The sequence below is a fragment of the Pristis pectinata genome, chromosome 1, assembly GCF_009764475.1.
Source record: "Pristis pectinata isolate sPriPec2 chromosome 1, sPriPec2.1.pri, whole genome shotgun sequence".
Classification (NCBI taxonomy): Eukaryota; Metazoa; Chordata; class Chondrichthyes; order Rhinopristiformes; family Pristidae; genus Pristis; species Pristis pectinata.
This window is the reverse complement of record NC_067405.1, coordinates 7,922,387-8,066,565: the sequence shown is the minus strand read 5'-3', so window position 1 is coordinate 8,066,565 and position 144,179 is coordinate 7,922,387. Positions and strand designations below refer to the sequence as shown.

Here is a 144,179-nt window from a genome sequence, read left to right as displayed (position 1 = left end):
TTTTCTATCATTCATGTGTCTAAGAGTCTCTTAAATGTCCCTAATGTATCTGCCCCCACAACCTCTGCAGGCAGTGCGTTCCACACACTCACCACTCTCTGTGTAAAAAACTTACCCCTGACATCCCCCTTATACCTTCCTCCAATCACCTTAAATTATGTCCCCTCGTGTTAGCCATTGTCGCCCTGGGAAAAAGTCTCTGACTGTCCAGTCTATGACTATACAATTAACTCTGAGCTGGAGACCTTTATGTGAAACTATTTCTGGCAAAACCATCACAGTGAGAGTGAGTGAAGAGACAATGGAAAAAAGGACTACACTTCTCAACCTCAGGGTTGTGCAGCAAGTTGCTGGGTGTAAGGATCACCAACAACTTGTCCTGGTCCAGCCACATAGATGCTGTGGCCAAGAAAGTACACCAGCCCCTCTACTTCCTCAGAAGGCTAAGGGAATTCAGCATATTCCCAATGACCCTCACAGCTTGGTATGGCAATTGTTCTGCCCAAGATCACAGGAAATCGCAGAGAGTTGTGGACACAGCCCAGCACATCACGGAAACCAGCCTCCCGTCCATGGACTCTGTCTACCTTGGGAAAGCAGCCAACGTAACCAAAGACCCCTCCCATCCTTGTCATTCTCCCTTCTCCCCCCTCCCATCGTGCTTGAGAACATGTACCACCAGGCTCAAGGACAGCTTCTATCCTGCTGTTATATGACTATTGAATGGACCTCTTACGTGATAAAGACGAATTCTTGATCTCCCAGTCTACCTCGTGATGACCCTTGCACCTTATTGCCTGCCTGCACTGCACTTTCTCTGTAACTGTAACACTTTATTCTGCATTCTGTTATTGCTTTTTCCTTGTGACACCTAATCCCTTCTGTCTTCATGTGATTCATATCCCTCCATTCTCTGCACATCCATGTGCCCGTCTAAGAGCCTCTTTATCGTATTTACCTCCACTCCCACCCCTGACAGCACATTCCAGGCACCCACTGCTCTCTGTATAAAAACTTGCCCTGCACATCTCCTTTGAACTTTCCCCCTCTCACCTTAAAAGCATGTCCTCTAGTATTAGACATTTTGACACTGGGAAAAAGATACCAGCATGGTCAGCACAGGTATCGTGGGCCAAAGGGCCTGTTCCTGTGTTGTACTAGTCTATGTTCTATGCTCTTATGCAGATTTTTGCTTGTTACCTTGAAATGTAGACAGTCTTTTAAACTTACGAAATGAGGCAAATAATTTGCCACAGCAAGCTCAGACAAAGATCAGTGAAGTCAAATATTCCATGTCCAGAACAGTGGAAATATTACCGCTGCAGAACTGTGCACAAACATTCACAGAATGCAGATGGCAGGGAGGGTCTCAACTTAACATCACATGTGAAAAGCCACAAGTCTGACACTGCAGCATTCCCTTGTTGGTACATTGAACATAGAACATTGAACATAGAACAGTACAGCACAGGAACAGGGCCTTTGGTCCACAGTGTCTGCACAGAACATGATACAGAATTAACTAAATCTCTTCTGCCTGCATATGATCCTCATCCCTCCATTCTGTACTTATTCATGTATCTAACAGCTTCTTAAACACCACCATCTCATCTGCTTCCACCATCCCTCCTGGCAGCCTGTTCTAGGCACCCACCGCTCGCTTTGTAAAAGACTTATCCCATACACCTCCTTGAAACTTTCCCCCTCCCACTTTAAATGCATGTCCTCCAGTACTTGACATTTCTACCCCGGGAAAAAGCTTCTGGCTGACTACCCTATCAGTGCCTCTCATAATTGTACAAACTTCTATCAGGTCTCCTCTCAGCCTCTGAAACGCCAGAAGAAAGAGTCAGTCTAGACTTCTGTGTTAAAATTTCATTAGGGGTTTGAGCTCACAATCATTTGTTTGAGTCTCTATTCCTTGAAGTTTAGAATTGAGAGGGGTGACCTTATTCAAACATTTAAGCTCTTCAGGGGGTTTGATAGGGTAGATGTTGAGATGTTTCCACTAATGGGAGAGTCATGAACAAGGGGACATAACTACAAGAGAAGGGGCTGGTCATTTAAAACCGAGGTGTGTAGAAACTTCTTCTCTCAGAGGGAAGTGACCTCTGGAATTCTCTGACCCCAGGGGTAGTGGAGGTCAAATCATATACTTAAGGTGGAAATAGATAAGTATTTGAAAGATTGAGGAATTGAGGGTGATGAGGAACTGGCACAAAAGAGGGGTTGAGGCTGGCATAGATCAGCCATGAATGGTTGGGCAGGTTTGAGGGGACGAGTGGCCTACATCTGCTCCTATTTCCTTGTGTTTCAGGAGCCAGAGTGCTACCCACTGTACCAGACCTGACACTGGTACAGTGACAGACCTGACAGAGCAGCAGTAGACCATTCCTGTCTGCTTCACCAATTAGTAGGACCTTGGGATACAAGTACATAGTTCAGGTACTGAGTACATAGTTCCCCGAAAGCGGCAACACAAGTAGGCAAGGGTGGTGAAGGAGGTGTATGGCATGTTTGCTGTCATAGGCTGTGGCATTGAGTACAAGTGTTGGGATGTCATGTTACAGCTGAACAAAACGTTGGTTAGACTGCACTTGGAGTACTGTGTGCAGTTCTGGTTGACCTACCAGAACTGGATGGATATGGTTAAGCTGGAGAGGGTGCAGAACAGATTCACAAGGATGGTGCCTGGACTGGAGGGCTTGAATTATGAAGAGAAACTGGATAGGCTGGGACTGTTTTCCCTGGAGCGATGGAGGCTGAGGGGTGACCGGAATGAAGGGGCTTACGTATGATGAGCGTTTGTCAGCTCTTGGACTGTACTCACTGGAGTAGAGAAGAATGAGAGGGGACCTCATAGAGACATTTAAAATGTTGAAAGGACTGGACAGAGTAGATGTGGTCAAGCTGTTTCCCTTGGTGGGTGAGTCCAGGACCAGAGGGCACAATCTTAGAATTAGAGGGTTCAGGTTTAAAACAGAGATGAGGAGAAATTTCTCTAGCCAGAGGGTGGTGAATTTGTGGAATTCCTTGCCACGTACAGCAGTGGAGGCCAGATCATTGGAGGCGTTTAAGGAAGAGATAGATAGATATCTAATTAGTCGGGGTATCAAGGGATATGGGGATAAGGTTGGAAATTGGGGTTAGGTTTTTTTTTGTGCCCCCCCCCAATTTCTCATTTCTTTTTCTTTTTTCCTTTTCTTTGGAGCAGACTCGATGGGCCAAATGGCCTACTTCTGCTCCCTTGTCTTGTGATCTTGTGATCTTATAGAGGTTTATAAGGGGCATAGATAAGGTGGGTGGTCACAGTCCTTTTCCTGGGGTAGGGGAGTCTTAAACTAGAGGGCACAAGTCTTAGGTGAGAGGGGAAAGATTTATAGGGGACCTGAAGAGCACATTTTTCACACAGAGGGTGGTGGGTACATGGAACAAGCTGCCAGAGGAAGTGGTGGTGGGTACAATTAGAACGTTTGAAAGACCGTTGGACAAGTACACAGACAGGAAAGGTTTAGAGGGATATGGGCCAAACGCAGGCAAACGGGATTAGCTTAGATAGGAATCTTGGTCGGCAAGGACAAGTTGGGCCAAAGGGCCTGTTTCCCTGCTGTATAGCTTAACAGATAAGATCATGACCAAGCTTTTACCACAGCATCCCTTTCCTCAAACTAACCCCACAGCCCTTGGCTCCCTAAAGACCTACAGATCTCAGTTTTGAACGTGCTCAGTGACTGAGCCCCCACAGCCTACTTCCAAAGACTCATCACCCTCTGGTGAAGACATTTCTTCTCATCTCCGTCCTCAGGTCCCTCATTCTGTGAACCCTGGTTCTATGCTCCGCAGCTGTGGGAGGTATCGACCTTGCATCGACCCTGTATGCATTTTGTCCAATGCAATGAGATACAAGTAAATAAAACCCCTTTCCCTTTCCTTGTCATTAACTTTGAGAAGCAGGAGCTGGTGGGGGTGTGGGTTGGGGGTGAGGAACAGAGAAGGTAGGCAATAAGGTGCAAGGTCATAGCAAGATAGATTGTGAGGTTATGAGTCCATCTTATCGTACTAGGGGACTGTTCAATAGTCTTATAACAGTGGGATAGAAGCTGTCCTTGAGCCTGGTGGTATGTGCTTTCAGGCTTTTGTACCTTCTGCCTGATGGGATGGGGGAGAAGCAAAAATGTCTGGGGTGGGTGGGGACTTTGATTATGTTGGCTGCTCTACTGAGGCAGCGAGGCATAATGGTCAGCAGTGACATAGTGGGCCAAAGGGCCTGTTCCTGTGTTGTACTGTCCTAGATGTAAGGCAATGGATCCTCCCTTTTACAAGCGGCAGCTTGAGAAGAAATAAAAGGAAAGAGCTGCGTTTCTTCACAATGGCCACTTATTGTCTCGTCTCTGCTTTATTATAGAAAACACAGCCGGCAATGTCCACAAGTCATAGTCACACAGCACAGAAACAGGCCCTTCAGCCCAAGTCATCCATGCTGACCAGGATGTCTATCCAAGCTAGTCCCAGCTGCCCACAGATGGCCCACATCCTTCCAAACCTTTCCTATCCATGTACCTGTCCAAATGCTTTTTAATTACACCCACTTCTACCAGTTCCTCTGGCAGCTTGTTCCACTACTCCCTGTGTGAAAATGTTGTCCCCTTGGGTCCCTTTTAAATAATTCCCCTCTGACCTTACATCTCTGCCCTCTAGTTTTATACTCCCCAACCCTGGGGAAAAGACTGACCATCCACCTTATCTACTCCCGTCATGATTTTATGGACCTCTATAAGATCACCCCTCTACCTCCTATCCTCCAGGGAAAAGGTCCCAACCTATCCAGTTTCTCCTTATAACTCAAGCCTTCTAGTCCCAGTAACATCATTGTTGATGATCTGGTCATTTGAGGTAGAAAGGGAGATAAATATTGGCCAGGGCACAGGAGAAGGGTGGTTCATGAGCAAATCCTGCACCTCTGCTCTCTCCCCACACCCCTTGCCTCGGCCAGAGATAGGTCCTCACTTTCTAACCCCACCAACCTCCACACTCACAACGTCTGCCTGGGACCACACAGGGGAATGTGCGATCCTCAAAATACTGACACCAGATCCTTTACCATCTGCTCGATGGAACATCTACTTGCTGGAACAGGCAGGGCCTCATCTGAGAGAGTACACCTCCAGTGAGGAACCATTTCCTTCACACTCTACTAGAAGGGACAACCTGGGTCCTTGTGCTCAAGGCTCCAGCCTTGTGTTTGTCCTCATCCCATTCTGAACCAGAGGTGTTTTCCCCAATGAACTATTGGTATTTGTTTATTATTGTCACTTGTACCGAGGTACAGTGAAAAACTTGTCTTACATACCAATCATACAGATCAATTCATTACACAGTGCAGCTACATTGAGTTAGTACAGAGTGCATTGAGGTAGTGCAGGTAAAAACAATAACAGTACAGAGTAAAGTATCATAGCTACAGAGGGAGTGCAGTGCAGGTAGACAATAAGGTGCAAGGTCACAACAAGGTAGATTGTGAGGTCAGGAGTCCATCTCATCCTATAAGGGAACCGTTTTTTTACAGCTGGCTTCTTACAAGGAGAGGGGAAATGGTGCTTGGCAGCTCTTGAGACTCTACAGTGGTCTTCATGAATCCAGTCTATCTAACTGACAGGAGTCATGTGGTCAATGGAGGTCAACTGCACTATTAACATTGCACCAGGAGGAAGATTTACGATTTCTACCAATTCCTAAGTTGCTTTCTCTGCCGGGACTGAGCTGTGCACTGTTGGTTTGATTGGAAATTTATGCAGCAGAGCCCTGGTTCACTGACCTTTCCACCCAGCGCCTGGACTCCAGAAACTGTATCTGGTTAGTGAAACTGGTTAGTGTATCCCAGGGATATCTTGCGGAAGGTGACTCCCAAGGTGGAGGAAGTAGTTGGGAGTGGGGTGGGTGGAGGGAGAGAGGAGAGGCAAGACATTCTGATTATTTTTGAAGAACACACATGGCTGGATGAACTTGTTCCACGGCTTGCTCTGACGCTGCGTAGATGAGCAGCTCAAGACAATAGACGCATTAACACCGGCGGGGCAGAGAAGTAGTCAATGTTTCAACATCGCACAGGAAAAAAAAGTGCACAGGTATATGTTGGTAAGGAAGCCACAATGCCCTAGGAATCTCACACACAGAACTTGGGCAAGAGCTATGGAAAACCCTTGATGTTAGCATGTTGCCAGCAGATATATATAGATAGGAGACACTGGATTATATATTAGGACACAGGAGCTTGTATATAGACCTTCACACACACACGTACACACATTTATGTTAAATGTATATACACATCTGCCTACCTACATAACACATATGAACAAATATATATTAGTTTATAAATGCTGTATCATTAACTCTAGGAGACCAGAAAATCAGATTGGTAACGTTGGAAGCACACAACCGAATCTCATCTCTTTCCACACCGCTAGACATTTTCAGCATCGCTGGCTTCATCTTTGTTTCCCGCACTTGTTAAGATTCGCCCTGCGGACCGTTGTTGTGGGGGGGGGGGGGGGAGACCCGGCTCTGCACACCGCGGGACCGGTTTTTGTCTCCCGCTCCAGGGCTGAGCAGGAGAACGTGTGTCCTCCTCCTTCTCCCCGGGGGTGCGAAAGGGAAGGGAAGCGCTGGGTCTTACCGCCAAGTGATGAAGTCTCCGTCCGTCAGTCCCGCAGAAGGTCTGCCCGGCACAATAAATCCAAGGGGATATCTGCTCCCCGCGTCCTTGACACCCGACTAGGAAGCAATGCAAAAGGGGCCTCTTGCTTCTCACAGCGAGAGCCCTGGTACCTCTCTCTCTCTTCTATCCTTTGTTGTCTGTTTCCGACAGCACCTCGGTACTGCAAACACTCCCTCTTCCTTTACAGCCTAAGTGGCAACCAGCAGTCACTAGGCAACAGTATGGAACAGAATCAGATCCCTGATCCGAGCGGCAGATTTAAGGAGCATCATTTCTTGCCAGCGGCTTTTTCTCGGGCTCCTAGGTGCTAATAGATTGGAGAAGCCTTTTGCAAGGGGAAAGGTAGCCGGTGCGGAATGATTGTCCAGTGTTCCAGGAGTCACAAAGGGGCCCAGCAGTGGGAACATTTCCCCTGAAGATACACACACTGCATTCTCGCAGCACACACTTGTCGAATGATTAACAGCCTCACCTCCCGCAGAATGTGCCTCCACCGTGTGTTGGAAGTATTTATTTTGTGTTAAAACAGATCACAAGGTTGGGCTTTCTCTCTTGTCCTTTGTGGTTGCAAGTGTCTGTGGCTGTTGGCCGGGTGTCGGATGTCAAGAGGCAAAGTTTCCCCCGGGGTGGGGGTTAATATCAGTGAAGAATAAACACTTATTCTCTGAAGTTGTGCCATGAATATTAATTACTTAAAATAAACAGCAACTCCACCCTTAAAAAAAAATCAGTAGGATATTGGTAGAATTACGGTTGAAGCATTGAAGGAGGCCATTCACCAAGCGAGTCTGTACTGGTTCATAGAACATAGAACATTACAGCACAGTACAGGCCCCTCGGCCCACAATGTTGTGTCGACATTTTATCCTGCTCTAAGATCTATCTAACCCTTCCCTCCCACAAAACCCCCCCCCCCCATTTCTCCATCATTCATGTGTCTATCTAAGAGTCCCTGATGTATTTGCCCCCACAATTGTGGCACATTCCCATCAGCCCCATTCCCTTGCTCTTTCCCTGTAGCTCTGCAAGTTATTGTCCCTCGTCCGCCGATCCAATTCCCTTTCGGAAGTCATGGAATCATAAAGCATAGAGGCAGGCCATTCAGCCCATCTCGGGCACATTGACCAGTGGGCACCCAACCTCTTTTAATCCTATCTTCCAACACTTGGCCCAAAGCCTTCGATGCCCAGGCAATTCAAGTGCTTGTCCAGACAATTCTTGAATGCTATCAGTGACTCTGCTTTCACCACTCTCTCAGGCAGTGTACTTACCACTCTCTAGGTGGAAAGGATTGCCCGCAGATCCCCTCTAAATCTCTTGCCCCTTACCCCAAACCTGTGTCCCCTTTGCCTTGATTAGCTCATTCCACCACCCCTACAGGCAGCAAGCTCCAGGGCAGGCACGGTAGTGTAGCGGTTAGCGTAACGCTATTACAGCACCAGCGACCTGGGTTCAATTCCCACCTCTGTCTGTAAGGAGTTTGTACGTCCTCCCTGTGTCTGTGTGTGTTTCCTCCGGGTGCTCCAGTTTCCTCCCACATTCCAAAGACATACGGGTTAGGAAGTTGTGGGCATGCTATGTTGGAGCCGGAAGCGTGGCGACACTTGCGGGCTGCCCCCAGAACACTCTACGCAAAAAGATGTATTTCACTGCGTGTTTCAATGTTCATGTGACTGATAATGAAATTTCATCTCATCTCACCAGGTAACCTTTCCCCCCAGCTTCCGCTGAATCCTGTGTTGAAAACATTAGGACTGTGAGTCTCCATCCTCAAACCCTCTGATAATGGGAGCAGCTTCCTTCTGCATCTCCTGTCTAAACCAGTCATGAACTTGTCCACTCCCAGCAGATCTCTTCTCAACCTTCTCTGCTCCAAAGAGAACCCGTCTTTTCCAGTCTAGCCTTGTGTCATGGTCATAGAATCACATAGCACAGAAGAAGGCCCTTGGGCCCAACTGGTCCATGCCTGACCAAGATGCCCATCTAAGCTAGTCCCATTTGCCCACATTTAGCCCATAACCTTCTAAACCTTTCCTATCCATGTACCTGTCCAATCGTCTTTTAAAAGTTGTTACTGTACCTGCCTTAACCACTTCCTCTGGCAGCTCGTTCCATACACCGACCACCCTCTGTGTAACAAAATTGCCCCTCAAGTTCCTATTAAATCTCTCCCCTCTCACCTTAAACCCATGTCCTCTAGTTCTTGATTCCCCAACCCTGGGAAAAAGACTGAGTGCATTCGCCCTATCAATGCCCCTGTCTATGGGAATAGTTCCAGGGAAGATTCTCCTCTTCCCTGGAACCATTCCAGTAAATCTGTAGGACTTTCACATTCTTCCTGAGAATTAAGCCAACACTCCATCTGTGGCTTAACCAATGCTAATAAAGGTTCAACATTAACATCCTGTCTTCTGCAATAGTTGGCAAAGCTTCCAGTTATTGGCCAAGTCTAATTGCCCTTGAGAAGGTGGTGGTGAGCTGTGTCTTGAACTGCTGAATCCTGTGGCGATGGCACTCCCACAGTGCTGTTAGATAGGGAATTCCAGAATATAGACCCATTGATGAATCAGAATCAGAGTCTGAATCAGAATCAGGTTTACTATCACTGATGTATGTTGTGAAATTTGTTCTTTTGCGGCAGCGGTACAGTGCAAGACAGAAAAATTACTATAAGTTACAAAACTAAATAGTGCCAAAGAGGGATAATGAGGTAGAGTTCATGGGTTCATGGACCAGAAATCTGATGGTGCAGGGGAAGAAGCTAACATGTTGAGTGTGGGTCTTCAGACTCCTGTACCTCCTCCCTGATGGTAGTAACGTGAAGAGGGCATGTTCCGGGTGGTGAGGGTCCTTAATGATGGATGCCGCCTTCTTGAGGCACCGCCTCTTGAAGATGTCCTCGATGGTGGGGAGGGTTGTGCCCGTGATGGAGCTGGCTGAGTCTACAACCCTCTGCATCCTCTGTCGATCCTATGCATTGGAGCCTCCATATCAGGCGGTGATGCAACCGGTCAGAATGCTCTCCACTGTACATCTGTAGAAATTTGCAAGAGTCTTTGGTGACGCACCAAATCTCCTCAAGCTCCGAATAAAGTAGAGCCGTTGGCATGCCTTCTTTGTGCTTGCATCAATGTGTTGGGTCCAGGATAGATCCACTGAGATATTGATGAGGATGAACAGTTAGCACACGTCAATGTTGAGATGGCAAATGCCTTGACGAGGAGATCAAGAGGTAATGCTGTTCCCAAGCACCTGCTGTTAATATCTTTCTGGCTCTTGGAAGAGACAGACTGGGGAGGTGCTCATGACCAATGAATACTAATTCATTAGCACCATGGATTCTGCAATGAACATTAAATGTTAAATGGTTCACGGCTGTTAACTGTATCATGAACCAATTTCTATCAGCCAAACACTAGCAGCCTTGCTCCTGACAGGAGTTTATAAAATTATGAGAGGCATAGATAGGGTAGACAGTCAGAATCTTTTCCCCAGGATAGAAATGTCAAATAAAAGAGGACATGTGTTTAAGGGGAGAGGGAGGAAAGTTTAGGAAGCTGTGGGCATGCTATGTTGGCGCCAGAAGCGTGATGACACTTGTGGGCTGCCCCAGAACACTCTACACAAAAGATGCATTTCACTGTGTGTTTCGATGTACATGTGACTATTAAAGATATCTTATATTAAAGAAGATGTGTGGGGGCAAGTTTTTTGTACAGGGTGGCGGATGGAATGAGCTGCCAGGGGTAGTGGTGGAAGCAGATACGATAGTGGTGTTTAGGAGGCTTTAAGACTGCGGGTAATGGAGGGATATGGATCAAGTGCAGGCAGAAGAGATTTCATTTAATTTGGCATCATGTTCAGCACAGACATTGTGGGCCGAAGGGCCTGTTCCTGTGCTGTATTGTTCTATGTTCTAAGTTTTGAAATTTCCTCCCTGAACCTCTCCTACCCCATTTCTTCTCCTTTAACTATCTTTTTGACCGAGCTCTGCCCAAGACTGCTAGAAATTAAAGCGAGTTTTAAACTCAGCCCAGTCCATTGTGAAAACCAGCCTCCCCTCCATTGACTCTGTCTACACTTCTCGTTGCCTTGGGAAACCAGCCAAAGGAGAAGATTAAGGAGAATCCAAATTTTATAAATATATTCAGGTAAAAAGAATAAAGGGAACTGGAGAGAGAGTAGGGCCCATCAAAGACCAAAGGAGACACTTTTGATTGGAGATGGGCAAGGTCATTAATAAATATTTCTCCTCTGTTTTTACCGTGGAGAAGATATGAAGACTTTGGACCTTGAGATAGTTAATGGGGAGGTCTTGGGGATAGTAGAGGAGGTGCTTGACATCTTAAAAGGTATGAAGGTAGACAAATCTCCAGGGCCTGACCAGGTATATCGAAGAACACCGTGGGAAGCTAGAGAAGAAATCACGGGAGCCCTGGCTAAGTTTTGCGTCATCATTAACCACAGATGTTGCCTGACCTGCTGAGTTCCTCCAGGCCAATAGTATCAGATAGACAACATTCACAAGAAAAACATAAATTAATCATAAATTATACACAATTTTTAAAAGAAAGACAATTAGAACAAAGAGAAGTCCATTGTAATGCAAAGTGGTCATAGTGCTGCTGTACTGAGGTAGTGATTAAGGTTGTGCAGGTTGGTTCAAGAACCGAATGGTTGAAGATAAGCAGCTGTTCTTGAACCAGATGGTGTGGGACTTCAGGCTTCTGTACCACCTGCTTGATGGTAGCTGAGAGAAGATGGCATGGCCTGGATAGTGGGGATCTTTGATGATGGATGTTGCTTGAGGCAGCGCCTCCTGTAGATACTACCGATGGTGGGGAGGGATGTATTGAGCTGTCTTCAAGATGTAGTGCCTCAAGAAGGCAGAATTTATCAGTAAGGACCCTCACCATCCGGGACATGTCCTCTTCTCGTTACTACCATTGGGGAGGAGGTACAGGAGCCTGAAGACCCACACTCAACGATTCAGAAACAGCTTCTTCCCCACCGCCATCAGATTTCTGAACGGTCCATGAACCCATGAACACTACCTCGTTATTCCTTTTTTTATTTATATTTGTAACTTATAGTAATTTTAGGTCCTTACACTGTTCTGCTGCCACTAAACAACAAATTTCATGTCATATAAAATAATAAATTTAAGTCAGTGATAATAAATTTGATTCTGGTTCTGAGTCCTACATTTGTAAGACTACATTTTTAAATCAAACAAGCAGAAACATTGAATCAGAATCAGTATCAGGTTTATTATCACTGACATATGACGTGACATGTGTTGTTTTGTGGCAGCAGTACAGTGTAAAGATATAAAATTACTATAAATTATAAAATAAATAAATAGTGCAGAAAAAGGAATAACGAGTTAGGTTCATGGACCGTACAGAAATCTGACGGCAGAGGGGAAGAAGCTGTTCCTGAATCATTGAGTGTGGGTCTTCAGGCTCCTGTACCTCCTCCTCGATGGTTGTAATGAGAAGAGGGCATGTCCCAGATGGTGATGGAAGAATACTTTCAACCCAAAACGTTGAGAATTTCTCTCCCCCCCCCCCCCCACACAGATGCTGCATGATCTGCTGAGTTCCTCCAGCACATTGTTTCTTACTTCAGATATTTGATGCCCCTTTTTACATTTTTCCCCATGATTTTCTCACAGCAGTGCCTTGGAGGTTAAGCAAACTCCCAAGCATTCTTGGACGGTTGGTATCTCCACAGAGCAGCCTTCAAATTGACACCAGGCAATGAGGCGTCGAGTGCTGCCCTCTGGTGCTCTCCTGCAGTGCATGTCATGCAGCTTGTGAACATTGTGAGGGAATGAGTTACCAGTCAGTCCCACTCAGTGCCTGATGTAGCCTGGATGAAGTGCAGCAAGAGTAACAACCTCAACAGACCTCCCTCCGTTCATCCATCACACTCATCAGCAAGCAGAGTAGATCCTCTTTGTTGCTGAGTTGCACAGACTGCTTCAGGATTTCATCAACCTGTCAGTTTTAAAGAAAGATATTTCACAGTAGAACACACTGCACTGATAGAAAGGTATGAAGTACACCATTAGCCCTTTTTGAAATTCCTTCTGCTCTTTCTCTCTCCTATTTGGCTCTCTCTCGTTCTATTTCAATTTTTGAGGCCATCGTCATAAAGTGGTCGCTGTGCTGGTTAGTACATTTAAAACAGTAACGACCTTTCTATCCACGTTGCATCTTTATCGTGGTCAACATCCCGCGGTGCTTCAGAGGAACCAGAGCAAAACCTGGCATCAAGTCTCACGTCACAGATATTGCTGATCTGAAGTAAAATTTCACAAGAATGAAAAGGAAAAGCTGCAGAAGCTGAAACTTAGCGTCGTAGAGATGCGCAGCACAGGAACGGGCCCTTCGTTCCACTATACCTATGCTAACCTTTTTACCCACCTACACTGATCTATTTGCCTGCAATAGGTCTGTATCCTTCTATGCCTTGCCATTTTTAGTCCCTGCTTAAACGTCTCTTGACTGTATCTGAGTCCGCCACCTCCTCCAGCAGCGAGTTCCAGATATCAACCATCTTCTGTGTAAAAAACGTTCCTCTCAAGTACATTTAGAACTCCTTCCTCTCACCTTAAACCAATGCCGTCTTGTTTTTGATATCCCTACCAAAAGGTTTTTGACTCTCTACCCTTTCTATGCCTCTTATAATCTTATACATCTCTATCAAGTCTTCCATCAGCCTCCTTTGCTCCAGGGAAGACAAGCCCAGCCTATCCGATCTATCCTCATAACTAAAGTCCTCCAATCCAGGCAACATCCTGGGGAATCTCCTCTGCACTCTCTCCAGTGCAACCACATCCTTCCCACAGTGTGGCAGATAGAACTGTACACAGTGCGGTCTAAGCAGTGTTTTATAGTTGCAACATTGCATCTCAACTTTTATACTCAGTGCCCTGACCCATGAAGTGCCCTGACCCACCCTATCAACCTGTGTTGTCACTTTCATGTGTTGAAACAAAAACAGAAAATTCTGGAAACACTCATCTGGTCAGGCAGCGACTGCAGAAAGAGACACAGATTTAACATTTCCTGTCAAAGACCCTATGTCAGAACTTAGAAAGAGATGCTGTGGCTGTAACAGAGACTTGGTTGAGAGAGGGACAGGAATGGGTTCCAGGGTTTTGATATTTTAGACAAGATAGAGAGGGAGGTAAAAGGTGGGGGGGAGTTGCACTACTAATCAGGGACAATATCACAGCTGCACTCAGAGGGGACATAATGGAGGGCTTGTCCACTGAGTCTATATGGGTAGAACTCAAAGATAAGAAAGGTGCAATCACTCTGATGGGATTATACTACAGACCCCCCCAATAGCCACCGGGACATTGAGGAACAGATATGCAGGAAGATTAGGGAAAGGTGTAAAAATCATAGGGTTGTTATTGTGGGGGATTTCAATTTCCCTCATATAAACCGGGACCTCCTTAATGTAACAGGTTTAGAAGGGCCAGAATTTGTTAGGTGCATCCAGGAGGGTTTCTTAAATCAATATGTAAATGGTCCAACAAGAGGAGGGGCAGTATGGGACCTGGTGTTGGGTAATGAGCCTGGCCAGGTGACTGATCTTTCAGTGGGGGAACAGTTAGGGAACAGTAACCACAACTCCTTAAGTTTTAAGATAGCTATAGATATGGATAAGTATGGACCTTGCGGGACAGTATTAAATTGGAGCAGGGCAAATTATGAGAGCATTAGGCAGGAACAGGGAGAATTAATTGGGAACAGCTGTTTTTGGGCAAGTCCACATTTGATTTGTGGAGGGTGTTTAAAGACCAACTGCACAGAGTACAGGACAGGGATAAAACATAGAACATAGAACAATTACAGCACAATTCAGGCCTTTTGGCCCACAAAGCTGTGCCAAACATGTCCCTACCCTAGAAATTACTAGGCTTACCCATAGCCCTCTATTTTACTCATAGAGCATAGATGTTCCAGTAAGAAGGAAGGACAAGGATGGCAGGGTAAGAGAACCTTGGAGGTCAAGAGAGGTGGTGAACTTAGTCAAGATGAAAAAGGAAAAGTATGTAAAGCTTAGGGAGCTAGGATCAAACAGAGCACTTGAGGATTATAAAGAAGCCAGAAGGGAACTCAAGAAGGGAATTAGGAAAGCCAGGAGGGGCCATGAAAGTCCTTGGAAAGTAGGATTAAAGAGAATCTCAAGCCATTCTATACATACATCAAGAGCAAGAAGATAACTAGGGAGAGGGTAGGACCACTCTAGGATAAAGGAGGGAACATGTGGTTGGAAGCGGAGGATGTGGGTGAAGTCCTTAATGAGTTTTTTGCATCAGTATTTACTGAGAAGGACGTGGAGGAGGACGTGGAGATCAGTGTGGAGCATGCTAATATGCTAGGGCATTTTGAGATAAAGGAGGAGGTAGTGCTGGGTCTCTTTTAGAGCATTAAGGTGCATAAGTCCCCAGGGCCTGATGGGATATACTCCAGGTCATTGAGAGAGGCAAGAGATGAGATTGCTGGGACCTTGACTAATATCTTCATGTCCTCTCTAGCCACAGGCGAGGTCCTCGAGGACTGGCGAGTAGCTAATGTTGTTCTATTATTCAAGAAGGGAAACAGGGATAATCCTGGTAACTATAGACTGGTGAGTCTCACATCAGTGGTAGGGAAGTTACTGGAGAGGATTCTTAGGGATAGGATTTATGAGCATTTGGAAAACCATGGCCTAATTAGGGACAGTCAGCATGGCTTTGTGCAGGGCAAGTCGTGCCTTACTAACTTGATTGAGTTTTTTGATGAGGTGACGAGTGTGATTGATGAAGGTAGAGCTGTGGATGTTGTCTACATGGATTTTAGTAAGGCGTTTGACAAGGTCCCTCATGGGAGGCTCACCCAGAAGATTAAGATGTATGGCATTCATGGCGAATCAGCCATTTGGATTCAGAACTGGCTTGCTCATAGGAGACAGAGGGTAGTGGTCGATGGGACTTATTCTAGCTGGAGGTCTGTGACTAGTGGTGTTTCCTCAGGGATCCGTACTGGGACCTCTGCTGTTTGTGATGTATAGAAATGACCTGGATGAAAACGTAGATGGGTGGGTTAGTAAGTTTGCAGATGATACGAAGATTGGTGGCATTGTGGATAGTGTAGAAGACGGGCCAAGGATACAGCGGGATATAGATCAGTTGCAGATATGGGCGGAGAAATGGCAGATGGAGTTCAACCCGGCCGTGTTGCACCTTGGGAGATCAAATGTAAAGAGACGGTACACTGTTAATGGTAAGACCCTTAACAGGGTTGATGAGCAGAGGAATCTTGGGGTCTAAGTTCATAGCTCCTTATAAGTGGCTACTCAGGTTGATAGGGCGGTAAAGAAGGTGTATGGCATGCTTGCCTTCATTAGTCAAAGCATTGAGTTCAAGAGTCAGGAAGTTATGCTACTGCTTTATAAAACTTTAGTTAGACCACATCTGGAGTATTGCATTCAGTTCTGGTAGCCCCGTTATAGGAAGGACGTGGAGGCTTTGGAGAGGGTGCAGAAGAGGTTTACCAGGATGCTGCCTGGATTAGAGGGCATGTGTTATGAGGATAGGTTGGACAAACTTGGGTTGTTCTCTCTGGAGTGGCGGAGGCTGAGGGGAGATCTGGTAGAGATTTATAAGATTATGAGAGGCATAGATAGAGGAGACAGCCAGTATCTTTTCCCCAGGGTTGAAATGTCGAAAACTAGAGGGCATACATTTAAGGTGAGAGGGGGTAAGTTCAAAGGAGATGTTGCGGGCAGGTTTTTTACACAGAGAGTGGTGGGTACCTGGAATGCATTGCCTGGGGTGGTGGTGGAGGCAGATACAATAGGGGCATTCAAGAAGCTCTTAGGCAGGCACATGAATGTGAGGGAAATGGAAGGATATGGACATTGTGTAGGCAGAAGGGATTAGTTTGGTTGGGCATTTTATTACTGATGTAATTAGTTTGGCACAACATCGTGGGCCGAAGTGCCTGTTCCTGTGCTGTACTGTTCTATGTTCTACGAAAAGGTACGATTAGGTTGCAGAGAGGGTGGCAGTAGGGATTGACAGTACAAAGAGAATATCTGTGATGGGGTAAGGCCAGGTCAAGTGGGTTAATTGGGGCAGTTAGATGGTATTTACGCTTCAACAGGGGCAGTTGGTTTTAGGAAACGCGGCCACCAATCTGTGTCCAACAAAATCTGACAGACAGCAGAGAGATAATGCTGAGATAATCTACTTTAATGATGATGGTTAAGGGATAAATATTGGCCAGGACACTGGGGATGGGTGCCCTACTCTTCTTTTAAATGTCACCATGGGCTCTTTACGATCTATTAGAGTGCACTCACACTGGAGAGTGAGTCTAAAGTTTTATGCTGAGATCCCTGGAGTGGCACTTAAACCCACAGCCTTTGACAGAGAATGGCAGGGAGCGAGGAAAGCCTGTTGGATTAAATTGCACTTATTCCAATGCAAGAGGTCTGACAGGTAAGGCAGATGAACTTAGGGCTTGGATAGCTACGTGAGACTGGGACATTATACCCATTACAGAAATGTGGCTAAGGTAGGGATAGGACTGGCAGCTTAATGTTCTGGGATATATGTGCTTCTGGCGGGATAGAGGCGGAGGAAAGAGAGGAGAGGGAGTTGCATTTTTGATTGAGGGGAATGTCACAGCAGTAGTCAGAGGTGAAATTACTGAAGGATCATCCAGTGATAAGGTATATTTTATTGGTCACATGTACATCGAAACACACAGTGAAATGCATCTTTTACGTAGAGTGTTCTGGGGGGCAGCCCGCGACTGTTGCCATGCTTCCGGCGCCAATATAGCATGCCCACAACTTCCTAACCCGTATGTCTTAGGAGTGTGGGAGGAAACCAGAGCACCTTACAGACAGTGGCCGGAATTGAACCCGGGTCGCTGGCGCTGTAATAGTGTTATACCATGCCCTTTATGGGTGGAGCTGAGAAATAAGACCGGGATGATCACGTTGTTGGGATTGTACTATAGGCCCCCAAATAGTCAACGGGAATTAGAAGAACGAATATGCAGGGAGATTGTGCAGAGTTGTAAGAATAAAAGGGTTGTCATAGTAGGGGATTTTTAACTTTCCTACTATCAACTGGGACTGCAATACTGTTACGGGCTTTAATGGGGTTGAATTTGCGAAGTGCATTCGGTAAAGTTTCCTTGGGCAATATATAGAGGGCCCTACTCTGTAGAGGGCAAAGATCGACCTACTCTTGGGTAATAGGGCGGGGCAAGTGACTGAGGTGACAGTGGGGGAGCACTTTAGGATCAGTGACCATAGTTCTAACAGTTTTAAAATAGTTATGGAAAGGGACAGAACTGGTCCACAGGTTCAAGATCTAAATTGGGGCAAGGTGAATTTTGACAGTATGTGACAGGAGCTTGCAAAGGTTGATTGGAGTAGGTTGTTTGCAGGCAAAGAGACCACAGGCAAGTGGGAGGCTTTTAAAGGTGAGATATTGAAAGCTAAAGGTCTGCATGTTCCTGTTCGAGTGAAGGACAAGGCTGGTAGGAGTAGGGAACCCTGGATGATGAGGGATATTAAGGCCCTGGCCAAGAAAAAGGAGGCGTGGGTCAGGTAGAGGCAGCCTGGATCAAGTGAATCTCTGGACGAGTATAAGGGTTGCAGGAGTGTACTCAAGAAGGAAATCAGGAGGGCAAAAAAGAGGGCATGAGATAACTCTGGCAGAGAAGATTAAAAAAATTCCAAAGAGCCTCTGATAAGGTTCCACATGGTAGGCTGCTCTGGAAAGTTAGATCGCATGGAATCCAGGGAGAGATGGCTAATTGGATACACAATTGGCTTGACGATAGAAAGCAAAAAGTCGACGGTGGAAGGTTGTTTCTTGAACTGGAGGCCCGTGACTAGTGGTGTGCCTCAGGGGTTGGTGCTGGGCCCATTGTTGTTTGTTGATAAGAATGTATGAGGCATGGTTAGTAAGTTTGTAGATGACACTAAAATAGGTGGTATAGTGGACAATAAAGAATCACAATTTTAGTATTGTGATTAGCATACAATAAAAAAAAGGAATTATCTTTAGAGATGATTAGACACTTAAAGTAAACCTCTTCCTCACCACACTTAAAAACACCCAGCTGTCAGGAGTTGGCGTTGTTTCTGTGGTTTACTGGAGACTACAGCTGGCAAATTTGCTGCAATTTAAACACACCACAAGATCAGTAAAATTAAATTAGGAAGCATTATGAACATCACTTCATATTGCTGCCTTTTACCCCAAATATCTTTAGCCTTCCATGTCTTGCTTAATCCTTCAAGAACCAACAGAGGGGGAAAGTTTAAAGAAGACGTGCGGGGCAAGTTTTTTTACACAGAGAGTAGTGGGTGCCTGGAAGCAGATATGATAGTAGTGTTTCAGAGGCTGTTAGTAGACACATGAATATGCAGGGAATGGAGGGATGTGGATCATGTACAGGCAGAAGAGATTTAGTCTAATTTAGCATCATGGTCGGCACAGACATTGTGGGCTGAAGGGCCTGTTCATGTGCTGTACTGTTCTATGTTAAATCCAATCCTTCTGTTGATTCCTTCTCCTTGAGTCATTGAATCATACAGCACATAAGCAGGCCTTTCAGCCCTTCATGTTTATGACACATTGGCCGCTGTCTGTAGGGAGTTTGTACGTTCTCCCTGTGTCTGCGTGGGTTTCCTCCGGGTGCTCCGGTTTCCTCCCACGTTCCAAAGATGTACAGGTTAGGAAGTTGTGGGCATGCTATATTGGCGCTGGAAGCGTGGCGACACTTGTGGGCTGCCCCCCAGAACACTCTACGCAAAGATGCATTTCACTGTGTGTTTCGATGTACATGTGACTAATAAAGAAATCTTACCTTACCTTACCTTATCTTACTTATCCTATTTATCAGCACTTGATTCCTAACCTTCTGTGCTTAGTGATTCAAGTGTAGTCCAGGTACTTCTTAAATGCTGGAACTGCCTCCACCAACCCCCTCAGGCAGTGCATTTTGGATTCCAACCACCCTCTTGGTGAAAAGGTTCTTCCTCAGATCCCCTCTAAACCTTTTACCCTTTATCCATGCCCTCTAGTTTTAGACCCCTCTCCCGTGGGGAAATGTTTCCTCCTATTATTCACCCTATCTCTGCTCCTCATAACTTTGTATACCTCCATCAGGACTCCCCTCAGCCTCGTTTGTTTCAAGGAAAGCTTAGCCTTTCCAGACCCTCCTGAAAACTGAAGCAGCCCAGCCCAGACAATGTCCTGGTGAATCTCCTCTGCTCCCTCTCCAGTGCAATCACATCCTTCCTACAGTGTGAAGGGCAGATAGCCGGTAAAGTGTGACCAGAAACATAGAACAGTACAGCACAGGAACAGCCGTTTGGACCATAATGTCTGTGCCAATCACGATGCCAGTTTAGGGACATTAGTGACAGTGCTGTGATGCAGAATACAGGGTTAATGGCAGGATTCTTAGCAGTGTGGAGGAAGAGAGGGATCTTGGGGTCCACATCCATACATCCCTCAAAGTTGCCATGCAGGTCGATAGGGTTGTTAAGAAGTTGTATGGAGTGTTGGCCTTCATTAGTTGGGGATTGAGTTCAAGAGCCGTGAGGTAATGTTGTAGCTCTATAAAACCCTGGTTAGACCACACTTAGAATATAGTGTTCAGTTCTGGTCGCCTCACTATTAGAAGAATGTGGAAACTTTAGAAATGGTGCAGAGGAGATTTACCAGGATGCTGCCTGGATTGGAGAGCATGTCTTATGAGGATAGGTTGAGTGAGCTAGGGCTTTTCTCTTTGGAGAGAAGGAGGATGAGAGATAACCTGATAGAAGTGTACAAGATGATAAGAGGCATAGATTGAGTGGACAACCAGAGACTTTTGCCCAGGGTGAAAATGGCTAACATGAGAGGACATAATTTTAAGGTGATTAGTGGAAAGTACAGGGGGGATTTCAGAGTTAAGTTTTTTACACAGAGAGTGGTGGGTGTGTGGAACGTGCTGTCGGGGTGCTGGTAAAGGCAGACACACTTGGGACATTTAAGAGACTCTTAGATAGGCACATGGATGATAGAAAAATGGAGGGCTATGCGGGAGGGAAGGGTTAGAAGTTAAAAGGTTGGTGCAACATCGTGGGCCGAAGGGCCTGCACTGTGCTGTAATCTTCTATATTCTTAAACTGCACATCTACCTGCACATCCCACCATTTCCTGCCTGTTCACATGCCTGTCTAAATGCCTCTTATCGTTCCTGCTTCCACCATCCCCCCTGGCAGCGTGTTCCAGGCACCTACCACTCTCTGTAAAAAAAAACTTGCCTTGTAAATCTCCTTTAAACTTCCCTCATTGCTCTCCTTACATCTGAGAATCTCTGCTTCCACCAACCTTTCAGGATGTGAGTTCCAGACCATCGCTTGTTGATTGAAATAGTTTACTATTTCCGTCCTCTCCTTCTACTAATCCTCCTAGTTACAGGCCTCTCTGCGGAGGGAAATAGCTCCTTTGTCGAGGCATCTCATAGATTTAGGCACCTCAGTAAAATCTCCCGTGGAACAAGTTAATAAAAAATGCTCCATTTTGGCTTCCCACTTTCACTTTTGACCTTCTTTTAATTCCTCTCTCCCCATGCCATGAAGCATCTTGGGGTGTTTTTCGAAGTTACTGGTGCAATATAATCACCATCTCCTGTTTACCTCTCTGGAGATCCCAGATATATCGTTTACTTTATACATAAGCCACCTTTAAAAATGCATAGATTTCATTGGTGCAGCTGGTAGGGCCACTGCCTCACAGCGCCAGGGAGCTGTGTTCAATCCTGACCTTCAGTCCTTTCTGTGTGGAGTTTGCACGTCCTTCCTGTGGCCCTACTGAGTTTCCTCCAGGTGCTCTGGTTTCCAGACACATGTGGGTTGGGAGGTTAATTGGCCGCTGTAAATTGTCCCTATTCTATAGGTGAGTGATAGAATCTGGGGGGAGTTGATGGGAATGTGGGAAGAATAAAAAATGGGATTAATGTAAGATTAGTGTAAATGGGTGGTTGATGGTTGGCATGGACCCAATGGGCAGAAGGGCCTTTTCCCCTGCTGTATCCCTCTGACTCTAATTGAGTACTTGGTACAGCTGCAGGCGAGAGCTAAGTATTTTTTGCTTTGTGTCTGGAGATAAACTGATGAGCAAGGATCAATACATGAAATTTTAAAGACACTCCTTCTGCGTTTGGCAGATCCAGCTGCTGATCCGAGCTGAAATCTTTGACTTAATTTGTCCTTGGTTCCATTTGGTGAATCATCAAATCCCCTCTCGATGGGTCTGACTTCTCTTTTGTTTCTAGCAGAATATACTGGGCTTAAACTAATCCTGTAACTCACTGCAGTCATTCACGAGTCCATTTTGTATGCTCAGGGGATGTGAGTGTTGCAGGCTAGACCAGCTTTTGATGCCTGCTCTTCGTCACTCTGGAGCTGAGTGGCTTGCAAGCCCATTGCAGAGAGAAGTGCTCAGGTTTGGACTTGTGTGGAGGCCAGACAGAAATGGATGACAGATTTCCTCCTCTGAATCATATTATTAAACCAGATGGGTTTTTACAACAATCCAGAAGGTTATCTTTTTTAGATAAGATTTCTTTATTAGCCGCGTGTACGTAGAAACGCACAGTGAAATGCATCTTTTTGCGTAGAGTGTTCTGGGGGCAGCCCACAAGTGTCGCCACGCTTCCGGCACCAACATAGCATGCCCACAACTTCCTAACCTTACATCTTTGGAATGTGGGAGGAAACCGGAGCACCTGGAGGAAACCCACGCAGGCCCATGGGGAGAACGTACAAACTCCTTACAGACAGCAGCCAGAATTGAACCCGGGTTGCTGGCACTGTAATAGCGTTATGCTAACTGCTACGCTACGTACCGTTCCATATTTAAAATTAATTATTTCAAATTAAATTTCCCAATTGCCTTGATGGGAGGAGATTTTCTTTGGATCAATAGTCCAGATCTCTGGTTACTGGATCAGTAACTTAATCAATACACTACCCCACACCAGACACTCCAATAGAACACAGGGCTGCAATACACAGCACAGACACAGACCATTTGGCTTAATGAATCGATGGTGGTGTATATACTCCACAGAAGTCTCCATACCCCAACTCCATCTTTCCCTTCTCTAATTTCCTTTTCAAAGCATCTGTGTCCATGGCGCACAACAACGAGACCATGGGATGGTCCCTCTGGGCCACACATGTTGTTCTCACATTCCACTAAACCCGACTCGCCTGCGTCTCCTGATCTCTTTCAATGCCAGATCTTGGCTTTGTCCTAACGCTGGGCTTTAGGGGCTACCTAATGTGGGCCTTGAAAGCATCTAGAAACCAGGCCACAGGGGCTTATCCTGGATGAACAACCCAACTGGGCCTGGGGCCAGGGATGAGACATCAGGGACCATGTCAGGCCTGGTCTGGTCTTCTGAATCTGTCCATATTCAAGTCCTCTGCCAGCTCTGTGCTGTACTGATGGGCACAGGTGGCAGTGGATAGGCAGCATAAGAACAGAGTTAGGAGGAGGTGGCAAAGGAGCAGCAAGAACAGCATTTGTATCTTTTAACATATACTGAGTTTTTCTTTAGTTATGTATGGTTAATAGAAAATTCAATTTACACGAGTGGCTCCTGGAAGAAGTTTGGATTGGAAAGCTGGCCCTCTGTGCAATATAGTTGTGCATCACTGATCTAAGCTGTTCTCCTCAACTTCTTCTTGAGATAGGATCCCACCACTCTTTGGGTAAAGGAATTTCTCATCATTTCCCAACTGCGTTCATCAGTTCATTCTCTACTAATGGCTTCTGGTTTTGGATTCTTCCACAAATGGAGGCATCCTCTCCGCACCATCCCTCCCCAACCCACTTAGAATTATGGACTTCCATTTAACTTCTCTTTTCTAAATAAAAAAATCACAAACGTGTTCAGTCTTTCCCAAAGGTTGTAACTTCTTAGTTGTAGCTCCATCATTGTCAATCTTTCTTGGGCACCTTCATGCCCTTCATATAATAGTGGCCGAGACCGTGAACACAGCAATAATTCTGTCAGACCAGGCATCTACACAAGTTTAACACGTTGATGTTTTCTGGAACTTAAACAAGCCAGTTTTCCCACCTTTCCAGTTTTGAAGAAGGCTCATTGACCTGAAATGTTGACTGTGTTTCGTTCCCCATGGATGCTGCCTGACCTGCTGATTTCTTGAGTTCTTCCAGCAATTTCTGTTTTCATTTCAGATTTATGTCATGATTTATGTCAGATTCCATCTACAGCACGGAAACAGGCACTTCAGCCCAACTCAATATTAAAAAGTATCCTGAAGTGGCGGTCCCAGAACACTCACAGAATGTTCTCTTCACTAGGGATTCATCGCAATAATTAGATATGACAGTGCTCGGCCTCCTTCACTGCCAGGAGAATTCCGAGCGCAAACTGGAGGAACAGCAGCTCATTTTTCCTCTTGGAACCTTGCAGCCTAATGACATGAACATTGAATTCTCCCACTTTAGGTAATCCCCACACTCCTCCCACACCACCCCCCCCCCACCCCCAACCATGCTTCTTCTTTTCTTCCCTTTCCTAGCCTATCTCTCTTTTTTCTACACCATTATCTTTGTTTTCTCTCCTTACCTTTGACCCGTCTTCGGGTGGATCTGCTCTCCCCTCCTCCCCGCACCTGCGTATCACTATCTCTTACCTGCATCTACCTATCACCACCCTGTGCCCACCCCGCCTCCCCCCTTTTGTCCACCTTTCACTGCTCTGCTTTTCCCTCCGATCCATTGGGCTTCCCCTTTTCCTGTCTTCAGTCCTGAGGAAGGGTCCTGACCCGAAATGTTGACCGCCTGCTTTTCTCCATGGATGTTGCCTGGCCTGCTGAGTTCCTCCAGCATCATCATGTTTTTCATCTGGATTCCAGCATCTGAAGTCCTCTGTTTCTCATTGAAATAATTAGTTTCCTGGGAACAGCTAAAATACAAAACACTTTGCACAGTCAAGGTATAAAATTAAACGCTGTATAGTGAATACTGCCTGGGTGTGCAGTGTGAACCCCATCCAATACAGGTCTCTAACCAATGGTCCCTGCCCGAATAGCATGTTCCAGTTAACCAAATTAACCGCATCACTACAGGTAGGAGAAACAGAATAAAATTTAATAAATATTTGTCTTTCTTATTATTGAGGTATAAAATATAAGTTGGACATTGGAAGTCACTCAGTTCACCCAGACATATCTCCCTTATCACAGAAACCCACTAATTCTTAAAGCAAGGCTGTGACTCCACTTTTCTATTTCAGATGTCTTTGAAACCTTAAGATGTCAATGAAAATTTTGCTATTTGCTTGTTTGAATCTATATTAATATGGAATGTTGTCTGCAATTATCCTCTCTGCACTGTCATTGTGTGAACCTCTATTAAATTCCTTTCCATGACTGAACAAACTTAGTCATTGGTCAAGCTCAGTGCCTAATAACAGGGATCAACACTTATCCCACTGCCAATGGAGTAACTTGTCTTTTATTTCTTTGTGGTGTACGTATGGGATGTTGAGGGAGTGCTGCTGCTAGAAGTGCCCACTTTTGGCTGAGACTTGTACTGAGTCATTCAGCTGGATATGTAACATCTGGGACATGCCCTCTTCTCGTTTACACCATCAGGGAGGAGTTACAGGAGCTTGAAGACCCACACTCAACGATTTAGGAACAGCTTCTTCTCCTCCATCATCAGATTTCTGAACGGTCCATGAACCCACGAACACTACTTTGTTATTCCTTTTTTTCTGCACTATTTATTTATTTTGTAATTTATAGTAACTTTATGTCTTTGCATTGTACTGCTGCTGCAAAACAACAAATTTCATAACTTATAAGTCCGTGATAATAAACCTGATTCTGACTCTACTGTAACTGAGGGAGGAGGAGAAAGGAAGCTCTCCCAGTTAACATTTATCTCTTAATTAACTCCAGCAAAAAGGGACGATTGCTGTTTGAGAGAGTTTGCTGTGTGCACATTAGCTGCCACCTTTCCTGCACTATTGCAGCCACTATCCTCAAATATAACACGTATGTAAATATTTTCCTTCCCGTGGCTCTTCACCAATGCACACTTGAAGAAGAGTGCAAATGCCTGCCAACCACACGCCACAACATTGTTAGCCTTGCCCATCCCACTTCCCCAGATGTTAGGCTGGTGCGGGTGCTCCCTGCTCGTGCCTTTGTGGTCACAGTACAAGATCAAAATCCGTATCGTCAGTGTAGATTGCTTCGGGGTCCAGTTTCTTCCACCAGGGCCCCCGTGTGAACTGCAGCATGGCACTGTGAGACTGCCTGGCCCTGGCTGCAACAGGAGCAGATCTGCAGTTAAAGAGCTCTGCATCCTTCTTGGTGGCCTCCTTTAAACTTGGAGCATCTGGATGCAAAAGGCAAATGAAATCCAGTTTAAACAAAAACAACAAGAATACAAAGGACCACAAAATCAATCGTTCAAACTGCAAGAGACTTTGACCTCAGGACTCAGCCCAATGCACCACAGGCACATCCCTCCCCACCAATGGTAGTATCTACAGGAGGTGCTGCCTCAAGAAGGCAACATCCATCACCAAAGATTCTCACCAACCGGGCCACGCCATCTTCTCCCAGCTACTATCGGGCAGGAGGTACAGAAGCCTGAAGTCCCACACCACCAGGTTCAAGAACAGCTACTTCCCTTCAACCACTCAGCTCTTGAATGAACTGGCACAACCCTAATCACTACAGTTTAGCAGGACTATGACCATTTTGATCACTTTGCACGAAAGAGGATGATTTATTTTGTTCTAATTGTAGTTGTGTTCTTTCATGTAAAAATTGTGTATGATTTATGTTTATGTTTTTCTTGTGAATGCTGCTTATATGATGCACCTGCAATGTTGCTGCAAGTAAGTTTTTCATTGCATCTGTGCACACATGTACTTCTTGTGCATGTGACAATAAACTCGACTGAGACTTCGACCTGAAACATTACCTCAGGTTCTGACAACCCACTGAGTGTTTTCAGTTTTCATTTCAGATTTTCTGCATCAGTAGGTTTTGTTTGGTTTTCATCTCAAAAGGATGGTCTGCATGCATATTAAACTGATACACTCCCTCTGCAACTCAACCCCACCCCAGCCCAGCCCCAACTTCCAACTCAAGGCAAAGTATGACAATGAAAGCAAAGGGAATCCTGATCGGTCATTAAAGGGTTTAGTGTGGGTCCATGCACAAAGACTTCAGAAAGAATGTGAGGCACATCCGAATCACTGATGCTGGTAAATGTGGAGGGCCTGGATTCACTGCAAATTTTAGGTTAATTGCATGAGCTCAAATAACCCACTGCAGTTAGAGTCAGCGAGCTATGTAGCATAGAAAACAGTGCCTTTGGCCCATCTCGTCCATGCCAGTCAAGTTTTCTAACTGAGCTAGCCCCATTTGCCTACATTTGGCCCATGTCCCTCTAAACCTTTCCTATCTATGTACCTGTCCAAATGTCTTTTAAATGTCATAACTGTACCTGCCTCAACCACTTCCTCTGGCAGCTCATTCCATATACCCACTGCCCTCTGTGTGAAAAAGTTGCCCCTTAGGTTACTTTTGAACCTTTCCCCTCTCATATTAAATCTATGCCCTCTGGGTTTTGGACTCCCCTACCCTGGGGAAAAGACTGTGACCGTTCACCTTATCTATGCCCCTCATGATTTTATAAACCTCTGTAAGGTCACCCCTCAATCTCCTATGCTCCAGGGAAAAAAGTCCCATCCTCTCCAGTCTCTCCTTATAATTCAAACCCTGCAGTTCTGGTAACATCCTCGTGAACCTTCTTTATACCCTTTCCAGTCTAATGGCATCATTCCTGTAGCAGGGCGACCAGGACTGTAGTATGCAGTAGTTTCATCATACAGTATATACGTAAGTATTATTTGTCGTGAAATAGCTTGAGGTAGTGTATAGCACTTAAAGATTTAATTGGATTAATTAAGCTTGAGATACATAACTCGCTTGCATTTTTCTGAAACCAATCACTTATTATTTCTGCTCCTGTCACCCGTGTCTTCCGATATCATTCCTTACAGCCTTACAGGCCCTCCTCACGTTTACCCAACCTCAGGGCTCCCACTATTGGCAGCAGACAATGTTGGGCCAAACTGACGCCTCAGCCTGAAATGTTGACTGTTCATTTCCCTCCATAGATGCTGCCTGACCTGTTGAGTTCCTCCAGCATTTTGTGTTCGTTGCTCCAGATTTCCAGCATCTGCAGTCTCTCTTGTGTCTCTGTGATGCTCAGCTCCCTGCTAAGTGTTTCTGACTCCCACCACACTACATGTTACCCAGACAGCCACACCTGACCAAAGTCACTGGGCAGAAATTAGCACAGACTAAAGACATAAACGCAGGGAGATTACAATGCAACCATAGAAAATGATAGGTAGGTTACAGCTGGAGTATTGTATGTAGTTCTGGTTGCCACTCTATAGGAAGGGTGCAGAGGAGATTCACCAGGACGTTGACTGGGATGGAACGTTTCAGCTATGAGGAGAAACTAGGATTGTTTCTCTGGAGTAGGGAAGACTGAGGAGCACCTGCCAGAGGTATACGAAATTATGAGGAACATGGATAGGTTAGCTAGTGAGAAAGAGAAACAAAGGACTGCAGATGCTGGAATCTAGATGAAAAACATGATGATGCTGGAGGAACTCAGCAGGCCAGCTAGTGAGAAACTTTTCCCCTTAGCAGAGGTGTCTATTGTCAGAATGAACAGATTTAGAGTAAGGGGGTGGGAGATTCAGAGGGGATTTGAGGAAGGATTTTTTTCCACCTAGAGGACATGGAAATCTGGAACTCTGCCTGAAAGTGTGTTGGAGACATGTATTCTCACAACATTTTACTATTCAGATGAGTACTTGAAAAAACTTGAGCGAATGTGGAAAATGGGATTAATATTCAGGCTGTCCCCAGGTAATGATTGCATTTCGTTTTTACAGAAATCCAGAAGTCGATTTTGTCCATAAATTGGAAAATACACAAAATATTACTCAACATGGTAACCATACCTCCACAGTATTGTATGAACGGCATCAAAGGCACACAAGATTGATAAGAAAGAACAATTACTGAAAGTGGAGAGAGAGAGAGAGAGAGGGAACTAGTTCTGCCATTTGTAGGAATGAATGTGTGTAAGTACATCAGACTTTTGAATTTAATAACATTATTATCGCTTGTATGTACAGATAAGTTGAGAGTCCATAACCCAGGGACAGCCTGTAGATAGGTACCTGATGGGCAGCACATGTGTGCAGGGTTGAAGGGCCTGTTTCTGTGTTGTATGATTCCATAGAACCATAGAAAACTACAGCACAGAAAACAGGCCATTCGGCCCTTCTAGTCTGTGCTGAAACATTATTCTGCTAGTCCCATTTACCTGCCCCCAGCCCATACCCCTCCAGACCTCTCTCGTCCATGTATCTATCCAATTTACTCTTAAAAGACCGAGCCTGCACTTACAGCAGATGGCAGCCCGTTCCACACTCCCACCACTCTTTGAGTGAAGAAGTTCCCTCTAATGTTCCCCCTAAACCTTTCCCCTTTCACCCTAAAGCCATGTCCTCTCATACTTATCTCTCCTAATCTAGGTGGAAAGAGCCTACTTGCATTAACTCTGTCTATGCCCCTCATCATTTTGTAAACCTCTATCATATCTCCCCTCATTCTTCTCCGCTCCAAGGAATAAAGTCCTAACATGCTCAATCTTTCCCTGTAACTCAACTCCTGAAGACCCGGCAACATTCTAGTAAATCTCTTCTGCACTCTTTCAATCTTACTGACATCCTTCCTGTAGTTCGGCGACCAGAACTGCACACAATATTCTAAATTTGGTCTCACCAATGACTTATACAACCTCACCAAAATATTCCAACTCCTATACTCAATACTTTGATTTATAAATGCCAGGATGCCAAAAGCCTTTTTTACAACCCTGTCTACCTGTGACTCTACTTTCAGGGAATCATGTATCTGAACTCCCAGATCCCTTTGTTCCTCCGCACTCCTCAGTGCCCTACCATTTACTCTGTACGTCCTCCCTTGATTTGTCCTTCCAAAATGCAACACCTCACACTTGTCTGCATTAAATTCCATCTGCCACTTTCTGGACCATTTTTCCATTTGGTCCAGATCCCTCTGCAAGCTTTGAAAGCCTTCCTCGCTGTCCACTACACCTCCAATCTTAGTGTCATCTGCAAACTTACTAATCCAATTTACCACATTATCTTCTAGATCATTGATATATACAACAAACAACAATGGCCCCAACACAGATCCCTGAGGCACACCACTAGTCACAGGCCTCCAATCTGAGAAACAACTATCCACTACCACTCTCTGTCTTCTCCCACTCAGCCAAAATGTTTACTCATTCTATAATGTTTACTCATTTAATTCCTCATATTTGGTTCCATGAACTTAATGACATTATTCAGCAAAACCATAGAACCATACAGCACAAAACAGGCCCTTCGGCCCACCGTGTCGTGCCGTCCATCAGACCACCCTCACACTACCTAACCCCTTCCTCCCGCATATCCCTCTATCTCACGTTCCTCCATATGCCTATCCAACAAGCTCTTGAACCTGTTCAATGTATCTGCCTCCACCACCACCCCAGGCAGTGCATTCCATGCACCAACCACTCTTTGGGTGAAAAACCTCCCTCTGACATCTCCCCTGAACCTCCCACCCACAACCTTAAAGGGGAAGATCTTAGGGAGGGGAATGGGCACGGGTGCTGGAGTGGTATGGATGTTTGGGAAAGATTCAAGGTAAACAAGAACCTTACCCAGAATCTATACCTGTGAGACTTTTTGCCAGGATCACCAGGGTATGATCAGGAGCATGAACTTTGCTGACTATCTCTTCCAAAACAAAATGCGTTAAAACCAATTAGAGGATTCAGTCTGGGGCAAAGCAGAGATCAACTCACACGACATAGACTAGGCATCCAACATACTTCATCCATCAAGTTCTGTTAGTGACCTGCCAGCTCACTAAACTATTGAACCAACTTACACTGCAAATTCATTTCTTCCTTCCCCAAATGTGTCTCTGTTCTGATTTACTGGACACTCAACAAAACTGTTCCTTGTTCTGGTCCAATCTTGAGACTAGTGCTCAAGAGGTAATTCACAGAGCAATGAAAATTACAACATGGAAGAGGCCGATCAGCCCGTCAAGTCTGTGCCAACACTGTTCAAACATAATTTAGTTTATCCCACTCCTTCACTTTCCCACCCCTTTGTTTGCTTTCACGAATTAATCCAATTAACTTTTGAATACCATGATTGAATTTCTCTGTACTAGCCACCCGGCAGCACCAACCAGGTCCTAATCTCCTGTTATACCAAAAGGTTTGTCTCTTGTTAATTTTGGTTCTTATTTCAAAACTTCTTTTGTAATTGCACTCACTGTGCACATTGTGAAAGGGCGCTCGTACCTAAGAAAGCTCACCAGCGCCTCTACTTCCTCAGGAGGCTAAAGAGATGTGGTTTGTCCCCTTTGACTCTCACCAATTTTTACCGATGCACCATAGAAAGCATCCCATCAGGATGTATCACGGCTTGGTACGGCAACTGCTCTGCCCAAGACCGCAAGAATCTGCAGAGAGTTGTGGACACAGCCCAGCGCATCACGGACACCAGTCTCCCCTCCTTGGACTCTGTCTTTACCCCTCATTGTCTTAGTGTAGCAGCCAGCATAATCAAAGAGCCCACCCACCCAGGACATTCTCTCTTCTCTCCTCTCCCATCGGGCAGAAGATACAGGAGCCTGAGGGCAGGTACCACCAGACTTAAGGACAGCTTCTACCCCACAGTGATAAGACTATTGAACAGTTCCCTTATACAATGAGATGGACTATGACCTATGACCTCGACCTCACGATCTACCTTGTTGTGACCTTGCACCTTATTGCACTGCACTTTCTCTGTAGCTGTGACACTTTACTCTGTACTACCTCAATGCACTCTGTACTAACTTGATGTAACTGCACTGTGTAATGAATTGACCTGTAAGATTGGTTTGTAAGACAAGTTTTTCACTGTACGTTGGTACAAGTGACAATAATAAACCAATACCAATATGAATTGTTCGAGTGCTGAGCTTTTAAGGCTGAGCCATTAAGGTTGAGTAGACACAGAAAATGTTTCCACTTCTTGTAGGATCTAGGAGAAGGAAGCACAGAAAAAAAAGTGGGCTTTCCAGGAGTGAAATTAGGAAACTGACAAAAAAAAATTCAAATCTTGGCCCTGAGCTGATCTTTTTCCAAAAATGCAGAGAGTTGTTCAGATTAGGAACCTGCTGTCTGTCGGGGTGATGATAAAAAGAACCAAAGAAGGGAATTGAAAAGATAGTTGGGACAGAATTATTTGCAGTTTTATGGAGAATGCCACTGGTGGGATTGCTCTACCAAGAGCTGGCCTGAGCCAAAAGGTCTCTTTCTGTGCTGTGACAATTTAGTGATTTCTATGAAGATGGTGGTTGGAATCTTGAAACTCTCTTCATTGAATGACAGTTGGTGCCAGGTCTTAAGAACATAAGAAACAGTAGCAGGAGACCCCTTGTGCCTGCCCTGCCATTTAGTAAGATCATGGCTAATCTTTTACTTTAGTGCTACTTTCTTGCACCAACTCCTATTCTTTTAATATCCAAAAATATACTGACCTCTGTCTTGAATATACTCAGCAATGAGACTCCACACCACCCTAGGGTATCAATTCCAAAGTTTCACTATCTTTTGGGTGAAGAAATTCCTTTTCATTAATATTCTGAATACCTTAACTCTGAGAGTGGCATTCCTTGTTCTAGGCACCCCAACCAAAACAAACATTATTCTTGCATCTACCCTGTCAAGTCCCATAAGAATTTTGTATGTTGCAATGATATCACCTCTCATTCTTCTTAACTTAAGGGAGTATGGCCTTAGTCTACACACTATCTTCTCAAATGACAAACCCACCATCCCAGGGATCACTGTGTTGACCCTTTGCTGTGTTCCCTCTATCACAAGTATATCCTTTCTTATGTAGGGACACCAGACCTCTTCACAGTATTCCAGATGCAGTCTCAGCGGAACCACTCTTCTACTCAAATCCACTTACGATGGTCCACATATCATTTGTTTTCCGATTGTTTGCAATACCTACATGTTAACTTTCAGCAATTTGTGTACAAGTACACTCAAATCTTTTTGAACACCGATACTTTTCAGCTTCCCATCATTAAAAAAATTCAGCCTTTTCATATTTTGTACCTAAGTGTATGAACTCAATTCTCCACATTATATTCCATCTGCCATGTCCTTGCTCATTTAATTACTTTCTATATTCTGCTGAAGCCCCTCTGCATCCTTCTCACAGCCCACACTACCATTTAGCTTTACACCATCAATAAATGAAGAAAGGTCATCGATCTGAACTGTTAACTCTGTTTCTTTCTCCACAAATGCTGCCTGATTTCATGAGTATTTCCCATTATTTTCTCTTTTTATTTCAGATTTTCAACATCTGCATTTTTTTTGCTCTTGGATATATTACACCACCCATCGTCCAAATCACTCTTACAGGTAATGAACAGCTGGGGTCCCAGCACTGATCCCTGCAGCTCCCCATTTGCCACAGCCTCTCAATATGAAAACAACCCTTATATATCTACACTTTTTCTGTCTACTAACCAACTCTCAATTCACACCAGAACATTACCTCCAGTAATCAACTGTTATTTTTTGGTGTATTTTGGTTAAGAGCTCTTATGGATATGGGGAACAACAGGTATATGGAATGGCTGAATGTGGGGACTAAACGGACACATCCTGGCCCTATATTTCTGTATTCCTACTTACTCATCAGGAGTTCAATGTCTGTGTTAATCTGGGCAAGTAGTGCCTCCTGGCGCAGTTCTGATTTTCTCTCCAGATTTCTCCTCATGAGGTACTGGCCCAGCATCTCTTGGGCCTGGGCATGTTGCTCCTTCGTTCGCTCCTCTGACACATGAGGAACCTAAGAGCAGAGGTGGGTTAAAATGCTGTGATCAGTTTTGGGTACACGTAGTGAGGGGTTCCTATTGATGACTCACATTACTTTAAGTGGGATCGAAGAGTGAAGTGGTTTCTCGTGTAGATTTGCATTCAGAGACAGGACTGATCGTTGATGCTGAACCCAACAGAAAATGCTCCAATGTTCAGCAACGATTCAATTGTCAGTCAATGCAAATCAGTCGTTAAAGTAACACAGAACACGAAGAGGCAGTGGTACAAAGATTAGTCTGAGAAGGTAATTATAGTAATCAACAGTGAAAGTTTACAAAAGAAAATCAATGTGACTTATACAAGTCGGTATCGTACAGGCAAGTATTTTACAATAGCAGTGAACAGTTCTGATCTCTCAGATTGCAGGCTTTGACTTTATGGACCAACTCCATGGACCATTAGGACTTTATTCCTTAGCGTGTAGGAGACTGAGAGGTGATCTTACAGAGGTGTATAAAATCATGAGGGACATAGATAGGGTGAACGCACTCGGTCTTTTTCCCCAGAGTTGGGGTATCAAGAACTAAAAGGCATAGGTTTAAGGTGAGAGGGGAAAGATTTAAGAGGAACATGAGGGGCAACTTTTTTACACAAAGGGTGGTATCTATGTGGAATCAGCTGCCAGAGGAAGTGGTTGAGGCACGTACAATAACAACTTTTAAAAGACAGTTGGACAGGTACATGGATTGAAAAGGTTTAGAACGTTATGGGCCAAACGCTGGCAAATGGAACTAGCTTGGATGGGGCATCTTGGTCGGCATGGACCAGCTGGACCAAAGGGCCTGTTTCTGTGCTGTATGATTCTATGATTGAACCACTCTGGTTCCTAAACATGTGATCCTGGTAAACTGAACCCAGCCAGGAAGCTATATTTGATATACTGCAAACCCTGGATCACCTGAGATTAATTTGTTTCCATGGGGGATCTGCAGGCATTACTGTGGCTATTTATTTTTCTCCAGAGGATTTATGCTCAATAAAACAAGGGAGCAACAGTGTGGTGTGCGGACATAATTGGAAATAAACCCTGGAGACAGTGGGCTGGTTGGGTTAAGAGATCTTATGTTTTTGTTTAAAAGAAATCAATGAAGCTCATTCTGGCTTTACAAATGAGTTTTAGGAGATCAAACCACGACTCACCGGATGACGTTTGACATACTCTTCAACTTTGGCGTGCAGTTCTTGTCTCCGTGCATCTGTGAGACCCTTTGGTCCCTGCCAGGTAAGGACACCTTTTCTCAGATGTCTACGTTTTTCGAGGAACTTCAGCACCTGCAGCCATGAGAAACATTTCATGTAACTCTTCTGAGACTCAATGTTTTCACAAAAGGATTAATGTCCATTCTACCTCCCTGTCAATTTAAAGAACATAGCACAGAACAGGCCCTTCGGCCCACAATGTTGTGCTGACATAGCTAATCCCTCCTACCTACAGAATGCCCATATCCCTCTATTTTCCTCTCATTCATGTGTCCATCCAAACCCCTCTTAAAAGCCCCCAATGAATTTGCCTCCACCACCCTATCAGGCAACGTATTCCAGGCATCCACCACTCTCTCAGTAAAAAACGAACCCCTCACGTCTGTCCTGAAACTACCCCCTCTCACCTTAAATGTATGCCCTCAGGTATTGGATCGCTCAATAATGGGAAAAAGATATTGCTTGTCCACCCTATCTATGCCCCTCATAATTTTATACACTTCCAACAGATCACCCCTCAGCCTCCACCGCTCCAGAGAAAAGACCCCAAGTTTGTCCAGCCTCTCCTGATAGCACATGCCCTCTAATCCAGGCAGCATCCTGGTACACCTCCTCCTCACCCTCTCTAAAGCCTTGACATCCTTCCTATAGTGAGGTGACCAGAATTGCAGGCAATACTCTAAATACAGCCTAACCAGAGTTCTATAGAGATGCATCATAACTTCTTGACTCCTATACTCAATACCTCGATTAATGAAAGCAAGCATTCCATAAGCCTTTTTAACCACCCTGTCGACCTGTGTAGCCACTTTCAATGAGACATGGACTTGCACCCTAAGGTCTCTCTGCTCTTTAACACTGTTAAGTGTCTCTTGACTGTGTATACTGCCTTTTGACATTAGTCCTACCAAGGTGTAACACCTCATATTTATTGGGTTAAACTCCATCTGCCATTTCTCTGCCCACATCTGCAACTGATCCATATCACGCTGTATCCATCGCCAGTCTTTTACACTATTCCCAACTCCACCAATCTTGGTACCATCTGCAAACTTACTAACCCACCCATCAACATACTCATCCAGGTCATTTATGTACATCACAAACAGCAGAGGTCCCAGCGCAGATCCTTGCAGAACACCACTACTCACAGGCCTCCAGCCCAAATAAGTCCCTTCAACCACCACCCTCTGTCGAACAACTGTATTTATTGTTGTGTTTGTCATCTCTACTGTTTACTCTGTGAGTTTCATGCAGGCAAGGAATTTCACTGCACCCTGATGTATTTGACAATAAACTAATCTGAATCTAAATCTGAATAAATCACTGGACATGAGCTTCTATTGTTCTAATCTCAGAATTCTAGTTTAAACTGTATCTCAGTTGGTAGTACTCACACCTCTGACCTAGATGATTGTGAATTGAAACTTGAAAGAAAAATGGGCAGAGTAAAACTGAGGGAGTGCTGCACTGCATTCTGGAGGTGACATCAAACAGAGACTCTCAGATAGAGGTAAAAGATCATATGTCACTAATTTGACAAAAAGCAGGGAGTTCTTCCTGGTGTACTAGCCAACATTTACCCCTCAACCAATTCAAAACCCAAAAGGTCATCGACCTTAAATTACAACTCTGTTCCTTTCCCTACGGATGCTGCCTGACCTGCTGAGTATTTACAAGATATTCTGCTTTTATTTATAAACAAAACACAGTCAATATCAGGTTCTTGTTTGTGTAAGTTTGCTGTGTGCAAATTAACTGCTGCATTTCCTACTTTTAAAAAAGGGTGAAAAAGAATTCCTTATAGTTACTGATTAGGCCTTCCAATCTAAGCGTAAAATATGACCTAACAGACTTAAAAAATTTGATGCAGCACATTGCATGACCAATCAATCCATCCAGGGTTAGTCACTTTGTGATGTTAAAGTAAAATTGCCACATTGTTTCTCTGGATGTGCATCATCTATCATTTCATAAAACTTTTTGGATCAAGACTCACATTTTGGTCACAAAAGGCATACACAAGTGTAAATGGGAGGCAACAGAAGTCAATATTAGCTCCAAAACTCACAATGTCCACCACCCAGGCTCATGGGGATATCTCCATCAAGCTCCCCTCAAGTCACTCACCATTCTGACTTACACATGGATCATCATTTGATCAGCTCCCTGGCCAAAAACTGGAGTATTATGGGAGCCCCTTCACAAGAATTGTAGCCATCACTTCCAAGGTGCATTGTAGGTCAGGCAGATGAACTTAAAGCATGGATCAGCACGTGGAATTATGATGTTGTAGGCATTAGTGAGACTTAGTTGCAGGAGGGGCAGGACTGACAGCTCAATGTTCCAGGGTTCCATTGTTTTAGACATGATAGAGAGGGAGGTATTAAAGGGGGAGGGGTGGCATTACTCATCAGGGAAAATGTCATGGCAGTGCTCAGAGAGGACATACTGGAGGGCTCGACCACTGGGGCAATATGGGTGGAACTGAGGAATAAAAAAGGGATGACCACGTTAATGGGACTATATCATAGACCTCCCAATAGTCAGTGGGATTTAGAGGAACAAATTTGTAGAGAGATAGCAGCTGCAAGAAAAATAAGGTTGTGATAGTAGGTAATTTTAAGTTTCCACATATTGACTGAGACTCCCATACTGTAAAGGGATTGAATGGGATAGAGTTTGTCAAATGTGTTCAGGAAAGTTTCCTGAATCAATACGTAGTGGTCCCAACTAGACAGTGCACAATACTGGATCCCCTCTGAGGGAACGAGACAGGGCAGGTGACAGAAGTGTGTGTAAGGGGAAGCACTTCAGATCTAGTAATCATAATTCCATTTGTTTCAAGATAATTATGGAGAAGGATAGAACTGGTTCTTGGGTTGAGATTCTAAATTGGAGTAAATTGTTTTCGGCAAAGAGATGCTTGGTAAGTGGGAAGCTTTCAAAAGTGAAATATTGAGAGTACAGAACCTGTATGTTCCTGTTAGAATAAAAGGCAAGGCTAACAGGTGTAGGGAAACTTGGTTATTGAGGAATATTGAGGCTCTGGTAAAGAAAAAGGAGGCACATATCAGGTATAGGCAGCTAGGATCAAATGAGGTGCTTGATAAGTATAAGAAATGCAAGAGAACACTTAAGAGAGAAATCAGGAGAGCAAAAAGAGGACATGAGGTTGATCTGGCAGATGGGGTGAAAGAGAATCCCCAATTGTTTCTACAGCTATATTAAGAGCAAAAGGGTAGCAAGGGACGAAATTGGTCATCTATGCATGGAGCTGAGAGATGGGGGAGATCTTAAATTAATTTTTTGCATCCGTATTTACTCTGGAGACAGATACAGAGACTGTAGAACTGAGGCAAAAGACTAGTGAGGTCATGAACCATATCCGGATTACGAAAGAGGAGGTGCTGGCTGTCTTGAGGTGAATTAAGGTGGATAAATCCCGAGGGCCTGACAACGTGTCCCTTTGAATCTTGTGGGAGGCTAGTGCAGAAATTGCAGGGACCCTGGCAGAGACATTTAAAACATCCTTAGCCATGGGTGAATTGCCGGAGGACTGGAGGATAACTAATGTTGTTTCGTTGTTCAAGAAAGGCTCTAAGAATAAGCCGAGAAATTATAGGCTGGTGAGCCTGATTTCAGTCATGGGTAAATTATTGGAAGGTATTCTGAGGGACAGAATATATAAGTATTTGGATAGACAGGGCCTGATTAGGGATAGTCAACATGGTTTTGTGTGCGGTAGGTCATGTCTAACCAATCTTATAGAGTTTTTTGAGGAGGTTACCAAGAAGGTTTATGAAGGAAAGGTGGTGGACATTGTCTACATGGACTTTAGCAAGGCCTTTGACAAAGTCCCACATGGGAGGCTGCTCCAGAAGGTTAAGTCGCTTGGCATTCAGGATGAAGTAGTCAATTGGATTCAACATTGGCTTAGCGGGAGAAGCCAGAGAGTGGTAGTAGACAGTTGTCTCTCCGACTGGAGGCCTGTGACTAGTGGTGTGCCCTAGGGCTGAAAAATGGCAGATAGAATTTAATGCAGACAGGTGTGAGGTGATGCACTTTGGGAGGACAAACGAGGGTAAGACTTGCACAGTGAATGGTAGGGCTCTGAGGTATGCAGTAGAACAAAGGGACCTGAGAATACAGATCCATAATTCCTTAAAAGTGGTGTCACAGGTAGATAGGGTCGTAAAGAGAGCTTTTGGCACTTTGGCCTTCATAAATCAGGAATACAGGAGTTGGGATGTTATGTTGAAGTTGTACAAGACATTGGTGAGGCTGAATTTAGACGATTGTGTGCAGGTCTGGTCACCTACCTGCAGGAAAGATATCAATAAACTTGAATGAGTGCAGAGAAAATTTACAAGGATGTTGCCAGGATTTGAGGACCTGAGTTATAGGGAAAGGTTGAATAGGTTAGGATTTCATTCCCTTGAGCACAGGAGAATGAGGGGGAGAACTTATAGTATACAAAATTATGAGGAGTATAGATAGGGGTGAATGCAAGAAGGTTTTTTTCCCCTCAGGTTGGGTGTGAGACTAGAACTAGAGGTCATAGATTTAGGGTGAAAGGTGAAATATTTAAGGGGAATCTGAGAGAAAACTTCTTCACTCAGAGGCTGGTGCGAGTGTGGAATGAGCTGCCAGCGGAAGTGGTAGATGCGGCTTCAGTTGTGACATTTAAGAGAGCTTTGGATAGGTGCATGGGAAGGGATATGGTCCGGGTGCAGGTAGATGGGACTAGGCAGATCAGGTTGGAATAGACTAGATGGGACGAAGGGCCTGTTTCTGTGCTGTAGTGCTCTATGAGAATCAGTGATGGGCAATAAATGTTAGTATAGCCAGCTATAAGCATAAATTATATTTTTTCATACAAAGGGAAGTTTGTTCTTGAAATAATGCACAGAAGCAAGCAGATGTGTAGCTATGTAAGGGTACATTTTCTCACATTCCCTATGACCTCTGCTCCATATCCCTAGTGCAAAATCCTGGTGATCCTTGAGGTAAAACTCCAATGACTGCATTGCAGAATCATGACAAAAACACTTCAACCTATTACGAAGGCACTCACAGCTCTTTGGACAATGACAGCTGCCTTGAATTCCTTAAGGGCCTGCTTCTGTTGACTGAAGCAGCTTCTCTGCCTGTAACCACGCCAGACCTTCTGAATCAACAATGCTGCTTGCTCCTTCTCCTGCTGCAGGTACTTGGCAATTTCACCTGCAGGGAGAAGAGGATAGGTTTTCCATTAAACAGAATTGGAAAGGGAAGGACACTGCTCTTAAGAATTCAGAAGAGCTCTGTGTAAATCCTCAAAGTATGTACAGGATCAAAGCCAAGTGTAGATCAAAATACTAGAGGACAACAAATTGGCAGGAATATATGACATCTCATTGCAACGTAGAGTGAAATTGTCCCAATGTCCCTGCAGTTTTGGATAAAGCACATTCGCATACACTAAATGAATGGTACAGTGTACATGATGCAATGTCATAGAGTAATACAACACAGATAAAGGCCCTTTGGCCCTCAATTTCTGTTCTAACCATCAGGCACCCATCAATACTAATCCTGTTTATCAGGTCTTGGTCTGCAGCCTTTTATACCTTGAGTAAGGTTCAAGTGCTGCTCTAAATACTTAACTGTTGTGAGATTCTCTGTCTCTATCACCTAACTCAGGCACTGCATTCCAGATTCCAACCATCCTTGGGTGAAAAAGTTCTTCCTCAGATTCCTGCTAAACCTCTTACCCCTTACCCTGAACTCATGCGTTCTCTTTTCAGATACTCCTGCTATAGGGAAATGTTCCCCACTATCTACTCCCTCAATGTCCATCATAATTTTGGATACCTCTATCAGGTCCTCCTCTGCTCCAGATCCAGCCTATCCATCTCTCCTCACAACTGAAACTTGCAATAAGGGGTTGCAGTAATATTAAGTTGGACCCCAGTATATCCAGTATCAATTAACTCTCGCAAACTTGTCCATATTGCTGAATTCATAGTTTTCAAAGCTTCTTATAATGGTTTGCTTCAGGATGTGCATTGTGGATACATTACTGGACTAGTTACAGAGGCCTGGACATGTTCCAGAGATAGGAGCTCAAATCTCAACAGCTAGCTTTTAAATTCAAGCTAATTTAAAAAATCCTGATTTTTCAAACAGGAACTACTATCAGAAACAGTAATCACGAAACTACTGGATTGTGGTTAAAATCTTAACCAGTTCACACTCAGAGAAATGTGGTTGAATCTTAAATTCTCTCTGAAGTGGCCCAGCAAGCCACTCGAACTGAGTAATTAGGGAAGGGCAATAAGTACTGTGTTTGGATTTAAAAAATTGCAACTTATTTCCCAACTCTGCTCTTTTCAGCCAGAATAAATTCTATCTAGCTACTCTTAGAAATCTGATTGGTGCTTGATATTTATCCAGCTGAAGGCGGTTCTAAAGAGTCATGCTCTTCAGTGATTCAACTCTAATACATTTTATTCATATAGAACTACAACTCTGTGAACATTGTAACAGTATCAACATCTGTAATGTAGTATAACATTTGCAGATAATGATGACATCAAGTATGTAAGAGATAACTGAACAAGCAACCAAAAGCTTGGTCAAAGAGATGGGCTTTAAGGAGGAGAGAATGGTGAGGTTTAGGGACGGAATTCCACAGTTTGGGCACAAGGTTAACTAAGGAGCAGCTATGGAAATCAAGAGAGGTCAGAACAGGAGGAACAGAGTTCCTGGATATGTACAGGGCTGGAGACTGCAGAGATAGGGAACAGTAAGCTCACAATGGGATCTCGAAACAAGAATGTGATGCTGAACTGGAGATAATAGAAGCCAGCAAAATGAATGGGCAAGCAGTTGACCCAAAAGTCCGGTGCAGAAGTTCCGCAGATGAATTGCGAAGTTGTGTAGACTCAATCTACAGGTGTATGTGGGCAAAGGCAACTGATTTTCTGAAAAGTTATTTTACTTGCAGGCACTATCTCCAACATGCTCAGCTGCCGCTGGCGAAAATCTCGAAGAGTTCGATGTCGCCGAAGCTGTAGCTGGTGTTTTAGCTCCTCTTCCTCTCTCTCCTTTTCCTGCCGTTGTATGTCCTGTTCACGTTTTGCCCTAGTAACATTTCATAAGGTTAACAATCAGTGAAAATGGACCGTGTTTCACACAGATGCAAAATATATGCCATAGAGTACAGATGTTTTGATGACCCCTACATTTTAGATATAACTCATGAATTGGAATTGGTATCGGTTTATTATTGTCACATGTACTGAGATACAGTGAAAAGATTTTGTTTGTGTGCCCTCCAGACAGATCATTCCATACATAAGTACATTGTGGTAGTAAAAAGGAGAATGCAGAATACAGTTACAGAGAAAGTGCAGTGCAGGTAGACAAATAAAGTGCCAGGGCCATGACGAGGTAGATTGGGAGATCAAGAGGTCATCCTTTAGTGTATGAGACGTCCGTTCAAGAGTCTGATAACAACGGGAGAGAAGCTGTCATTGAATATGGTTGCTCATGGTCTTAAGCTTTTGTATCTTCTGCTCAATGGAAGGGGGGCAAAGAGAGAATGACCGGGATGGGAGGGGTCCTTGATTATGTAGGCTGCTTTCCCGAAGCAGCGGGGAGTTAGATAGAGTTGGTGGAGGGGAGGCTGGTTTACATGATGGATTGGGCTGTGTCCACAAATCTCTGCAATATCTTGTGGTCTTGGGCTGTATAAGAGGAATGCAAAGGCCAAATGCTGATCCCTGTGGAACCTTCCAATTACAAAATCACCAGTTAAGCATCCCCTTTGCTCCCTGCCACTTAGCCAGCTTTGCTTGCTAATCCTCTTGGATCTCATGGGCTTTGATGTTTTTTGACCAGACTGCCATGTGCAAGCTTGTTAAAAGGGGGCACAGTGGCGCAGCTAGTGGAGCTGCTGCCTCAAAGTCCCAGCAACGTGGGTTCAATCCTGACCTTGGGTGCTGTCTATTGAGTTTGCATGTCTTCCCTGTGACCATGTGGTTTCCTCCTACATCCCAGAGATGTATGGGTTGGTAGGTTGATTGGCCACAGTAAATTGTACCTAGAGTGTAGGTGAGTGGTAGAATTTAGGGGGAGTTGATAAGAATATACAGAGAATAAATAAAAATGAGATTAATGTAGGATTAGTGTAAATGGATGGTTAATGGTCGGTGCAGACACAGTGGGCTGAAGGGCCTGTTTGCCTGGTGTATCTATTACATGCACTGCCCTCATCAACCTTACTTGGCACTACTTCAAAAAATTCCATCAAATTGGTCAGACATGGCCTTCCCTTAACAATTCATGCTGACGGTTCCTGAATAACTTGTGCCTTTCTAAATGGTTATAGAGCCCGAAGAAAGGATTCCAATAATTTGCCCAGCACCAAACTTAAACTAACTGGCCTTTAATTACTGGCCCTTGGAGTCACATGAAGATCAGATTGGGTCAGGATAAGAGATTTCTTCTAGAATGACCTCAGTTTTTTAATGACAATTTGTTACTTTTACAGTCATCATTTGTAGTACTAATACCTATTTCCTGTTCTAATCCTGCCTGGCTGCAGGAGTAAGGCCAGGAAAACAGGGTTACCACCCTCGAACCAATGACTAAAATGAGAGGAAGGGTTAATTGCCTTTTGACATGGACTAGCAAGTCCCTTACAAGAGGTAATTAGGGATGGTTAATAAACCCAGAACTTTACAGAGATGTAAATTATAAATTGATTTATTATTATCACATGTACCAAGACACAGTGAAAAACTTCTCTTGCATACTGTTTATACAGATCAATTCATTACACAGTGCATCAAGGTGGTACAAGGTAAAACAATAACAGAATGCAGAATGAAGTGTTACAGATACAGAGAAAGTGCAGTGCAGGTAGACTATAAGTTGCAAGGTCATAATGAGGTAGATTGAGTGCACATCCAGTGAACAAATAAAATAAAATTCCTTTTCCAAATTACATATTTATAGCATTGATAAAATACTCAGACTATCACAATATTGGCTCTTTGTACAGCAAGTCCATTGGTTCCACGCACCCACCAACCCTCTCCCTTCCACCCCCCTAGACCCTGCTTTCCCCTTGACCCTGCAAGTAATTTTCCCTCAAGTACCTTAGCAATTCCCTTTTGAAAGCCCTGACTGACTGTTTCAACCACTCATAAGCAGTGATTTCCAGATTACAACCGCTCTGCATAAGGAAGTGTTTCCTCACATTCCTCCCTATGTCTTCTATGTGTCACTGTAAATCTGTGTGCCATGGATCTTGAAATATTGATCAATCCCTTCTCAACCCGTCAAGACCATATACACATCTATTAAATCACCTCCCAATTATTTTTACTTCAGAGAATGAGGGTATATATAAACTATCTAATCGGGTACACCAGGATCAAAAGCCTTACCTGAAACTCCTTTGTAAATTTGTCACGACTTTTGGAAGTTTCTTCATCCGCTTTCTTGTCTGATATGCTCTCCATGCTGCTTGGATCAAGCATGCAGCTCGGTAGAATCTCTTGAAACATCAAGAATCACACTTTTATTTTAAGCTACACTGCATAAACTTAAAGCAATAAGAAATAAAAAAAGGAAAGGTCATTGAACAGAAAAGTCATTCATCAAAATGGTGTTTCCACTCACCCAACTGTGCTTCCTACTACTGCATTAATTCCCCTGGTTTAATGACTTCACCAACTTAGCAAGAACATTGTTTAGTCTTTTATTGCAGCTTTTTCTAAGATAGTAAAAAGCTATGAGAGGCAAGTCACAGGAACTTGAACTAAGTCCACAGTGTCTTGGTTGACCTGATGGAAAAGTTGTCCAATTAGTCCCACTGCTGATCATTCCCTACAGTCTTTCAAAATTGTCCTTTTGAGTGCTTATACAGTTGCCTTTTAAGAATTACTATTAAGACCACTTCCAGAGAACAACAATGCATACCTGCTCCTTTACTCCTTGGATTGACCCAACATTGAGTAGTTCCAATAGCTGACTCAGGTCCTTGTCAAAACCTCTTCCTGTCCACTGCTTACTCAAAAGACGACTTAAACCTGGGAAGCAAATCATTCACTGATAATTTGTCAAGCATTTAGCTTCTTTTGAATTATTTTTAAATATGCGCATCATAACATAGGAAATTATAAATTATGTATACGAAGGCAAAGGCAGTTCCCTTTGCATTGCAAACTCATTTATTAATTCAACGCCCCTACAGTATTCCCTTTAACGCAAGGTCATGTAGTTCTGCATACAAAGCAAAAATACCGAAGTAAAGATACAGCTTCTTTTAAATGGAGATACAAGAGATTACAGATATTGGAAACTGGAGTCCAGGTGAAGGGTCTCAACCCGAAAAGTCCATTTCCGTCCACAGATGTGCCTGACCAGCTGAGTTCCTCCAGCAGTTTATTTATTGCTCCAACTTCTTTTAAAACCCATTTGTCACTATTTTCAGTTCCCATTCACAAGGCACTTTGTGCCTTTTGCAAAGTTCTGTACTAACCCAATGTAACTGCACTGTGTAATGAAGTGACCTGTACGATCGGTATGCAAGACGAGTTTTTCACTGTACCTCTGTACAAGTGACAATAATAAACCAATACCAATACTGTATGAGCTTCTTTCCTGTGCTTCAATAATGAGCCTATTGGTAGTGTTCTCACCTGAGTCCGAAGGTTGCAAGTTCATGACCCATTCCAGAGACTAGATCATAAAATCTCGTTTGACAGTCCACTATTGAGGGAGAGAAAAGAGAGGGAAAGAGATGCCCAGTGCAGTTGAAGGGGAGGGGAACATGTAGCTGAGTACAAAAGAGAGAGGGAGGGGTTGAGGAAGGGTGGGAGATGGTTAGGCGGGGAAGGGAAAATGATTCAAGGACAGGGAGGAGGGTCAAATGTAAGAGGGCTATAGTGAGGAGGAGGTGGATAAGGATGATGGTGTATGATCCCATCCATTGTTCAGGCATGAGTACATATGTGGTGATACATGCCTGCACGTCCACTTTTGTGCACGTGTGTTAATGTCCACATGGCAGATCAGGGTCTCGAGTTATCTTGGACCTCCATTCCTTACTGCCAGACCAAGACCTCATTGGCAAGTATATGTGGCAGCTGGTGTACAATGGCCATCCCATATAAAAATAATTCACATATAGATAACTTCCACTCCTCATCATGGAGTTCAGAACCTGGAAGGTCAGGACACTCATTCACAGCCCCAAAAGTGATAGGGCCGAACATTGTTCACTCTCATAGTCTGGGAACGCATTGCTTTGACATTGACATTGGCGTCTGAGACATGAGGAGCAGGAGCTAGCCAGTTCAAAGAACAAAGCTGTGGCTACAACCTCGAGAAGAACAAAGCAGAAAAGGAACATTTGTTTATTTAGAGTGAATTTTTGTCATTAGGAAGGAACAATCTGGTATCTTGATGACTCCTCCTTTAAGACGTGAACATCCAATCACCCTCTGGCTCACCCTACTGCAAAACCAGCATGCTTTGATCATTAGCACTTATGCTCAACAATGGAAGCTATGGATAAGGCCAAGAAGGACTTTTGCACTGTCCTTGATAAAAATCCTGGCCCACATCCCAGAAGGAGATAAACTAATTTTCCTGGCCAGGACTGGAAAAGACTCAATCCTCTAGAAAGGCAATATTGGCAAGGAGTAGGGAAAGCAAAGTTTGTCTCCAGGCAAATAGTTTGGAAGATGGTCTTGTCTTCTCTCAGATTCAATTGTAATTACTACAGAAGGGTTTCCTTGCTGTCAGTTACAGGAAATCTCATCGCCAGGGTAGAGTCCTCCTCAGCTACCTCCTCCAGTGGCTGATGAGATGCTCCCCAAACTGTACAGGGCAAATGCCAGATTCAACTTTACTAAAGTAAACAGCATCAATCACTGTACATTGTCTCAGCTTCATCAGAGAGACAGAGCAAGACCCAATCCAGGAGCCTAGTGGATTACGTCATCATCTGAGTTAAAGATGGCAAGCCTACCATGTAAATGGTGAGGATACTGCAAGAAAATCAATTTGATGGTCACAGGATCCCAAGATGAAAACTTATTTTTGACAGCATCCCCACAGATCTCTTGATGATCTCCAACCACAGGATCCACAGAGCATCCAGTGTTCGGGCTGCCCTGAAGTCCACTATAATCAGTATTGGTGAAAAGCCTCGTCTTCTTTGCCCAAAAACACCAGAATTGGTTTGATGAGAATCACGAAGAGATCCAGTAGATAATTAACCGCAAACACAAAATGTTCTGGAATAGAAACACTATCATGCCTCTGAAGAAAAGGAAAATGATGCCTCTAGACATCTGAAGGTCAAAGTCCAACAGAAAATACATGAACTAAAGACAAAATAATGGATGGAAAGAATGCAGGACATCCAGTAAGTCACTGATAAGCAGGATGTGCGGGGATCCTTTGGTGTTGCCAAGACTATCCACGGTCCAAGTACCATCCTATTGATAGTCAAGAACGGAGGTGAAAATCAATGATAGAGAGGCAGTCAGCACCTGCTGGAAGTAGCATTTTGAAGAATGCCTCAAATCTGATTCTGCCTGTCTTGACTCATATCTCAGAGCAAATCATAAGATCCAAACTTATCTCCTCCTTGGAATGATAAGTCACTGATAAAACTTGTAAATGAAAATCAAAAACCTGCAGATGCTGGACATCCAAAATAAAAACAGGGGATGCTGGAAGCCAATCAGGCAGCATCTGTGGAACGAGGACAAACGCAATGTTTCTTGATGAAGGGCCTTTGACCTGAAATGTTGATGCTGTTTCTCTTTCCACAGGCACTGCCTGACCTGCCAACTGTTTCCAGAGTTGCTTTCACATAGATAAAGGTTATTTACCGTGAAAACTGAATTGACCAGACTTAATTGGGTTGCTTCCAAATGCAGACTCTGCCATTCCATTGCAACAGAAGTGCAAACTTTCATATCAATCTAACTGAAATACATTCTAATGTTATTTTTGCTTCCCCCAAACATTGATACATTAAACCAAAGACATTCAGGTTTACACTTGGTTGCCATGATATTACATTGCTTCCTTTTGATCAAAATACTATTCATTCTATGTAAATCAGTAGAACAACAGAATACATCAAAACGATTCCCTAGCACTGAACAGAGTAGCAATCATACCGCCCAGAAAGAGATCATTTGGCCAGTTGCCTCTGCTGGCTCTTTGAAGGAACTGTCTAATTAGTCCCATACCCTGCTTTAGCCCTATAGCCCTGCAATATTTTGTTTCATCCAGTTAATAAATCTCTTTTCAAAGTTACTTTGAATTTAAATCAAAGAACCCTTCAAGCAATATCAATGCTGTATCAATGCTGTTTACAAAAAAAAATCTACGGCTCCCAGTTGGTTCTTTTGTAAAATTACTTTAAAGCTGTGACCAGGTATGTGGCACAGATAAGTACAAACAAGAGCAAAACTGAAGGGTCCCACAACAACTGTATTTATTACGAACAGAAAGACATCAAACAATCTCTCAGGTCCATGCTGGCTCCCAGCAAAGCAATCCACTCCCCTTCGGTATGCAAGACAAGTTTTTTTACTGTGCCTTGGTACAAGTGACAATAATAAACCAATTCCAATTCCCCTGTACATAGAACACTGCAGCACAGTACAGGCCCTTCGGTCCACAATGTTGTGCTGACATTTTATCCTGCTCTAAGATCTATCTAACCCTTCCCTCCCACATAGCCCCCGATTTCTCTATCATTCATGTGTCTATCTAAGAGTCTCTTAAATGTCCCTAATGCATCTGCCCCCACAACCTCTGCTGGCAGTGCGTTCCATGCACCCACCACCCTCTGTGTAAAAAACTTACCCCTGACATCCCCCTTATACCTTCCTCCAATCACCTTAAAATTATGTCCCCTCGTGTTAACCATTGTCGGACTGGGAAAAAGTCTCTGACTGTCCACTCGATCTATGCCCCTTATCATTTTGTACACCTCTATCAAGTCACCTCTCATCCTCCTTCTCTCCAAAGAGAAAAGCCCTAGCTTGCTCAACCTATCCTCATAACACATACTCTCCAATCCAGGCAACATTCTGGTAAATCTCCTCTGCACCCTCTCTAAAGCTTCCACATCCTTTCTATAATGAGGTGACCAGAACTGAGCACAATACTCCGTGTGGTCTAACTAGAGTTCTACAGAGCTGCAACATCACTTCGCGGCTCTTGAACTCAATACCCCGATTAATGAAGGCCAACACTCCATACGCCTTCTTAACAATGCTATCGACCTGCGTGGCAACCTTGAGGGATCTATGGATGTAGACCCCAAGATCCCTCTGTTCCTCCACACTGCTAAGAGTCCTGCCATTAACCTTGTATTCTGCCTTCAAATTCGATCTCCCGAAGTGTATCACTTCACACTTATCTGGGTTGAACGCCATTTGCCACTTCTCAGCCCAGCTCTGCATTCTATCAATATTCTGTTGTAATCTACAGCAACCTTCTACACTATCCACAACACCACCAACCTTTGTATCATTAGCAAACTTACTAACCCACCCTTCCACATCCTCATCCAAGTAGCCCCGCAAATTATTCTTTCTCACATGCCCATTAACTTCTTTTTGCCACTTACTAACACCAAAGGTTAATGAGCAGCAGCAATTAACCCAGCAACACATATTCTGGACGTGAAAGGAAACCAGAGTACTTAGCGGAAACCCAAAGAGTCACAGAGAGAATGTGTGAATTCCAAACAGACAGCACCCAATGTAAAGATTCCCAGAGCTTCAAGACTGCAGTGCTAAATACTGCACCACTGTGCTGCCTGTCATTTATCTTCCAGGCACAGACTTTCCAGTTTTACTTGCAGATTTAATGAACTCTTATTCCCAACTCCTATCCTCTCTTTCATCATCCGCATCTCCTATCAAATAGCACAGCAACAATGATGGACTTTCAATGAATTTAAGCTCATAGCTATCTGAGTGCAACTGGACAGAGAGTCTCATTTTATTCCTGCTGTTATAAGACTATTGAACAGTTCTCTAGTACAATAAGGTAGACTCTTGGGCTCACAATCTACCTTGTTGTGACCTTGCACCTTATCGTCTACCTGTACTGCACTTTCTCAGTAACTGTAACACTTTATTCTGCATTCTGTTTTGTTTTATCTTGTAGTACCTCAATGCACTGCGTAATGAATTGATCTGTATGAACAGTATGGAAGTTTTTCACTGTACCTCGGTATATGTGACAATAATAAACCAATTTACCAATTTATTCAGATGTGAAGCTCACTTTCTTGAGCGTCAAGACAAAAACCCAAAGCTCCTGCTATTTATTATGGTATTTGGAGCCATCTTATAAAGTAACTCCTGCCTCTTCTGTCACTGTGAATTCTATTATTGATCCACCCATCCTCGAAAGTTAGAATCCTGCTGAAATAATATTTCTATACCCTTCATGCTGAAGGTATGAAGATATATCCTGCTGTCAACCACAAACATCTTCAAGACCTTTATTGCTGTCATATTAAAAGCCAGAAACAAGTGAAAATAAATAGGTGGCTCTCTGGGCCCCTTGCTGTAACAAGATTACTAGCCATAAGGTGTCCATGGAAATCAATCAGAAGAACTTTTCATATCTGGTCAGAAAAGTACAGACTTGGAAAGACTGTGAAATGTTACAAAAACAGTTTTAAAAAATTTATTGCAGGACTGGCTTCCTGACTGTAGTGCCACACTGACTAAACATTCACATTATTCTAACATATTAGAGCAAATTTTCAACAGATCTGAATAAAGCTTTAATGAAATTAATGCATCAGATTAAGAAGTACTTACCACATGAGCAGTTTTATAAATTTTACTCTGCTTCCAAAATCTGGGTGCATTGACTTCAAAAGAAGCAAATTTTAGGACAGCTACTGTGATTTCCCACATTTAACACATGACAAATGACAAATTTATACCCCATCACATCCTCGGATTATCCCAAGTGGTTAGTTTTAAATTGCATTCAATAAAGGTTGAAAACAATTCTTTTTAAAAATAAAATTATTTTATTTGCATCCTTGCAATAAGATACTTTTGTTCAGTGCTCTACGAGCTGTCCTCCAAAGTTAAATGTGGTAAAACAAGGTTAAAATTTATTAGCAATAAAAAAATTCTACATAAATTTGAGAAACCTCAATGTCTGCCATTTCTCTGTGCCTCAAATATTAAACAGTTTTCTACTCCAGATGCTGAAAGGACTTGTTTTCCAGACCTGCTGGCAGGGGTAGGGGTATATTTTAATTTAGGTGGGATTTCCAAAGGAAAGTTACTCCAGTGAGATAATTTTTCTTGAAAGAGACAGAAAGAATTTCTGGGTATTCCAAGAGTTGTGTTTGTGTAAATGCTGCTATTCCTCTTCTTAGAGGAAAGAAAAGACCTATATTTATATAGCCACTTTTATGACCCCAGGACATCCAAAAGTAACTTGTTGCCAGTGAAGGAAAGTGTCCTAATCTAGGCAGGTTTTAGAGCACCATCTGACAAGGGTCCATCTGAGAGCCTTCAGGTAAAATGCTGCTAGGGGATTTGCGAGGGATTGTTGGTGTCCATAATAAGTGTGGCTGCATTTTCCCAAATGGAACGAGATGGGCACAAGTCTTGGAAAAAATACATTTTGACTTGGCTGGTGCTTCAATTCATTCTTTCCAGTGGGTGCTATTCTACTTCAGTCTGTTGGGAAAGACAGCTTCCCACATTATGGCAGAAAGCCGATGACACAGAAAGCCGAGTGTTGATGACACTCAAATGATTAAGTATTGAATACGGTGTAGTTTTTGTAGAAGAGGCCTGCTTAGTGGCTGGGAAGGAAAGCATTGAGAAAAAAATGAAACCTGGTTATATTGAAGGCATGGATAAGGACCTCTCATACAGTGAGCAGGATGAGTCAAGGGAAGAGACCTGGTGACATTACAGAGGAAATAAGTGAATGTCAATTTAAATCAAATTAAGCCCAGCATAGGTGTATCCATTTCTTACTGAATATGGCAAATGTTTTAGCAGATTACAACAGTATGCGCTACTGTTACCATGTGAAAAATTCTGAAAGTTCCTTCGACTTTTTGAAAGAAATTTGGCTGCTTTAACTTATGCCTGGGAATAGCCAGATATCAGGGACAACATGTATTCTTCACTTTATCTGAAGTATGACTGTAAGTAATTAATACTTTACATACCTTTGTAGGAATTGTAGAGCATTTGTAAAGTAGGAGGATGAGACTCCACTATCAACAGCATGACTTTAATAGATGTTCTTCCTATAACTGGATTGGTGCTTTCAAATAGCTTGTAAATAATTTCATCCAGGATTAATTGGATGTTCCTTTCTTTCACAGTGAGCAATATTGTTCTGAAAGGCAAATAATTACTACAATTCAGTGATTTTTATCCTGGTGCCTGGTGTTAACTGATCTCAACTGCAATACAATTCAATGATTATTATCCTGGTGCTTAGAGTTAACTGATCTCAACTGTTCTCTACTTGTTACTACCATTGGGGAGGAGGTACAGGAGCCTGAAGACCCACACTCAACGATTCAGGAACAGCTTCTTTCCCTGCGCCATCAGATTTCTGAACAATCCATGAACCCATGAACACTATTTTGTTATTCCTTTTTGTTTGCATGATTTATTTATTTTTGTAATTTATAGATTTTTATGTCTTACACTGTACTGCTGCTGCAAAACAACAAATTTCACATCATATGTCAATGATAATAAATCTGATTCTGAATAGAGGCACTGGAATTGGTCTCAGCTTCTTAGCTTTACATAGGAAGAACTTGCTAGACTTCCATCTTAACTTTGTTATTGCAAATGCACATGTCTGGATATCAGACAATAAGAAGACTGGGTTCATCTGCAATTCTCCAACGATGTGATAGTTTGCAACATTTACTACCTAAGCTCACACATGAAGCACAGCTATTTGGATGTGGTGTTGGAAAAACACTAGTGCTTATGCATTAATAGCACAGCAAGCAAACAACTCTTAAATAAGAGGAGAGAAGGGGGAATGTGGTGAAGTGCATTGAAGCACTATGAAAAGTACCGAGGAGAGGTGGGACTTGGGTTTGATTTCCTAACCACCCAAATTCCAGATTCAGCCTTACTAAAGTGAGCAAGCTAAGCAATATCCCACCACAGGTGAAACCAACAGGTACCCGTAACCAGCCAGAGTTGTTGTCAAGCATTACTTTTTTTAGGAACTGAATTAACTTTGCTATCAGACAATGTTACTCACTAACCTTCATGTCTATAACCCTGACACAGATTTCGCAGCACTTCATTGGGCCTTCCCCAAAAAGTTAATTATACTAGTGCCATTGAGATTCAGTGGATAGCACTTTCAGAGTCAGAGCAATGTGGGTCCATTGTGAGCAGGGGAGTTGATCTCAGAGTCCTGGCCATTACTAACCTCTCAATCAATGTTACTGAAAATCAGATTACTTGGTCCGTTGGACAATATGGTTTTATCCAATCCCATGTAGCCCTATTCTTCTAAAGAATTCAGAAGATGAGTTAGGGGGAGTGCCATTGCGAGAAAAGACTAAAGATGAGTTAGGATAACCATGTTCACCAGTAAACTCATCTGGGACAGAAAATTCCTGAGACTTTTAAATGAAACTGCCCATTTTCTTCTCCGCAGACTTTAGACTTTTCCAAGAACTAGGCATTACTGGGGATTATAAGAGGGGTATGCACAGGCTGCACTGTTCTCCTGGCAGAGCTAGTCTTCAGGGGCTTATCTACATTTCCTTTTGTACATTCATATACATAAAATTAAAGTTGAATCTAACAAAAGAAAACCGGCACTTAAATGGCATCTTTTTACAACCTCAGGACGTCCCAGAGCTCTTACCATCCAATGAAACATTGTTTTCTACAAGCTGTGCAATAAAGATGCAGCAGCCAATTTCTGCGCAGCAAGCTTCCACAAACAACAATGTGATTCTGACCTGATAATCTACCAGAGAGTTTGAGTGATAAATATTAGTCAGAACAACAGAATAACTTCTTGCTCTTCTTCAAAATCTGTTATGTCTATCTGAGGGAGTAGATGAAGCTTTGGTTTAAGGCAATCAACAAAAAAATGTCACCTCTGAACATACAACTCTCTTTCAATAGTGCAAAGGTGTGTCAAAACTCAAGAAACCTTAATGATTCCTGTCAGTCTTGCACTGGTCCAAGAAAGGAATCATGGAGATCTTGCTGACAGGACCCGTTTGCTTATATTGGACTCCTGGTAATATTCTTGCAGTGATTGTAAATACCTATTACTGAGCGGGGGATGCTTCAGAAGAAACTTAATTTGATTTGAGGAGTTTTGAATTTTATAAATCACAACTTTAAAAAAAAATTAAAATGGAAATGAGAAATATATCTAAATGTGCAACAAAAGGGGCAGTCCAATTACTTGACTGGTAGTTAGTTTTAGTTTGTTATTCATTGATATGGATAATTACGGATGTTAAAATACCAAACAATACAAATTTTCTGAGGGCATATATCACTTTCGCTGGAATTGGGCAACTATAGAGTCTTTCAACTTTACATGACAGATAAAAGCATTTTACCTGTTCAATTGAAGAATGGTGAGCAGGACAGACACCATGATAGTCGCGGTTTCCACATCATCAGTGAGCAATAACTGTAGTAGGTGATCAGACTGCAAGACTGTATTGAAAAGGGAAAATTAATTATAAATCTCACCCAGCAGAACCACACAGCCTCGACTTCTGTGAATATCAGTGATATGGCGCAGATCTGAACAATTGCAACTTGTATGTTATTCCCTGGATTCCAATTTCACATAAATTTTCAGTGGAACGTGAATCCCCATGTGCTATTCAGGTGGCTGTAAATTATAGAACCATAGAAGAACCATAGAACCATACAGCACAAAACAGGCCCTTCAGCCCACCATGTTGTGCCGTCCATCAAACCACCCTCACACTATCTAAACCTTTCCTCCCGCATATCCCCCTATCTCACATTCCTCCATGTGCCTATCCAACAAACTCTTGAACCTGTCCAATGTATCTGCCTCCACCACCACCCCAGGTAGTGGAGGCATTTTTCGTATCATGGGACATTTTTTCAATAAACAAAAATTCTCCTATTCTGGCTAAAATTTACTCCCTAAACAATTTCACCAATAAATGATCTTTTACCTTACTACAGTTTAATATGCAATTTAATGTAATAATTGCGAAACATTTAGAGAACATGGTAACTCCTATAATAAATACAAGACATTTTTATAAAAATGTCTTTTATAGCTAATAGAATAAGATGATACAGGTAAGTTTGGAATGGGTTAATAGGCAATTAAAATGCATTTTTTTTATTTATACAGGGTTGCATTTCTTGTTTAAACTGATTTGATCCTAGGAACCCCTTCCTGATGTGCTGTCCAGTAACACTAATGATACAAACAATTACTACACTGGGACTTTATTTATTCACCTTTTCCAGTCTCATAAACAAATATTTAGTAAAGGCTCAGATGCCTGTTGTCAACTGCTCTTCGAGCTCAGAGTCATACAGCACAGAAACAGGTCCTTCAGCCTACCGAGTCCACACTGACCATCAAGTACCCATTTACACCAATCCTATAATAATCCCATTTTATTCTCCCCACATTCCCATCAACTCCCCTCAGATTTTAACACTCATCGACACACTAGGGGCAATTTACAGTGGCCAATTAACCTACCAAATCGCACACCTTTGGAATATGGAGGAAACTAGAGCACCTGGAGAAAACTCATAGGGTCACCGGGAAAATGTACAAACTTCACACAGACAGCATCTGAGGTCAGCATTGTAGCTGGGTCTTTAGAGCGGTGTGGCAGTGGTTCTACTAGCTATGCCACCATGCTGCTCTACAGCATCTGAGGTCAGCATTGTAGCTGGGTCTTTAGAGCGGTGTGGCAGTGGTTCTACTAGCTATGCCACCATGCTGCTCTGCTGGGATATAGAATGCCTAACCCACAACAATAGCAAGGTTGGAGTTGCTAACACATTCACTTTCAGCACTGGCAGGAATATGCCCAATATTGGAGGAAAATATCTGGTGCTACTGGAAGTGTTCAATGGCTGGTAACAATTGTTTAAAAGGGAGGACACTTTTGGAAAGAAAATTTCAGTGCAATTGGAAATATAGAGCAGAGACCCAACAGAGATCCATCATATAATGTGGGAGAATGTGAGGTTATCCACTTTGGATGGAAGAATATAAAAAAAATTATTTAAATAGAGTGAGATTACAAAATGCTGCAGTACAAAGGAATCTGTTAGTCTTAGTACACAGAAGTTAGCATGTAGGTACAGCAAAGTAATTATGAAGGCTGATGGAATGCCAGCTTTTCTTGCGAGAGATAAGGAGTATAAAATTAAGGAGGTTTTGATGCAATTTTACAACATACTGGTGAGATGACGCCTGGGTACAACTTGCAGTTTTGGTTGTCACATTTAAGAAGGATGTGCTTGATTTGGAGGCATTGAGAGGTTTAAACAAGATTGATTCCTGGGAAGGAGATGGCGACATAAAAATGAAGGACTGAGCAGGATGGACCAATAATTATTGGAGTTTATAAGAATGAGAAATGATCAAAATGAAACAGACAAGATCCTGAGGGGTATTGACAGAGTGGAAGCAGAGAGAATGTTCCCCTAGTGGGGGTATCTAGAACTAGGCGATGCATAGTTTCAGAATAAGGGGTCACCCTTTTCCCATAGAGATCAGGAGGATTTTTTCCTCTTCTAGGGTTAGAAGGCAGAGTCATTGGATGTATTCCAAGGCAGAAACTGATATAAATTTAAATTGTGAGTGAGTCAAGAGGTGTGAAGAGACAGAGGGAAAGTGGCGCAGTGTCCAAGATTGGACCAGCTATGATCATACTGAATGACGGAGCAGGCTCTAGTTTCAATCCAAAACAAAAGGCAGTGTTTCTGATGGGGTCAGCCAATAACTCTACACAACTAACTTTTATCACACATGCATTCCAATTGCTTGGTACAAAGGTACATCCATCATCAAAGATCCCTACCATCTGGACCATGCCATCTTCTCACAGCTACCATTGGGCAGGAGGTTCATAAGCCTGAAGCCCCACACCGCCAGGTTCAACAATTGCTACTTCCCTTCAACCATTCGGTTCTTGAATCAACTGGCAAAACCCTAACCACTACAGTTTAGCAACACTATGACCTTTTTGATCACTTTACACTAAAATGGACTTTTTTTTGTTCTAATTGTCTTCTTTCTTGTAAAAATTGTGTATAATTTATGTTTATGTTTTTCTTGTGAATGCTGCTTATATGATGCTACGTGCCTGTGATGCGGCTGCACGGAAGTCTTTCATTGAACCTGTGCACATATGTACTTGTGCATGTGACACTAAACTCGATTTTGACTTTGAAAGGTCCCCTGCTGCAACACTGGCAGACACACTCAGGAAAGCAGCAGAAACAGAACTTCTGATGAAAGGTCAGTGGTCGGAAATGTTAACTCTGGGCTTTTCTCTCTCCTTACAGGCTGCCTGATCTGCTGAGTACTTCTACTTCTAACTTCCAGAATCTGCAGTATTTTGCTTTTGGAAACAGAAGTTTCTCTGGTTCCCCACTAGAGGTGGTCTGGAGCTACCTGAACCTCCTGAGGAATTTCACACACCATTTGTGCAGTGTGATCATTAAAAGCTGTCCGTGCTCTGTGATAATCTGGTAGTCGGGAAAAGTAACCCTTCTGGAGATAAGGAACAAAAAAATAAGAAAAATAAATACACCCGAGAAAGAGAGCATGTGCTGATCTGACTTTTCTTCCATTTTGTATCTGATGGCAGTACATTGCTATATGAGAACCATCGGCTAACTAATCATGAATAATATGTTGATCCACAAAAACAAGTTACTACTCTTCCCTTGCTCATGCTACTGAGAAACTGGTTTCTGTTGTGAAGCAGCATCTGCACCAAGACTGGAAGCCTGTACTTCCTTTCAATCTTATTAATTTCTTCAATGGGCTTCTCCTGAACTGTCAAACCAACAGAGAAATTTGCAAAGAACACTGTCACAACACACTCATGCAGACTTGTTATACGGACCACTTTAGGGAAAGAGCTGTGGAGTGGAACTGATTGTTCTACAGAGACCTGGCATCAACGCTGGTCAAGTGGCATCCAGTGCTGTAATAATTCTGTAATCCTTTACTGTTAAAAGCAGCACAATTGTTCCTTGCCATCTTCAGTACTGCTGGATGTAGAGAGCAAAGGCAATAAGAAATGAGGAAAATAGAAATACAGGATATGGGTTATTCCCAAAATTCCAGAGGTAGCAAAATGTGCAAGAGATGGGCATTGTTCTATTGGGAGCCTGGGATTGCAATTAATATGAACATTGATAGAAAAGTCACTTTAGGCCATGCTTTGCAAACTACTACATCACCCAAAAAAGCCATTAATAGTGTACAATTCACTCTGTAATATTGATGTCACTACTGCTACAGGGCTTTTTCCACATACTACAGAGGAGAGTGCTTAAAACGCATACACAAGAAGCCCATCTGTAAATGTCATCTTAATAATTGCATTTAATTGCTGCTCTTCCAACACCATAAAGAAAGAGTCGTTCATGGCCTCTGCACAAACTAAAGGACTTTTCAGCCAATGAAAGTGATTTTGTTTTAGGAATAAATCCAGACACAGATCACCAGAGTAGTATCATGGGATCTTCCATATCTGCCTGAGAACATAGACTGACCTTGGTTTAATGCCTTGTCTACTAAATTGTTAATGGGGCTATCAAAATGCAGCTAAGACCCAAATATGAAACTAAGCTCCAAATAAAGTCTACTTTCGCTGGATAAATGGTCATACTCCTCTCTGTATCAACAAAACTATTTATTACTCTATCAATTCAGGATTGACCGCTATAATCAAGATGAGACCTATCATAGGTTTGACTTATTGTCTCTGTTAACTTGATCACGAGATACAGACTTCTGCTCATGAATTTCAAAGATTCGACTAATTCAATTCTGACCTTTAAATAGTTAGGGTATCTGCAGACCTGTAGGTTCATGGAACTGGTTACATCCAAGATGATTGGTGACTTTTCTAATATATGTGTCATTGTTTATGATCTGTGGGAATTAAATTACACAAAGGCTTTAATTTTAATCAAATTTGTTTAAGATTAATTTGAAGTCTGCCATGGTTATCATGGTGCTTATGAAAATTAAATGAAAATAGCTTACTGGTCTGTCAGAATCATCCGGGAGATCCCCAACTTCTTTTTTCAAACACATCTCAACTATCAGTGCTATGTTTGCAAATATCTTTTCATGCAAATTGTACAAAAATAACTTTTATGCAGATGTTTAAAAGTCTAGTAAAATGAAAAGGTCTTTAAAAAGCACTGGTTTCAGAAACGGTTGCATCATTACAGTGTACAGTGAGGATGGCAAGAAGGACAGGCAGGTGAAAAGTCAGGATAATTTGCTGAACAATATAAGTACAACAAACCAGGATGTTAGGATACAGGATGTTAGGATACAGGATGTTAGGATAGAGGATTAGGTATATAGAAACAAATCCGTGATAGTGTGTAGTGAGGATGGTAAGAAGGACAGGCAGGTGAAAAGTCAGGATAATTTGCTGAACAATAGAAGTACAACAAAATCAATAGCAGATACTGGACTAAATGTACTATATTTAAATGCACGTAGCATTAGGAATAAAGTAGATGACCTAGTGGCACAACTATAGATTAATAAATACGACATTGTGGCAATCACCGAGTCATGGCTTTATGACGGATGTGATTGGGAACTAAATGTCCAGGGGTACACAGTGTACAGGAAGGATAGGCAGGTAGGCAGAGGGGGTGGTGTAGCCATGATGGTTAGTAATGATATAAAATCAATAGAAAGGAAGGACATTGGGTCAGGAAAGGTGGAATCCTTATGGGTGGAGCTAAGAAATAGCAAGGGTAAAAGGACAATAGTAGCAGTTATATATAGGCCCCCTAATAGCAGTCAAGATGGGGACTATAAGTTGCAGTTAGAAATAGAAAAAGCGTGCCAGGGTGACAACGTTAAGATAATTATGGGGGATTTTAACATGAAGGTGGACTGGGAAATCCAGCAAGGCAGTAGATCTCAGGAGAGTGAGTTTGTGGAATGTCTACGGGATGGCTTTTTGGAGCAACTTGTTGATGAGCCCACCAGGGGATCGGCTGTTTTGGATTGGGTGCTGTGTAATGAACAGGAGGTGATTAGGGAACTAAAGGTAAAGGAACCATTAGGAACTAGTGATCACAATATGATTGAGTTCAGTTTCAAATTTGAGAAAGGGAAGCTGATAACGGGTATATCGATATTTCAGTGGAACAAAGGAAATTACAGTGGCATGAGAGCGGAGCTGGCCCAAATTGATTGGAAGAGTAAGCTAGCTGGAGGGATGGCGGAGCAGAAATGGATGGAATTTCTGCAAGAAATAAGGAAAATGCAGGATAGATATATTCCAAGAAGAAAGGTTTTGAATGGAAAAAAGTCACATATGTGGATAATGAGAGCGGCGAAGGCTAAAATAAAAGCAAAAGGGAGGGCATGCAAGGAAGCAAAAATTAGTGGGAAAACAGAAGACTGGGAAACTTTTAAAAACCTGCAGAAAGAAACTAAGAAGGTCATTAGGAAAGAAAAGATGAATTATGAAAAGAAGTTGGCAGATAACATTTGAAAGGATACTAAGAGTTTTTTTAAATATATAAGGAGTAAAAGAGAGACACGGGTTGATATAGGACCAATCGATAACGGTGCGGGAGAGATTATAATGGATGATAAAGAGATGGCAGAAGAACTAAATGAGTATTTTGCATCGGTCTTCACTGTGGAGGACATCAGCAATATACCGGTTAGTCAGGGGTCTCAAGGAATGGAACTGAGTTCAGTTAAGATTACTAGAGAGAAGGTGCTAGGAAAACTAAATAGACTGATAAGTCTCCTGGACCGGATGAGGTGCATCCTCGGGTTCTGAAGGAGGTGGCTTTAGAGATAGCGGAGGCATTGGTGATAATTTTCCAGAAATCGATAGACTCCGGCATGGTTCCAGAGGACTGGAGGGTCACAAATGTAGTTCTGCTGTATAAGAAAGGTGGGAGGCAGCATAAAGGAAATTACAGACTCATTAGTCTGATGTTGGTGGTGGGAAAGTTATTAGAATCGATCCTCAAGGATGAGGTTATGGAATACCTAGAGGTGCAAGGCAAGATAGGTCCAAGCCAACATGGTTTCGTGAAGGGAAGATCCTGCCTGACCAACCTATTGGAGTTTTTTGAAGAAATCTCCGGTAGGGTGGATAAGGGAGAGGTGGTAGATGTTGTGTATTTAGACTTTCAAAAGGCCTTCGACAAGGTGCCACATAAGAGACTGATTAATAAGGTGAGAGGTCATGGAATTACAGGTAGGATAACAGAATGGGCAGAGTATTGGCTGGTTGGCAGAAAGCAAAGAGTGGGAATAAAAGGATCCTGTTCTGGTTGGCTACCGGTTACTAGTGGTGTTCCGCAGGGGTCGGTGTTGGGGCCGCTTCTTTTTACCCTGTACATTAACGATTTGGATGATGGAGTAAATGGTTTTGTGGCTAAGTTTGCGGATGACACCAAGATAGGTGGAGGAGTAGAGAGTATTGAGGAGACAGGAAGGTTGCAGAGAGACCTAGATAGCTTAGGAGAATGGCAAGGAAATGGCAGACGAGATTCAATGTTGAGAAATGTGCAGTTGTATACTTTGGAAACAGAAATAAATGGGCAGATTATTATCTAGAAGGGGAGAAAATTCAAAGTACAGAAGTACAAAGGGACTTGGGGGTACTCATGCAGGATACCCTAAAGGTTAAGCACCAGGTCGGATGGGTGGTAAAGAAAGCGAATGCTACGTTGGCATTCACTTTGAGAGGTATAGTGTATAAAAGTAAGGAAGTGTTGATGAGGCTTTACAGGGCACTAATGAGGCCTCATTTGGAATACTGTGTACAGTTTTGGGCCCCATATCTTAGGAGGGATGTGCTGATGTTGGAGAGGGTTCAGAGGAGATTTACGAGGATGATTCCTGGAATGAAGGGGCTTACATATGATGAGCGTTTGTCGGCTCTTGGACTGTACTCACTGGAGTACAGAAGAATGAGAGGGGACCTCATAGAAACATTTAGAATATTGAAAGGACTGGACAGAGTAGATGTGGCCAAGCTGTTTCCCTTGGTGGGTGAGTCCAGGACCAGAGGGCACAATCTTAGAATTAGAGGGTACAGGTTTAAAACAGAGATGAGGAGAAATTTCTTTAGCCAGAGGGTAGTGAATTTATGGATTTCCTTGCCACGTACAGCAGTGGAGGCCCGATCATTGGAGGCGTTTAAGGAGGAGATAGATAGATATCTAATTAGTCAAGGTATCAAGGGATATGGGGATAAGGCCGGAAATTGGGGTTAGAATAATTTTTTTTCTCATTGCCCCCCCCCATTTCTTATTTCTTTTTTTCCCCTTTCCTTTGGAGCAGACTCAATGGGCCGAATGGCCTACTTCTGCTCCCTTGTCTTGTGATCTTGTGATTACCATTAACGAATAGGTTTACCAAAAAAAAAGCACGTCCATGTCAACTCTACGTCTGTGGGGAAGAGCAGAGGACTGGAGGGAAGGGCGGTGCAGCAGATGAATAACTAGGTGGCACAGTAAGGTAGTTATTGTTTCTTCAGTTCTAGAATGACTCATCATCCACTGGCTCTTATAAGGGTAGTGTCTGATAAATTCTACCTGGGATCCAAAAATCTGCAAAGCTAGCCATCTTACTCAGGTATGCAAAGGGTGGCTGATATTAGAGCAAAAAACAAGCTCTGGAGGTACTCAGTGGGTCAGGTAGCATCCGTGGAGGGAAATGGACAGTCAATATTTTGGGTCCCTTCACCTGGACTGAGAGGGTAGAGGGGAGATAGCCAGAATAAAGAGGTGAGGGATAAGGGTGGGGCAAGAGCTGGCAAGCGATAGGTGGAGACACAAGAGAGATTGCAGATGCTGGAAATCTGGGGCAACACACACAAAATGCTGGAAGAACTCAGCAGGTCAGGCAGCATCTGTGGAGGGAGATGAACAGTCAACGTTTCGGACCAAGACCCTTCATCAGGACTGGAAAGAAAGAGGGTAGAAGCCAGAATAAAAGGGTGGGGGAAGGGGGAGGAGCATGAGCTGATGGGTAATAAGTGAATCCAGGTGAGAGGAGGAAGGTGAGAAGGTGGGTGAGGGAGGGAGAAGTGGGAATGATGTGAGAAGCTGGGAGATGATAGCTGGAGACGACAAAGGGCTGCAGATGATGACTGATATTAGAATGGAGGGGGGGGAGAGGAGGTTGGAACAGAAGTTTCATGTTTCACAGGTGCACAGCAGTCTGTAATGAAAACTACTTGTCAAAATTAAGCCACATAACTATTTTTTAAGGCAGTTTGCCAGTTTCCCAATGACTTTGGGCATAGCACCCTGATCTCAGAGACAGAAGCCCGTGGGTTCAAGTCCCACTCCAGAGCCTTGAACTCGGAGAAAGTGCTGCCTTGCTGTATGTACTACCTGTTAGGTGAGTTTTAAGCCAAGGTCCAATCTGCTCTCTCAGCTGGAAGCTAAGGATCTCTTGGCACTCCATTGAAAAGATCTGGAGGTATCCTTGGCTTCCTGACCAACACCTATCTCTCAGCATTAATGAAAAAAAAAATTGGTTATAATTACAGTGGCATTTGAATGAGTTTGGTATGGCCTTCATGTTTCCCAAATTATCAGGAGCGACTACACTTGAAAACTGCATAATTCACAGTGAATGACATGGAGACATCAGGAAAAGGGAATAATAAAAGTTAATCCATTCTTTTTCCCTGTTTTTTTGCATTTCTAGGAATTTGCTTTTCCCCTTCATACATCTCTTGGTATTTTTAAGAGAATCCTTGACCATAACAATCCCTATATACTTAGGAGTTCATGATTTGTCACAAATACCTCCAAATTTCAACTATATTCTCTTAAATCCTTTTTTTTGTTGAAAACAAAGATAGTGAACTTTACTATCTAATATAGCAACCATAGCTGGTTAATGGGGGCCTTATTACATATAAATGTTGGGTATAACAACCAAATGCTGAATTGGCAAGGGGGGTGGGGTTCAGGCGTCAGAGATGAAATTCGTCCATTTCTTGATATGGTTCAATTCTTGTAGATCATTGCTTCCTTTGTACTCTCCTATTACCATCCTGTTTACTGACCATGTCCTTGTTTGGTGCAACCATTGGGATCTCATCACAATGGAGGGAGCAGGCACTGGGGCAGGAAATACAATACCCATTGGGATTTCTGAATGAGGCTAGGAAGGAGCGGAAGTGACTCACTGCACCATGTTCTCACAGTTTACACACAAATTACGACAGAAATGGAGTGGAGTTTCTAGCTACGTAACTCTGACACACATTGCTAGCCGGGAAATGTATACACTGCCAACAAAGTTTCCCAATTCCTGTTCTATAACGTCTTTACCAGTTTGGTTATAATAAACAGTTGTTTGTTTGTAGATATGGCCATACATATTACTGTAAAAATTCACCATTTAAGTTCCCTCTGGGGTTGACCTTGGGCTCAGTTTACAGCACTCAATGTGCGCAGATTCCAGAAAATCTGACAATATTCCCCAAAAGGACAATTATGTGAAATTCCCTTAAAAAACATCCTGTTATGCAAGTACATATTACACTCATCACGAGCTTGGAGACACAAGAGACTGCAGATGTTGAAATCTGGAGTCACATGAAGCACACAAAATAAAGTGTCGACTGTCCATTTCCCTCCATAGGTGCTGCTTGACCTGCTGAGTTCCTCCAGCGTTTTGTGTGTTGTCCTATCCTCTATAACTAGTCAAACTACATCCTGTATTTTATCCCCCACTATTCACTATTTCGGATCCAGCTGTAGCTCAAGCTCTGAACACCACTAATGCAAAGTTCTCAACATGAGATCTAAGCCCCTTCGTAGTATTGCCTTTCTTTATTTCTAAAATCTCCTCAAATTGTTCCACCGACTTTGATGGCACAGCTAGTAGAGCCACTGCCTCACAGCGCCAGAGACCCGGGTTCAGTCTTGACCTTGGGTGCTGTCTATGTGGAGTTTGCATCTTCATCCTACGACCACGAGGGTTTCCTCTGGGTGCTCCAGTTTCCTCCCAAATCCCAAACACAATGCGGGTTAATTGGGCACTGTAAATTGCCCTGATGTGTGGGTGATTGGTAGAATCTGTGGAGTTGATGAGAATGTGTAAAGAATAAAAAACAGGATTAATGTAGGATTAGCATAAATAGGTTGTTGATGGTCAGTGCAGAGTGGGTGGGCCGAAGGGCCTCTTGCCGTGCTGTAGCTCTCCATGACTCTACGCATCTGCTTCATTTTATTGTTACCCTCTTCCACTTTTTGTCCTGCTTCAAGCCTCTTTATAACAATCAACTTGAAACAAAGCTGTTGGTCACCCTTCCTAATCACCCCCTCCTTGTCTCACTGTCTACTTTTACTTGATTGCATTTTCTTGATTCTGACGTTATTCTCCATCAAGGAGGCTTTCCATTTTAATGCTAATAATTTCCAAAGGCGGTTAAAACATGGTACTTACCATACTGAGCCAATTGAATGTGGCCACCCAGGAGCCAGCAAAGAGAGTCCGTCACATTGTGGAAATAGCGCAAAAAATCTTGTTTATCATCATCCTTGAAATAGAAATTTTTTTCAACCTTTTCAAGTATTAAAAAAACATTCAGTTCATTAAATACTTTTTGCTTACACGTAATATTTGTAATGTCGATATTGATCAGATGTTACAGTCGAGAATCACTTAAGTTTTATTGGATGTTGGTACTTCTCCGATTGAGAGTTTCTGTCCTCCAGTGTCACGTACAAAGGGATCTAGGGGTCCAAGTCCACAGCTCCTTGAAAGTGGCCATACATGTAGATAAGGTGGTAAGGAAGGTGTATGGCATGCTTGCCTTCATTAGTCTAAGAGAAAGGAAGTCACTTTGCGGCTATAAAGAACTTTAGTTAGGCCGCACTTGGAGTATTGAGTGCACTTCTGGACACCCCATTACAGGAAGGATGTCGAAGATCTGGAAAGGGTATAGATGAGGTTTACCAGATGCTGCCTGGATTAGAAGGAATGAGCAAAAAGAAGAGTTTGGAAAAACTTCGATTGTTTTCTTTGGAGCGTCGGAGGCTGAGGGGGAGACCTGATAGAAGTTTATAAATTTATGAGAGGCGTAGATAGAATCTTTTTCCCAGGTTACAGACGTCAAAAATGAGAGGACATGCATTAAGATGAGTGGGGAAAAGTTTAAAGGAGACGTACGGGGCAAGTTTTTTTTTCCACACAGAGAGTGGGAGGTGCCTGGAACGGGCTGCCAAGGGTAGTGGTGGAAGCAGATACAACAGTGGCGTTTAAGAGGCTTTTAGAGACATGAATGTCGAGGGAATGGAGGGATATGGATAATTTGCAGGCAGAAGAGTTTTATTTTAATTTATCATGATGTTCGGCACAGACACCATGGGCCAAAGGGCATGTTCCTCTGCTGTATGTTCAGTGCTGTTGTCAAATGGGAAAACAGTATAGGTCCAAGCCTGTAGGAAGGCCAAACCAACCCTCTCACTTTTGCATGGTTCTGCAATGCACAGTCAGGAATCTAGGAGCTGAAGAATAATACGGCCAATAAAAGTTTTATTGAATAGGGAAAATTATCATTGTCGCAGGCAGTAAGAGAACTGAGTGGACCTTCAGTTTACTTTACATCACAATATAATGTTTCCCAGGTCCTGTGTTGACATGGTGAAATTGTTTTCCCAATCGTGTGCCACAGTAACCTTCCCAAAACAAAGATTTATTTTTGAAGCTTTTCAACTATTTCGCATATAATTGCATTTGAGGGACACGAGGGAGAAAATTAAGGATGGGGTTAGATAACCCCAGTGAATAGCTGGAATGACTAAGGCTAGGATTAGGGATATACCTGTTCATTTCTGGTTGCCTCATTATAGAAAGGATGTGGAAGCTTTATAGGGGGTACAGAGGAGATTTACCAGGATGTTGCCTGGATTGGAGAGCATGTCTTATGAGGATAGGTTGAGTGAGCTAGGGCTTTTCTCTTTGGAGAGAAGGAGGATGAGAGGTGACTTGATAGAGGTGTACAAGATGATAAGAGGCATAGATCGAGTGGACAGTCTGAGACTTTTTCCCAGGGCGACAATGGCTAACACGAGGGGGCATAATTTTAAGGTGAATGGAGGAAGGTATAAGGGGGATGTCAGAGATAAGTTTTTTTACACAGAGAGTGGTGGGTGCATGGAACGCACTGCCGGCAGAGGTTGTGGGGACAGATACATTAGGGACATTTAAGAGACTCTTAAGACACACGAACGATAGAAAAATAGTGGGCTACGTGGGAGGGAAGGGTTAGATAGATCTTAGAGCAGGACAAAATGTCGGCACAATATTGTGGGCTGAAGAGCCTGTACTGTGCTGTAGTGTTCTATGTTCTCACCATTTAAAATTTAAGTTATAGCAGGGGGTGTGCTGAATGGCAAAGCACTTCTAGGACCTATATAGTTACATGCCAAACGTCAAAAGTCCTGTGAGCAATTCTGCTAGAAATCACGAAGGACTCATAAAACAGATGAAACAACAGGTGGTGCCAAGGGAGAGCCAACACAGCTGCAGAGCCCCTAAAGGGTTAAAGCCTAAAAAAAGTAACAATACAAAGTGTGGCTGAGGAACTGAAGTTTTTGAAATGGCGCACAGGCTAAATTGAATTGAATAAAGAGAGGTTTGTGTGCAGGGAAATACTGCTGGGGTAATTGGAAGATTCAATTTTTAAAGATTTATAAAGCTTGTAACAAAACAAAAACGTAGGGATATGCAGGTGGAGTTGAAGAATTGAGAAGCCTTAAGTGACTAAAATATTCAAGCCAATGAGATTCTGAGTGACAATAATAAATTTGTGCAGATCTGTGCAAGCTTACATTTGATTGAATGCAAATCCTGAGCTCAACATATGATCTGTAATATTGAAACTGGCATCAAAAGCACTGCTTTTAGCTTAAAGGGCAGTGAGATAAATATATTACGTGATGTAACTGGGGTAGGCGGATAGAAGTTATACACAATCACCTCATCAGCTTTGAGGAAGCGAGCCTGCAGACGCCGTGCCAGCAACATTAGATTGTCTGCAGCTGATGGTAACACTTTGCTGTAAAATTCTTCTGCATCATTCTTTGGATCCAGACCCACACAGGCAGTGCTAAGAGAAAGCAATTCAAATTACTAATAAGTCCATAAACCTCAAAATATTGCAGTAAACACGTATCACTCTATAACATGTTCAGTCAAAAATATTTAGATTACCCATACGATATATCTCTAGAAAGAACCTTTAGCCCTGGTGCTCAAATTATTCAACTATTTGGAATATTGAACAGGTAAGTAGGGTGCTTCATCTAATCCAAGGTGTTTTTGCATGGAATAATTAGTATCCCACACATGGAGATTCTGATGACAGAGAATAATAGTTAACTGTGAGTGTGAGATAGGCTATAGTTGAATCTAGGGCTTGCAAAGCTGCTCAAGAAATTCAAGCAATGATATAAACCAAGGAAATAAATTTGAGGAACTTTACGACTACAGTATTAGCTGGATTATCTGTCGAAGCAGCAAGAAGACCATCAGTTGGGGAGGTGCAGCAAACAGTTAGGAGAGTTAATGATGTTTTTATTTTATTACAGGACAATTTGAGCACAGGAATAAAGAGCTCCTACTACAATCATTTAGGGCCCTTATGAGACTGCAGCCTAGGGTATTGTGCACAGTTTTGGATTCCTTAACTACAAAAAAATATATACCTGTTACAGAGGGACTGCAGTAAAGATTCACAACTTATTCCAGGGATGCAGATTTGGCATATGAAAGATAAAGTACTTTTGGCTTGTATTCTTTCAAGTTTAAAAGAAAGAGAGGTAACCTCATTTAAACTTAAAATTCTTACAGGGCTTGACAGGGTGGATGCAGGGAGGATGTTTAGAAGCAAAAGGAGAGAAGCAATTGTGGATGAGTTGGGCCAGGGAAAGTCCTGTTTCCTTGCTGTATGACTCTATGAGAGCATTCTTCACAAAGAGGGAAGGGAATCTTTGGAATTTTCTATCCAGAGGGCTATGGTGGTTTATTCATTCAGAACAGAGGTTATTAGATTTGAGGATATTAAAGGAATCAGGGGACATGGGGATAGTGCAGAGGGAGAATATCTTGATGAATGGCAGAACAGGCTCAAAGCGTCAGATGGCCTCTTCCTACTCCTTATGTTCAGTTCTCAAGTAAAATTCACACAAATTGAGCTTCTGGCTGCCAGCCATATCAATTCTCCATTCCATTCCCCCCGACCTTGGTCTCCTGCACTGTTCCCCTTTCAAAAGTCTGATGACCTTTGATCTGGTGGTTAAAGTACAGATATTGGCTAATATCATTATGTGTTAAGGGCTTTACCTTGTCCTTTTTTTTACCAAACAGCTTTGGTCTTGGTAGTGGGTTTAGATATTTTTAATAACAAAATTATTCCAATTTATTTGTTATTAATAAATTATCATTTTTGATTACCAATATGGGGTATTGTAATTTCAAGTATAATTTAACACAATGTATTTAGTAGTATTTTATCTCCTTTCTGATTCATGTACTCTGTATTTTCTTTGTGGAATTAATAAAAATATTGAAACAAAAGTCTGATGAACAGCATATCTTTTGATGAGGTATTTTACAATCGTCTAGATTGCAAAATGAGTTTCACAATTTAATTGACTCATTCTAAGTTTACAAGAAGCAGGAGGTCATTCAGCTCATCATGTTCAAGCCAATTGAAAGAGAGCTTTCCAGCCTATCCCATCTTCCAATCCTGCAGGTTATAGTTCTTCAAGTATACATCCAAGTATTATTTAAATATGGCGAGGGTTTCTGCCTCTATCGCCCTCTCAAACAGTGAGTTCCAGATCCCCAATCAACCTCGAGGTGAAAGAATATTTTCTCAATTCCATCTAACCCCTTCATCAAATACTTTAAAATCTATGCCCACTGACTCCTTCAATCCAAACAGCAAAATCCTGTGGATGCTAGAAATTATATAAAAGATAGAAAACATTGGGGATACTCAGAAAGTCAGGCAGTGTCAATCCAGAGAGAAAGTGCAATAATTTCAGGTCAATTTCAGGATCCCCTTGTGAGAACTGATCATGTCAATCACCACCTCAAACTACACGATTCCAATTTTTTTTTGAACAGAAGTCTAGTAATGATTCCATTCTGGAGGAACTCAGCAGGCCAGGCAGCATCCATGGAGAAAAACAGATGGTCAACGTTTTGGGTCAGGAGCTTTCTTCAGGACTGAAGACAGGAAAAGGGGAAGCCCAATATATAGGGGGAAAAAACAGAGCAGTGATAGGCGGACAAAAGATGGGAGGCGGGGTGGGCACAGGGTGGTGATAGATAGATGCAGGTAAGAGGCAGTGATAGGCAGGCGCTGGGGAGGAGGGGAGAGCAGATCTACCAGGGGATGGGTCAAAGGTATGGAGGCAGGCGGCATGGGGGGAGGGGAGGAGAGGAAAAAGAGAGAGAGAAAAATTGGTGAGGAGAAAAAATGAGAGATAGGCTGGGAAAGGGAAGAAAAGAGAAGAAGAAGCAAGGTGGATGTCGGTTTATTTAAAGTGTGAGAATTTGATGTTCATGCCATTAGGCTGCAAGGTCCCAAGATGGAACATGGGGTGTTGTTCCTCCAGTTTGCGTTTGGACTTCTCCTGGCAGTGAAGGAGGCTGAGGACCAAACGTAGACTAGGTGACCATTTCGTAGAACACCTATGCTCCGTCCGTAACTGCGATCTGCCAGTCACTCCCCCTCCCACTCCAGCACTGATATGTCAATCCTCAGCCTCCTCCACTGCCGGGAGAAGTCCAAACGCAAACTGGAGGAACAGCACCTCATTTTCCATCCTGGGACTTTATAGCCTAACACCATGAACGTTGAATTTTCCCACTTTAAGTAAACCAACCCCACCCCCCACCCCCACCATGCCTCTTCTTTTCTTCCCTTTCCCAGCCTATCTCTCATTTTTCTCCTCGCCAATTTTTTTCTGTCTCCTTTTCCTCTCCTCCCTTCCCCCCATGGTGCCCGCCTCCATACCTTTGACCCATCCCTCAGTGGATCTGCTCTCCCCTCCTCCTGTGTATCTGCCTATCACTATCTGTCACCTGCATCTACCTATCACCACCTTGTGCCCAACCCGCCTCCCCTCTTTTGTCCACCTATCACTGCTCTGTTTTCCCCCCTATATAATGGGCTTCCCCTTTTCCTATCTTCAGTACTGAAGAAGGCTCCTGACCCAAAACGTTGACTGTTTTTCTCAACGGATGCTGCCGGACCTGCTGAGTTCCTCCAGCATCTTGTTGTTTTTCAATCTAGATTCCAGCATCTGCAGTCCTTTGCTTCTCTAATGATTCGATTCATCCCAGTTCATTTGTTGTTTCTTTGCTTGTTCCCATTACCAAACTTATCAGTTTTGCCATTCATTAATTCCGCCTTCCACCCTGTTACAGATCTTCCTTCTCATTCAACCTTGCCCCTGCCTCTCATCCATCTTCCCCTGTCTTGGTACTTGCTTGAAAACAAATGCATTGCTCATGATTTCAATTTCTGATGAAAAGCCACTTGTCATCTGATTAATTCTATTTCTTTCACCTCCACAGATGCTGCTGATTTGCCGAGCATTTCTAGCATGTTCACAGAGCAGTAGCGTAAGCTAGCAGTTGAATTTAAATTAAAAAAAACATCTTTTGCCTTATTAAAGTTGCCAGGGTTTAGGTGTGTGCCTTACTAATGCTCAAGTGCTCATATGATTATTACGCAAAATACATTATACATTTTTCATAGTTTGGTTTAAGAACTCTTGAGCTTGTTCCTGACTGATAGTGAAAGGAAATCTAACACAGTAATATATTTTATTCAGAGACTGATTTCATGGTTGGATGATTGCAACAATCTGTTTTTTCCCCTGGTCAGAACTCTTTGCCCACACTGTTCTGTTCCAGAAGCACCCAACTGCAAATTGTGCTCTATATTAAGATATAAGCTATAAATTGCAGCACAAGGTGATGGTGAAAACCAAAATTTCAACACTTTACTGAAGCCATCTTGATAGAGAGATGCTTAAAATTTTTGAAGGTTAAATTTATTTTTTTTTGATTTGGGGGTTCTTCTTTCATATAATTAAATTTCATTTCTTTTCAATCTTTCCTTTGGTATGTGTTCACTTAAAAAGAGAGCGGGAGGTCTAGATTACTTTTGTTTTACTCCTTGTGATTATATATATTAACTGTTATGATTGCTATCCAGATCTCTTTGCACCATGTGTATAATTAGCAGTTATATATATTATTTTGTACTAATTTGAAAATTAATAAAAAGATTGAAAAAGAAAGAAAAAAAATCTTTGAAGGACAGTCTAGTCTCTATTATCTAATGCTGATATTTGAAAAAGGGCAGTCCAAGGGGAGGAATGTAGTCAATTTTGGCTGGGGCTGCAAGAGATGCCATCTTAAAGACAAACAACTAGTAGATTTTGCAAGCTACCCATGAGAACTACAGTAAACATGACATTCATTGCACGCTGCAGGAAGTTGCATTGATGAAAGCGGGCCCATAACCGTCAATTTCCAGAGCAGACTTACATTGCTCAAATATTTACTTATAAAATAAAATAATCTACAGATTGACTCATATAGGTGGACTGTTCACACTTTCATGAAATACAGCCAGAATGAAACATTAAATGGTTTTATTTTTCAGACCCATAGAATCAATATCATACTCAATATGTAAAACAAATCTGCTTAATCCTGAAATATAACAATGCCCCACATCAATACAACACCATCTGACTCAAACTAGTATCTACAATTTGGGTGTATCTTAGCAGAAGCAAGTCAAGTAGATTTCTGTATGAAACCAAGACTGTCAGCATGGCTGTCAATTGAGTGAAAATGAGGGACTAATACAGTACACACCTATGGTGCTAATATTTTTAAATGCATGTTAATTGTATATTTCTGCTTTGACCTTGCACAACCCTGGGGCTTGCATGATCCAGCAATGGGGGCAGACCATTATTTGTTGGACAACCCAGGACTCTAGTTTCAGTGTTGCGAGCTTTTTTTGCCTGTATACCACAAGGCTGACATAACATTAAAGCTTTGACCTGCTCCAGTTCCTTCAGCAGATTGTTTGTTGCTTCAGATTGCAGTGTCAGCAGTCTCTTGTGTCTCCGTTAAAGCCTTGATGCTTCTCATTTCCAGACTGTTTCTCTGACTGCTTTTCTGGGTCCCCCACCAGGTTACCATAAACATGAGCAACTATTTGGTGCTTTTACTTAAGCAGCTGCCATAAAACAACTATGACCTGGGGCATAGGTTTAGGGTAAGAGGGGAAAGATTTAAAAAGGACCTGAGGGGCAAATTTTTCACACAGAGGGTGGTGAGTATATGGAATGAGCTCCCAGAGGAAGTGGTTGGGACAGGTACGATAGTGTCATTTAAGAAGCACTTGGAATAGGTACATGGAGGGGCAGGGCTTGGAGGGATATGGGCCAAACGCAGGAAATTGGGTCTACGTGGGTGGGCACCATGGTCGGCATGGACTGGTTGGGCTGAAGGGCCTGTATTTGTGCTGTATTGCTCTATGGCCTCTTACCCTTTTGCAACTGCCTTTGTCAGGCATTAACTTCTATGTGGTTTAGTTAGTCTGAAATGGAATGTCCAAGTTCCCATCTGTCTTGTGTTACAGAACTTAAACTGTACATACTAACATATGAATTATGAGCAGGAATAGGTTCCTTGGCTCTCGAGACTGCTCTACAATGAATAAAACTTCACCACATTCCCATCTACCTGCAGTAATCTTTCATCTCCTTACTTATGCAGAATCTAGCTCTGCCTGAAAACTATTTTCCACAGGGACTAGAGGCAATTTAATGCATCTGAAGAAAATTCAAACACCAAAAAACAAATTGCTGGAACAACTCAGCGGATCAAGCAACATCTATGGTGGGAAATGGACAGTCTGGACTGATGAAGGGTCTCGAGCCGAAACATCGACTGTCCATTTCCCCCCACAGATGCTGCCTGACCTGCTGAGTTCCTCCAGCGGTTTATCTTTTGCTCCAGATTCCAGCATCTGCTGTCTCGTGTCTCCAAAATTCAAATTCCAATCGGTCATTAAGGGCTGAAGACACCTCCATTTATTAAATCGCAGCAAGTCATGGTGCCAGACACAATGAACTCCTTATATAAAATCCCAGAGAATGTGCTTGCTCTATCCTACAAGTGCCACTATAGCAGGAGACAGGTCAGAAAGGGTAGATGTCACTCCCAAGCAGTGTGTAGAATTTTTTTAGTTAGCAATAAAGCCATAGTGTATGACTGTTTGAATGAATGTGTTTAACTTTCATGTGTGAAATATGCACCTCAATGCTAATTGACAACCCTAAGATATACGATTTCTTTCCTTTCGTTTTATAATTTTAATATTTACAGAAGTAAATTGGTAAATTGGTTTATTATTGTCAAATGTACCGAGATACAGTGAAAAACTTTGTCTTGCATACCGTCCATACAGATCATCACATCAGTGCATTGAGATAGTACAAGGGAAAACAATAACAGAATGCAGAATAAAGTGTTACAGTTACAGAGAAAGTGCAATACAGGCAGACAGTAAGGTGCAAGGCCATAATGAGGTAGACAGTGAGGTCAAAGAGTCCATCTTATCGTACTAGAAGACCATTCAATAGACTTATAACAGCAGGAGAGAAGCTGTCCTTGAGCCTGGTGGTACGTGCTTTCAGGTTTTTGTATCTTCTGCCCAATGGGAGGGGGAAGAAGAGAGCATGTCTGGGGTTGGTGGGGTCTTTGATTATGCTGGCTGCTTTACTGAGGCAGCGAGAAGTGTGGACAGAGTACATGAAGGGGATGCTGATTTTTGTGATGTGCTGAGCTGTGTCCACAACCCTCTGCAGTTTCTTCCAGTCTCAGGCAGAGCAGTTGCCATACCAAGCTATGATGCATCCAGATAGGATGCTTTCTCTGGTGCAACTGTAAAATTTGGTGAGGGTCAAAGGGCTCATGCCAAATTTCTTTAGCCTCCTGAGGAAGTAAAGACACTGGTGAGCTTTCTTAGCTGTGGCGTCTATGTGGTTGGACCAGGACAGGCTATTGGTGATATTCACTCCCAGGAACTTGAAGCTCTCAACTCTCTTGACCCCAGCACTGTTGATATAAACAGGAGTTTGTGTGCCGCCCCCCTTCCTGAAGTCAATGACCAGCTCTTTTGTTTTGCTGACATTGAGGGAAAGGTTGTTGTCATGACACCGTGACACTAGGCTCTCTATCTCCTTCTTGTACTCCAACTCATCGTTATTTGAGATTTGGCCCACTACGGTGGTGTCATCTACAAACTTGTAGATGGAGTTAAGAGCCTGGCCACAACAGTTGTGAGTGTATAGGGAGTGAAGTAGGGGGCTGAGGATGCAGCCTTGTGGGGCACCAGTGTTGAGAATAATCGTGGCAGAGATGTTCTTGCCCATCCTTACTGATTGTGGTCTGTCGGTCAGGAAGTCAAGGATCCAGTTGCAGAGGGAGATGTGGAGTCCCAGGTCTCAGAGTTTGGAGATGAGTTTGCTTGGAATTATAGTATTGAAGGTGGAGCTGTAGTCAATAAACAACAACCTAAAGTAGGTGTCTTTACTGTCCAGATGCTCCAGAGATGAGTGTAGGGCCAGGGAGATGGCGCCTGCCATAGACCCATTTTGGTGGTAGGTGAACTGCAGTAGGTCGAGGTTGTCTTGGAGGATGGAGCTGATGTGTGCCATGACCAGCCTCTTGGAGCACTTCAGGATGGTGGCTGTCAGAACCACTGGGTGGTCGTCATTATGGCTCATTACCTTATTTTTCTTAGGTACTGGGATGATAGTGGTCTTCTTAAAGCAGGTGGGAACCTTAGATTGAAGTAAAGGCAGGTTAAAAATGTCTGCAAATACCCCCACCAGCTGATCTGCACAGGATCTGAGGACACGGCCGGGGACACCATCCGGCCCAGATGCTTTCCTCGGGTTCACTCTCTAGAAGACTGATCTGACGTTTCCAATGGCGACTGTAGGGATAGGTGCATTGGAGGCTGTTGGGGCAGATGGTGACGTTCCATTTCCATTCTGTTCAAAACGTGCATAGAATGCGTTAAGCTTATCGGGAAGGGATGCGCTGCTGTTGGTGATGCTGACTTCATTTTGTAGCCCGTAAGCCCTGCCACAACTGATGGCTGGTCTGGGACTCGATTTTGGACTGGACCAATCCAAGTAATTAATGAATTGAGAACGATAGACTTTATATTCTTTGATGTAATTGAAATCAGTATTGTACATCTTTCTAAATTTTCCAAACAAATCAGTATTAATTAACACAAAAACACAAAATGCTGGAAATGTTCAGCTGTCAGGCTGCATCATGTTGGGGGTTGGAGACCCTTTCAGTTTGGAGATGCTTTATCAGAACTGAAAAGGGGACAAAATAACCTTGTAAAAATGCAGGGAGGGTGGGGGGGAATTATGTCTCTGATAGTGTAAAACCATGGTGAACATGGGGGTAAGCTGTAAATGAGGCTTTCTGGTCAGTGAGTGAATGGGAGCAGGCCAGATCTGTGGTGTTCAACACCGGTGATCCAGAATACTACAGATTCAGGTACGACCTACAGAAGGCCATCGCCAGAGCGAAAAGGCAATTCCGATTGAAGTGAGAGACAGAATCAGATGCACGACAGCTGTGGCAGGGTTTGCATGCCATTACTTCCTATAAGGTGAAACCTAACAGCATAAATGGCAGTGATGGTTCACTCCCCGATGAGCTCAACGCCTTTTATGCACGCTTTGAAAGGGAGAATAACACTACACCTGTGCAAATCCCCACAGCATCCGATGACCTTGTGATCTCTGTCTCGGAGGCTGATGACCGAACATCCTTCAAGAGGGTGAACCCTCGCAAGGTGTCAGGCCCCGATGGTGTACCTGGTTGAGTACTGAAAACCTGTGCCGACCAACTGGCTGGAGTGTTCAAGGACACCTTCAACCTCTCATTGCTACAGTCTGAGGTTCCCATCTGCTTCAAAAGGGCAGCAAACACTCTAGTGCCCAAGAAGAGCAGGGTGAGCTGCCTCAATGACTATTGCCCGGTAGCACTCACATCTGCAGTGAGTGCTTTGAAACATTAGTTATGGCTAGAATTAACTCCTGCCTGAGCAAGGACCTGGACCTGCTACGATTTGCCTATCACCACAACAGGTCTACAGCAGATGCAATTTCACTGGCTATCCACTCTGCTTTGGAGCACCTAGACAACCGCAAGACATACATCAGGCTACTGTTTATCGATTATAGCTCAGCATTCAACATCATCATTCCCTCAGTACTAATGACCAAGCTTCAAATCCTGGGCTACTGTACCTCCGTCTGCAACTGGATCCTCGACTTCCTTATAGGGAGACCACAGTCAGTGCAGATCGGAAATAACATCTCCTGCCCGCTGACACAGGTGCACCTCATGGATGCCTGCTTAGCCCACTGCTCTACTCTCTTTACACTCATGACTGTGTGGCTAAGCACAGCTGAAACACCATCTATAAATTTGCTGATGTTGGCAGATTCAGTCAGAGGGCGAGAACCTGGACAAAAGCAAACTGCTGGAGGAACTCAGCAGGTCAGGCAGCATCTGTAGAGGGAAATGGACAGTTGATGTTTCAGGTCGAGACCCTTCATCTGGAGCTAGACAAAAGAGTGTGGGGGTTGTGAAATGCAGAGCACGAGGACAAGACCAGCTGGTCAGGCTGGGCATGCTCTCCATTCCCAGAAGGAAAAATGGAAAAAGGAAAAAAAATCATGTTATCTAAAGCTGTAGAATTCAGTATCGAGTCCAGAGGGCTGTAATGTGCCTACACAGAAAATGAGGTGCTGTTCTTCAAGCTTGCTTTATGCCCCAGTGTTACAGTACAGGAGGCCACAGACCGATAAGTCAGAGTGGGAATGGGATGAGGAACTAAAGTGATGAGCTTTAACCATTCTCTCAGGCAGTGCATTGCAGCTACTTGCCACTCTCCAGGCAAAGAAGGTGCCCCTCATATTCCCTCTGAATCTCTTATCTCTTGTTCTAAATCTATGTCTTGTAGTTTGATCTACCTCTGATAAGGGGGAAGTTTCCAGCAGTGTAGTGATTATCAAATCTAATTTGATCATAGTTTTCAGTCTGCTGGAATGTCAATACTAGAATTAAACAACCTTTTGTATAAGTGCTTTATTTAAAAAAAATGGTTTAGACATTCAAGTGCAACTCTTCCAAATGCTTTTCACGGCAATGTGCTACAATAGACTTACTTTGTTCTGAATCAAACCACAATAGCAATAAAGCTGAATACCAGCCATGGAGATTAGGCTCCTAATCTTCTTTACCTGAGTATCTCTGCCAGCTGAACAGCTGTGAACCAGTTTCCTGGGACATTGTGGTAGTCTTGTGTAAGCACCAGTACGCAATACTGAATTAAGTCATAGTAATAAATATCCTCCTTCAACTTCTTTAACTCTTTGCTTCCTAAGGGAGGTCCTTTTAAGATTTCTGTAAAATATATGGCAAAGTAAAGGGGAAAGAATTAATGTTACACCAGGGATGAATTCTCAAATTATTATATTACCATAACTGTGCAGCACACTGTGAACTATTTTCAATTAAAAAAGTAACTACCATTTGATCTTAGCAGATTCAGAATATTGCAAAATTCTCAAAAATTAAGCATCGTCATTATGGATTTCTTCATGGAACAGTCAAGTCTGTACCTACATTTAAGAATTTAGGAATGTGGAGTCACCAAATGAATTTTTGGATGCCTCCTGTGACTCAGTGGATAATATACTTGTCCAATAGTCAGGAGTTTGACATCTTAGTACAGTCCTGAGAGAGTGGTGCAGTGCTGGAGATACTGTCTTTGGAAGAAATACTAAACCTCTCAAGTGTAAATAAACAATCCTATGACAGTATTTAGAAGCAGAGCAAGGATGTTTACCCTGATGTCCTGGCGAATGTTCATCCTAAATAAACATTACAAAAATAGATTTATCTGGTCATTAATACAAAGCAGCCCTGTGAGCCTGCTGTGGACAAATGGGGCACTCTATTTCATACAATGTAAATGTGATGAACCTTAATAGCTGGAATCATTCTTGGAGGACCTGAGGCCATGAAAGGCACTGTACAAATGAAAGTTTGTTTTTCTTCCATTTCAATATATGAGAAAGGTGGAATTTCAGAGCTCAGGGATTCAACAGGGAAGGTATGGCTGGAATGGCAAAAATCAGGGACCAGCAGGAGGCCAAAATTGGAAAGAGCAGAGAGGTGTCAGAGAATTTTTGGCTTGATGGAGATTACTTAGAAAGAGGGGAAAGTCTATGGAGGGATTTGATGGGAGTTTTAAAATTCAGGCATAGCTGTACCAGGCGCCAGCATGAGGATGGGTGAAATGGATAAATGGAATGGTATGAATTTGGAAGCAGGCTGCAGACAGGTTGAACTAAAGTTTATGGTGAGTTTAAGGTAGTAAATCAGCGAGGAGAGTATTAGAATATGGTCCATTGAAAATCTGGTAACTGAAATTAAAAGATAACTTACAAGGATGTTGCCAGGACTAAAGGGCTCGAGTTATAAGGAGAGATTGGCCAGGCTAGGTTTCTATTCCTTGGAGCATAGGAGAATGAGGGGCAACCTTATAAAAATGTTTAAAATTATGAGAGGCACAAATAAGGTGGATGGTAACAGTCTCTTCCACAGGGTAGGGGAGTCCAAAACTTGGGGGGTGGGGGGGGGGGGGTGGGGTGGTGACATAGGTTTAGGGTGAGAAGGGGAAGATCTAAAAGGGACCTGAGGGGCAACTTTTTCACACAGAGGGGGATGAGTATACGGAACAAGCTGCCAGAGGAAGTGGTTGAGGCAGGTACATTAGTATCATTTAAGAAGCACTTGGATAGGTACATGGAGGGGTGGGGCTTAGAGGGATATGGGCCGAATGCAGGAAATTGGGACTAGCTGCGGGGGGGGGGGGAAGAGAGCGGGGCACCATGGACTGGTTGGGCCGAAGGGCCTGTATCCTTACTGTATGGCTCTAAGACTCTAATATAAAAAAGGGGAAAAGTTAGTTATAGCGCTGTTGAATAGAAAGTTTTAGGCAGAGAGGCTAGGTGTCAGAGGCTAGGCTGAAGCGATGAAAGTCTCCTCTATCAGTTTATGATTGTGTGTGTAGTCCTGGTCTAATACATTAACCAGAACCCTAGCAGAAAACATAAGTTAGTTTGAAAGTAAACTTGCAAATTCAGAAAACATGTGGATTCCCAGTGTAGGAAAGGAAATGTCACATTACTACAGGAAAACAGCTTTCTTCAGAGGTTAGGATCAAGTCAACCTGAACAAAAACTTTATGGAACTCAGCTGAGACAAGTAGTTGGCAATGCTGAATTTGAAGTGGAACATTGGCACTACACATGGTGTACAGGAAAATGCAAAGACATATTTCCTATGCTGAAACAGCATAATATACACTTGACTGTGATATAGCACAAGATTCTTGACTCCAATTACATGTAGGGTTTTAATTTGTCCTTGTTTTTGATAGAAGCTGGCAAATGAGCTCTGTTCTTCGAGCATTCTACATTTTGGATTTCCAAAATTTCCCTTTTTTCTTGGAAAAAAAAGGGAATCACAAATGGCAGAGTGGTTCCAAATTGTCAGTGGGTGAACAAAGTACAAAAATATTTAATTGCTTGAACTACACCTGCATAATAAACAGACAAGTTTTTCTTTTGGGGTAGGTTCTGAGTAGATACCACACTTAGTGTTCTTGTTTTCAATTTATGCCTAGCCCTCAAACCTCATAGCATCATCTAAACACGTGAAGCATTTCCTGAAGATTGGTTGACCTGTGCCTACATGCAGAAAATTTGCAATGATATAAATATGGGATATATTAATATGGGACTCAAAAGCATCACTGACAGAATGTTTGGCAATGAAAAATTGTTGTGTTGACTTATGACACTATACACAAATTAATAATAAGCTTGGTAAAATAACTGATGATAATGTAATGACTGTATTACACAGTCTCGAAGGTGGCTGGAGGACTCTGAACTGTCCTCTGAACCCTTTCCCATATACGCTTTGTGGTGGCTGCACCATGCCTCACTGCATCCCTCAGCGTGCACTCCTGCACCTTCAAATGTGCAAGTCTCCAGCCACAGCTCCTTGTACTGGAAGACCAACTAACTCTGTGCAGACCAAAGAGCATCTTTCAGCAGAAGTCGACGTTTGTAAGAGTCCTGTTTTACATCGCTGCTCAGGATAAACCTCAACAAAGACCACTGCATCTTGGCAAACACGCAATGCAGAAGATGGATGACAGTTTCATCACTGAAGGTAGCATGTGGTGGGATTGAGGCTTCAACTGTGCATGAAGGATTTGACAGGGAGGGCCTTTCTCACCACCCCCCAAGCAAGGTCAGTGCTGTAAGTTCTGATGATGAGGCATTCTGCAAAATCACTTTGACAATCTGGTCAGGGAACCATCTGACAATATCCGTCATCCCCTTTTCCCGTGTTTGAATGACATGGCCAAAGCTGTTTTCTTGGATAAATTTTTCTAGGAGGGATAGATGATATGAATGGAATATTCCAAGACAACATGGCCAGACCGATCTTCACAACCCCAGGGACAGGTGGAACACAGCAAATAGTTACACTATGTTTGCGTACAGCAGGTTCCAAGTACAGCTTGATACAGTGACTATACAAAAGGAAAAGGTAGCCATTGGGATAAAAGTTCTGCAAGGCACATTTTTTCCCCTTCTTTCTGGATATTTGTACATTGCAGCCCTGCGGACATGATCAATTTTGGATTTTCAGACAAATTGGAAGACAGCTTAGTTGACTTCAGCAATGCAGGAACACAACATATATGCCACACCCACACTGTGTACAGCAACACTGAGAGCAGTGTGTAGGCAATGATCAGAGTTCTTTCCCACAACTTAAGAGTGTGTGCGCTGGGAGATGCTCATCATTCTGTGGACAGTCACCCATACAGATGTATTACAACATAGGAGGAGGCCATTCTGCCAATCGTTTCCATGCCAGTTATCACCACAGCAATCCCATCACGATCCCATTTACTCTATCCCTTGTGCCCATCAGCTGCCCTGATTCTTTAGCTACTTACCTACACCAAGGGTAATCTTCAGCAGCTAATTCAGCCATCAGCACATCTTTGGGATGTGGGAGGAAACGGAACACTTGGTAAAAACTTAATGGTGGACTGAAGAATGTGTGGAGACTACACAGACAATAGCCCAGGTCAGGATCTCCCTGGAAATGTGAAGCAGCAGTGCTAACTACTATCCCACTGTGCCACCCATGTACAGGAAAACTTTGGCTCAAATGCCACCACTACCTGGGGTCATTAACCCCCCCCCCCCCCCTTACATCCATGTCCTTCCTGACAGACTTAGCAAGAAGCTTAATGCAACTACAGGCACAACAGTCAACAATATGTGATTCTGCAAATGTTGTGCTCACGTAGATTCTGTGCTACAGTGGAATTACCCATCGCATTGGTAAAGGTGAGAAGACCAAGGGTCATTAAACCCCCTCATTTACAGGTTAATTAGGTCACTGACCTGAAATGATAAGCGTTTCCCTTTCAAAAGATTCTTCCTGATTTGAGCATTTTTCAAATTTTTTATTTTATTTCAGATTTCCAGCATTTTGCTTTTGTGTTATAACTTCTATTCCCATGTGTTTTGGATAACTTGAAGAGCACATCTGAAATGTACTTTTGGATATCAGCATTAACTAACAGCAAAGGCTGAATGTGTACAGAGTGCTGAACTCAAGGAGGTACAGCAAGTAACAAAGGTGCTCAAATGGAAGCAATTCCTTAAAGGAGAAAAAAAATGTTATGCTCAGATGGAGCAGAATGAGTTGCCCATAAGTACCTTTCTGGACCATTCTGGCCTTTTTTTGTGCAGTAGCTTCTCTGTCATTCTAGAACTCCACTGATACAAGGATGCATAAAATCAGCCTCCGCGCTCTGAATTTCAACTATCATCATAGGTACTGGGTGAGTGAAGGTTGGCACTTGATTATCCAAAATTCTGCCGTGCTAGAAACTGACAAATACAGGAAATGCAGGACAATGGTGCTGAAGTAGTTGAGGGTTGAGAGCTTCATGTTCCTGGGAGTGAACATCACCAAAAGCCTGTCCTGGTCAACTCACGTAGATGCCATGGCCAAGAAAGCTCACCAGCACCTCTACTTCCTCAGGAGGCTCAAGAAATTTGGTCTCTCCCCTTCGACTCTCACCAACTTCTACCGATGCACCATAGAAAGCATCCTACCTGGATGTATCACGGCTTGGTACGGCAACTGTTCTGCCCAGGACCACAAGAAACTGCAGAGAGCTGTGGACACAGCCCAGCGCATCACAGACGCCAGCCTCCCCTCCCTGGACTCTGTCTTTACCTCTCGTTGTCTTGGTGAAGCAGCCAGCATAATCAAAGACTCCACCCACCCGGGACATTCTCTCTTCTCTCCTCTTCCATCGGGTAGAAGATACAGGAGCCTGAGGGCATGTACCACCAGACTTAAGGACAGCTTCTACCCCACTGTGATAAGACTATTGAACGGTTCCCTTATACATTGAGATGGACTCTGACCTCATGATCTACCTTGTTGTGACCTTGCACTTTATTGCACTGCACTTTCTCTGTAGCTGTGACACTTTACTCTATATTGTTGTTTTAACCTGTACTACCTCAATGCACTCTGTACTAACTCAATGCAACTGCACTGTGTAATGAATTGACCTGTACGATCGGTATGCAAGACAAGTTTTTCGCTGTACCTCGGTACAAGTGACAATAATAAACCAATACCAAAAATTTCAGCAGGTGAGGCAGCATTGTGGAGAGGGAAATAGTGCTGAAGTTTTCAATCTATGTTATTCTATCAGAGTTCAGATGAAAGATGACCTAAAATGATAACTCTGTTTCTGCTCTACCCATACTGGTACAATGAATGCGGTTAACCATAATAGAGGTTAACGTTAAAGGCTGCACGTTGCTCCAGAAAGGGCCTATACTTGTTATCTAGGAGACACAAGGGACTGCAGATGCTGGAACCTGGAGCAACACATAAAAGGCTGGAGGAGCTCACTGGGTCAGGCAGCATCTATGGAGCGAAATGGACAGTCGACGTTTTGGATCCTTCATCTGGACTGAAGGATAAGAGGGGAAATAGCCAGTATAAAAAGGTGGAGGGAATGGGTGGAGCAAGAGCTGGTGGGCAATAGGTGGATCCAGGTGAGGAGGGTGAAAGGCAGTTGGAGGAGTGGAGAGTGGGAATAGCACCAGAATTTGGGAAGTGATAGGTGAAAGTGACAAAGGGCAGAAGATGATGGAATCTGACAGAAGAGAAAGGTGGAGCATGGAACAGAGGGACGGAGGTGGGGAGAGCAGAGGAGAGTAGTAGGGGAGGGAAACCAGTGGGAGGAGCGTGTGGGCGATGGGCAGATGGAGTGTGTGGGGGAGTGGAAAGATGGTGATTGGAGCCAAGTGGATCGGGGTGAGAAAAAGGACAGAGCGGGAGCAGTTATCGGAACTTGGAGAATTCAATGTTCATGCTGCCAGGTTCTGGGCTGCCAGGTAGAATGTGAGGTGCTGTTCCTTTAAGTTTGCATTTAGCCTCAACTTGGCAGTGGAGAAAGCCAAGGTCAGTCATGACAGTGTGGCAATGGGGAGGAGAATTAAAATGGCTGGCAACCGGGAGATCCAGACAGCCACGGCGGATGGAGTGCTGGTGCTTGCAGTACGTTGACTGTCCATTTCTTTCCACAGATGCTGCCTGACCTATTGAGTTCTTTCAGTGTTTTATGTGTTGCACGTTACTCCAGTTGGAGTCAGCTCACACTGAAGAGAAGAAAAAGATGCAGGAATGCTTGTGGATCCTTGATTTTGTCATAAGACATTTTTTCCTCACCTTTTAGCTTTAGCAGCAGCAGAGGGATCTTATTATCTGGGCATTCTGCAACTTCGACGGCCAAGTTATAAACTTCAGAATTCACTTTTGAATCTTGATCCAAACTGGCCTTGACTGCATCCCTGATCACAAAGCACAAAATAAGAGAACAGTTTGATAAATTCAATCTAGTATTCACATCATAAAGAACAAAACATTCTTCCAATGTAAAAGAATTCTTTGGAGACCCGAGAGACTGCAAATGCAGGGTTGAATCAGGGTTTCGACCCCAAAAGTTGACAATTCCTTTCCCTCCATAGATGCTGCTCAGTCCACTGAGTTCCTCCAGCAGGTTGTTTGTTGCAAAAGAATTCTTTTGGTTATAAAAAAGTCTCACCATTCTTGTGCTGAACGTTTTCTATTTTACTTGGACAATGGGATTTCATAAGGCGACACAGAGCATTTGCCTCTTGCAAACATTTCACTAACAAATTCCAGATGACTCATGTAAAATTAAATAATTTTGTTTTTCAGGTTCCTTATTTCTGTCAGGGGCTGTGAATCCCTTGTTATGGCCACCAGTCTCAAAGGCAGTGGGCTAGAGCATAAGAAATAGGAGAATGAGTAGGCCGACTGGACACTGAAGCCTGTTCAGTCATTCAACATAATCATAGCTGATCTTGTCCTGGTTTCAACACCAGTTTCCTGCACCCTCCCCATTACTCCTCTACATGCAAGTGAATGTTAGTCTCTGCCTCAAATATATTCAATGACTTCCAATACATAGCTCACTGGGGTAAAGAATTACACCAGTTCACAACCCTCAGTAAAGATATTCCTCCTCTTCTCCATTTTACATGGGCGACCCCTTTATTCTGAAACTACTGTTCCCATAGTTCTAAATACCCAAAATAGGGGATACGCTCTCTCAGCATCCCCGTCAATCCCTGTCAGAATCTTATATTTCAGCTCTCATTCTCCTATAAGTATATGCCCTGTCAGAATCTTATATTTCAGCTCTCCTCCTGAATAATAAGTATATGCCCTTTCTTCATACATCAAGCACTTCAACAAAGGAGTCAACCTATTGAATCTTTTCTGCACTGCCTCCAATGCACGTGTCTCACCAGTACAGAGGAAGGGTCTCGACCTGAAACATTGACTGTCCATTTCCCTCCACAGATGCTGCCTGACCTGCTGGGTTCCTCCAGCAGTTTGTTTCTTTTTGCTCCAGTTTCCAGCACCTGCAGTCTCTTGTGTCTTGACCAGAATCTGCTGTCCACATTGACCATATCAGCCGCCTCAAACCAGAGGTGAAGCAGTTTGTACTCAACCCCAAAAATTATAAAGTTATGTTATATTGCATATTAAATTATGAGAGGCATAGATAGGGTAGATAGAGTCTTTTTCCTAGGGGGTTAATGTCAAATACTAGAAAGCATAGGTAAATTGGTTTATCATTGTCACGTGTACCGAGGTAGTGAAACAACTCTGCTTTGCATGCCATCCATACAGATTATTTCATCACATCAGTACATTGAGGGAGTACAAAAGGAAAAGCAAAACAGAATGCAAAATGTAGTGTTACAGGGAACAGTTTAAAGGAGATTTGTGAGACAAGTTTTTCGTTTTACACAGAGTGGTAGGTGTCTGGAACACACTACCAGGGCAAGTGGTGGAAGCAGATATGATAGTAACGTTTAACAAGCATTTAGACAGGCATGTGAAGAGGTAGGGAATGGATGGATATAGACCATGTGTGGGCAGATGTACTATTTAGATTAGCATCATAGTCAGCACAGACTTGGTGGGCCGAAGGGCTGTTCCTGTGCTGTACTGTTCCATGTTTTATGTTCCAGGTTACAGCACCTGCAGTCTCTTTTGTCCAATTGTTGATGTTCATTCACAGACTTATACCAGACTGTGTGCACCACTTGAAGCTAACCATTAACTGAGGCCACCCATGTCCCCAGTGGACATCAAGGGGTGGGTAAGTCACTCTTGTTGGAGCTGATCAATGAAATACAAGTAGCTCTCCTCCCACACACACACACACAAAGTATTCTACTACAAATCTTGGGCCTGAAGCCCCAGGCTGGAATTTACTGGGACATCCCGAGGGCGCTGCCTGAGGAAGCTCCGAGTCGGCCGGACGCCTCATCTCCGGCTCTTCCTGGGCCAGGCGAGCTGCAGGCTTCGCAGGGGCCTCGGTGGCAAATACATCCCTCCACCCCCCCCCCCCCCCCTAACCCCAAGCCGCTGAAATCCGTGAATTCCCCCTCTCGGCTTACCGCTTGGCTCGTCGCGGTCCTGCTGCCGACACCAAGCTGCCGCCGCGGCTCGCCATCGCTCGCTAGGCCGCAGTGGCTTGTGGTTTCCATGGCAACGGAGGCCTCTGCTCCACAGCCACACACCTCACCAACAAAACACGCAGAATTTTAATTATTATACCCACACAACAATCACTGGGCATTTATTGACTACAAACAGCCAAATAAATTTCGAACCATCTAAGCAAATTTTAAAGATTATTTTGTTAAAACAGTTACTAAAGTTGTCAACAGAGCAATAATTATTTTTTCCACTTTGGTCATTGTTATACTTAGCTTTTAAAACCACTAGCAGGAATATAGTATTAGGTTTAAATTTTGTAAAGCATATGTGTCTTTGCCATTCAGTTTGCACACCCGCCTGCTCTTTTCCTTTCAGCTTGCAAAATATTTCCCATTATGTAATTATCCATTCATAATTTAATTAACACTTTAAACAATATTCTTGTGATATATTTTATGCCTGTTGATTTATATAACACTTTAAAATGTGAGATTTTGTGTTGGTATACTCAAAAGTAAATTAATCTTTAAGCTGAGATGTGGAAGTAGGAGGCAGGATCAGAATTACTGAAGTCACATTGCAAATGCATGAGCATTTTATTCACACTGAGAACAGCTGAGAAACAAGCAACTTTTATTCCAGGCAAGTACCAGGCATTAATCATCTGCAGCAACAATCTGCTGGAAGAACTCAGCAGGTCGACCAGCATCTATGGGGGGAGAGGAATAGGGATATGGGCCCAGCACAGGCAACTGGGATGAGCTCACGGAAGCACCTTGGTCGGCATGGATGAGATGGTCCAAAGGGGCTGTTTCCCTTCTGATTCTATGAGCATTAAATTACTCTCCAGCAATATCCTGAGCCATTGACCAGAAACCCAACTGGGCCAGCCAGATAAATACTGTGACTACAGTGCAGGTCAAAGGCTCAGTATTCTGCAGCGAGTGTCTGAAGTCCTGATATCCCAAAGGCACAAGTTGTCATCTACAATGCACGTCGGAAACTTGTTCTTCACTTGTCTAGCCCAATGGAGTTTTAACAATATTCAAGAATCTTGACACCATCCAGCCTTGCTAGCAAAATCCACAATCAGTGGATGAATAGTGGATGAACAGATTTTTGGGATATGGAAGAAAGCTTGGGACAGTGGAGAAGGGGTGAAGGAGCAGTCATGGCCCGGATGGTGTCCCTGGCCGTGTCCTCAGATCCTGTGCAGATCAGCTGCCGGGGGTATGTGCAGACATTTTTAACCTCTCCCTGCTTCAATCTGAGGTTCCCAGCTGCTTTAAGCAACTATCATCCCGGTACCTAAGAAAAACAAGCTAACATGCCTTAATGACTACCTCCTGGTGGCTCTGACATCCACCATCATGAAGTGCTTCGAGAGGCTGGTCATGGCATGCATTAACTCCAGCTTCCCAGAAAGCCTCAACCCAGTGTAATTCGCCTACTGCCAAAACAGGTCTATGGTGAATGCCATCTCCCTGGCTCTTCACTTGTATCTGGAGCATATGGACAGTAAAGGCACCTACGTTAGACTATTATTTATTGACTACAGGTCTGACTGCAATACTATAATTCTAAGAAAAATCATCACCAAGCTCTGAGACCTGGGACTCAATACCTCCCTTTGCAATTGGATCCTTGACTTTCTAACCAACAGACCACAATCAGTGAGGATAGGCAGCAACACCTCCGCCACGATTATTATCAACACTGGTGCCCCACAAGGCTGCGTCCTCAGCCCCCTACTCTACTTCCTGTACACTCATGACTGTGTGGCCAGATTCTGTAACTCCATTTACAAATTTGCAGATGATACCACCGTAGAGGGCCGTATCACAAATAACATTGTCAGAGTACAGGAAGGAGATAGAGAGTTTAGTGACATGATGTCATGACAACAACCTTTCCCTCAATGTCAGCAAAACAAAAGAGCTGGTTATTGACTTCAGGAAGGGGGGCAGTGCACATGCACCTGTCTACATCAATGGTGCTGAGGTCGAGAGGGTTGAGAGCTTAAAGTTCCTAGAGTTCAAGTTCCTACATGAATGATAGAAAAATAGGGGGCTATGTGGGAGGGAAGGGTTAGATAGATCTTAGAGAAGGATAAAATGTCAGCACAACATTGTGGGCCGAAGGGCCTGTACTGTGCTGTAGCGTTCTATGTTTTATTCTATAAGTGAACATCACCAATAGCCGGTCTTGGTCCAACCACGTAGACTACAGAAATTTGTCATGTCCCCTTTGACATTCACCAACTTTTATCGATGCACCACAGAAAGCATCCTATTTAGATATATCATGGCTTGGTATGGCAACTGCTCTGCCCAGGGCTGCAAGAAACTGCAGAGAGTTATGGACACAGCTGAGCACATAACAGAAACCGGGCCCCCCTCCATGGACTCTGTCTATACTTCTTGCTGCCTCGGTATAGCAGTCAGCATAATCAAAGACCCCACCCACCTTGGACATTCTTTATTCTCTCCTCTCCCATCGGACAGAAGATTCAAAATCCTGAAAGCATGTACCACCAGGCTCAAGGACAGCTTCTATCCCACTGCTATAAGACTATTGAACTGCTCCCTGGTTTGATAAAATGGACTCTTGACTTCTACCTCATTATGGCCTTGCACCAGATTGAATCAGAATCAGGTTTATTATCACTGACATACATCGTGAAATTTGTTGTTCTGTGGCAGTAGTACAGTGCAAGACATAAAAATTACCACAAGTTACCAAAAAATAAATAAATAAAATGTTGCAAAAGAGGAATAACGAGGTGGAGTTCATGGGTTCGTGGACCGTACAGAAATCTGATGGCGTAGGGGAAGAAGCTGTTCCAAAACACTGAGTGTGGGTCTTCACGCTCCTACTTGTCTACTGCACTGCACTTTCTCTGCAGCTGTGACACTTTACTCTGCATTCTGTATTGTTTTACTTTGTACTACCTCAATGCATTGTGTAATGAATTGATCTGTGTGGATGGTAAGTTTTTCACTGTACCTCGGTACAAGTGACAATAATAAACCAATATCAATTTCATTTCCAATCTTATTGAGAAGGGGAGCATACTTAATGGCAAAGCCCATTCTTGTCCCTATTTATTATATTTTGAACCGTGACTGCTGCCATAAAAGTGCTTTTGGGACATCCTGGGTCTTGAACATTTCTTCATAAAAGCAAAATATATTCAATTCCATGTTAATTGCCCATTTCTACCACGTGGGGCGGGGCCCCAACATGGGGGCGTGTCCTAACGTAACCACGCCCTCGCCCCTCTCGTGACGTCACGGCGGTGCTGCGAGCGTCAATGAGGCGTGACCAATATTGCAAATACGACCCTGACAATCGTATCTTGATGGACAGAAGAGGAGACCAATCATAATGCGGACGGATCAACCGCCTGACTTCATTCGTCAGCGTCTGCCAATTAAAGTTCGGAGAAAAGTGGGCGGGGCTGGTGTGATTGTCTCCTCCCCCCCCCCCACTGAGCCGTAAAGTTTGGTTGAGAGGCGCCCCGGGAGTTGAAGGGCTGTGAGTGGTTTATGCCGACGCTGGGAGACGGGGTGCTCTGAGGATGAATGGAGGAGCTCTCCCTCAGTTCGACAACAAAGAGCACGTTTTAAAGTTGGGCGGCAGCTTTGACAAGCGACCCCAGTGTGGCTTCCACACCATCCGATGTAAGTGGCGGCGCTCGCCCCCTAGGGTTGGGAAGAGTGAGGTGTCAGTGAATGAGAGGGGGGAAGAGGGGGGAAGAGGGTGGGGGGGGCGAGAGGGGGGAAGAGGGTGGGGGGGGGCGAGAGGGGGGAAGAGGGTGGGGAGGGGGGCGAGAGGGGGGGAAGAGGGTGGTGAGGGGGGCGAGAGGGGGAAGAGGGTGGGGGGGCGAGAGGGGGGAAGAGGGTGGGGGGGGCGAGAGGGGGGAAGAGGGTGGGGGGGGCGAGAGGGGGGAAGGAGGGTGGGGGGGGCGAGAGGGGGAAGAGGGTGGGGGGGGCGAGAGGGGGGAAGAGGGTGGGGGGGGCGAGAGGGGGGAAGAGGGTGGGGGGGCGAGAGGGGGGAAGAGGGTGGGGAGGGGCGAGAGGGGGGAAGAGGGTGGGGAGGGGGCGAGAGGGGGGAAGAGGGTGGGGAGGGGGCGAGAGGGGGGAAGAGGGTGGGGGGGGCGAGAGGGGGGAAGAGGGTGGGGGGGGCGAGAGGGGGAAGAGGGTGGGGGGTGGCGAGAGGGGGGAAGAGGGTGGGGGGGGGAGAGGGGGAAGAGGGTGGGAGGGGGCGAGAGGGGGGAAGAGGGTGGGAGGGGGCGAGAGGGGGGAAGAGGGTGGGGGAGAGGGGGCGAGAGGGTGGGGGGGCGAGAGGGGGGAAGAGGGTGGGGGGGCGAGAGGGGGGAAGAGGGTGGGGGGGGCGAGAGGGGGGAAGAGGGTGGGGGGGGGAGGGGGGAAGAGGGTGGGGGGGCGAGAGGGGGGAAGAGGGTGGGGGGGCGAGAGGGGGGAAGAGGGTGGGGGGGGGAGAGGGGGGAAGAGGGTGGGGGGGGAGAGGGGGGAAGAGGGGGGGGGGGCGAGAGGGGGGAAGAGGGTGGGGGGGGCGAGAGGGGGAAGAGGTGGGGGGGTCGAGAGGGGGGGAGGGGGGAAGAGGGGGGGAGGGGGGAAGAGGGTGGGAGAGGGGGGAAGAGGGTGGGGGGGGCGAGAGGGGGGAAGAGGGTGGGGGGGAGAGGGGGGGGGGGAAGAGGGTGGGGAGGGGGGAGAGGGGGGAAGAGGGTGGGGAGGGGGAGGGGGAAGAGGGTGGGGAGGGGGCGAGAGGGGGGAAGAGGGTGGGGAGGGGGGAAGAGGGTGGGGAGGGGGCTAGAGGGGGGAAGAGGGTGGGGAGGGGGAGGGGGGAAGAGGGGGAAGAGGGGGGAGGGTGGGGGGGGGAAGGGGGAGAGGGGGTAGAGGGGGGAGGGAGAGGGGAAGGGGAGAGGGGGGAGGGGAAGGGAGGGGGGGGGGGAAGTGGGGAGGGGGAGGGGAGGGAGGAGGGGAGGGTGAGGGTGAAGGGGGGAGGGGTGGGGAGAGGGGGAGGGAGAGGTAGTAGGGGGGAAGAGAGGGTAGGTGAGGGTGCTGAAGGGGAGAGGGGTGAGGTGGGGAGAGGGCAGTGGGGGGTTTAGGGAGGCAGTAGGTGGTGTGGGGAGGGGATTGGGGTGTGGGGAGGGGATTGGGGTTAGGGTTAGAGCTACATGATCATTAAATCTTCATTTTTAGTAGTGTAAATTGCAGGATGAATGTTGGTAGGGTACAGGATGTAATGTTCAGCCTTCTTGAGCTTCAAGAGATCTGTTGCATCTCCCTGAAAAGCAGATGAGGTTAGTTTATTGTTTCAATCCAGCTAGCACTGTGCTCCTTCGGTCCTGTACTGGAGTAAGTCAGTCACTGTCGTGAAATAAATTCCCAATGTTCTGATAAAAAAGCAATGTTGAGCCACTTCAAGGATTTAGACGCATTTGGAAGGAGGAGTGAAGATCAGCAAACCACACTTGAATGAGGATTAATGAAGGAAAGATAGGAAGTGGTATTTGGCCGATAAAGGGAATTAAAACAAAAACAAGGATGATTGAAAAGTAGTACTTCGAGGAGAAAATGGGGGACAAGTAAACAATAAAGATTAAATACTTTGATAATGTCAAAAGAAAAACCAGAGGGAAATGTACAAAAAGGGGGAAAAAGATAGGATAAAAAGAGGAAAGAAGAAGAGTTGGTATAGAAAAGTAAAGAAGTTAGGATTAAAGAGAAAAAAGCAGAAGGTTAGTTGAAGATAAAAGTGAAAAGAAGAGGGTGGGAAGGGTGAGGACAAACTGATTGTCGAGCGAATCATGGCTTCAATTACTTATGTTGGGTGTGTGACTCATCCTGCGGATCTTTGTTAAATTTTGTTTGCTTTAAGTATTGGTTGAGTAATTAAAATACTGAATGTGTGTGCTCAGTAGATTTGTATCATGCAACTAGCTGAGCAGGTTCAAGTTTTATCTTCATCTCTGGCTGGCTGGAACAGCTATGGAGGCATTGTAGTTGGTCTTGGTGCCTGATGTTTAGGAGTGACGGTGGGCAGGCACGGTAGTGTAGCTTAGCATAACGCTTTACAGCGCCAGTGACCCGGGTTCAATTCCCGCTGCTGTCTGTAAGGAGTTTGTATGTTGTCCCCGTGTCTGCGTGGGTTTCCTTGGGGTGCTCTGGTTTCCTCCCACGTTCCAAAGACGTACGGGTTAGGAAGTTGTGGGCATGTTATGTTGGCGCTGGAAGTGTGGCGACACTTGTGGGCTGCCCCCAGAACACTCTACGCAAAAGATGTATTTCACTGTGTGTTTTGATGTACATGTGACTAATAAAGATCTTAATTACAGGATTGACCCTTCATTTTTCTACCTTGGGTGTTCCTGACTTTTAATTCAATGAGCCTTGTGTGGACTCAAATGAAATGTATGCTTCCCCATCCCTCCCTAAACGCAGGTAAATTGGTCACTGTAAGTTACCCCGGTGTGTAGGTTAGTGATGGAATTGCGGGGGAGTTGATCAGAACTGGGGAAGAGTTTTTTTTTAAATGGGATTAGTGTATCCTTGGACTCGGTGGGCTGAAGTGTCTGTTTCTGTGCTTTGTGACTCTGAATCACTTGAAGTGTTTGTCTAGTTTAGTGATTGGGCAACCAATGGATCTTTTTATTTAGAAGGGGTGGGGGGGAAGACTCTGCCAGAAAATGTGTTACAGCAGGCAGCCTGCTGATCATATGGTTGGTATAATTGTGTAGGGTCAACCACATAGCCTTTGTCTCTGGTCACAAATAGAATCGGCTGCGTAAGGACCTTGGTTTCATTCTCGAAAGTACAGCAGTGAGCTGGCTTTGTCAATCTGGCAGTTTCGTACTAACTCTTCACCTTGGGTTTTATTTGCATTTCACTAATTTTAGCTGAATGCAGGAAACCTTTGTTTCCTATTATTTCAAATTGGCCTTGTCTAGTTGATTTTGAAGGTGGGGAAATTACCTGGGTGGTATTGAGGTGCGTCTTGCCCGGTGTGAGTTTTACATTTACTGTCCTTGGGCACTCTTGAGCTTATTTTGGCAGTATATTTCTTCTATTTACTCATTTATAGCATGTGGGTGTTGCTGACGAGGCCAGTATTCATTGCCAATTCCTAATTTCCTTTTAGGAAAAGGTGTTGGTGAGCTGTAGCTTTGAACCGCTGCAGACCTTGTGGGTGAAGTTCATCCTCTAGTGCTGTTGGTTCAGGTTTAGACCCAGTGATGAATGAATGGTGATATATTTCCAAGCCTGGATACTATTTTTCAGTTGGTAAGAGGGACAGTGTAATAGCAGATGGAGCTTACATAGAATATTGAACAGTACAGCACCTTACAGGCCCTTCGGCCCACAGTGTTGTGCCAACCTATATAAACACCTACTCCCTGATCAATCTAACCCTTCCCTCCTACACAGCCCATAATCCTTCATTTTTCTTAGTTCCATGTGCCTATCTACAAGTCTGTTAATGTTCCCATTGTATCAGTCTCTACCACCACCCCTGGCAGTGTGTTCCAGGCACCTGCCACTCTCTGGGTTAAAAGAAAACCTACCTCTGACATCTCTCCGAAACTTTCCTCTGACCTTAAACAGTTGTCCTCTGTCCTCTGGTATTGGCCATTGTTGTCCTGGGGAAAAGGTGCTGACTGTCCACCCTATCTATGCCCGTCATAATCTTGTACACCTCCATCAAGTTGCCTGTCATTCTGCATCACACCAAAGATTAAAGCCCTAGTTCCTTCAGCCTTTCCTCATAAGACATGTTCTCTAATCCAGGCAGCACCCTCTCTAAAGCTTCCTCATCCTTCTTATAATGAGGTGACCAGAACTGAACACAATTCTCTAAGTGTGGTCTAACCAGAGTTTTCTAAAGCTTCAGCATTACCTCGTGGCTCTTGAACTCAGTCACCTGACTCTTAAAGGCCAGCACACTGTACGCCTTCTTAACAACCCTATCTACTTGCGTGGCAACTTTGAGGGATCTATGAACTTGGACCCCAAGATCCCTCTGTTCCTCCACACTGCTAAGAATCCTGCCATTAACCTTGTACTCCACCTTTCAGTTCCTTCTTCCAAAGTGTATCACTTCACACTTGAACTCCATCTGCCACTCCTTCGCTGAAGTCTATATCCTGTCTATATCCAGTTGTAACCTACGACAACCTTCTACACTATCCACAACCCCTCCAACCTTCGTGTCATCTGTAAACTTACTAACCCATCCCTCCACTTCCTCATCCAAGTCATTTATAAAAATCACAGAGCAGGGGTCCCAGAACAGACCCCTGCAGAGCACCACTAGTCCTCCAGGCAGAATACTCTCCATCTACTACCACCCTCTGCTTCTGTGGGCAAGCCAATTCCAAATCCACACAGCCAAGTCTCTGTGGGTCCCATGCCTCGTGACTTAGTCCTGATAACTCTGATGCATTTTTGTGAGGGCTGATAAGGGTAGGACATACACAATGAAGGTTGTGCCTTGGGTGTATTGAGAAACAGAGGGAATTGATGTACAACTCCAAGGATCCCTGAAGGCTGCAGCACAGATTGATAAGGTGAAAAAAGGATGGGTGTGTTTTCCTTGGAATGGAGGAGGCTAAGGCTAAGATAATGAGGGGCATAGATAGGGTAAGATAGTAGGAAACTTCTCTCCCCAATGCAGAGGTGCCTAAAGCTAAGGGAATAGGTTTAAGGTGAGGTGTAAGAAGTTTAGCAGGGATCTGAGGAGGAACTCTTTCACCCAGAGGGTGTTTGAAGTATGGATGAGTGGTTGGTAGAGGCAGGTGCTCTAAGTAAACGAGCACTTGAATTGCCAAGGCATAGAGGGCTATGGACCAGCTGCTGGTAAATGTGATTAATACAGGTGGGTACCTGATGGTTGGGGAAACAAAGGACTGCAGATGTTGAAATCTAGATGAAAAACACCATGATGCTGGAGGAACTCATTGCTGGAGGATCTACTCATTACCCTTACAATAATCGTTCTATCATAATCAAAGACCCCACCCACCGGGTCATTCTCTCTTCTCTCCCCTTCCGTCAGGTAGAAGATACAGGAGCCTGAGGGTATGTACCACCAGGCTCAAGGACAGCTTCTGCTTCACTGTGATAAGACTATTGAACGGGTCCCTTATTACGATGAGATGGACTCTGACCTCACAATCTACCTTGTTGTGACCTTGCACCTTATTGCACTGCACTTTCTCTGTAGCTGTGACACTTTACTCTGTACTGTTAGTGTTGTTACCTGTACTACATCAATGCACTCGGTATATAACCCAATGTAACTGCACTGAGTAAGAATTGACCTGTACGAACGGTATGCAAGACAAGTTTTTCCACTGTACCTCGGTACAAGTGACAATAATATACCAATACTAACTGAGGCAGGCCAGGCAGCATCCTGAAGAAAAGCAGGCAGTCAACGTTTCGGGTCAGGACCCTTCTTCCGGACTGCCTGCTTTTGTCCACGGATGCTACCTGGCCTGCTGAGTTCCCTCCAGCATCAGTGTTTTTTCATACTTGATGGTTGGCCTGGGCATGGTGGACCAATGGTCCTGTTTCTGTGCTGTGTGGTTCTATAATTCCAGAGTTTCTGAATGGACAAATAAGTAAATGAGAAGCAGGAGGGGAACTGTTATAGCTAATGCTTTGGCTGTGCCTATAATGCAATAGAACCGAGGTAGAATCCCACTGGCATGGAGACACAGAAGAAGCTTTGAACGCTGCTGTGGGCAGCCAAAGGCACCAGGACAATCTGCCAAGGATGAAGAGGGATAGTTTACCATTGTCACAGTTTAAGTAGTATCATCTAACATGAGGGCCCTTAATATTGATGAGGGCTGGTTCTGTACTATGTCAAGGGAGAAATATAGATGGAGGGATTTGAGTATGGGTTACAGGAGAGATGGATAGGGGGATAGCCATATTCAAGGACTTTAGTCCGGGTGTTTTAGATTTCAGCAACAGAGGTTATGGGTGGGGTATTTGTGGAGGGGGGATTGCAGGTGATGATGCCGTTTTGGAGAGAAGGGGACAATCTTACTGTGAAGGAACTGTTAATATTACCCTAACATGAGGGCAAGGAAACAAATTGTAGCTGAAAATGGGCTTGAGGCAGAAGGGTTGTTATTGGCAAGGTGAGTTAACATGAGTAAAGGAGAATCAAAGGAGAAAAGCAAGCTCGGGGTAAGAAAACAGAAATCCTGGGAGAACTTTGGCCTAGATGCTAGGGAAGGTGAAGAGTGAGATGGCTTAAAGGAGGTCTCATCTTGATGACTGATTCATTTGTAATTATTATTGCTGGTGAGGGTGGAGGAGCAGAGTTAAGGGGTTTAAGATGATTGAAGAGAAACAGGCATTACCTTCCAAGATATGTCTTGGAATAATGAGCAGTTTTTTTTGCAGAGGAGAGCAAGATTCAATGTTGCTTTATGTCCTCCAGTTGGACCTGGTGATGAATAAGTTACTTATGCTGTTTAATGTTAAGGGGTTTTAAAAAAAATATTCAAGTATGTGTTCCTTGGGTTTTAGGGAGCCTTTAGAGATGGTTGGATGCTTCAGGTTTGGCTGTGCAGTCCAATCCTCCTCAATGCATTGGGTTCTGGTTTAGTGCCAATACACAGAGGTTTTGTGTCACCTAGTGTTGGAACAATTGGAAAAATTCTCAACTTGGTCTCTACAAAATTTCATCTGATTTCCGTTTTTGGGAATAATATTTTGATTCTCCCGATGGCAGAGTGTTTTTGCAACTAGTCCGAGGACTGTATCAGCTGACTAGCACACTGATGCAAACCTGTGGCTATGCTGACTAGATGCGCGCAGTGAATGGGAGCAAGCTGTCTCCCATTGCACGCCCTAGTGTTTGCACGCCCTAGCTCCATCCTTGAAACTGACATTCAGTCATGGGAGCACTGAGCCATACAACTGCTTGGATCTACACTACCATTTGTTAAAGTCATTGTGGTCTGATCATTAATCACAGCTCCACTTTCCTGGTTGATTCAATACACTTGTCATTACAATCACAGCCAAAGCATTACTGACAACAGTTTTTCTTCTGACTCTGGGATAGAGAATGCCAAAGATTTATAATCATTAGAAGGGGAGGAATCCCTCCTTACTTGGTCTTAAATGGGTTATGCTTGATCCTGAGACAATGCCACTTAGTTCTAGATTTTCCCCATGGGGGTAAACATCCCCTTGGCATCCATGCTGCCAAGCCTCCTTGGAATCCTTAATGTCGATAGAATTAGCTCTCATTCTTATATAGGCCCAATCATCTCGATCGTCCTTTGTGTGGCTTCCAAGGCAAATGTACCTTAAAAAAATTTCCAAGTGCAATCTCATAAAGGCCCTGCGCAGATGCAGCAGAACTTGATTTTTATATCTCTTTTGCAATAAGTCTACGTTCCATTTTCCTTCCTAATTACTTCACCCGTGCATTAACTTTGTGTTTCTGGTACAAGTAAACACAGATCTCTCTGAATACCAGCATCTTTAGTCTCACACCACTGCACATAATGGCCTTTGGGACCATAGTTGTATACACCATAGAAAGTGGTCATGCGCCCCACTATTACTGGGTCAGGTATTCGGTAATCGGTTTATTATAAGATATCTTATTAGTCACATGTACAATGAAACACAGTGAAATGCATCCTTTGTGTAGAGTGTTCTGGGGGCAGCCCACAGGTGTTGCCACTCTCCTGCTGCCAACATAGCATGCCCACAACTTCCTAACCTGTATGTCTTTGGAATGTGGGAGGAAACTGGAGCACCCGGAAGAAACCCATGCAGACACGGGGAGAACGTACAAACTCCTTACAGATGGTGGCCGGAATTGAACCCAGGTCGCTGGCGCTGTAATAGCCTTATGCTAACCGCTACACTACTGTGCCTGTTTTGCATGCCATCCGTACAGGTCATTTCAAAACATCAGTATGTTGAGGTAGTACAAAGGGAAAAGCAATAACAGAATACAGAATTATAGTGATATGGTTACAGAGAGAGTACAGTGCAAGTAGACAAATAAGGTGCAAGGGCCATGATTTGCTATGGAAATCCCAAACTAATATCACTGCTCTGATGCTCCCCATAGCTTTGCATTTTCCTTTGTTGAAATATTTATACTGTTTTTTATTCTCCTGAAAGATGCAACAGTTTCTGCTTGAACCTCTGGCCTACATGTATTGTGTTTTAATCATTCAGGAGTAGGTCATTAATACCTGGAGCATGCCCACTACTCATTGTGGGTCCACATCTTAATTCCATTTTATTATCAGTTAAGAAATTTTTAATTGAACAGTACCCTACTGCTTTTTGAGGGAGAGTTTCAGATTTCCATCTGAGCATTGCAATCAAAGAAAATATTTTCAATTTCATTGTTATTTTCTTGGGAACTGTTACTGTGCTGAGCTTAATGAGCTAAATTTGGCCTGATTTCCTGAAGTATGTTGTGTGGTATTATAATGAGTACTGACTGCCTTTGAGGCAGAGCTGGGTCGGTTCTTTACTGGGGCATTATGTTATATGATAATAGATGCATGCAATCTCCTGGGCTGGTTTTGAGCAGGTGGATACTGGTTTTGAGGGGGTGGATGCGCCGGAGGTAGTGCTGGAGGAGAGGGCTATGGTTAGTGGGAAGGGGAAGATGGGGAAGACGAAGCCTCCATTAGCAGATCATTGCGGCACATGACCATCCCCAGCCCATAGTTCCTACCCCCCACCCCTTTTTATTTCCTTCCTCAAGCAGCAGCCGGTCTAGGTGATCCTTCTTTGCATGAGTCCAGTCAGTCAATGGACATGGGGATGTGGGATGTCACAACTGGGTCTGAGCTGTTCTTGCTTGATGGCCTCCTTCCCAACCTCGCAGCTCCAGTGATCTGCGTTCAATCGTGACATTCAGTGCTGTCTGTGTGGAGTTTGCACATTCTCCCTGTGAATCCATGGGTTTCCTCCCATGTCCCAATGACACGTGGGTTGTTTTTTTTTTGTCGATTGGAAAATGTACTGACGATTGGCAGAAGCTGGGAGGAATTGAGGGGAGTGTGGGGTGAATAAAATGGGTTTAAAGTAGGATTAGGCTTTATTACTGGGCAGTCAATATATGAAATCTTCCGTTTTGGTTACACTATAAATCATGAGGCTTGTCCAGTATGGGTTTCTTTGGAAGCTAATTCTGTTTTTAAAGAAAAAATTCTATTATTTCTTTTACCTTGGCTCTTCACTTCCTTTATCATTAAATAAACTAACTGATAATTTGGTAGTTAAACATACTTTGAGGATTTGGTTACAATTTAGAAAATATTATGGTTTATCGAGATTTTCTTTGTCTAGTCCGTTTTTTTTTTGCTAGTTGTTCTTTTTAAACCTTCTATGACTGATGTAGTTTTTAAAGAGTGGGATAGTTTGGGTATTACTTGTTTTCAGGATCTGTTCATTGAAGGAAATTTTTCTTAGTTTGAATAATTGTCAACTAATATAGTTTACCAAAACCCCATTTTTTCTCTATTTACAAATTAGAGACTTTCTCCGATCTCAGTTACATACATTCCCTGTGAGTCCTGATAAGAACTTACTAGATGTAATTTTTAATTTGAAGCTTTTTATGATGGCTCAATATCTAATATTTATGGTAGGTTATTAGGAATGAGTAAGGTTCCCTTAGACAAAATTAAAAATGCTTGTGAAACGAGATTTGCAGATTTCAATTTCTGAGGAAACTTGGAATGAAATTTTTAAATTGGTCAATACTTCTTCATTATCCTCGCATCGCATCCTCCTTCAATTTAAAGTGGTTCATAGAGCTCACCTGTCCAAAGATAAGCTATCTCATTTTATTTGGATATATCTCCTTATTGTGATAAATGCAATAACGGAGAAGCTTCTTTAGTCCACATGTTTTGGACATGTCCGAGAATTGAAAAATACTGAATAGAGGTACTTCAAACATTTTCTGTGCTTTTTAAAATAAATTTTAAGCCTAATCCTCTGACTACATTATTTGGGATTGTAGGAGGTAAAAAATATAATTTTGGAGACTTCTGATCTACACGTATTGGCCTTTATTTCTCTTATAGCCAGGAGGGCTGTGTTGCTTAAGCGGAAGGAAGTTACTCCCCCTACTCATGTCCAATGGCTATGGGATGTTATGTCATACCTAAATTTAGAGAAGATCTGTTGTTCAATTTCTGAATCTACTTTAGGACTTTCAAACATTGTGGGGGACCTTTTTTGAACTATTTTCAAAATCTTTGATTTGGTGGTAAAGTACAGATATTGGTTAATTACTATTATGTTTAGGGTGTTTTTTTTTTGTCTTACCAAACAGCTTCGGTCTTGGTAGTGGGTTTAGATTATTTTTATGAATAAAATTATTCCAATTAATTGTTACCAATTAACTATCATTTTTGCTTAGCAATATGGGGTATTGTGATTTTATGTATGATTTAACACAATGTATTATGTAGTATTTTGTCTTTTTATGATTCATGTACTCTGTATTTTCTATGTGGAATTAATAAAAATATTGTAGAAAGAAAGTAGGATTAGTATAAGTGGGTGCTGGTTGACACTGAATTAATGGGCTAAAGGGCATGTTTCTGTACTTTGCATCTACCAGCACAGGTGGGATAATAAGAGGCTGTTGTGTTACTGGTTGTTTATCTATTTTTACTCTTTTTGTATGCCTCCATCATTGAGTTCAGCCAACTTTTTGGTGTATGGATGTTGCATCGGACTTGGGTTCCTCAAAGGATGCATGGCTTTGTTCCCGCCAGGCAGTCAATGCCTTCAACCACTGAGCTGGTTAATGTTCAGAACAACTTGTAGTTTGATAGGGTCCTTCATCGTTATGCAATGGGTCCTGTTTTCTGTTCCAGATGATTTCAAGCCTGCGTCCATTGACACAACATGTGAAGGAGATCTTGAAGTGGGCAAAGGGGAACAAATTACAATCACCTTGCCAAACATAGAGGTAAGAATTTGAAAGATCCTATTGTTGGCCTCTTGTTCATCACTTAGCAGGGTGTATTAAATGTAAATTTCTAGGAAACCAGAAAGGGTTAGAAGTTCAATCATTCTTCTTTGCTGGAGCATGAATTCAAATCCATCACAGATGAATAATCCATTTCCTACTTTGACCAAACTGGGACTACTGAGTTCAGCCTGAGTAGCACACCTCGGGAAGACTATGTTGACTTAGAACCATAGAACACTACAGCACAGAAAACAGGTCATTCGGCCCTTCTATTCTGTGCCAAAACTTTATTCCGCTAGTCCCATTGACCTGCACCCAGTCCATACCCCTCCAGACCTCTCCCGTCCATGTATTCTATCCAATTTATTCTTAAAACTTTACCACATCAGACGGCAGCCCGTTCCACACTCCCACCACTCTTTGAGTGAAGAAGTTCCCCCTAAACCTTCCCCCTTTCACCCTAAAGCTGTCCTCTCGTACTTATCTCTCCTAATCTAGGTGGAAAGAGCCTACTCGTGTTAACTCTGTCTATACTCCTCATAATTTTGTAAACCTCTATCAAATCTCCCCTCATTCTTCCACGCTCCAAGGAATAAAGTCCTAACCTGTTCAATCTTTCCCTGTAACTCAACTCCTGAAGACCTGGCAACATCTAGTAAATCTTCTCTGCACTCTTTCAATCTTACTGATATCCTTCCTATAGTTCGGTGACCAGAACTGCACACAATACTCCAAATTTGGCCTCACCAATGTCTTGAAAGAGAGCAGTGTTGCCCTTACCAGAATGAAACTCGATTCAAAAAATAAAATTTGGTACAGGAATTCCATATACTAGGGTTGTGTTCACTGGAACTTGTATGGTTAGAGGATGATTTGATGAACATTTTTCAATCTTTAGGGGAACTGACAGTAGATAAAGAAAACTGATTTCCGTTAGTTTGGGGTATTTAGAACTTCCACAAATGATAATCCATGCTAGGCTAGTTGTTAAGGTTTACAACTAGATGGTAAGATTTTTTGTCAACTAAAGATCTTAAAGAATAAGGGGAAAAATGGGTATATGGGGTTGGATCAGCCATGGTCACATTGAATGGTGAATGGCCTTCTCAAGTTCCAACAAAAATCTTTTTCTGATAAGTCCTGGTTCCAGATGGTGGTGTTTCAAATGAAGACAATTGGACAGCTGAGTTTTGAAAAGTCTGTAAAACTGAGGTATGGAACTTGATACTCTTCCGTTTGGAGGCCAGAGAGTACATCGGAAGGAGAATGGATATGTGTCCTGAGTAGTTGGGTTATGGGGCACAAGGGGAAAAATTTCTTCTGACTACGTTCAGAAACAATTTGTTTTAATTTTAAATTTAAAATTGTAAATTCTCATCTTTGTTTTCAAAAATCCTCCTTATCATTTTTTTAAAAAAAAGAAAGGCTTGCATTTATAGAGTATCTTTCACAATCCCTTTCAGTGTGTCTTGAGATACTGTTGAAGTGTAGTCACTTTTGCAGTGTGGAGAATGCAGAGGCCCATTAGTGTGCAGCCAGCTTCTGCAGGTGTCAGCAATTGGCAAATAATCTTTTGTTTTAACAATGTTGAGAGAGAGAATTATTGGCCAAGACTAGGAATTGATTTCCCTGCTCTTCACAGTAGCTGTTTTGACATCAACCGGAAGAACAGACAAAGCCTTAGCTTTTAAAAAAAACATCTCTGATAGAATGTCTAGCACTGGAAATTGGTCTAGATCTTTATGAAGAAGGTTGTGGAGGGTTATTTGAATCTGAAACCTTGTGATCAAGCTGTGAGTGCGCTGATAATGAGTTACAGATGGGCTTTGAAGGAAGCTAATTAGCCCACTGTATCTGTCTTTGAGTGAGTTATCAAATTAATGTTGCTTCACTGCTTTTTTTTTCCCCAAGTAGCCTTGGAATTTTTTCTCCCCTTAAAGTGTATAGTTCTCAACAAAAAACAAACTGCTGGAGGAACTCGGTGGGTCAGGCAGCAGCTGCAGAGGCAGAAGGATGGTCAACGTTTCAGGTTGAGACCATGCATCAGAGTCTTGACCCAGAGCATCAACCATCCTTCTACCTCCACAGATGCTGCATGAACTGCTGAGTTCCTCTAGCAGTTTGTTTTATTTGCTCTGGATTACAGCACCTGTGGACTCTTGTGTCTCCAAGTATATAGTTTAATTCCCTTTTAGTGAAGCTACTGCTGAATCAGCTTCTATTACCTTTTTAAGCAGTGCTGTCCAGATCATAATGCATATCAACACTGGTCCCAATGCCTTCTCAAACCAGAATTTCTGATTTTGCTTGGACAGGGATCAACGCCACCCATGTCAGTGTTTAAAGGCTCAAAGAGACCGTACTTAAAAGAATGTATTCTCATAGTAAATCACGACACTGGGGAATATCGGCTTGAAAACTCAGCAGCAACATAACAGTGAAGAAAAAACCAGGTGCGTGGTCCATGCTGACTGTTGATGTGATACATGAAGGGCAACGCGCACTGCATTGTATATCACAGAACTTTGGTACATCAGTGGGCAAAATCTACGTTCTTTTTAAGTGTGTACTACAAAATAAGTTTGGGTAAAGTTAGCCTGGTTCTTATACAGCCCTTTGAGAGATTACAGAAGTGATGAACTAAAATAATACTAGAGATGTGTGGAGATTCTGATTTTTTGCTTTTTCTTTTAATTTATGCAGAGGTGATTAAGGTGAGCTACAATCAAGGCATTAAAAATTTAATACAAGCAAATGGGAAGGGCTTTTTTTTTAATGCCACAGATTACGATCTGGAATTAAACCAAATATGTGATGGAGCAGATTCAGTAATTATATAGGGAAATGCAATCAAAATAGAAAAATAGGGGGAACAATTTGCAGTGCTACAGACAAAAGAAATGGTGGTTAGAAAATTGAATAGCTCTTTCACAGACCCAGTGTGGCAGGATGCACTAAACTGGACAATTAGTGATCTTTCCCAATTGTCACAAAGTGACATGTTTGAGAAGCACGAAGTTACCCTGCAGAGGTAGATGCTCCTGTGAGGTTGGGTAAATTGAGACCGATCAGAGTTGGAGGCATCTTGGCATGGACGAGTTGAGTCAAAGGGTCTGTTTCTGTGCTAAATAACTGAGAGGTTGGAATAGGAGGTAAGATAAGATATATTTATTAGTCACATGTACATCAAAACACACAGTGAAAATACATCTTTTGTGTAGAGTGTTCTGGGGGGCAGCCTGCAAGTGTCGCCACTCTTCCGGCGCCAAACATAGCACGCCCACAACTTCCTGACCCGTACGTCTTTGGAATGTGGGAGGAAACTGGAGCACCTGGAGGAAAACCCATGCAGACACGGGGAGAACGTAACAAACTCCTTACAGACAGCGGCCAGAATTGAACCCGGGTCACTGGTGCTGTAAAGCGTTATGCTAACCTCTACACTACCAGTGCCTGTACTCTTTATTCCAATGCTAACATTCTCATCTTAGTGAGATCAATTTACAAAAGATAACTTGGTATTGGTTTATTATTGTCACTTGTACCGAGGTACATTCAAAAACTTGTCTTGCATAACGATCATACAGGGTCAATTCATTACACAGTGCAGTTACATTGAGTTAGTATACAGAGTGCAATTGAGGTAAAAACAATAACAGTACAGAGTAAAGTGTCACAGCTACAGAGGAAGTGCAGTGCAGATAGACAATAAGGTGCAAGGTCACAACAAGGTAGATTGTGAGGTTAGAGTCCAACTCGTATAAGGAACTGTTCAATAATCTTATCACAGTGGGATACTGCAAGTTGGTACTTTACAATTTAAGGTCATTGTAGTCAGTCTGCTGGCGAATACCTTTGCAAGCTTGTGATTGTTCAGCTATAGGATTTATTTATGTTGGTAAATTGGTTTATTATTGTCACATGTACTGAGGTAAAGTGAAAAACTTTATTTTGTATGCCGTCCATACAGATCACTTCATTACAACAGTGCCTTGGGGTAGTACAAGGGAAAGCAATATCAGAATGCAGAATAAAGTTACAGTTACAGAGAAATTTACCTGCACTGCACTAATAAGATTACAAGGCTATAACAAGAGAGTTTGAGGTCAAGAGTTGTCGAACTAGGGAACCATTGGGATAGTGGGATAGAAGCTGTCCTTGAGCCCTGGTATGTGCTTTCAGGCTTTTGTATCTTCTGCCCAATGGGAGGGGGAGAAGAGAGAATGTCCGGGGTGAGTGCGGTCTTTGATTATGTTGGTTGCTTTACCGAGGCAGCAAAGTGTAGACGGAGTCCACTGAGCGGAGGCTGGTTTCTGTGATGTGCTGAGCCATGTCCACAACTCTCTGCGGTTTCTTTCAGTCACGGGCAGAGCAGTTGCCATACCAAGCTGTGATGCATCTGAGAGGATGCTTTCTAGGGTTCATCAATTTTAAAAATTGGTGAGTGTTCAAAGGGGACGTGCCAAATTTCTTCAGCCTCCTGAGGAAGTAGAGGGTGCCGTGAGCTTTCTTGGCTGTGGTGTCTACATGGTTGGACCAGGCAGACTATTAGTGATGTTTACTCCTAGGAACTTGAAGCATCATGGGCATAGAGCCAGTGTCGGCCATTCAGCCCCTGATTCAATCCTTTTCTTCTAGTCAATTAGATTGCTGCAGTGCTGTATTGTACTTTCATCTGCCTGCCTCAGATATAACTGAGGCTTTACCTAAATAGTGATTGCAGTAGATCCACAATGTTAAGCCTCTGCCACAATTTTGGGTACAGGTCATAAGTGTTGAGAACTGCCCTACTTGCTCTGTTCATTGCTGAAAAACAATGGGTGATGGCTGAGGAAGGACAGTGACCTCTCAACAGGACCTGTAATACTAAACTATTATTGACAGGTCTAAAACAATTTTTTTTAAGTATAAAAAAAAGTGTTCAGGTAGGTTGAACTCCTTTCCAAGACCCCAGAAATGAATATGCCTTGTAGACCTTTGCAAATTATTGCGATGAATTGAAAGTTAATATTTTCTGAATTTTTTTTTTCTATCCCCATCCATAACTTGTAAGCAACTTTAAAAATTTCAGCCATACTTCAGGGTGGGTGTGAGAATTTTGGTAGAAAGTTACTAAGGATTATATCTATCAACCTTGGTTTTGAAATTTTCGGTTGACCCCTCAGCCCTTATCAGTTGTTTGGGGATGAAAACTCCAGATTTCCACTACCCTTTATGCCAGAAGTAGGAGGTGATGTCATACTCCAGTGTCTTCTAAATCTGTGACCTCTTCCACCAAGAAGGACAAAGACAGCCAGTACATGAAAACATCACTGTTATCAGGTCTCCTAATTGCACAGTATTCTGACTTGGAGACACCCTTCCTCGTGTGTGAAGAAATCTAGAAATTACAGAATGTGCAGATAGAATAGACAAGACTCCAGAAATAGACTCTCTATCCATAGCAGTAATTTCTAATGTCTGAAGGCATATTTGTTTCTGGAGGTTGGGTGGGGGGGGTTTGGGGGAAAGAGTTTAACCTTCATGAAGACTTTTTATACTTTAAGATGTTTTATAGCATTCAGCATCATTCAGTCTGAATCCTGGACTTGCCTACCAAACAGCATTGTGGGAGTATCTTTAGCATACAGTCTCTGACAGTAGGCAGTGCATCTTGTCTCCTTGGAAGTTAGGAACAGGTAATAAATGCTGGCCTTATTAGTGATGCTTGCTTCCCCACCCCAGTAAATGAATAACTAAGAGGACCCTGAAGGTCTTGGCTCTAATTTTAAGACCATAGCTGTCAATTCTCCTTGCTTAATAAATTGTCAATCACTGTTTTAAAGTTTTCAATTGATTCTCAGGTGCTGAACAGCTTTTTTCTACTCTTCCTCTTCCCCAGAATGGAGATGCCCTCTCCCCCTCTAACCTTGGGTGAAATACAATCCTTTTCTTTGCAGCACTTTGTTTTTGATTCCTTTAGACCAGCTAGAGCTGAAACTGGACTCCCAAGCTGCTGCATCTTTCAAGGGTGATGTAGTATAGAACTGAATGCTGTACTCCAGGTGGAGACACAAGAAACTGCTGCTGGAATCGAGTGGGGAAAAAATACTGCTGGACGAACTCACGGGTCAGGCAGCACCTGTAGAGGGAAATAGACAGTTGACATTTCTGGTTGAGACCCTTAAATTGGGACTAAGAGTAGAAGGGAGATGGCCAATATAAAGGGGAGGGATGGGCAAGAGCTGGCAAATAATTGGAAGATCCAGGTGAGGAGCGATTGATTGACAGATGGAATCAGGTGGGGGAGCGAAGGGTCGAAATAGCGACAGCAGGGAGGTGATGGGTGGAGGCAACAAAGGGCTGCAGATGATGGAATTGGATAGGAAAGTGGAGCATGGAACCAAATAAGGGAGGTGGGGTGGGCATATGGGAACAGAGGGGGAGGGGATGCAGTGGGAAGGGTGATGAGCAGATGGAGTGGGTGGGCGAGGGGGAAAGAAACAGGGTGTTGCAGGGTGGGGTTGGGTGTGTGAGGATCTGGGTAGATCAGAAGGAGAGTGACAGAGACAGGGGGGAGCAGGTTACCTGAAACTGGAGAGTTCAACGTTCTTGCTGTGAGGTTGTAGACCACCCAGGTGGAATGAGGTGCTGTTCCTCTAGTTTGTGTTTAGCCTCGCCCTGGCAGCGGATGAGGCCGTGGACGGACAGGTCCGTGTGGGAATGGGGAGGGGAATTAAAATGGCTAGCTACCAGGAGCTCCAGATGGTCATGGCGGACAGGGTGCAGATGTTGCTGCCTGACCTGCTGAGTTGCTCCAATAGTTTTTATGTAGTACTGTTATCCTAATTTTAAATTCCACTCCTGCCTGCTGCAAAATCTCTCAGTGCCACGGATTATTCTGTTAAAACATGTTTATTAGCAGTATACTGCCAGGGAGAATTCTTCTGACTCTCATACAGAGTCTTTATTGGAGGTCTCCACAATACAGAGCAGACGTTAATTATACAGTCCTTGTCACACACTTAAACAATGGCAACCGATTTCAATTGGGGAGCCAAAGACAACCATCATACTTATTGTTAGGACAAACCTCACACTCATTGTTTAGTGTAATTGGCTTACAGACACAGTAATCACTGTCTGGTCCACTTGGTCTTGAGTCGGGTTTGCGTGTGTGGTATTTTTTCATTAGTTGTATGTACGGTCACAATTTCTTAACCCTTCACTTCCTCAGTACTGCAGGTGATGCCTTCACAGAGCTCTGTCTGTCTGGATGTTACTTCTGTCTCTTTGCATTCTAGCCCTCTTGAGAGGAAGTCCAACGTTCCAGTAGGCGTTTTAGGGTTTTTTTTTACCTTTCATTAACTTGTAGTCTTTGACCTAACTTGGGTTATTAACCAGGGTGCTTAGATTTGAAGTTGTTGGCAGAGGAATTAGGAAGGAGTTCAGATGAATTGTCTTCATGCAGAACATGGTGGGATTCTGGAAGGGCACCATAAGTGCAGAAGCATTTGTTGCACTTTAAGAAGTACTTGAATATGCACTTAATGTCTTAACTGGCAAGGCTGTAGGGTGAAAACAGGTGTGGGATTGGTTATTTTCAAATCCGCAGGTTCTTTCAGGGGTCCAGGAATGAGTTGAAAACAAGTTGGTGCTTCACAAAGTTTTATTGCAAAAGTTTAAAACAAAGAAACAGTCACAGAGCACATGGCACTAGCATAACTACTGGGAGATGAGCTGAAGACAAAAGGAACTAAGATGAGCTCGGGCTGGGGGGAGGAGAGCAAGAGAAGTGATTAACAAAAGCGACACCTTTTATACCTGAGATAAGAGGTACTCCTTAGCTAAAGATAGTCCAATCAGAAAACCTATTAGATACATGTGGCATACATGTTAGATACATGTTAGATACACTAGATAGATGGATGAACCAATAAGCTAGGAAGCAGCCATTCCTTGTGTAGCCACGTGAGATGTATTAAACATTATCCATGTTAAAAACACTACTTAAACAGTCGAATTCAACACAGGGAAGTAGAATAGAGCTGGATATCCCCTCCAGTTGATGAAGTGACAATTGGTTGAATAGCCAGTTTCTGTATTATATGTTATTGTAATTTATCTCTTATTGATGTGCTATTTTTTTCCCTGAATGGCTCTCTGCCTCTGATCATCCTTTTTCATGTTTCTGCATTTTTCCTTTACCCCCAAGGAAATTCCTCTTCCTTTTTCAATTCAAAATTTGTAGAGACATTTCTTCATCTGTATTCCATTTTGAATTTTCTCTTTAATTTAAATGTTATCAGACCACAGCTCAGTGCTGCTTAGCGCTGCCTGAAGGACAGCATCTTTGGTGCAGCACTTCCTCTGCTGGAAGGAAATGCGCTAGAACACAAGAGCACCGGAAAACAGTAGCAGTAGTAGGTCACCTGGTTCCTCAAGCCTGCCCCACTGTTCAACATGATAATGGGTGATCTACCCTAGGTCTCAACTCTTCCTGTGCCAGATCCCAAATCTTTCAAAAATTTATCTTTAAATGCTTCTAATAATCTGACCTCCACAACTTTCGCACAGAATCCCAGAGATTCAATACCTTCTAGGAGAAGAAATTTCTACATACCTTGGTTTCAAATGACTGGCCTCCTATCGTGAAACTATGTCCCCTTGTTTAAGACTCTACCAATTATGTCATGCTGGGATTTAGCCTAGTGAATTCCCATTGGACTGCCTCCAATGCTACTATATCCTTTTTTTAGGTAAAAGGGCCAAAACTCTGCGCAGTACTCCAGGTGTGGCCTTATCAACACCCCATGCAATTGTTTCCCCACTTCTAAACTCTAACCCCTTTGCAATTTGTTGTTCACTCGCGTTTGCCAGGCGAGGGAGGCTGCCACTCCCCATTCATGTCAGTACATATCTCCAATCCAATTTATTGTGTGCATTTCTAGTTGCTCCATTACAGGAAGGATGTGGAAGCTTTGGAGAGGGCTCAGAAGAGGTTTACCAGAATCTTGCCTGGATTAGAGGGTATTACCTGTAAGCAGAGGTTGGACAAATTTGGATTGCTTTCTTTAGAGAATTGGAGGCTGAGGGGAGAACTGATGGAAGTCTGTAAAATTGAGAGGCATAGAGTAGATGGTCAGTCTTTTTGCCAGGATACAAATGTCAAATACTAGAGGACCTAGCTTTAAGATGAGAGGGGGAAAGTTTAAAGGAGCAAGATTTTTAACACAGAGTGGTAGGTGCCTGAAACGTGATGCCAGGGGTGATCATGGAAGCAGATACAATATTGGCGTTTAGAGGCTTTAAGACAGGCACATAAATATCTAGGGAATGGAGTGACGTGGATCATGTGCAGGCAGAAGAGATTTAGTTTAATTTGGCATTGTGTTTGGTGCAGACATCACGAGCCAATGGGTCTGTTTCTCACCATATGGTTGTCTTTTAGCTGCCTCTGATCACACCAGGAACCATGTCCCACAAAGTGTCAACACCCTCAGGAAAGGAAAGGCTGTGAACGTCAAAGCAGGGAGGAAAGACACATAATTTTCCTGGCTTTGCAATATTTTCATCATTATTTATCCTGTAAATCCTTTTATAGAATGAAATAGATGTCTACTTGTAAGCAGGAATTTGAAAGCATATTATGAGTCAGTGGCTTGTGAGAAGGGATACAAACATAAAGGTAGAAACCTAGTGGGCCCAGTGAGTTGCTTTGGTGCTGTAACAGTTTTTTTTTGATTCTCTGTAGGGCGGAAGGAAGTAGCAAAATCCAATCTCGCCTTGATCAGCAGACCAATCGCCTTGGGCAGCAAGTGCGCCCCAGTGCCAAGGCCTCCTTTGTACCAAAGAGTTCGCCTCCAAAGGAAAAGTTGTCGCCGGCTTCTCAAATGGATGACATTGAACGAGGTACTGTACGTGGGGGGGTGACGCAACGACGTGAGGAATAGAAGCAAGGTTTGCCGATGTAGTCCACCATTCAATGAGGTGTTTAATTTCCATATCAACTGCAACTTCCCACCTGCCCTGATATTCCTTGATGCCTATAATGCTCAGTGATCTTGAATATACTTAATGAACGAGTATCCATAGATCTCTAGAGCAGAGAACTTCAAATTTTCACCTTCAGTGGGAACAACCTTTGAATGCCAATCCTGTCAATCTTATAAGAAATTTATATTTCTATGGAATCATTGTCACATCCCTCCAAGCTCCAGATTACTTACTTCTTTCCCTTGTGCCCTGCGTTTATCTTTTTTCTTTTTTAATTACTTTTTGAAAGTTGTTATTCACTTGTACACTCAGTACATTTCTGAATCATTCAGATTATTGTCATGGGATGCAATGAAATTTGCACAGTAAACAGTGCACACAGTAAATAATAAATACAATAACTATGGCAACAAGTGCAAAACCACAGAATGGTGCAAAGATTGTAGTGCAATCTGAAGTAGTGCAAAGAGAAATGCCACAGTGACAAAAATAAATGCTAAAAAGTAACGTGAAAGATGACTCCTCTCACATCTGGCTTTTTTGCCAATTAACTTAAATCAGTTTTTGCTGATGAATAAACTTGATGGGACTGTAAGTAGGTTCTCCTTGTTTATTTAAAAAAAACCCTCATGATTTTGGATACCTCCATTAACTTTGCAGCTATTGCTAATATTTCTTTTGCTGCTATAGGAGAGTTTCCACATTGGGTTTCCTGTAATCAAGTTCAAGTTCTACTTTATTGTCATTCACCCATATGCTATAAAAACACATGGAGGAACAAAATGTCGTTTCCCCCAGACTCTCACAACAGAGGACATACATAGAACAGAGGACATACATACAATAACGCAGACAAAAAAATTGTGCAAGTACAAATAGTGCAAAAAAGGTATATACAGGATACAAAATTAGTGCAGGGTTAGTGCAAAACCAAGCTGGACAAAGAAAATACAGAACTCAGTGTGTTGCACTAAATGTATAAACATGTTTAGCAGCAGCCAAAGTTCTTATACGCCGTTGTGCAAACCAGGGCTTTTGATGCCGCATTTGTCTGAAACTGCCTCCCAGGGTATTCAGGAGCCTGACAGCCTAGGGGAAAAAGTCTAGTAGTTTTGGCCTGGATGCTCTGGTACTGCTTGCCAGATGTCAGTGGGACAAATAGGTCATCGGAGGGATGAGAAGAGTCATCTCTGATTCTGCAGACCTTGCTTGTGCATCATGTGCTGTAGATATCCAGGATGGAGGGAAGAGGTACTCCAATGATCTTTCCAGCTGTACTCTCAATTCTCTGCAAAGTCTTACAGGCAGAGATGTTACAGTTACTGTAGCAGGCAGAGATGCAGCTGGTCAGGACACTCTCAATGGTACCCCTGTAGAATGTGGTGAGGGTGGGGGCAAAGAAGTTACTTTTATGTATTAATTTTTGGGATCTGGGTTTTGCTGGCAAGGCCAGCATCTATTGTCTGCCCATTGCCCTGGAGAAGAAAGTAGGGAGCTGCTGCTGCCTTGAACTGCTGCGGTCCTTCCAGTGAAGGCACTCTCTCGGTCCTGTTGGGCAGGGTGTTCAAGGATTCGGATGAAGAATCAGCAATATATTTCCAAGCTGATGTGCCTCTTGACATGAAATTGGCAAGCGGTGGTGCACCTATTCTCCTGCTGCTCTTTTGTGGTGAAGGTGTGGGCTTGGGGGATGTTGCTGGAGTAGCCTGGGTGAGTAACTGCGGTACCCTATTGCTTGTCAAGTATGTTAACGATTTAGATGTGAATATAGGTGCATGCAGATGACACCAAAATTGGTGGTATAGTGGACTGTGAAGAAGGCTGTCTAAGGTTATAACAGGATCTAGATCTAGATTACAGCAAGATCCAGGGAAAGTGGGCAAAGGAGTGGCAAATGGAATTTAAATCGGAAAAGTGCAAAGTGCATTTTGGGAAGTTAAACCAGGGCAGAATGTGCACAGTGAATGGTAGGGTTCTGTGGACTCTTGTGGAACATAGAGATCTTGGGGTACAAGTACGTAGTTTCCTGAAAGTTGTAATACAGATAAAGTGGTGAAGGAAGGCATATAGCCTGCTTGCTTTCATTGTTTGGGGCATTGAGTATAAGAGTTGGGATGTCATGTTACAGCTGTACAAGACATTGGTGAGACCACACCAGGTGTATTGTGTGCATTTCTGGTCGTTATACTATAGGAAGGATGTGATTAAGCTAGAGAAGATGCAGAAAAGATTCACAAGGATATTGTTGGGACTGGAGGGCTTGAGTTATCTGGAGAGATTGGATAGGCTGGGACTATTTTCTGAAGGAGACTTAGAGACATCTATGCCCCTCTGAGTTTATACAAGATGGACAGTCAGTCTTTACTCCAGGGTAGGGGAATCTAGAACTTGAAGGTATGAGTTTGAGGTGAGAGGGGAAAGATTTAAAGGGAACCTGAGGGGCAACTGTTTCACACACAGTGGTAGGTATATGGAATAAGCAGCCAGAGGAGGTGGATGAGGTGGGTACAAATACAATATTTAAAAGACATTTGGACAGGTACATGGATAGGAAGGGTTTAGTGTGATGTGGGCCAAATGCAACCAATAGGACCAGCACAGGCAGACACCTTGGTAAGCATGAATGATTTGAGCAAAAGGGCTTGATTCTGTGCTGTTTAACTCTATGACTCTATTGTGTATACAGTACACGCTGCATCCACTGTGTGCTGGTGGTGAAGGGAGTGTCTCTTTTACTCTGTTATGAGTTCATTTTTACTAGGGCACTGAGATGCCACACTCACTGAAATGCCGCCTTGATGTCAAGAGCAGTTAATCTCATGTTACCTCTGGAATTTGGCTCTTTGGTCAGTGTTTGGACTACGGCTGCGATGATGTCTGGAGCTGAATGCTCCTGGCAAAACCCAAACTAGCATCATTGAGCAGCTTATTGGTAAGTGCCAATGGACAGAACTGTTGATGACTGATTGCTTCCATCGCTGAGTGTGGACTGCTTGGGTGATAATTAGCTTGTTTGGACGTCATGCTTTTTGTGACTCGGATACACCCAGGCAACTTTCTGCATTGTTGGGTAGATGCAGTGCTGCAACTGTACTGAAACAGTTTGGCTTAAGGTGCAGCTTATTCTGGAGTGCTGGTCTTCAGTAGTACACAAGATGACTGGGCTGCATGAAAACATTCTGGACATCTGAACTTGTAAGCAAAACTTTCTTTCTTTCTCCCTCTGCCCCAACAGTAAACTGTAGTCTCCTGGCAACTGAAGGATTAGAAGTTAGCCATTACCTTAGCTGCAATTCCCTGATTAACCACGTAGTGGGGCTACTACCCAACAATGTGGAGAATTGCCCAGACCTTTCCAATTCACAAAAAGCAGAACAAATCCAATCTGGCTAATTACTCGGCAAAGTGATGGAAGTAGTCAACGACAGTTCTGTCAATGGAGCCATCCCATTTTATGGGACAAGTGGGAGACGACCAGTCTAATTGTTGGAACAATAGAATTTACTTTTACTCTGTTGTGTGCCTTTTGGCTCTATTTTCATCTGCGTCAGAAATTTGCAGAAATCAATGGCTGATGCTACAAATACTCTGTTTGACCAGGCACTTAATGTTCTAACTTCGTACATCAAAGACTTCTATTCTTCCTCTGTGATCCATCACAGAATCAACAGCTTAGGAACTGGAAGGAAGGGGTGGAAGAATGTAAGAAATTTGTTGAAATTCACTTGTGCACTTGACAGTGTTTCTATGCTGATCTGTATGAATTCTGCACAGTGCAGTTCGTACAACAATCCTTTTGCACCTATTTCAGATTCAGCACTGGTTATCTCACAAGTGAGCTTTCTTTCAGAGTTTGTGTAAGTAAAACAGCTCTGCTTTGTTAACTGTGACTGAGGCTGCTGGATTTAATTTGGAGTCAGCACCAACCAGCTCAGTTTAAAATCTTGAGTTTAAACCCTGTTCAGATAATTCAGTACAGGACTTGGAGAGTGCAGCACCATATATTTGGGAAGGGGGTGGGGGTGGATGGGGGAATGGGATGTTGTAGCATGAATGAAAAAAGAGGAAATTCTTCCTATTATCTTAGCCAGCTTAATATCACCAAACAATATGGAGACACAAGAGACTGCAGATACTGGAATCTGGAGCAACCAACAAGAGTGCAGAGAAGATTTACAAGCATGTTGCCAGGACTTGGGGGACTGAATTATAGGGAGAGGTTGGACAGGCTAGGACTTCTTTTCCTTGGAGTTTAGGAGACTGAGAGGTAATCTTATAGAAGCGTATAAGATCATGAGGGGCAAAGATAAGGTGGATGCACTCAGTCTTTTTCCCAGGGTTGGGGAATCGAGAACGAGAGGGCATAGGTTCAAGGTGAGGGGGGAAAGATTTAATAGAAACCTGAGGGGCAACTTCTTTTACACAGAGGGTGGTCAGTATATGGAATGAGCTGCCAGAGGAAGTGGTTGAGGCAGGTACAAAAGGATCTTCTAAAAGACAGTTGGACATGTACATGGATAGGGGAGGTTTAGAAGGTTATGGGACTAGCTTGGATGGGCATCTTGGTGGGTATGGACCAGTTGGATCGAAGGACCTGTTTCTGTGCTGTATGACTCTATCTATGGAGGGAAATGGACAGTTGACATCAGCTGTCCCATTCCTTCCATAGATGCTGCCTGACCCACTGAGTTCCTCCAGCATTATGTTTGTATCATCAAATAATATCTGGTCATTTGAGCTAATATCTGCTCATGGGACCCTGTTGCAAATTGGCTCCCATGTTCCTCTGCACAACAACTGGCCATTCCTCAAATGTCCTAATGTGGCTGAGAGGGTGAAATGTGCTATGTGAATTTACATTCATGCTAGAGGTTTCAGTTGTTACCCAGTGGCAGTATTTGTCCTTGGATCAGAAATTTGTGGGTTCAACTCCCACTCCAGAAACTTGCCAACTTGGCTGACACTCCACTGGAGTACTGAGGGAATGCTGCCTTGTCAGTGTTAATGTACTTAAGAGACATTAAACCAAGGATGTACCCTCTCTATCGGGTGGATGTAAATTATACTTCCCATGGCACTAATTTGAAGACCACACTGTGAATGTTCTGTTTCCTACTTTGCAGCAGTAACTACTTTCCATTGTGTAAGGGGAAATGTCCTGAGGTTATGAAGATGCTAAATATGCAAGTCTTTTACTCCTTTTATGCCTATTTTTACTCTCGAGCAAAAAGAATCTGGCTGGTTTATTGTGCTTGCTCATGGTGTGAAAACACTGACCCTGCTCATTGGCATGTACTTCAGTGTGAGCAGATTTTGACTTGAATAATGTAGTTCTGTAGGCATAATGAAACTTTTATTCTGTCTGAATTAAATTTCAACCAATGTGTGCATTTAATCAGCTAACAAATGAACAGAAGCCAAATAACACCGGGATGTTCTTGATGTTTGATGTAACTTGCTGTTTTTATTTCGTATAATGGGATTGAATCATAGAATCACTACTCAGAAGGCTGTTCAGTCCATTCAGTCTATGCTGACTCCTGGTGGTGAAATCCTGTCAGTCTGGTTTGCCTGCCCTTTCCCTATCACTCTGCAAATGATTTTCTCTATGTATTTCCCTATTGCAAGTCCTAGTTTGATTGTTTCCAGCATCCTCACAGGCAGCAAGAGTTCCAGATTGTTACAATACTCTTGCATTTGTTTTTGCTTTCTTTTTCTTAAAAAAAAAGGACGTTTTCATTTTTTCCCCATTGCTTTAAATCTGGCCCTCCTGCTCCTTGGGCATCTAGTGGGAGCGGTTCCCCTCTGTTTACCCACACTAAATCAGTCATGATCTCATATAAAGACAAAAGAGACTGCAGACGCTGGAATCTGGAACAAAAAACAGGATGGTGGAAGAACTCAGCAGGTCACGCAGCATCTGTGGAGGCAAAAGGTGTAAGTCAGTGTTTTGGGTCAAGACCCTGCACAGGACTGAGAGGGAAGGGGAAAGGTTGCCAGTATATAGCAGTATAAGGGGTGGGATGGGGCTTGTAGGTCTTGAATAAATCCCTCTTAGCCGTCATTGACTTCAGGAAATGGTGTGGTGCGCACATCCTGTTTATATCAATGGTGCTGAGGTGGAGATGGTTGAGAGCTTCACGTTCCTAGGTGTAAGCATCATCAATAGCTTGTCCTGGTTCAACCACGTAGACGCCATGGCCAAGAAAACACACTAGTGCCTCTATTTCCTCAGGGGGCTAAGGAAATTTGGCATGTCCCTGTTGACCCTCACCAATTTTTATAGACATATCATGGAAGTATCCTATTCAGCCTGGTATGGCAGCTGCTCTGCCCAAGACCACAAGAAATTGCAGAGAGTTATGGACACAGCTCAGTACATCATGAAAACCTGCCTCCCCTCTGGACTCTGTCTACACTTGCTGCCTCGAAAAAGCAGTTAACATAAGCAGCTCAAGGACAGCTTCTATCCCGCTGTTATAAGACTCATGAATGGACTTCGTGTATGATAAGATAGTCTCTTGACCTCACAATCCACATCACCACAGCCTTGCACTTCATTGTTTGCCTGCAGTGCACTTTCTCTGCAACTGTAACACTATTTCTGCATCCTGTTATTGCTTTTCCTTTGTACTGCCTCAATGTACTGATGTGGTGAAATGATCATGCAAAAAAAAGTTTTTTTTCACTGTACCTCAGTACATGTGACTATAATAAACCAATTACCCTTTTGTTCCAAGAAAAATAACCCCAGATTGATAATCTTCTCCCATCTTCCCATCTCCCTCCTCACCTGGATCCACCTATCACCCCTTTATGCTAGCTATCTTCCCTCTGCGCTCTTGGTCCCAAAGCAGGGTTTTGAAACAAAAGGTCCAACTTATCTCTTTACCTCCACAGGTGCTGCCTGACCTGCCGAGTTCCTCCAGCAGTCTTTTTTCTTTTGCCCCAGATCCCAGCATCTGCAGTCTCTTGTGTCTCTGTAATAACTTTCTGCACTGCTTGACCAGCCTCCTCCCAGACAAGTTTGATAAAGTTGAATTGTGATGTTGCAGGCAATAGTGTTTGATGAACACTTGGTTCTCTTCTGTGAAGATGGTTCCTATTTAACCAAGTTTCTAGCTTGAAGGAGTTTGTACTTGAACTTGGTCTTTTCTCCTTGGAGCAACAGAGGATGAGAGGTGTATAGGATGATAAGAGGCATTGATCGTGTGGATAGTCAGAGGCTTTTCCCTAGGGCTGAAATGGTTGCCACAAGAGGACACAGGTTTAAGATGCTGGGGAGTAGGTACAGAGGAGATGTCAGGGGTAAGTTTTTTTTACTCAGAGTAGTGAGTGCATGGAATGGGCTGCCGGCAACGGTGGTGGAGGCGGATGTAATAGGATCTTTTAAGAGACTTTTGGATAGGTACATGGAACCTAGAGGGCTATGGGAACTTAGAAATTACTAGGCTTACCCATAGCCCTCTATTTTTCTAAGGTAGGGACATGCTCAGCACAGCTTTGTGGGCCGAAGGGCCTGAATTGTGCTGTAGGTTTTCTGTTTTTTATATTTACTCGATATTATCAAAAGCAAACACATGCTCACATGCACATCCAAAGTGATTTGTGTATGCACTTGTGCTCAATCTCAAATACACAAACATTTGCATTCACACACATGTAAAGGTATGTGCTCACACACGAGAAGATGTTTATATACAATGCTGCTTTCATAATCTCACATCAGAATCAGGTTTATTATCACTGACTTATATGAAGTGAAATTTGTTAATTTGTGGTGGCAATATAGTGCAAAGAAAAATAAATAGTGCAGAACAAAAAGGATTAATGAGTTCTTCAGTTCATGGACCGTTCAGAAATCTGATGGCGGAGAGGAAGAAGCTGTTCCTGAATCGTTGAGTGTGGGTCTTCAGCCTGCTGTACCTCCTCCCTGATGATAGTAACAAGAGGAGGGCATGTCCCAGATGGTGAGGGTCCTTTGTGATGGATGCTGCTGACTTGAGGTGCCACCTCTTGAAGATGTCCACAGGTTGTGCCTGTGATATAACAAGATAGGAGTGGTTTCGTGTGTGTGTCCTCCTGGAAGTTGGGCACTAAGCATCAGTTCATTTCCTGGCTATGGGGAGAGGAAGGACTGAATCGTTTCTCCATCAGTTTTTTTTAATGTAACATTAGACGAAATTTGACCCATTGAGTCCTTGTTGGCTTCCTGTAGAGCAGTCAGTTCCATTCTTGGTCTTGCCTTGACACGTTGACTGCCTGCTTTTCTCCACGGCTGCTGCCTGGCTTGCTGCGTTCCTCCAGCGTCAGTGTTTTTTTTTCAGTTCTATTCTCGGGTTCTGTCATTACAGCCCTTGCAAATTTATTTACTTAGTGCTTGTCCAATTTTGTTTTGAAATCATTGATCTGCTCCGCTTTCACTGCCCTGAATGGTAGCAGGTTCAATGTCATTATTGTGCAAATAAACAGATAAAAGTTCCTTGTCACATTACTTGTCCCAAACCTGAACTCTCTTCTTCTCATTGTAACATCGGCTGATGTGAACAGTGTTTCTTTATCCAGCTTGCCAAAACCTTCCCTAATTTTGTACATTTTGTGGTAGGTGAGTTACTGGGGGATTCTGAGGGATAAGATGTACAAACATTTGGAAAGGCAGAGGTTGATTAGTGACAGTCAGCATGGCTTTGTGTGTGGGAGATCCTGCCTCGTGAATTTAATTGAGCTTTTTGAAGAAGTAACCAAGAAGGTCGATGGGGGAACAGTGGTAGATATGGTCTACGTGGACTTCAGTAAGGCTTTTGATAAGGTTCCGCATGGAAGGCTGCTATGGAAAGTTAGATCGCATGGAAACCAGGAAGAGCTAGTTAATTGGATACAGAATTGGCATGATTGTAGGGAGCAGAGGGTGATTTTGGAAAGTTGTTTTATGGACTAGAGGCCTGTGTCTAGTGGTGTTCCCCAGGGCTCATTAATAGGCCCATTGCTGAGAATGTACGAGGCATGGTTAGTAAGTTTGCAGACAACACTACAATAAGTGGTGTTATTGACAGTGAAGATGGTTATCAAGATTTATAGAGGGATCTTAGTCAGCTGGGTAGTGGGTGGAGGAATGGCAAATGGAGTTTAATTTGGATAAGTGCGACGTGTTGCATTTTGAGAAGACAAATGAGGCTAGAGCTTTCACAGTGAATAGTAGAGCCTTGGGGGGTGTTTAGAACAGAGGGTTCATTGAGAATGGTGTCACAGGTAAACGGGGTGGTGAAGAAGGCGTTTGGCATGCTGGCTTTCATTAGTCAAGGCACTGAGTATAGAAGTTCGGATGTTACGTTGCAGTTGTACAAGACATTGGTGAGGCCGCGCTTAGAATATTGTGTTCAGTTTTGGTCGCCCTGCCAGAGGGAAGATTCCATTAAGCTGGAAAGAGTGCAGAGGAGATTTGAGGATGTTGCTGGGACTCAAGGGACTGAGTTAATGGGGAGAGGTTGAGCTGGTTGGGACTTTTTTTTCCCCATTTGGAACATAAGAGAATAAGGGTGATCTTAGAGGTGTATAAAGTCATGAGAGGCATAGGGTGAATGTGCACAGTCTTTTTCCCAGGGTTGGGAATGTAGACCTAGAGGACATAGGTTTGTGAGAGGGGAAAGATTTAATAGGAATGTAACCTTTTCGCCTAGAGAGTGGTCTGTAAATGGAATAAGCTGCCAGAGGAAGTAGTTGAGGCAGGTACATTAACAGCATTTAAAAGGTACTTGGACAGGTCCATGGATAGGAAAGCTGCAGAGGGTTGGGGGCAAATGCGACCAGCTTGGACAGGCATTTGGTCTGCATAGACCAGTTGGCCCAAAGAGCCTGCTCCTTTGTGTGACTCTACCTTCACTGCTCCAGGAGAACGTCTGCAGTTTCTCTAACCATATAGTTAAAATCTCTAATTTCTGGAATCATTCCAGTATTGGTAATTGGTTTATTATTGTCGCACGTAACTAGATACAGTGAAAAGCTTTAGTTTGCGTGCCATCCAGAACAGATCATTTCCATACATAAGAACATCAGGGTAGTACAAAAGTGGGGGGAAAAAATGCAGAATATAGTGCTACAGTTGGATAAAGTGCAGTACAGGTTGACAGTGCACAGGAATACATCTTCATACTCCCAAGGACCTGCAGTACTTGCTGCTCAGAAAGTTGTGGCTTCAATTTCCACTCCAGAGACTTAATGCACATAACCTAGACTGACACTCCGGTGCAGTACTGAGGGAATGCTGCCTCGTCAGTGGTAACTTCAGGTGAGATTTTAAATCAGGGATGTGCCTTCTCTCTCTCGAGCAGGTGTACCTTGTTTGTTTTCCTTCTCTTTTATGAACACTTTTAATCCATGAATATTAGATGCCTTGTCCTTGCCATTTTTTAAGCCACATTTCCCTGTTACCAATGTATCATATTCCCACATGACCAACGTGACAAGATTGGATCCCAAGGTGCTAATATGCAGATGACCTTGTGTGAATGTTCCCCTTCACTTCTGTCAGCTCATTGCACTAGAGGGTGTAAGTTTAGGAGAAGAGATTCAGAGGGGATCTGAGGAAGAACTAGAGTTTGTCTGGAATCCGGAACCTTCTACCTGAGGGGTGGTGGAGGCCGGTACTCACACATTTAACAAGCATCTAGATAACAAGGATTTTGATCAGTTGGGGAAAGTAGATCAGGGTAGGGTAGTGCATGTTGTCTGTTTGGACTTTAGCAAGGCCTTTGACAAGGTCCTGCATGGTAGGCTGGTCTGGAAGATCAGGTCCCATGGAATCCAGGGAGAGCTAGTTGTGTGGATTCAAAATTGGCTTGGACGTAGGAAGCAGAAGGTGGCAATTGAACATTATTTCTCGGATTGGAGGCCAGTGACTAGTGGTGTGCTGCAGGGGTCAGTGCTGGGACGCTTATAGAACATAGAACACTACAAGACAGTACAGGCCCTTTGGCGCACAATGTTGTGCCGACATTTTATCCTGCTCTAAGATCTATCTGACCCTTCCCTCCCACATAGCCCCCTATTTTTCTATCATTCATGTATGTATCTAAGAGTCTCTTAAATGTCCCTAATGTATCTGCCCCCACAACCTCTGCCGGCAGTGCATTTCATGCACCCACCATTCTGTGTAAAAATAAAGAAAACTTACCCCTGACATCCCCCTTATACTTTCCTCCAATCACCTTAAAATTATGTCCCCTCGTGTAAGCCATTGTCACACTGGGAAAAAGTCTCTGACTGTCCACTTGATCTATGCCTCTTATCATCTTGTGCACCTCCATCAAGTCACCTCTCATCCTCCTCTCCAAAGAGAAAAGCCCTAGCTTGCTCAGCCTATCCTCATAAGACATGCTCTCCAATCCAGGCAATGTCCTGGTAAATCTCCTCTGCACCCTCTCTAAAGCCTCCACATCCTTCCTATCATGAGGTGAGCAGAACTGAACACAATACTCCGTGTGGTCTAACCAGAGTTCTATAGAGCTGCAACATCACCTCGTGGCTCTTGAACTCAATACCCCAACTCATGAAGGCCAACACTCCATCCGCCTTCTTAACAGCCCTATCGACCTGCGCAACAACCTTGAGGGATCTATGGACGTGAACCCCAAGATCCCTCTGTTCCTCCATACTGTTAAGAGTCCTGCCATTAACCTTGTATCCTGCCTTCAAATTTGATCTCCCGAAGTGTGTCACTTCACATTTATCTGGGTTGAACTCCATCTGCCACTTCTCAGCCCAGTGCTGCATTCTATCAATATCCTGTTGTAATCTACAGCAACCTTCTACAGTATCCACAACACCACCAACCTTGGTATCATCAGCAACCTTACTAACCCACCCTTCCACATCCTCATCCAAGTCATTTATAAAAATCACAAAGAGCAGGGGTCCCAGAACAGATCCCTGCAGAACACCACTGGTCACTGATCTCCAGGCAGAATACGCTCCATCTACCACCCCCCTCTGTCTTCTATGGGCGAGCCAATTCTGAATCCACGCACCAAGTTTCCCTGGATCCCATGCCTCCTGACTTTCTGAATGATGTAGAGGTAAAATGACATGAATAAAATAGAAGTGAAAGGTTCAGTAAGAACCTGAGGAGCAACATTTTTTTACACAGCCGGTGGTAGATATGTAGAGCCAGTTGCCAGAGGAAGTGGGTGAGGCAGGTACATTAAATACATTTAAGAAGTATGTGGCCAGGTATATCCTCACAGAATTCAATCAGGCTTGTGAGGCACAACCTGCCCCTCACAAAGCCATGCTGACTGTCAATAATCAACCTATGCTTCTCTAAATGCCCATAAATCCTGTTTCTAAGAATCTTCTCCAGTAATTTGCCCACCATTGAAGTAAGACTCACTGGTCTGTAATTCCCAGGGTCATCCTGACTCCCTTTCTTAAAGGAACAACATTTGCCACCCTCCAATCATCTGGCAATACATCAGTGGCTAGTGAGGATGCAAAGCTCGTTGCCGAAGGTGCAGCGATTTTTTTTTTGTTGTTTTTTTGTTTTCCCTAGCATCCCATAATAACCTTGGAGTACTGTGTACAGTTTTGGTCACCCTGTTGTAGGAGGGGTGTTGTTAAACTGGAAAGAGTGCAGAGTGGATTTGCAGAGATGTTGCCTGGACTAGATGGCCAGAGTTGTAGGGCTAAGTCTTTATTCCTTTGACTGTAGGAGAATGAGGGGTGACCTTATGGAGGTTTATAGAATCACGAGGGGCATATATGGGCTGGAAGGTGGCAGTCTGTTCCCCAGGGTAGGGGAGTCCAAAACCAGGGGGCATAGGTTTAGGGTGAAAGGGGAAAGATTTAAAAGGGACCTGAGGGGCAACTTTGTCACGCAAGAGTGGTGAGTGTATGGAATGAGTTGCCAGAGGAAGTGGTTGAGGCAGGTACAATAGTATCATTTAAAAAGCACTTGGATAGGTACATGGAGGGGCGGGGCTTGGAGGGATATGGGTCGAACGCAGGAAATTGGGACTAGCTGGGTGGGCACTGTGGTCGGCTTGGGCACCCATCACCTGCCAACTCTTGCTACACCCCTTATTCCACCCCCCCCCCCCCCCTCCACCCCTGACTTTTTTTATACTGGCTCCTCTTTCTTTCTAGTCCTGATAAAGGGTCTCAACCCAAAACATCAACTGTTCACTTCCCTGTCCAATTCCTTCCATAGATCCAGCGTTTTGTGTGTTGCTGCTAATCACCTACCTTCCACGCTTATGGGCTTGTGACTGCTCCAGGCTAATGAGCTTGAAGGGCAGTGGTTGTTATTCCAAGGATTGTCCTGAATATGATGATGGTCCCAGCTTTTTCACATTGCAAGCCATCTTGGTCATCTCAGACCTGTTTCCTCCATTCTTATAACCAACATCCCTTTCTTATCATGTACCTGTCTAAATGTCTTTTAAACATCGTAATTGTACCCAGGCAAATGGGACCAGGTCAGGTAGGCAATTTGGTTGGCATGGGCAAGTTGGGCCAAAGGGCCTGTTTCCCTGCTGTAGAACTCTATAACTCTGTTTATGTCTAACCTGTGAGATCGAGCCTGTCTGATCAATTGTCTCTGCCACTTCCATCACCTGGCATAGGCCTAACTGCTGATGATATCCCGAGCCCTCGTCCTGAGCTCTCGTACTTCTCTGATTCGTTGCCAACTTCCCCTAATGTCATCTCTGAGCTCATGTTGCTCATCTGTTGTCCCTTTCCATGCTGCTAAATACCCAACTTCTTCTCTTGAAGCACTGGTCTGCTGATATGGTTTTCTTTCTTGGATCTGCCATCCTCATTTCTCTCCTCAACAACAGCCCTTGACCTTCCCTTCCAAAACTACAGTCCCAATTTTGCACCTTTGTTTCTAGGATCAGTCCGACCTTGCTTCTGTCCCTACCACAGAACTGCTGTGTCACTGATGCTGTGTGTTATTCTGATCATGGCGATCCATTCCTTTCCCTCCTTTTTCTGTCTGTGGCCTCTGACATGGATGACTACATCATCTCCCTACAACATCTCCACGCTGTTCTCCAGTTCAATGGGATCCCACTTTCTTGCTATTCTGTCCTCATCCAGGCTCAGTTGCTCAATAAATTTCAAGATAGAGCTTCTTAGAATTTTAGATAATAAGGGAATTGAGGTAGATAGGGCTCGACCATAGTATTGAGTGGTGGACCAGACATAAGGAATCTCCTCCTAGATCTTCTGCTCTGATGTTCTCATTCTGCATCTCGTTTGTAGAGCTGATGGCAGAGGTTGGCGCCATGGACCAGATGAGTACATCGGACAGCTCGTCGGACTCCAAGGGCTCCTCGTCGTCCTCCTCGAGCAGCGAAAGCTCCAGTGATTCTGAAGATGAGGCACTTAAGCCGGCTGAACCTCTACCTCCCACAGTGCCTTCGTCTCACGTTTCAATGCCGCTAATATCAACGTCACTACCTCAGGATGCTGTCAACAAACCTGAAGAAACTCTGAATACATTACGTAAGTAACTTGCTATTCCTCCTTTTGATTAACTGAATAATAGAACATAGAACATTACAGCACAGTACAGGCACTTTGGCCCACAATGTTGTGCCGACATTTTATCCTGCTCTAAGATCTATCTAACCCTTCCCTCCCACATGGCCCCCTATTTTTCTATCATTCATGTGTCTATCTAAGAGTCTCTTAAATGTCCCTAATGTATCTGCCCCCACAACTTCTGCCGACAGTGCATTCCATGCACCCACCACTCTGTGTTTTTAAAAAAAAAACCTGCCTCTGACATCTTCCCCCCCACCGCCCCCTTCCTCCAATCACCTTAAAATTATGTCCACTCGTGTTAGCCATTGTCGCCCTAGGAAAAAGTCTCTGACTGTCCACTTGATTTATGCCTCTTGTGATCTTATAGACCTCTTATCAAGTCACCTTTCATCCTCCTCTCCAAAGAGAAAAGCCCTAGCTCACTCAACTTGGCCTCATAAGATATGCTCTCCAATCCAGGCAGCATCCTGGTAAATGTCCTCTGCACCCTCTCTTCCATAGAGACTGTTTTCAAAAATGTTCAATGTTTTCAAAAATTTCAGGGATGTGACCTTTATCAGATAAGTTGGCTAAATAATGGGCTTCTGTGGTGAATGATGTCCAAACCCATCTTGCTTACCAGGGTAGCACCACAGTGGTGTTGCAGGTGGTGGTGCTGCTACCTCACAGCTCCAGTGATCTGGGTTCAATCCTGAACTCTGATGCTGTCTGCATTATACTCACATCAGTCACTATCTTATGGAATCGTGGACCAAGCCAGGAGATCCTTGGCCAGCTCTTGATCATAATTTGTTTCTTTGTACACTTTTTTGTGTCCTACAAGAGACGCTCCAAGTCAAATTTCCAAGGCTCCCTCTCCATTCTCACACCATTATTTACCCCTAATGCTTGGGTCAGGAGGCAATCACAGTAGGTGATCAAGTACACAATGTGTACTTGATGGCAAGTGGTAAACTTGTTGCCTCAGCTACACAGTAATCCAGAGTCTGAGTTTTTGGGTTCTGTCACCCACATAGTCATTGATGGCCGTGCAGGTGACTAGCCAGCGGCATGACCCACAGTCAACTAGATGACAGTGGAGTTGGAAGGATAGTAACACGCATCGGCCATTTAGCCCACAGAGTATGGCTGGCACCAGTCAATCAGACCAGTGTGATCTGAGACCCAACTCCATGTACCTGCCTGGTATCCCCAATATTTCTTAATATCTCTTGGTTATTCTGTATATCTTCAATGTTGGATCTAAATTTAACAACTGATAGAGGGTTATTTGCAATGCTTCTACTTCCACTCTGCGTGGTTTTCTAGTTTAATCCCTGAATGGCCTTTATTCTAATATGCGAGTTATTATCTCAGACTCCACCATTGAAATGGGCTTTCTCCCATCTCAGTTCACATCAGAATCGTAATAACTTCAATTAAATCATCCCTTAACCTTTTGAATTCCAGAGAATACAACCCTAGTTTCTTTAATCTCTCCTTGCAATTTAATGCTTGGAATCCAGATACTGTTCTGCTAAACTGAGGAGGACTTCAAATAATTCTTCAGATAGTCTTTACCTGCTCTAGCTAGTCACTTGATGGATAGAGCTTGTAAGCCTGACATAACTGTTGATGAGGCAAAATTGAATGACGGTATTTGCCTAGCAATTAATAACTGCTTGACCAAGGAACAAGATGTAAATTTTGTAACCAGGAAATAATGGAGCTTCATACTCTTAATATTTACGTAAGCAATAATGCAGTAAATAGAGTTCTTGGGATTAGATGATGACAGGAGCAGAATTGGCAAGGAGGGTGTGAGAAGTAAGATGTGAGCTTAATTGAATTGGCTCAGGCAGTGGTGAGGAGAGGCTATCTGGAAGAGCAGGGGATAATGGAAAGGCAGGGAACAAGCACGCTGATGGGTACAGGAGGACTGGGTAAAGGGAAGCAAGGGGAAGGGAGCTAGGGATGAGGTGAAAGTGGGTAAGGCATGGGAGAAGGTTGGTAGGGTGGGGAGGAGGTAGTGAGGTGGTGTTTGGAGGGTGAAAGGGTATGGATACAGCTGGCAGACCATGCAGGAAGGGAATGGAGTAAACTCAGTGTGAGGCTTGGCTATATTCTAAGCATTTCTTTCAGGATTGACGCTAGTGGGATCCCAGTTATTTTTTCATTGTAATACTTGTCAGTTGATGTACAGAGGGATCTTAGGGTCCAAGTCCATAGCTCACTGAAAGTGGCCATGCAAGTAGATAGGGTGGTAAAGAAGGCATACGGCATGCTTGCCTTCATTGGTCAGGGCATTGAGTATAAGAGTCAGGAAGTCACCTTGCAGCTGAAAAATGTGCAATTCTGTTCACCTCATTCCAGGAAGGATGTGGAGGCTTTGGAGAGGGTGCAGAAGAGGTTCACCAGGATGCTGCCTGGATTAGAGGGCAGGTGCTATAAGGAGAGGTTGGACAAACTTGGGTTGTTTTCTCTGGAGCACTGGAGGCTGAGGGAAGACCTGGTAGAAGTTTATACAATTATTAGGGGCGTAGTTAGGGTAGACAACCAGTGTATTTTTCCCAGGGTTAAAATGTCAAATACTAGTGGGCATGCATTTAAGGTGGGTGGGAGTAAGTTCAAAGGAGATTTGCGGGGCAAGTTTTGTTTTACACAGAATGGTTGGTGTCTGGAACGGGCTGCCAGGGGCTGTGGTGGAAACATGATAGTGGCGCTTAGAGGCTGTTAGACAAACACCTGAATATTCAGGGAATGGAGGGATGTGGATCATGTACAGGAAGGAGAGATTTAGTTTTAATTTGGCATCGTGTTCAGCGTAAACATTGTGGACTGCAGGGCCTGTTCCTGTGCTGTACTGTATGTATGAAAATGGGAGTCTGATTGCAATTATTTATTGTGTACATTGAGGAAGTGCTTAATGTAGGTTTGTGATTTTTATTCTAGTCCATCTGGTCATTCATTGGTGGGGTGAGATTATGTCCAAACTAGGCTGAATGATACTGATTTTTTTTAATCTTGTATCTTCAGGAAGTGATCTGCAACTAAGTGACTCTGGAAGTGACAGCGATTGAGTGAAAGGAGCTTTGTTGTGCAAGGACAAATGCAGAGGCAAACTTGGCAATATCACAAACATTTGGCAGCTGTTTTGCTCTGCAAAGCAAATCGGGAACTTGCCTTAAAAAGAAGAAAATGGGCTCTGTGTGGGTGTGTGTATATGTGCTTGCAGGTTCAGATAAATATATTTTAATAAATCTTTTGCAGAATGGAAGTACCTTCTGCTCGAACTCAGTGTGAGATGCCAATAAGTTTTAAGTATGACTAATGGTATCTTGTCAATCTTTTTTTTGTCCACTGCCTTAATGGTCTTTGAAGAAATAATTGTCTCCACCAAATTATTTAGGTGTGTTTCTTGCTGAAGTCAGACCTTGGAAGTTTTGAATGTTCATTTTACAGGTTCAAAGTTGGAAAGGAGGATTTCTTATTTTTAAATGGAAAACACTTTTTAAATCCAAAAATGAGTAAGCTTGTTTTCACTCTTAATTAATGTTATTCACAGGGAAATGACTGCACAAGTCTTTTGGTCCTATGAGGTCACTAATGAAGTTGGTAGCCTGTTTACACCTGTTGATCAATTTATATGAAAAGTGTATTTTGTGAAATATTTAATAAAGTGCCATTACTTTCTGTCCAGAATTTCATAGAATTGATAGTCATTTACTTTGGCCAGTGGAGGTGTGTCTTGAGGGGAAAATAAGCTCGCCACATGAAATTTTCCTGTCACTTAACTCCAAATTCCGAGTGGTGGGTGAAGGTGGGGCTTGCCCAGAGAGGTGAGGTTGGAGCAGAGAAGAAGCTGTGCGCAATCTCTAATTGTGTTGTGGGTGAGAAGGATTCCCACCAGAGGTATAATATTGAAGAGTGACCTTACAGTGTCTAATCTCCACTCGAACATGGAGACACTGCCTGGGCTCCTATTGACTTTCTTTGTTCTAGCCTGCAGGTTACTCCAGCTTTATCCCTGCGGTGCTTCCACTTTGCTCCCATTCTGCGACTTGGTAGGAAATAGGAGATGAAAACTATTTCATCCTCGTCTTGCCACCCTTGCTCCCAGCTACTGTTTTACACACCATTGATTCTGGAGTTACACCCATAATAATAGTGCAAAACCTTTAATGCAAATTGTTTCTTTTGAAGAGCAAGATTTTGTTATGTAGGCTGAATATTTTATCTTTTGCTTCTGGGTCCCTCTGACCACTGCCTGTTGTCAGTGAGCTGCTGTGCAAAAGAAACATGAGGATTCTGTCTGTTTACTCAGCCATTGTTGGCTTGTTTCAAGACCAGAGACTTGTTTACCTGTAGTACTTGAATTTTGAGAATGTGGTTGTGATGGTGAGAATTAAAATTCCTTTGCATATGACTCAGTAGATTTTTTTCTTGCAGCTTCTCAAAGTTGAGTTTATTGTTGTCTGCACAAGTACATGTATGCACAGGTTCAATGAAAAACTTCTTGTGGCAGCATTGCAGGCACATAGCAACATATAAGCAGCATTCACAAGAAAAATATGAATTAAACATAAGTCATACAATTTTTACAAAGAACACAATTAGAACAAAACAAAAACAAAGTCCATTTTAGTGCAAAGTGGTCATGGTGTTGTTAAACTGTAGTGATTAGTAGTAGTAGAGGACATGCATTTAAAGTGAGATGGCTCTTGGGGGCCAAGTCCATAGATCCCTCAAAGTTGCTGCGCAAGTTGATAGGGTTCTTAAGAAGGCGTATGGTGTGCTGGCCTTCATTAGTTGGAGAATTGAGTTCAAGAGCCATGAGGTAATGTTGCAGCTCTATAAAACTCTGGTTAGACCACACTTAGAGTACTGTGTTCAGTTCTGATCGCCTCATTATAGGAAGGATGTGGAAGCTTTAGAAAGGGTGCAGAGGAGTTTTTCCAGGATGCTGCCTGGATTAGAGAACATGTTTTTTGAGGAAAGTTTGAGTGAGCTAGGGCTTTTCTCCACGGAGTGACGGAAGATGAGAGGTGACTTGATAAAATGTGTGTAAGATTATGAGATGGATAGATAGGGTGGACAGCCAGCATCTTTTCCCTAGGGTGGCAATGGCCAATACCAGTGGACATCCATTTAAGGTCAGAGGAGGAATGTTCAGGAGAGATGTCAGAGGTAGGTTCTTTACAGAGAGTGGTGGGTGCCTGGAACGCACTGCCGGGGGTGGTTGTAGAGGCTGATACAATAGGGACATTTAAAAGGCTCTTAGATAGGCACATGGATGTAAGGAAAATATAGAGGGTTATGGGTTGTGTAGGAGGGAAGGGTTAGATGATCGAGGGGTATGTTTATATAGGTCAGCACAACATCGTGGGTCAAAGGCCCTGAACTGTGTTGTACTGTTCTATGTTCTATGTAATATAAGGTCAGGAGTAGGCCATATGGCCACCTTAATCCAGCTCCATCATTCATTAAGATTGCAGCTGATTAGATCAATGCACCATAGAAAACATCCTATCATGGCTTGGTACAGCAACTGCTCTGCCCGTGACCACAAGAAACTGCAAAGAGTTGCAGACACAGCTCAGCACATCCCGGAAACCAGCCTCCCCTCCATGGACTCTGTCTACACTTCTTGCTGCCTCGGTAAAGCAGCCAATATAATCAAAGACCCCATCCATCCCAGACATTCTTTCTTCTCCCCTTTCCCAGAAGAAGGGCAGAAGATACAAAAGCCTGAAAGCACATACCACCAGGCTCAAGGACAGCTTCTATCCCACTGTTAGAAGACTATTGAACTGTTCCCTTATATGATGAGATGGACTCTTGACCTCACAATCTACCTTGTTATGACCTTGCACCTTATTGTCTACCTGCACTGCACTCCCTCTGTAGCTGTGACACTTTACTCTGTACTGTTATTGTTTTTACCCTGTACTACCTCAATGCACTCTGTACTAACTCAATCTATCTGCACTGTGTAATGAATTGATCTGTATGAACGGTATGCAAGACAAGTTTTTCTCTGTACCTCGGTACAAGTGACAATAATAAACCAATACCGATTACTGATAACTATATATTTTTAATCCCACATTTATTCATTCAACAGAACTTATATTTGCTCAGCTTCTGATCATTTGAGCTTGAGTCTCTGATAACCTGTCCAAATCTCTGGGTTACAAATTCCGTGAAATAACCTCTGCAGCAAGTCACAGAGCCACTTGGCATGGAAACAGGCCCTTTGGCCCACTGTGCTGATCCCCAAGCACCTATTCACACTAATCCCATTTTAATCTCTCTTTGTTTCCATCAATACCTCATGGATTCTACTGCTCACCGATACAGTTGGTTAAATTTACAGAGGCCAAGTAACGCATCAAACCACACGTCTTTGGGATGTAGGAGGTGTCACAAACCAGCAACAAAAGAAACACACTGAGCATGATTCAGTGTTAAAAACTATTTTATTAATCACTACTTATGATAATACGTAAAATAAAAGTAAAAATGTTAGTATGTTAGAATTCAAGAATGTTAAACCTCGAACGTTAACCCCAAAACTAAACTCGTCGCGTGTGTGTGTGACAAAGTCCAAAGCTCCCAGTTCCGGAATGGTTCTTAAAGTTCAGTTCCGCAAGCCATAAGGTGAAACATGAGCAAGGGCTTCTTCAACAACCACCGTTGTCTGAAGATAAGATGTAGATGTAGAAAAACATAGAGAGAGTACATACGAAATCCAAATGTTCCACGATGGAACCCAAACGACACTTCAGTGTTTACTCGGTAGTGACTTCCTCACCCCGAAAAGCATCCGAACCGTGGTCGTCCACACACAAATACCTGTTTCCTTCTACAGGTCAGCAACAAAGTGAACTCCACCGGATTACTTCCAACTTCCATACATGGATTTCAGTGGCAAACACAGTTATTGTTTCTCATCCATCGATAGAGAAAAACAAGCAGGCTGGTGTCTCTCTCCCTTCTCTCTCTCTCTCTCCTTCTTCTTCTGACTTCTTCAACAACGTCATTACGTCCTTTATCTTCTATTGACGTAAGCACGCCCCACACACATACACACACACTCTCTATCTTAAAGGGACTTTCACTGAGTCCGTAACACCTCCCACCTAAAAAAAAATTTTCCCAAGAAAATTTTAACCGCGCATAGTTAGTAATGTTAATAATTATCATGCTACACAACTACAGACTATCAGATTAGTACAGATACCTGTTTCCCATTTAACATCGGGAAAGACAATCAGCAATCACATTATCTTTGCCTTTAATGTGAGTTATCATGAGATCAAACTCTTGCAAAATTAAACTCCAGTTTAACAGCCTTCTGTTTTTGTTTTTGACTTGGCTCAGAAACACCAATGGGTTATGATCTGTATATACAGTCAATGGTTTCTGAGCGGTGCAAACAAATACACTGAAATGTTGCAAGGCTAAAACAAGCGACAGTAATTCTTTCTCTATGGTGGAATAATTCTTTTGATGCTCATTAAATTTCTTTGAAAAGTAAGCTACAGGATGGTCAATATCATCAAGGTCACCCTTCTGCAACAACACAGCTCCTGCAGCTTCATCACTGGCATCTACTGCTAATGAAAATGGCTTTTCAAAGTCAGGTGTTCTGAGCACAGGATGGTAGCATAAAATGGCTTTCAGCTTCTTAAATGCTTCTTGACAAGAATCTGTCCAAACAAACTTTACTCCCTTCTTCAGAAGATTAGTTAGGGGAAGAGCAATATCAGCAAAATTTTTACAAAATTTTCGATAATATCCAACCATTCCCAAAAATCTTCTAACAGTCCTCATACCTGTGGGAATAGGGAACTCAGATATTGCTTGAACTTTTGCCTGAACAGGAGCTTGCTTGCCTTGACCTACAACATAACCAAGATACGTCACAGTGGCATAGCCAAATTCACTTTTCGCCAAGTTAACTGTAAGATTAGCCTTGGAAAGTCTTTCAAACAACCTTTCTAACGCAGAGATGTGATCCTCCCATGTATCATTCCCAGTCACTAAGTCGTCAATGTAGGCATCTGTATGTTTTAACCCATGAATCACTGAATTAATCATTCTTTGAAATGTTGCCGGAGCATTTTTCATTCCAAATGGCAAAACATTGTATTCATACAATCCAGAAGGGGTTACAAAGGCTGAAAACTCCCTTCCTCTATCTGTTAATGGAACACACCAGTACCCTTTTAATAGGTCAATCTTTGTAAGAAATTTTGCCTTTCCCACTCTGTCTATGCAATCATCCACCCTAGGAATAGGGTAAGCATCTGACTTTGTTACAGCATTCACTTTCCTGTAATCTGTGCAAAATCTAACAGTTCCATCAGGTTTAGGTACAATAACACAGGGCGAACTCCAATTTGAAGTAGAATGCCTAATAATATCATTTTCCAACATGTATTTTATTTCCTGATCAACAAGTTTACTTTTTTCCACATTCATTCGATATGGGTGTTGTTTGATTGGTTTTGCATCCCCAACATCAACATCATGGGTAATTATCGATGTTCTGTTTGGAACATCTGGGAACAGATTTTTAAATTTTAAAATTAATTCTCTCATCTGTTGTCTTTGTGAAACTTGTAAATGGTCCAACTTCGTTTCAAGGTTCTCCAGGATATTTTGGTTTTTTAGTTTCGATGGAACAATATTTGGTCTAAATTGGCCTTCCTCAAAATCAACATCAGGCATTCTAGAAACAACCTTTACACCATCCACCAAGGCCACAGCTGAATCCCTCTCATAATAAGGTTTTAGCATGTTTACATGACAGAGTTGTGTTTTCTTGCGTCTATCTGGTGTTTTGATTATATATGTTAGATCAGTCACTCGAGATTCAATAACATAGGGTCCAGAAAAACGAGCTTGCAAGGGATTATTTTGGCTAGGGAAAAATACCAACACCTTTTGCCCCACTGCGAATGTCCTAGGCCGAGCATGTCTATCAAAATATGTCTTCATTCTTATCTGGCTTGTTTTCAGATTCTCTCTCGCTAGCTGGCTGACTCTCTCCAACCGAGTTTTAAATTTTTGGACATAGTCCAACAGATTCAAGTGAACTTCCTCATTAACCCATTGCTCTCTTAACAACTCCAAAGGTCCTCTCACCCTATGTCCAAACACAAGCTCAAACGGACTAAATCCTATTGACTCCTGGATCGATTCTCTAACGGCAAACAAAAGTAAATGGATACCTTCGTCCCAATCCTTGGTGTTTTCAAAGCAATAAGTCTTCAGCATATTTTTGAGAGTAGAATGAAATCTCTCCAGAGCTCCCTGAGATTCTGGGTGATATGCAGATGATACAATCTGCTTTGCTCCCAGCTCATAGACTATTTGTTGAAAAATTTTTGACATAAAATTACTACCTTGATCAGATTGGATTTCTTTTGGCAAACCAAACAAGGTAAAAAATTTTACAAGAGCCTTTGACACCGTCTTGGCCTTAATATTTCTAAGGGGTATTGCCTCTGGAAATCTAGAAGTGGCACACATGATGGTTAACAAATACTGATTTCCAGTCTTAGACTTTGGTAATGGGCCAACACAGTCCACAATCACCTTCGAAAAGGGTTCACCAAAAGCAGGAATTGGTTTCAAAGGAGCCACAGGGGGTTTTTGATTTGGTTTACCTACCATCTGACATGTGTGGCAGGTTCGACAAAACATCACCACATCTTTTCTCAAACCAGGCCAATAGAATTGTTTCAAGATCTTCCCTACAGTTTTATTCACACCAAAATGACCACCCAAAGGCATACTGTGGGCCAGGTTTAAAATCTCATCCCTATAAACTTTTGGAACAACAACCTGATGAATAACTTCCCATTCCTCAGTAACAGGAACATGAGGAGGTCTCCATTTCCTCATTAACACTCCATTTTTGACATAGTATCCAGTTGGCACTTTTTCAATCTCCTCGCATGAGAGAGCTTTTTCTTTCAATTCTGTCAACTCAGGGTCCTTTGTCTGTTCCACCATAAAATCCTTCCTTGACAAAGACAAATCTTTAAATTCAGGCTCACTATAAGGATGTTGATCCTCCAGTGAAGACAGAAAAGTCTCAGATAAGGCATCATAATTTTCTTCCTGTTTAGGACTGTCACAAGGAACCACATCAGACTGCACCGGACTGTCTGTCTTGGCTAATTCTTTAGCTCTAGCTCGAGTCACCGCACATGATGGGTAAACATCTGGATCATCCTCAGACTCATCAATCCTTGGTTTGGTTGTTAACCGTACCACAGGATCACTTTCTCCATCTGCAAGGTCATTTCCCAATAACAAAGAAACTCCTTCCACTGGCAAACTAGGTCTTATCCCTATCTCGACTGGTCCTTCTACGAACTTTGACTTTAAAATCACCCTGTGAAAAGGGACAGACATGGTCTCACCTGTAACGCCTCGTACTAGATTTACTTCACCAGTGTCAGTTTCTTCACCAAAATTTAAAACACTGTCCAGCAAGAGAGATTGACTAGCCCCAGTATCTCTAAGAATTTTCACTGGCACCTGGGGTGACTCATCATTCAGTGAAACAAAACCCTCTGATACATACGAACGGAATTCTTTTCTCACCTCCTCCAACTTTTCCGCTTTTCCCTCTTGCAAGGACTGATCTTTAACAGCATCTCCTAAACCTTTTTGATTTTTAATTGCCTGAAAGCAAGCATTGGGCCCAGCTTCCTTCTTTTTCTTCAAAAGGGCACAATTAGATATCACGTGGCCAGGTTTCCTACAGTAATAACAAGTACGCTCAACAGGTTTCTCCAGCCCTGGCTTCTTTTCATCTTTTCCTTTTTGATTACCTCCCAATTTAATCTCTGGTTTACCTGGATTGTCTTTGTAACTCTTTTGAAAGGTTTTAGGTTGTCCCCATTTGGATTTATGGGTTAAAGCATAATCATCTGCCAACCTAGCAGTTTCTTGTAAAGTTTCCACCGCCTTTTCATTTAAATATGTTGTTAATTCAGCTGGAACACATCTTTTAAAGTCTTCCACTAGTATCAATTCTGTCAATTTATCATAATCCCCATCTACATTTTTAGCCAGGCACCATCGTTCAAAACATATTCTCTTTCCATTGGCAAATTCCATATAAGTCTGATCTGCAGATTTCCTCAAATCTCTGAATTTTTGTCTATAAGCCTCAGGGACCAATTCATAGGCCTTCAAAATAGCTTGTTTTACCTTGGTATAATCAGCTGCATCCTCAACAGACAAAGCAGAATAAGCTTTTTGAGCTTTACCTTTAATCACACTCTGTACCATAAGAGCCCATCCTTTCCTTGGCCAGTTTGAACTCACAGCAACCTTTTCAAAATGTTGGAAATACTGATCAACCTGATCTTCTTCAAAAGGAGGGACTAATCGAACCTCCCTGCTGGCTGAAAAACCATCATCAGAATCAGATTCCGAACTCCTACGCTTCATTTGTAACTCATGCTGCCTCTTTTTCTCCTCGTTATCCAGCTCCATCTGCTTCATTGCTAGATCAGCCTCTATCTTCATCTGAGTTAGCTTTTGTTCGGCCTCTATCTTTAACTGGGTTTGCTCTCGTTCAGCCTCTAATCTCTTTTGCTCTCGTTCAGCCTCTATCTTTGCCAGCTGCACCTGTGCCTCAGAAATTGCTATTTCACTGCCAGGAAACTGTTTTAACACTTCCTTCTCAAACACCTTCTTTTCCACATAATGGCCAGCTATCAGTCTCTGAATATCTGCCTTTCTCATAGACTGCTTTACTTCTGTAAGGTTTAACCTTGTAGCAATCTTTATCAAATCATCCTTTGTCGCCACCTCCAATCCTTTTTGGGTTGGTGACTCCAAAAATGCCTTAATATCCATTGCTGCTGGTTTCCACACACACAAGCCAATTAAAAAAAAATTTATCAGACCTCCCTCAAAAATCTTTGGATTGAATCCCGAACAAATCTCGTCAATCTGGGGTACAATCCCAGACGACACTCGTTAACCTTGGGAACTATCCCGGACGAGCCCCCAATTTTGTCACAAACCAGCAACAAAAGAAACACACTGAGCATGATTCAGTGTTAAAAACTATTTTATTAATCACTACTTATGATAATACGTAAAATAAAAGTAAAAATGTTAGTATGTTAGAATTCAAGAATGTTAAACCTCGAATGTTAACCCCAAAACTAAACTCGTCGCGTGTGTGTGTGACAAAGTCCAAAGCTCCCAGTTCCTGAATGGTTCTTAAAGTTCAGTTCCGCAAGCCATAAGGTGAAACATGAGCAAGGGCTTCTTCAACAACCACCGTTGTCTGAAGATAAAATGTAGATGTAGAAAAACATAGAGAGAGTACATACGAAATCCAAATGTTCCACGATGGAACCCAAACGACACTTCAGTGTTTACTCGGTAGTGACTTCCTCACCCCGAAAAGCATCCGAACCGTGGTCGTCCACACACAAATACCTGTTTCCTTCTACAGGTCAGCAACAAAGTGAACTCCACCGGATTACTTCCAACTTCCATACATGGATTTCAGTGGCAAACACAGTTATTGTTTCTCATCCATCGATAGAGAAAACAAGCAGGCTGGTGTCTCTCTCCCTTCTCTCTCTCTCTCTCCTTCTTCTTCTGACTTCTTCAACAACGTCATTACGTCCTTTATCTTCTATTGACGTAAGCACGCCCCACACACACATACACACACTCTCTATCTTAAAGGGACTTTCACTGAGTCCGTAACAGAGGAAACCAGAGCATCCAGAGAATGTGGAAATTGTGCACCATAGGTTATGATTGAATGTGGGAAGCTGGAGCTGCAACTTTTTGTAGCACACGAACCCTCCATCATCTACATCCTTGGGGGTCACCACTGACCAGAAACTTAATGAACCACTCAATAAATACCGTGGCTGCAAGATCAGGTTAGAGGTTAGGTGAATGACTCAGCTCCTGAGACCTTTCTACCATCTCTAAGGCACATGATGTTCCATCCTTCTTCTCACTGTTTCTTGACTGGCACCACACGAGGTGCTGCCTCAAGAAGGCAACATCCATCATTAAAGATCCCCACCATCTGGGTTATGCCATCTTCTTGCAGCTACCATCGGGCAGGAAGTACAGAAGCCTGAAGTCCCACACCACCAGGTTCGAGAACAGCTACTTCCCTTCAACCATTCAGTTCTTGAACCAACTGGCAAAACCCTAATCACTACAGTTTAGCAACGCTACGACCACTCTGATCAATTTGCACTAAAATTGACATTTTTTTTGTTCTAATTGTGTTTTTTTCTTGTAAAATTGTATATAACATGATTAATTTATGTTTTTCTTGTGAATGCTGCTTACCTGATGCTATGTGCCTGTGATGCTGCTGCAAGTAAGCTTTTCATTGCACCTGTGCACACATGTACTTGAACATATGATAATAAACTCAACTTTGACATTTGGAGTCTTGACTTTGTCAAGCCAACTTATTGAAAGTTAACTCACCCAGACTAAACGTAGCCAAAACAAAAACCTCAAAATAGTTTGAGTTCATCACCGATCTTGTCTACCTCCTCTGGCTGTGAGCTCATCTGTTGTTCTAGTTTATTCCGGAGCACAAGGAACATTATGTCCTCACGATCGCCGTGAGTCACTTCTCTCTCTAGTTTGTTCCTTTGACTTGGGCTTCCTGAGACCACAGACCATTTCTGGAGTTCAGCTTTAGAGATGGTGGTTGGTGTCTCTCATACCTCTTACCACCTCTTGTCCAGGATTCTGCTTGCCTGGTAGGGAGTATGACATTTAAACCCATCTGCCTCCACCCTTGGAGAGACAAGAGACTGTAGATGCTGGAATCTGGAGCAACAAATGAGATGCTGGCGGAATTCAGCAGGTCGGGCAGCATCTGTGGAGGGAAATGGGCAGTCGACGTTTCGGGTCGAGACCCTTCATCCGGAGGGAAATGGACAGTTGATGTTTCCGGTCGAGACCCTTCATATGGACTTCCAGTCCTGATGAAAGGTCTGACCCGAAACGTCAACTGTCCATTTCCTTCCATAGATGCTGCCTGACCCGCTGAGTTCCTCCAGAATCTTGTGCGTTGCTTCCACCCTTTATTCTTCAACCGACACCCTTAAGCTTCAGTCCCTAACTCATGTAATCTTTCCTCTCTATCCTCTGCCTTATGTCTGTTGTCCTACACCCTCCTTTCATACATCTGTTGTTTTATGTTGGAAGCCATATAGCTCACAGTTGAGGTGAGAGCGGCTGACCTTGGCAACAAGGCACCATTTGACTGAGTGGGGTATCAAGGCAACTTGTAAAACTGACGTCAGTGGGCAACCAGCACTGGAGGCACGTCACTGCAGGAGTTCCTCAGGGAAGTGCCCTATCCCCAATTATCTTCCGCTGCTTCATCAATGACCTTCCTTCCATTGCGGGGTCAGAAGTCAGGATGTTTGCTGATGATTGCATAATGTTCAGTTCCATATGTAACTCCTCAACAAATTAAGCAGCCCATGCTTCATGACATGGACAACATTCAGGCTGATGAGTGACAAGTAACATGCAAGCTACAAAAGTACCAGGCACTTGTCCTCCATTAATATCCTGGGGGTCACCATTGACCAGAAGTCAAAGTCAAGTTTATTGTTTCGTGCTCAAGTACATGTGTGCACAGATGCAACTTACTTACAGGTACATAGCATCAGATAAGTAGCATTCACAAGAAAAACATAAATTAAACACAACTTTTACAAGAAAACACACAATTAGAACAAAAAAAAGTCCATTTTATTGCAAAGTGATTAAAATGGCCATAGAGTTGCTAAACTGTAGTGTTGTGCTGGTTGGTTCAAGAACCAACTGGTTGAAGGGATGTAGCTGTTCTTAAACCTGGTGGTGTGGGACTTCAGGCTTCTGTACCACCTGCCTGATGGTAGCTGTGACAAGATGGCATGGCCCAGATGGTGGCGATCTTTGATGATGGATGTTGGCTTCTTGAGGCAGCACCTCCTGTAGATACTCCCGATGGTGGGGAGGGATGTGGGAGGAAGCTCAACTAGACCAGCCAGATACATACTATATAGACAAGAGCAGGGTAGATACTGGGAATGACTCACCTCCAGACAATCCAAAGACTTTCCACCATCTACAAGACAAAAGTCTGGAGACAATGGAATACTCTCCACTTGCCTGGATGACTGCAGAACCAACAACTCTCAAGGACCTCAGGACAAACCAGCTCGCTTCATAGACACACCATCAAACACATTAAATTTTCAATCTTGCACTAGTGTCGACGTATATTTTGTTGTTTACTTTTCACATGTAATTGATAATTGCTAACTGGTTAATTACTGTCACATGTACTGAAGTACAGTCAAAAAACTATGTTTTGCATGCCATCCATGCAGATCATTTTACCACATCAGTACATTGAGGTAGTACAAGGGAAAATCAATAACAGAATGCAGAATAAAGTGTTACCTTTACAAAGAAAGTGCAGTGTAGGCAGACAATAAGGTGCAAGGGCTATGAGGAGGTAGATTATGAGGTCAAGATTCTATTGTGTAAGTTATGTATAATTTATGTTAACTTCTGTTTGTCCTCGTCTTGTAATTTACTGCTCTGCTGCTGCAAAAAACTAATTTTCATGGCATTTATACAATGTGTACGTATGCCTATGACAACAATGTACTTGAACTTCCTGACTCTACTGGTGCACAGTGAGTGCAGTGTGCGCTCTCTAGAAAATGTACTTGGTTTTACCAGCAGCATTTCCCAATCCCACGATCTCTACCACCAAGAAACACAAGGGCAGAAGGTGTATGGGGACACCACCAGTTGCAGGTTCCCCTTCACGTTGCCCACCATCTTGACCAGGACCTAACGTCGCTGGTCCTTCTTTATCGTTAAATCCTGACAGCACTGTGGGAGCACATTCACCAGACCGACTCCAGTGGTTCTAGAGGGCAACTCACCACCACCTTCACAAGGGCAACTAAGGATGAGCAATAAATGCTGGCCTTACCATTATTGCTCAGATCCCAAGAAATAATTAAAAAAAACAAAAAACAAATATCTTCACCTTGCATATTTACTGCCACGAAAATTAGTTTTTTTTGCAGCAGAGCAGTAAATTACAAGACGAGGACAAACAGAAATTAACATAAATTATACATAATTTACACAATGGACTCTTGACCTCATAACCTACCTCGTCATGGCCCTTGAAGCTTATTGTCTGCCTGCACTGCACTTTCTCTGTAACTGTAACACTTTATTCTTTCACCCTATACCATACACATTTAAGAGCAAAATAGGTAGAAAGTGCCGATACACTGGAGGTTAGAGGAATGGGAAGTGATCTCGCTGAGGGGTTGACAGGCTTAGGGAGGATACTCCCCCGGCTTGGGAATCAGGGTATAGATGCTGAGGGAACTGAATCCATTCTTGTGTCATTAAGTAATACAATATGCTCAATACAAGATGCTCAATACAAGAGGGCATGGATTTAAAGTAATGGGTGGGAAGTTCAAGGGAGATATCAGAGGAAGGTTTTTACCCAGAGAGTGGTCGGGGCATGGAATGCACTGCCTGGGGTGGTGGTGGAGGCAGGTACATTGGTCAAATTCAAGATATTGCTAGATAAGCATATGGAGGAATTTAAAATAGAGGGATATGTTGGAGGAAGGGGTTAGATAGTCTTAGGCAAGGTTTAAAGGTCGGCACAACATTGTGGGCCAAGGAGCCTGTATTGTGCTGTACTTTCTATGATTCTAATGAAGAAGTGAATGCTGAGCACTGAAGGCAGCCGCTACTCCCTGTGGGACGTATGCCCTGCACAAGAGCTCTCCCACCATTTCAACCCTTTACTCTTTACTTTTCTCCTTTCCCTTTTAAACTCCTCTTAAACTAGATGGTTGTTATTCAGCAAAGCTACTCTGT

The 144,179-nt window shown here is 43.4% G+C and overlaps 2 protein-coding genes across 2 annotated transcripts; one reads left to right on the top strand and one right to left on the bottom strand.

Moving 5' to 3' along the window:
- Window positions 1-24,956: 24,956 nt before the first annotated feature.
- On the bottom strand, window positions 24,957-87,753 carry iqcb1 (IQ motif containing B1). The gene is made up of 14 exons (XM_052021543.1): window positions 87,671-87,753; window positions 85,401-85,522; window positions 78,779-78,941; window positions 68,370-68,499; window positions 65,832-65,925; window positions 54,724-54,823; window positions 52,324-52,496; window positions 45,045-45,154; window positions 44,510-44,619; window positions 42,055-42,197; window positions 40,147-40,295; window positions 35,010-35,141; window positions 33,684-33,840; window positions 24,957-26,186 (listed from the first exon to the last, which is right to left on the bottom strand). The coding sequence occupies exons 1-14, from the start codon at window positions 87,724-87,726 to the stop codon at window positions 25,999-26,001; spliced, it is 1,827 nt and encodes a 608-aa protein (XP_051877503.1). The 5' UTR covers window positions 87,727-87,753; the 3' UTR covers window positions 24,957-25,998.
- A 3,463-nt stretch (window positions 87,754-91,216) lies between these two features.
- eaf2 (ELL associated factor 2) lies at window positions 91,217-133,165 on the top strand. Its single transcript, XM_052019711.1, is given in 7 exon segments — window positions 91,217-91,396; window positions 102,631-102,725; window positions 105,044-105,147; window positions 105,635-105,667; window positions 112,462-112,619; window positions 126,963-127,205; window positions 130,263-133,165. Coding segments are annotated over 7 exon segments (780 nt in total). The 5' UTR covers window positions 91,217-91,293; the 3' UTR covers window positions 130,307-133,165.
- The last annotated feature ends 11,014 nt before the right edge of the window (window positions 133,166-144,179 follow it).

Excerpts from the sequence above, each read along its gene's own strand:
- iqcb1 (XM_052021543.1), bottom strand. The coding sequence starts at position 87,726 with ATGGCGAGCCGCGGCGGCAGCTTGGTGTCGGCAGCAGGACCGCGACGA. Across the intron at positions 85,523-87,670 it reads GGACCGCGACGAGCCAAGCG|GGATGCAGTCAAGGCCAGTT; the intron begins GTAAGCCGAGAG and ends CTTTGTGATCAG. Across the intron at positions 68,500-78,778 it reads CAGCTGGCAGAGATACTCAG|CACTGCCTGTGTGGGTCTGG; the intron begins GTAAAGAAGATT and ends GCTTTCTCTTAG.